This window comes from Rhineura floridana, chromosome 10 (assembly GCF_030035675.1).
Source record: "Rhineura floridana isolate rRhiFlo1 chromosome 10, rRhiFlo1.hap2, whole genome shotgun sequence".
Lineage (NCBI taxonomy): Eukaryota > Metazoa > Chordata > Lepidosauria > Squamata > Rhineuridae > Rhineura > Rhineura floridana.
This window is the reverse complement of record NC_084489.1, coordinates 54,363,600-54,469,235: the sequence shown is the minus strand read 5'-3', so window position 1 is coordinate 54,469,235 and position 105,636 is coordinate 54,363,600. Positions and strand designations below refer to the sequence as shown.

Below are 105,636 nucleotides of genomic sequence, written 5' to 3'. Positions count from 1 at the left end.
CTTATTCTCATACCTTTTTATGCCACAAATTCCGTAACTTTTTATTCTACATATGTTCTGGTAAATTTTTGTCCTGCTTTTGTTGTGCTATAGCCCCCCTGGACAGCAATAATGTGGCAGCATTGAGGAAGCATCGCAGAACAAACTGAAGAATAAATTCACCACTAGTGTGCTGTTATTGTGTCAAGAACATGTTGCAGAACAAAACTGCAAATAAAACACCAGCCTGGAGGGGCCCTTTTGTCACATCACCTTTGGTTGTTGATCCTAATGCATACATGGTATTTTATTTGCCCTGTAGTCTACTTTTCCTCAGATGAGGGGTCGTTAGCCCTTGATCTAGTGCGTCATGTGAACAGCCTCTAGTCAACCTCAAAAATGACCCAGAACATTCGGATTCCTGACCCTTTGGTTCCCCTAAAACTGGTCGCTTCACCCATGCCCCGGCTGTAGATCACCGGGGGGGGGGGGGAGGGAGGCGCACCATTTGGGCTAAGGATGAGAAAAAAACTTGAGACTTTCCTCATTTGGCCTCGCGAGGCCTACGATGGCCTCGCCCGCTCAAGGCATGCAGCCTATTGCGCTGCCAGCAGAGGGCAGGGGCTGCCGCTCTTCCCTTCTCGGGCGCGCTATTTTTTCCCCGCTTCCTCCGTCACTCCGCTTCCACAAACAGCATCCGTCGTGGCGAGCAGGCTTCCAGGTAGAGACCGAGCGAGCAACCGGGCCGGCGCCAAGATGCCGCTGGGCCTGAAGCCGACTTGCAGCGTATGCCGCACCACTTCCTCGTCCATGTGGAAGAAAGGAGGCCAGGGCGAGATCCTTTGCAACAACTGCACGGGCCGGCCGGGGGTGGCTGGCGCCGGGGGAGCTGCCTACGCCACCACCTCGGCTGCTGCGCAGCATAGCAACGGCGGCAGTGGCGGCGGGAGCGGCGGCGGTGGAGGGAAGCAGGTGAGGCTTCCAGGCAACGAATCCTCTCGGGCTGCAAGTCCTGAAAGCAATTGGGAGTAGGCCCCACAGAAATAAGTGGGCCTTAACTTCTGTGTAAGCGTACATAGGATTGAGTTGTCAGTCTGGCTAAAGGGCTGCGTTCCTGTTCCTGTCCCAGTCTCCTCCCCCATCTTTTCCCAGAAGAAGTCGTATTAACTCCGTTTTCTTTCTAAATGGTTGCCGCTGTGCCATCAGCCTTCTGGGTCATATCGCGCTCTTTCATTCTATTTTAAAAATAGCAAGCGGTTATACGTAGTTTTTTATACTCGCCACTGCTAACATGGGTCACAAATTCCTTCCATTAATAGACGCTGTAAGGATAAAGTAAAACCATTTTCAATCTTAATGCACACATTAAAATTTAACCTGAATAAAGTGTAGTCTCTGAAAGATTGGGAACAAATTTTGCCGGCCAAGGGCCACATTCCCTTATGGGCAACCCTCTGAGGGCCACGTGCTAGTGATGAGTGGAGTCAGAGGCAAAAGTGAGTAGTGAAACAAATGTAAATTTTATCTTTATAGAGAGGAATGTGTGTAGAAACTAGACTACTCTGGGGTATTTCTGTACAGGATTGCAGCTTTAGACTGATCCTTGAACACTTACTTAGGAGTAAGCACCATTCAACATAGTGGGACTTGTAAGTAAACATGCAATAGGACTGTGCTGTACATTCTGCTATAATTTGAAATGCAGATGCTGAAACTTTCTAGAATAATACTCCATCTTTTATTGTAGGCTTCCTTGGGAATGTTTTTTGAAGGGTGAGGTATAAACACTGGAAAGACAAATCTGTCCATTGAAATCAATGGGATAAGTAAATGTGTCTAGAACAGGGATCTAACGTATTTCTGGCCTGATGATAGTTGATTCTACTGTCCTCCATCATACTTATGACCTAATGTATATTTGATTATGTATATACTCATCAATTATCATCATTTCTTATTTTTATACACTAGAGTAAGCAAGAAATTCACAGAAGATCTGCTCGATTAAGGAACACAAAATACAAGTCTGCTCCAGCTGCTGAAAAGAAAGTTTCCACTAAAGGAAAAGGGAGGAGGCATATTTTTAAGTTAAAAAATGTAAGATGATGATGGACTTCTGCTACTGTAGAGTACTTTCTAACTGGCAGCAGTGTAGCAGCTGCTTTACTAAAATATAATAAGGCTTACTAAAGATTACTGCAAATATAACTATTTTTCTACTTGGTTATTCTGTGTAGGGGAAAAAGCTAATGCAGATGTGTCTAATTCCCTGCATATATACAACTTTCCTACAATGGAATTGCTTTCCTAAAAGAAGAAGCATGAGCGTTTGTCACATTTGACTATAGTCATGTGATGGATGCTCATGTATAGATAGCAAATAGGTGTGATTGTCCTGTGTTTCACTGAAATTGTACCTTTGAAAATTGATGTGTGAGAAGTGGCTCTACATTTTCTGTTACTCTTTTTTTCTGAAGGAAACCAGCACAAGAAATCAAGACTTTATTGTGGACTATATTTTGTCTAGAGTCAGTTTCTGTCACACTTTAATTCTTGTTCTAGCAGACCCATTGTTCAGTTTTTGCATAAACTGTACAGGTAGTCTTTTGAATACCATTTTGTTTTTGTCATCTCGCATGGGGAAATCAGGATTGCTTCCGATGTTATAGGCTAAGAGTATGTTCTTGTGGTTGAAGCGGATACATGTATCCACTCTGCTATATTTATATACAGTATAGGTATATTTTTGTCAAAGCTTTCTGGTTTTGAAGGTATTTGTGGCAACTTGACATTTTTATATATAGTGGTCCAAAGATTCTCTATTAATTCTTTTCCAAATCTAGCTTAGAAATTTTAATTTTTACACTGATATGTTCTTTGTGCAGTTTACTCACTATAACCTTTTTTTTAGCCCATCAAAGCTCCAGAGTCTGTAGCTACCATAATTACAGCAGAATCTATCTTCTATAAGGTATGATATTAGAAGTATTTTTTGAAGAAGTAAAATGTTTTAAAAGTCAGTGAAAGTATAAACAAATCGTAAAATGGAAAAGTTGAAGGATCTGGCAAAGCACCCACTCACACAAAGGGTTCCAAGCCAGTGAGTGTTTTGAGATTCTTGCTAAGAAAATGTACAGCGAGACCATTATTGCACTATGACTCAATCGTATGTATTTAATGCTGTAATAGCTGCACTATAAATCTGCACAGTAGTTTATATTTGCCTTGTACATTGTCATTCAAGTCTACTATAGCTGTTTTCTAGCAAGTTCATGGCTGATCTGCTAGCAAGTTCATGGCTGATCTGAGTTCTAAACTGGGGGCTTCCACATACAGCTCTTGCTCTTCAAGAGCATAGTAGTTGATATCAAAATTGAAAAACTTTTCCATCAGTTACTTTCAGATCAGCTGCTATTGCATAGCTTCAAACTTGTATGTATGTATGTATTTATTTAGACGCTATCTTGAGGATTCAAGACAGCTTAACAGCAATTTTATCAATATTCATCTGAATGCAAAAAATCTAACAATATATTGTTTTTATTTATTTTTAAATCTTTATGAGTTTTCAAGCTGCATTAAATCAGCTATATTGGCATAGAAGTCCAGACTAAAGCTCAAAACAGCCAATTGTAGTTAACGTTTTTGGGGAAGGAAAAATGTAGGCATATTGTTCCAATGTTATTTGTTGTCAGGGGCATTGATGATGCCCTTAGACAAGACAATGTTGTAGCCTCACTGAAGGGAAGATGCAAATGTGGCTTTCTGTAAATGAGACTTGTGGGGGAAAGAAATAATTTATATAGACCTAAGCAGAAACTATTATCAGTTTAGCTTTAAAAAAAATTCTAATGGTCTATATCTTTTCTAGGGAGTTTACTATCAGATTGGAGATGTTGTTTCAGTGATTGATGAGCAGGATGGTAAAACATACTATGCTCAGATTAGAGGGTTTATTCAAGACCAATACTGTGAAAAAAGTGCAGCTTTAACTTGGCTCATTCCTACTACAGCTAGCCCCAAAGACTGTTTTGACCCTGCAACTTACATAATAGGTAAGTTCCAAGGCCTAAAATGTTAAATTCTACTTGTCCTGGCAAAGCATAAAGTGCTACATGTGATATAGCTCCAGTCATAGATTTGGTTTTATCCGTTAGTATAAGCTAGATAGCTATGCAGTGGAGCCATTAAGACTTACTCATGAATTGCAGTTCTGGTGGGGCTGTATATTTGCATTTGAAACAAAGTCCAAAGTTGCATTTTTGACAACAGCATGTTCTCCTGGGCAGTGTGCTGATGCTGGAATGCCTCACTCAGTATAAAGCAATAGAACCACTAGATGAAATCAGCTCTCAGCTATTTTCCGTGGGGAAGAGGTGCAGTGAACACACATGGTCCTCCACATGTGAACTTTATATGGCTTCTCTTTTTAAGTCTGAAGAAGCTAGGATGGAGAACAGCAGCAGACATGCTTACTACAGAGATGCAGCATGCTGAATGTGTGCTCCACTGTTCTAGCATCAGGCATATAGTTAAACAGCCTCAAACGTATTTCTTCCTTTCTTCTGCTGAATATTTGTTAGTATTGGCGTTAAGCCTAAACCAGTTAAATTGATTTCCTAAAAGTAGCAAGATGCAGGTATGCCTGTTGTATTGTTTTATAACACCATATTCACTCCCCTTAAAAATTAGACAGGCATGTTGTCTTTTCAGTGCCTACTGAAACCTTCCTCTTTCAACAAGCCTTTTAAAGAGAGATCTTGTCCCAATCTGCATCTGTGTTGGAATTTTTTAAGATGTTTTAAAAATGTTTTGTTTTTAAGATGTTTTAGAGATGTTTTTAGTTTTATCATCTGTTTGCTGCCCTAGGCTCCTTTTATATATATATATATATTTATATATATAAAAATCTGCTTTGCCCTTACTCTGGATAGTAGTACTTTGAGGGATGGAGGGTTTCATATTAGAGTCTCCCATCTAATGTCACATGGAGAAGATTGCAGGACCAATGGCAGTTTGCACAGCCTTATTTTCTGCGTAGGGGAATATCCATGCCAGAGAAGATACCTGTATTTCTTGTGATACTTAATGAGAAATATGACAATGGCCAACTGCATGTACCATAAAGCTCCATGTGGGGAATAAAAAACTAACTGTTTTTATTTTTATTTAAGGACCAGAAGAAGATCTTCCAAGGAAAATTGAGTACTTAGAATTTATTTGTCATGCACCTTCAGAATATTTCAAATCTCGATCATCTCCTTTCCCTACCATTCCTACTAGGCCAGAAAAAGGTTTTATCTGGACTCACGTTGGACCTACTCCAGCAATCTCAATCAAAGAAACTGTTGCCAGCAACTTGTAGTTTGTCTTGCTTTTTGAGAGACTCCTTTTTATGTATATTAGATTCACTATCAATGTTTTGTTTTAATTAATCCAACTAGCCCTGTGAGTAGCTTTTATTTATTATTTAAATTTGGGTGCCTTTGTTAAAATTAAAAATTATTCATGTTATTTGGAACTTGGTTTTTTCTCCTCTGTCAAAAATTGCTCTTCTTACACACTTGTTAGCCTAGTGAGAAGCTATGTTTTGTATTTGTTTCTATTGCCCTATGCAGAAATAGTTATTTGACTATCTTTCTTCATGAAGACAGCCCTGTTATTATTCAGAAAACTTGTGTCTGTTCAGCTACAAAAAACACTACATCTAGTAATTAGAACTTTGTTTGGTTACTGTAGTGGGGTGCGGGGGGTGACTGTTGGCCGCCAGCCAGAAAATCTTGCTCTATGCCAGGGAAGCTGAACTCTGAAAGTGTTATCAAGATTACTGGTTATAGAACTACTTTGTGAAAGTTTTAGTGTCTTATCTTCATTATTTCAAAAGTCATTGAGTGATTTTAAGGAAGCCTTTAAGCATCTGCTATGGCTTGTGTGTAAAGACTTTGGAGATGAAATTGTTCACGTCTACCCCAACTTGGATACCACTGTTGTAACAGTTTAAGTCACAAGATGTCTAGAGAACCATCTGGCCATTTATTTGGATGAGCCTGAGGATGCCAACAAGGATGGTCTACCACTTGTTTGCTTGACCCTTATGACTGAGGGATAACAGCTGGTAGGAGAGAGATGAATGGCTTCATAAAAGGAGTAAACAATGCATTGTTAAAGGGGGGAGGGAGCACAGCTGCCTTGAAAGAAATTATCAGATGGCCATCCCTAAAGAAACCTTCACTGGATACAGATTATTGTAACCACCATCTAATTGCTGTTATCCCTTCTGGTAAAAGATGCTTGAGTGGATAATGGCTGGGCTGCTTCATAGTCACGTAAATTACAATTATCTTGCTCCGTTTTAATCCGGCATCAGACTTTGTTAGTCTTGATTTATGACCTATGCCAGGACAATAGGAGGATGACCCTTCTCACCAACCTTTAATATCATCAGCTGTGGCAAGGGTAGCCAACGTTTCTAACAATTGACCATGCTGCCGAGGATTGATGGGAGTTGTAGCCCAAGAGCATATAGAGGGCCCTAGATTGGCTACCCTGAACTATGGTATCATTTTAACATCAGCTAGCTACTGTGGGAACTGATGGCACTACAGTGAGTTCATGCCTATGTGGCTGAGGAAGCAGTCTCAGAACATAGTCCTAGGATTATTGCCCCACGACACTTGTACTGGGTGGCTGTTCTGTCTTATCCCCTGCACTTTCCAGCATCTATGCATGAAGCGACTGTGTGCAATATACTGATAACATTAATCTCATTGTTTTCATCACAGACAGATAAAACAATGGAAATGTGGAGGGCTAACAAACTGAACCCCAATGCAGCCAAAGTGGAGATTCTGGATGGTGATCCATCTGAAGAATTATATGCCTTACAGATCAGGCTTGTGGGCTAGAAGTGCAGTTAGATGCCCCAAATTACCATTGGCTCTAAGAACTTAGGCACTTCCTTAAAATTTAGGCTCTTATGCCTACTACAAATACTATTAGACACTCCTATGTGTAGAGCTAGGACCCAGCTTTCCTATATCTAAGATGTAACATACAGAAAAAGAATTTGGAAGGTATGTCATTGGTATACTAAACTTGGAGCCTAAGTGAAAGCCAAATGAATTCTGCCACTGTCTTTACACAGCTGAAGTAGGACGAGAATTGAACAAAAGCAGCTGTGGTTTCAAGTACTACTTGACTAAACTCCTGTTCAGTTCTGGCCTTCCCCACCCCCCAGTGTTAACTAGCAATAAAAATCCCTCTGATTGTTTATATAATGACAATGCCATAAAGCTAACAGCTGTCAAAAGTAGAAAATAACTACACTCACCTCACTGGTGACTCAAGGTTGTTAACTAAATTAGAACTTAAATTACACAAACGTCCTTGGTCCTTGCCCAAATCAGCACAACCAGCCATATGCTTGTAAAAAGTATTTATAATGTTAAAGAGCAAAACAGATGATTTTGCCAGAATGATACACAACACCACAATATGCAAATGATGCCTTTGAAATAACAATGAAAACCAGAAGATTTAGACACTTTCTTAGAAAGCAGGTACAGTTGGGTACATTCAGAAAACTTAAGCTTGAGTGTGTTTTATAGGACTTCCTGTGTATTATAAATAGTTTGCCAGTTGACCAATTCAGAATTTGATAACTATCAGTTGATTCAACATTTCCTAAGATATTTACATACAAAAGATATTGCTTCTCTCTCAGTAGGTCAACATTCATTCAGTCCAAATCAGAAGGTTGTCCATATTCAAAGCATAGCCACATGCTTGACTTGAATATCAGTGAAGTTCAAATACTTTAAAATAAGATGGTAGCATGACCTAACTTGAATTACTATAAAGGGGGAAATGAGATTTAGAGTTGCTCAGTTTGAGCTCCAATAAAAGTATGGTCAATTTTAAAGTACATTAAAGGTGAGTGGCAGGTGCTGAACCTCTCCCCACTCTGCTCATGCTTCCAACTCACATTTCCAGCTATTTTTCTTCCATTTGGGATTACCTTTGGCCTTAGCTCCACAGTAGAAGAAAACCTCCATTAGTGGCTGTCACTGTTGCATCTAATTTGGCCCAGAGTGCTCTAAGGGAAAGAGCTAAGTATTACAGTGTAGAGAATACAGAACAAAGCCTGCCAATTGTTAGAGGAGAAGCTCTAGTCGTAGTCCACACAGTCAAGTAACCACAGGTTACAACAGATAAATGCGTATCTGCTAGACTAGAATTAAAGAAAGGGGAGTCACACCGATAAAGTAAAGAGATACCATGCTTTGTTTTAGCATTCAAGGTCTTAGAAGACAGCTATTTTCTTCAAGTGTGAATATCCTTCTGAGGCATTGTCCACTGATGTATTTATGTAGTTAGCTGAAGGCTCATCATCTGATTCTGTGCACTCATTTTCTTTAGAAGATGAACCTACGGAAGTGGGTTCATCCATCTTACGATGTATCATTTGCTGAAGTCTCTGAATACCTACAAAAAGGAACCAACATATACTTTTTAAAGAAATTAAGACCTTGTTTGTGCCATCAACAAAGGGCCTCCGCAAAAGCAAACAATAAATTTATTCTCCACCCAGTACGTGTCACAAATGCTAGGGCATGTAGATGAGAAGGGCTAAACACATCAAAGCACAAAGCTCTATAGGACAATAGTTAATAAATTGCGTTACGCTAAACAGACTTTCCATTTTATTTCCTGTGTCCTCTTGGATGCAATACAGATCATACTGTAAGACCATTCCTTTATGGCCTGAAAGTCTGTGACAGTGCACAGCTGCAGTAGGTGAGAGACGGGGAAAAGATCAGATGACCCTTTTATAGACCTGAAACTTACACAGGTAAATCTTATCTATAGAATCGGAGAAGACTAGCCTAAACCATCCAGGTTCATAACAGCAAAAGGCTTTCCCAGGACTAATTAAAAGCTTTTCATCAAGAATTTTCCACCATAAATCCATTTCAGCTTCAAATGTCTGTGACATTAAGAACTAAGAGAAAACAGAAATAAATTAGTTAAATGCCACATTAAAAAATCATATTAATTACAACAAAAAGGCACTTGACATTGTCCCCCTCACCTCCAACTCCACAAAGAATAAAAAGGTCAGGATTATCAAAGCATCTTCTAAGTGAAATTGAGACCTTGTCATTCAGTTATTTTTCTTGCTTAGCCTATTACGTTGCTCGAAGTATTATTTAGGACTGGACGCTACATCATACAAGAATGTTTTGTATGTTATGATTTAGTCAAGCACAATATTCTTTTAACATCATCTCTTCAGTCAATTGTCTTTTTAATTTCCTAATTTAACATGTAACATATTGGCATATTATAATTAGAGACTGACAGCAGAATCCACCTGCAACTTCATTAACAAATTTAGGCAATTCCTTGGTCTAAGAATTTTACTGTGCATGGCATAAAGCAATCTTTCCAGACATCATTAGGCCATTACAACAAATATTACTCTGCCTATGACTTCTTTCCTTCTGCGTTCATTTAATGCCATGCTCTGATTTAAAATACTAATATCCATTGGACACTTTAAAAAAAACCTAAGTTTAGTAGCTAACAGTGCAATCAACACATGTCTACTCAGAAGTAGGCTGTATTGGGTTCAATGGGACTTACTCCCAGATAAGCGTGTATTGGACTGCAGCCTAAGAGTGTGAGTCAGTTCATGTCCCATTTCGGCTACAGACTCACTAGGCGATCATGCATGACATTATTCTCCCAGCCTCAACCCTCCACTGCAAATAAAAAATTGGTGGTGTACTTTACAGGTAGCATTGTAAAAGACTGCCAAGATTATATAAGTGCTTTAAGCACTTGAAATGAGTAATATAAATGTCAAGTATTATTTATGATGACCAGCCACAAGTTCCCCCCTCAGTTTTAAAAAGCCAACTGTATTTATTTTCTTTAAGCCACCCTCCCTGATCCCTCCAGATCCTCCACATACTTTTCTGAAGTCAGCCCACACATATAATCCTCCTGAGCTTTTTAAAACAGGTATTCCCATCTCTGTAAGACCATCCACAAGAATGTTCTTCGCTTCCTTAAGTCTTCTTTTATTCATTGGAAAAAACACATTGTCCAGCCATTCTGTCAAAATAACAGCACAAGTCTAGCAACACTCTCTTTATAGTACTCAGGCACAGTCATGTTTTGACAAGTTAAGGAGCGGGGACCATCAGGCCTAGAGGCCAAATGCAATCCTCCAGGCTTCTTTGCCTGGCCCTTGGAATTCTTCCCAAACATGCCTCCACTGCATGCCCCTACTGGCCCTGCTCCATGCTCTCCTCAACTGCTTTTGCCTAGCTTGAACTGCAATAGTGCCTCTTGCTGGGATGATGTGTGCGTGTCTGTAAATCTCTGACTTTTACATGGCTGAAATGTAGTCTGCTGTATTAAGGATAAAGCCACATTCTTTGCTCCACCCACGTGTTGGCTCTGGCCCCACCCATCACTGGCACATGGCCCTGGAAGGTTGCCCATAAGGAAATGTGGCCCTTGGGCTGAAAAAAGGTTCTTCATCCCGGACTACTTTGTATAATCCTGTGAAATAGAATTTAAATGACAAATTTAGTACCATGCTGTATTTCTAGCACCCACAGGATGCTATTAAAAAACAAAAACAAAGTCAAACCTAGCAGATGTAGTTTAGTGAATAAGAGCACCAATCAGGTTTAGAGTGTGTGTCAGTTATATGGTTTCAATTTGTATGTGATCTTCCCTGTCCCTGATATTTTTAAAATCACGTTCTAGTAGGATTATGCAAGAGATTAGGAATATAATGACATTTTGCAGGATTCCCCCATTACTTAGCTGCAGTTAGGGAGATAGTCTCTGAATACCTTGAAGACAGTTCGGAAGCTTCAGCTGGTGCAGAACACAGCTGCCAGATTATTGACGAGGACCAGTCGGTCTTCGCATATAACACCTGTCCTGGCGCGTCTGCACTGGCTTCCTATTTGCTTCCGGGCGAGATTCAAGGTGCTGGTTTTGACCTATAAAGCCTTACATGGCGTGGGACCTCAATACCTTGTGGAACGCCTCTCTCGCTATGAACCTACCCGTTCACTTCGTTCAGAATCTAAGGCCCTCCTCCGGGTACCAACCCATCGGGAAGCCCGGAGGGTGGTTACGAGATCTAGGGCCTTTTCTGTGGTGGCCCCTGAGTTGTGGAACAGCCTCCCCGAAGAGGTACGCCTGGCGCCTACACTTCCATCTTTTCGGCGCCAGGTAAAGACCTTTTTATGCTCCCAGGCATTTTAATCTTCTTAACTTTTTAAATCTTTTAATCTGTATTTTAATTTTTGTAGTATTTATTTTGTTTTTGCTGTGCTTTTTGTTGTTTGTTTGTATATGTTTTTGTATTTTTATTATGATATATTGTATTTTATTTTGTTTGTTCACCGCCCTGAGAGCTATTTTGCTAAGGGCGGTATATAAATTGAATAATAAATAAAATAAAAAATAAATAGATAGAATAAATACATATATTAACTAAGATTAACAACCTTTGGCTTAGGAGAGGTTTCTTACAAATTCACTTATGCTCCACACATGTGGTAATTAAAGGCTTCCTCCCACCTTAACTTCCATCCTATTTGAGCAGAAAAGACATTATATATTCTCCCATATATTGCTCACTTGCATTACCTCTTTTTCTTGGTTTTTTAGCTCTAAGCTTCCTGTGGCTATGTAATGCATGTGTGTGGTATAGTGGTTAGAGTGTTGGATGGGGGCCAGGGAGACCAGGGTTCAAATTCCTGCTCATCCATGAAGCTCAGTGGATGACCTTTGGCCAGTCACTGTCTCTCAGCCTAACCTATCTCACAGGGTTGTTGTGAGGATAAAATTGGGAGGGGGAAAACCATGTTTGTATGCCATCTTAAGCTCCTTGGAGTAAAGGTGGGATATAAATGTAACCAAAATAAAAATATGCTGCTGTTCCTCCAAGTGTATACAGGGGTCCCCACTTAAGTTCTAGCCAGGCCCAAATAAGATGAGGATTAAAAACTGACTTATAACAGGCTTCGTTCAGACTTTCAAGGACTCTCAACAATTATTAGCTCAAAACTAGCTTTAGCTGCATGCACCAAAGTGCAACACAAGACTTGTGACTCTAGATACGGATGCACATTTGCGTTAGATGCTTCCAGCAAGTTCTGCGGAACCCAGATTAGCATAATCATGTGGATGCCCATCTACATGCAAAACTATATCATTTGTATGGATGAATTTTACGTTTCCTATCAAGCAACGAATTGACATGTGAAACTGCTCTTAATCTGTTTTGATGGATTAGGGCACTGTGTTATAAAGGAATTCTGCATGCCCATTGTGAAGTGGCTTATGTGACGGACAGAATTTTTGTTTGCATTATCATCTAGTTAGGAACATGGGAAGCTTCCTTATGCCAGGTCAGACTACCTGTCCATGTAGCCCAGCATTCTCTACTGTAACCAGAGCTGCGGAGTCGGAGTCGTGAGCAATTTTGGGAGGAGTCGGAGTTGGTAGAAATGTACCGACTCCGACTTCCAAATAAATTTTGATTGACAAGAAGCAATTTTGGGTGGAGTCGGAGTCGGACAGTAGAAAAATAGAGGAGTCAGAGTCGGAGTTGAAAGTTTGGTGTACCGACTCCACAGCCCTGACTGTAACTGGCAGCAGCTTTCCAGGATCTTCAACATCACCAACTGAGGTGCTTCAACATCACCAACTGAATTAGTTACCAGATTTGTTAACACTGCTTCCTGACATCAGTCCCAATGGCAAGTTAGTTAATAATGACAAGGTAACTATCAGGCCAGGCAAGGCAGGGCATGTGCTGAACAGAACTTGTTCCCTGCTTGTTTAGGGCGACCCAACACCAGTTCCTCTGCTGTACTTGACACTGACTTCAGCAAGATATCTAATAAGTAAAGATGAATGTAGTTCATAAATTACCACCCTGGGCTCCTGCTGGGAGGAAGGGTGGGATATAAATCAAATAAATAAAATAAAATAAATAATATGAAACTAAGAGATTAGGCTGGCCAGATCATGGTCTGGTCTGCCAGGCACAGTGAAGAAAATAGGGCTGAATTACCTGGCCTGCAATAGCTATAGCGTGAGAAGTGGTGATCATTAGGCCCATGTGTGTTTGTGTGTGAGCACTTTCAGATTTGCTCACCTCTGTCATGAAGGAACTGGCTGAGAACATGTTGCACAGGTCCAGGACATCCATGGAAAACAGCCAGCTGATTAACTGCTTTCCTGATCTCACGATTTCTGGTGTATAATACTCCAACTCTGATACCACACATGCCAAAATCCTTGAAGGGGAGGTAGGAAGGAAAGTTTATAATTAAGAAGCATTCCTAAAATGTTAACATACAAAGCACATTTCTATCCAAATTAATAATTTCCACTGAAGACCAAATAATTTCAGGTTCTTATGATAAAATAGAATTTCTCAGGGTTCAAAGAACTTAAATTTTTTTCCAAAAAATGCTATGTCACTTTGCATATGAATAAACAAAAATGGAATAAGTGAATTGATTTGCCTAAAGTATTTCATCAAGTTAGTGGCGTTAGATCAGAATTTTTTGCTGAAACCCTGTTGCTCCTTAAGTCTAGTTTCAGGTGCCCAGTGATGTATATCAAGTGAGATTATAAGCAAAATGTGGCAGCTGCATCCACATGGGGTTTTCATTGCTTATAGCGACTACCCAAGTGGTTAGGCCAACCTTATTTGTCCCTCTCTATCCCCCTATTTGGGAGTCCAGCATCACCTTGTGGCTGGTTGCTAGAGATAATCAGCTCATCATGTAGTTGCAGCTCCCACATGGCAACAGATTATATACATTTTGCTGCAGAAGTGATGAGAAACTACCTGAAGGCTGCAATCCATTTGCTTGGGAGTAAGATCAATTGAACTCTATAAAGGTTTGCACTACATATCCTAAACCAGGGTAGTGCAGAAAGTAGATCATTGTGTCCTGGCCAGTTCCTGGTGAACCACCTAGTTGCCCGATAGTTGCTGAGGTTTTTGCAAAGGATACTGGATTAGGCAAACCTTTATCTGACTGAGCAAGACATTTCTTATGTTTTTAAGTAAGAGCACTCAGAGATCACTTTAGATTAGTTTACTTACTATATATAGACTGCTTTTTAGATACAACGGCTCCTGGGGTGTTTTATAGTTAAGAGCTTTGTCAGATTTGAGAGCTCAGCTTATGTACATGGGATATCTACCTATTTAACTACATAAAGTTTTTGTAAGAGTTGAACCCGTCACGCTGCAGTTTGCTTGGCCACAGACAGGCAGCACTGCGAACTAGAGCTGCACTGGGCTCAAGACCATGGGGAGGGAAGAAAGGGGAGGAAGAAAGGGGAGGGAAGGTGGCCAGCTGAGTGGATAGCAGGCAGGTAGCGACCAAGGTCAAAGGGGAAGGAAGGAAGGAAGGAAGGAAGGAAGACAGCATGATAGCAAGCAGGCAGCAACCAAGGCTGGGAGGAAGGATAGCAAGCAACCGTGGGCGGTGGCCTGGATAATCTGCAGAGCGGCTTCATGGGAGGTTTCAGCATAACTACTGTGAGGCCTCCCTTTCTTCCAGGCTGTGTGGTGGGGGAGGAAAGAAGGAGAGTGAGTGAGACAGAGCAGGGGGAAAGGGGAGGTGCCTTGGCAACCTGGCAGAAGGGGAGGGGGGGAGGTGTGCGAAATGGCAGGGGCAATAGGTTTTAAATACATTTCACCTATGTGATGGAACTTTGTTTGCTTTAAGTTATTATCCCTATTATTATAAGACAATGTTCTTGATTTACTTTACTTTTCCTTTGATGTTTTAATATATGTTATTAAATATATGGTAAATATTTAAAGGTAAATATGAGTGGAGGGGAAAAATTGACATTTTCAAGCATTCAAGTACATTTTGAAGAAATATTGATAACAAACATTCCTAACCTACCTTACTAAATCCCCACATAAAGTGTGTCCGGTCTGGATCTGGCAAACTAAAGAGAAAGAGAATTAACGCCTTATGTTTAATTTTTTGAAGGAAAATCCACATTCTTTAGTCGTAAGGACAGTGACAATTACTCTGATCCAGAAAAATATGCTGCAGGTATAAAAATCCAGTGCATATATAGAACATGTAACTGTACTCTCTACGAAATGAATGCATTTCTGTGTGCACGTGCAATGAAGTGCACAGAGAGATCTGGATCAAGGAAATCCTAATGTTACATCAGAGTGTAAATACATCTTCCAATTATTTATTTTGTTATATTTTTACCCCACCCTTCATCCAAAACAGCCCAAGATGCCAGCAACACAGGATATTAGCCTCTACGCACTGAAGTAGTTACCAAAAATATTCTAAAGCTTTTTTGATTATGAATTTTTAGAGTCAAGTAGATGTACCATAAACAGTTTCATTTATGGAGGACACTGGGTTGCAGACTATATAGACAGGTAAGAGCCAAAGAAGATATAACATGTCAAATGAAAGAATATAGTTTACAATCCTGCTCCTTCAGCATGTGAAGAACAGGGTGCAGGTGCATTCCATCATAACTTTATACTTTCCTCCCTTTCCTACTTCTGTGCTGGGTGCAATGCTGCTGTGCTGGGCACAGTACAAAGGCTCTCTTATCTCACCAAAAACCAACTGCTTCTCAGTTCCATCCCATCCTCCTCACAGCATGAAGCCTACTTGCAACATACATGATAGTCCAGAAAGGAACATGACTTAGAACATGACACTAAGTACTTCCAAGTCAGACATGGAAGAATTTTGGCTTGTACTAAGCATGGCTGAACACTGGGTACAATAGACCTCTATGAGGAGACCCTTGGAAAGTCCACTATCTCCTGATAATCACCCCGTATGCTACATCACCAATACTTGTTTTGAAAGGACAATGTATGCAAACACCAGCAGATGGAATATTTATGCATATGCAAATAAACAAAAGAGATTTGCTATGTTATACATCTGAAAAACTGAAATGAGAAATATTTAAATAGCAACAGGAAAGCACACTCACCTCTCTAAGCTAAGGATGCTTGTGAATGTGGTATCACCATATACTGAGAACATGTAAATTTCATCCATTATTACATGCAATTTATGTCTGTGTATAGAAAAACACACATGTAAGAAGCCCTTAAAGACTTTTTCAATACATGCATTTCTTACTGCAATTGCTGCTTGGCAAATTCCAGTGAACCTGCTAGTTTTGTATGCAGCCAAGTTAGCCAACTCCTACTTAATATAGAGCACAGTCTCTTTAAAAGTTGAAGTTACCTTTCCCATCAGAATTGTCTATATATAGATAGTATGATGAATCCTCAGTAATGCATGTATATTGCCCCATCCAGTTATGTGTATTTCCCTATCCACTATTTCATCAGCTATATAAACAAGAAGTTAAAAACCAAGTATGTCTCCACATTTAAAATATTGTACAGTTCAGATTTAAATGCCTGAAAAAACACACCATGCATCATATTATATTCACACAAAAAAGCCAAAAAACAGCATAATGAATTCTTATTCCTAATATTAGCAGACATTCAAAGGTATGCATTTGATAGAAATATGCCTAAACATTGCAAAAGGGATCAGTAACAAATAAAAGTTTACTTAAAATTTGCTTCTTTTTTTTAAACAAACAAACCAACAAACATCAACTTCTTAGTTTTCATTCCAAATGTCAGAAGCAGACTGCAGCCCCAAGTCTGTGTTGTCATGCTGAATGGAAGAGAATTATGCTAAACTTTGGGGCTTACAAAATAGCTAAGAAAAACTTACAGTCAGTATTTTCATTAAAAATAACAGAATTTTAAAAATCATCATTTCATATAGATTGCTGGGAGAGGCAAGTATTTTAGAATATGGTGCTAAAGCAAATAGGATGGCATTCTTTCACAGAAAAACTAAGGTAACATCCGACTCAGGTAGCAATCCTATACATGTTTACCAGGGAGGACGGCTCACTGAAAGTAGTGGGACATGTCCAAGCAAACATACATAGGACTGCACAGTAAACATTACAAGTATGTGTTCAAGGATAAAATTTAGATATTAAGATGCAAGATTCTACAACAGTAAAACTGGGAAGTATGAGAAAAGATAATGATAATTTAAAGGAAAAATGAAGGATCCTTCTTTGAGAATGCTGAAAAATCATTCATTCATTCATATACCATATAGAATTCTACAGATTGGCTGGAAAAGTTTCAGGATAAAGAAAGGCCTCATTTCATAATACCCAGTTCATAAATTGGTACCAAGGTACTTTTCAAATGAAGATATTTATCCATATTATACATTCTCACTGCTATTTATTTTGGTAATTACCAGTTTTCATATTTACAGACATATGCTTTTAAAAATTAAAGAATTAAGATTCAGCTTTACACAAAGACATCATCATAGGTTATATACTCAGAAATTAAGTTTGCCAATTTAAAAGTTCTAACATTTTTCAGTACCACTAATAACTAGATAATGATGGCATAAATGCATTTTCTGAATAAGCATTCTTATGGACATATGCCAAATGAAATAAGGAGATTACCAAAATCACTTTTAAACTAACATACTGCATCATGGAAAATTAAAAGCCCAAACAAATAGCGCTAGGACTCAAACCTGTGCGCAAAGTCTAGACATTCTTTCAGTAACTGTGCTGGGTAAATGTCCCCTAATGGATTGTGAGGGTTGATCAGGATTAATGCTCTGACTCGGATGCCCTGAAAAAAGAAAAACTGATAGTCGGGGACGCCAGCATGACGTCAAACAAAGGACTAGCAAGTCTGCAAAATTGCCCTTTAATAAAGTGCCAAACATTGAAATTTCTTGACTAAACATGAGCAAACATATTCATTTATAACCTTAGAATATGTTCCAGTGTCACAGCATTTTTTTCTCATTAAAACATTTGCATTAATCGGCATATGAAAGAAAATTTCAGAAAGCAAGAATATATATTTTAATATATTTAAAAAACACAAGCAGTGATACAATATAGCATGCACCAAACTTAAGTCTGATTGTTTCTCCAAGTTTACTGGACGCATATGGATAAACAAGAGCATTTGCACTATCACTATTAACTAATTATTCCAGATTAGAGCCAATGAATAATTAAACAATATCCATTGTAGAACTATGCAGGCATTTTATATGTATTAAAATAAGTAAATGGTTTGATATCAAATGAAGTGAATTCAAATATGAACAAAAATAGCTTCCTGATCCACTGAAATGGCCTCCATTACTTATTAAGTGAATAATTCCACTTGATTAAAAGTCATTTGAAAAGTTTACAGTGGGCACAGTCGCATGTCAGACTGACTGAACTTTAATTCAACATTCATGAATAGGAACAAACTACAGTAAGCCTTGGGTTCACACAGTCTCCCATTGCCTTACACGAGGATGAGGGAGCTTTGGCAGGATTCTGCCCACCGGCTTTTGCGCTCTCTCTCTCCCTTTTTGCTAAAGACACGAGAAGAAACAATGGATGCCTTGATGAACAGTCAGTGAGTGAGTCTGTGCAGAGGCTACTTTGTATAGCTCCTTGTCCGTGTCTCTTCCCTTAAAGGCCCATTCCATTTTTAGCCAATCTCTAACCAAATCCCAAATGTTCCAGAAATGCCAGCCTCTAGAAAATTGCACAACTAAGAAATTGTGCAAAGCATAGAAAAATTCTCAGATCCATCATTTATTAAAATTTCAGAATTTAGATTTTGTACTTGCACAAGCTGGTATTGCCAGTTTCCCCTCCCCCTTGCTTCAGCCCCCTGCCCACATCTCAGGCTTTTCCCCAAGGGTACCCCAACTCTCAGGTGTGATTTTTCAGGGGTGGAGGGTGTTGCAATGTGAAAAGGCAGGGGGATTATCCTTACATGAGCATCTTTATGCTTACTCTGTCTGCACTGAATACAACCCAGTGGGTGATATCCAGCGAAGTCATAGAGTCAATCCACTAAAATAAATGGACTTAAGTGCATTTATTTCAATGGGTCCAGTATACATAATTGTCCTTCACCAAGCAAAAAGCCTCTGCAGTTTCAAAAAAACCAAAAAACACTCTTTGGAATACTCTTGCTCTTTGGAATGCAACCGCTCATATCACACATCAGGTAATTGTAAGATTACAAATGCAGTATTCTTTCTTAGTGTAATACGTTTTAAAATCCATTATTATGTCATCAATACAACTGTGCAAAAAGAATTTAACTATTGCACTGTATACCGAATCTGAATACATGCATTCTATAAATATGGCATTTTTATATTTAGTTATGGTTTTAAATTTAATCTGTAATAATTCCAAAGGCCTCATTTATGGATAATTATTGTTTTTCTTGAAGAAATATAAATACACAACACCAATGTAATGAAAGAATGGGAAACTAGGATTAATTTTTAACTTATGCTACTGTCACTAAAGTATGTTTAAAAGTCTAAGTATATTTGATATGGAAATACAATCAAGTTATTTCATAATTTCAGTGTAACTAAAACATGCACGGTAGATCCAGACTCTCAAGCTTAGAGCAGACCTGCTGACTAACTTAAGTCCCAAGAATTACCCCAAGCATGGCAATTGGATCCAATCCACATTTTTCAGTATCTTTTCTCCTACAAAAAGGCTGATGTCAATTAATAGCCTCAAACTACTTGAGAACAAACTCGCAGGCAGAGCAATCCAAATGATGGGAAGCCAGCAGAGGGGGGCCCGACAGAGGAGGAGCTGGCGGAAAACTCCGCAGCATCCACTTGCTGCTCGGGAGCTGCTGGCCCAGCTGAGCACCAGCTCCCATGAATAGGCCTACAGGGGAGTAAGTGGTCCCCATAGGTCCCCATTGTAATTTTTTTTTTACTACACTGGCCTGTTAGCTGGCAGAATTATTGTGGGAATCAGGACCCGGGGTTGCACTCCGAGGGGAACTTGGAAGTTGGGTAGTCCCCCCCATGGTTCCTCCCTGCCACGGCCCTGGAACACCCTCGGGGCTTCTGCCAGGAGCCAGTTCAGCCAGAGTCCGCTGCATGCAATTGCCCCCAGCCCGGTGGAAATATGAGTTGGATTGTGCCCATAGTCAGGATCTAGACGACTGCAAAACTGTTGGAACTACCTTTGGAAATCAAGGCAAGTTTCTAAAGCAGTTTGGTGAAAGGCACAATCTGGAGGCCAGCTGTTTAATTGGGGAGAGGGTGATCAGAGGTTCAACTGAGCTAGCACAAACTCTTTTCATAAACTTAACAGCTCTTTGAATTCAAGCCTATTAATGTTGCCATTAACCTGAATGTAACTTCGACCATTTATTAGTTTCATATATTTGAATGAGACCACAAAGCAGAATACCCAGTTTCCAGTTTAGGATTCTGGCTTCATTCTAAGAAATGGTGCATTAAAATACCTCATACACTCAAGTGACAAGTTGCTTTTGGCCAAGTTGTGCACATGACAAATATTTACCAAATTATCCACTTACAGTTCTAACAGGATGTATTGCACTGGAAAGTTGACAATGAGATATAGAAAAGCTATTCAGTCAAAATCTCAACAGCTGGAGTTCAGGTTAAAATATTCCTACCTGCTCCATGGCTCTCTGGTGCGCAGTTTCTAATTTTTCAATTGTTAACTGAAATGGTTGACTTTCTTCACTAGTCACCTACATAAAGATTTGTAAAGGTTTTTTAAAAGATAGGAATTCAATAAAATAATACAACTTATTTTAATTACTTAGAGTACGTAAGTTTGAGAGGAAAGCAGCACAATCGACAAGCAAGCAGCAGCACTGCACTGATGGAGCTTCCTGTTCCTTACATTATGGGGATGAATTCAGTGCAGAGACTCCCTTACCAACCTGTTTTGGTGGAAGGAAAAGGGAGCTCCATAAACACCAATGTCCTTTGAGGACATTTGGATCAAGTACCTACAGTGACGTTTATTATCTGAAAATAAAAATGTATGAATAGATACACAGACAAAATAAAAGGATTTCAAAAACAAATTCATACTGCTGGAGGATAACATGTTGCCAACTCTGTTATACACACAGTTGTATTTGGGGCAGCACCCATAGCACACTTATTTGCCAGAATATATTGTGCAGCCTTGCTCAACCTGACCAGGAAAAATACCATACAATACCATACATGTCTAGAGTTCAGTTTCTATAGTAGGTGGCTGTTTTGTTTTTTGGGCTTCATACAGTTGTGTTCATTCATACAGGGCTGTGGAGTCGGAAGCAATTTTGGGTGGAGTCGGTAGAAATGTACCGACTCCGACTCCTTCATAAATGGCAAATGTATATTAACTAGTAATAACAAATTTACTGTAGTAAAATGGTAGCACAAGGCATTTCATCACCACCACGTGAATCCAGAGCTTGGAAAAGTTACTTTTTTGAGCTACAACTCCCACGAGCCCAATCGCTGGGGCTGATGGGAGTTGTAGTTTAAAAAAGTAACTTTTCCAAGCTCTGGATTCACGTGGTGGTGATGAAATGCCTTGTGCTACCATTTTACTACAGTAAATTTGTTATTACTAGTTAATATACATTTGCCATTTATGAAGGAGTCAGAGAGCAGAAAAATAGAGGAGTCGGAGTTGAAGGTCTGGCGTACCGACTCCACAGCCCTGCATTCATACACAATATATCAGAATTTACAAGAACAGGAATCTTCAGTAAAGTAAAAATTTACCTCGCTGAACAACGGCACATGAATAGGTTGCATTCCACCATATAGCCATGTTTTGGAATTTATTCCACCATAATATGGGGCAGGGATCAGATATCCATCTACAACAGGAGGGCACAATGGAGATTTACTTAAAATTTTTTTACCAGTTCTTTAAAAGTTAGTGGTATGTTGTTTTGCCTTCACCTTACATACCTCTTTAGACAACTACTTTCAAAACTTTGTATGTAATCATTATGAGAGTGCTGCTAGAATAGGAAGAAATATTCTCCTAGGTCTGTGCTCTTTCTAAATGAATACTCTCTCTAGCATACTATAAAGAATTATCACAATTTTTTTAAAGAAGATGTTTGATCACATTCTATACCTTATCATCTATCATTGACAAATTGTTAAGACTCCACTTTAATTACACATATACTGGGCTAGTTTAGAGTTGGGGATGAGGGATGCACACCAATAGCTTCATTCTGGTAGTATAAATTGACATAAATTTAAACTCTTGTTTTATCCTATCCAAAGGGCACATAAAATCACAATTTTAAAAATCAGAGTTAAAGCAATCAAGCAGATCATACTCTATAAGTTTTAGTCATTGCCACCAGATACCAACACAGTGAAAAAGAGTTTGCACCTTCTTTAAGATGCTCAGACACTAATTACTGAAGTCATATACAACTGCTGCAATATGCAATATATATTCAAGTCCTTTTACCTCCAGGATCACATAACACAGTCGAAAGGGTAGCAAAGACAGCACAGCAGCCATTCAACACTATAATCTGGAAATGTAAGATATGAAGATACAATTAACAAAACCATAAAATAAATTGAAATTGATTTCAAAAACTTAGGGACAAGTCTAAGGCAAGGATATCATATCCAAGTGTCAGCAGTTCAAACTAGTTTTAAAAACTGAGCCAAGGTAATTTCAGAACAATCAACACTCAATTTCTCTTATATGCTTGAATTTTATTGGCTGGTATTCAGTCAGTCATTGAAATATTTTGCTGAACTATAAGGTAAATTATGTGTTCATTGGTCTAAATGATATTAACTTTGACCAACAGAATAATCCATTTATGTACCATTTAGTAGCTGTGATGTCCAAATGGCTAACTAGGTGTATGTCCCAGGCAATGACCATTTATGATGACACTGGAGTAAGTAGTATATGATGTTTCTACAGACATCTTTTGAGGAGAGTGATATGCCTGGTCTACTCATTTTACATACAGAGACAATCCACACTAAAATTAGCAATCTGAAACATTTTAGAAATATCAATAAGGGAAATCAGAAATTAGGATGATATCCAATGTTAGTCATACCCAGAACAGTCCCAACATGGCTCCCAATTTGGCCCGCAAGGCTATTTTCTCCAAACTACATCCACCTGCCCCATACCTGACTTAACCTTTGGGGCAGATAAGGCATGGCTGCCAATGCACAATTCAGACACTTAAAGTGCTCTCCTGATTGTGCATTGGCAAGGGAGGCTTGCTGTCACCACCATTCAGCTGATTGGCTGTACTACAAAGTTCCCCATGGGGAACTCCATAGCACAGTCTGCCTCTGCCCAAAGCAAGGCATGGGGAATTCCAGGGGCTTGAAGTCACAATTAGCTGATAGGCTGTAACTCCAAGCCCACTGGATCGACTGTGTGACAGAGTTTATCTATGTATAAAGTAGGCTTGAAGTCAGTGCATTTCAGCTGACAGGCAGTAACATCAAGCCTCAGTTGATCAATGGCACTTAAAAGATCTTTGCAAGCCCTGCATGATGCTTTGAAGTCCCAATCATCATCATCTGATTGTACTGTGATTGGTCATGTGATTGACAGATGGGCGGTCCCATCCTCCTATCAAATTTAGCCCATGAGAGGCAGGGGAGGGAAAGACGTGGCCCATTAGCCAGATCCAGTTCCCAATCTCTGATTTAGCTAGACACCTCCCACTATTTCCAAACAACTCGCCTTTTCATGTAAACATATCAAAGTTGGGAGATATTACCTGAAGACACTTGGGAGTCTTAAGCAAAAAGATCAGAGTTGCCTATAATAAATCATGTCTTCTAGGTACAGGCTTTAGTCTAAAGTTTTATAGCAATTATGATACATTCTCAGTGATAAAGTGTGTCCAAAACAATTTAGAAGTTATAAAATTGAAGCAGACTTTGCTAAACTCTCGTTTGAAGATCTTAGGATCCAACAAACTTTAACAATATTAAATAAAAGGAAAGCAATGTGGTTCCTTACATGATCCGGATCTAGTACTGTTGGAGCTTTTGCATATGTAGTAAGAAACTTGGCAATTTCTTCTCTAAAGCTAAAGTTTTAAAAAAATAACACATAGTCAAAAAAATTGTATTAACACATTTAGATAACATGTTAGCTCTGGCACAACATTAAGAACTTTTAATTAGGCTACAATCCCTTTCTATTAAATTCAGCTGGAATTTTGTTACCAATTTCTTTAGAAGCATGATTGCAGAGAGTTAACTTTTACAGTAAACATATGTAGAGGATTGCAACATTTTTATTTTCTCTGCTCCATTATTGAAATCTGATTTTGGACAGAGTACAGATATCTGATTTACAGATCAAATTAAAAAATAGTATAAATAGAAGGTAGCAATACCAAACAATTGCACAAAAGGTCATTCCTTTAGGTTCAGTAGAACCTATTTCTGTTAAATGCGTTCAAATCACAGCTACAAATTTATGCATTGTTCTAGCACTACTGCATAAAAGCCACTTCTTCTAAGAGGCGCTACTTCTCCTGAACAAATCTGCCATGTACCCTTTGAAATGTACAACTCAAACTGGAAAAACAGGTAAGTTAGCTTGTCTGAAAATACACTGATTGCTTAGGAATCCATCATACCTTTTAATGCCTTGTGCATCTGAGTACTGCAGTAAATGAGGCTCCAGATAATTCATGTCAGGTTTTCCAAGCTGTCATTTTTTTTAAAAAAGGAAACAATTCAAGTTTTATTTTTATTTTTATTATATAAAAAGTTCTCGATTGATTCAGGCATTTCTTTTTATATTTCCAAACGTTTATAGAAATTATTCAAGTTATGTTGACTTAGCTCATCTTAGCTGACAACATGTGTACATTTTCTAAAACTGTGCAGCTCTGCTCATGGCTAGTATCCAAAATGAAACCTCATACCAATGTCAATATAACTATATTCAACATAGGAGATCAACCATGCAATCAACGGTCCAACGTATGGCAAGGAACAAGTGCCTTTTTCTCCTTGTAATATACTGGGCCATTGTTTACAATGCACCAGCTTGATAGGGCTGTAATCCTGACCCCCCCCAGTCCTTGCTGCTGCAGTGGGTTTGGATATAGCTGAATACCTGTTAGCTGGGCTCCACCACTGCATAAGCCTCCACTTTGGCCTCAGAAACCATGATAGATCCAAGGCTGCCACTGGGGTGTTCCCAAAGATAGAACCAATTTAGGGCCCTGAAACAGGGCATTGTGGAGCAGAGCAGGGCTGGCACCTGCCAGATCCCAAGCTGATCTATTTCTCAGAGAGTGGTCTAAGTTATATGCCAAGTTGGAGCCAGCCCAGCAAAAGGTGTCACAATCCTTCCCCCTTTCTGTCCTGGTTGATCTGCCGCTCCAGGCTGCTGTTTCAGTCCAAGGCTCAGGATCACTCTGTCCACATATTGTATCAAAAATGTAAATGGACTGCCTTCAGGTCGATCCCAACTTATGGCAACCCTATGAATAGGGATTTCATGGTAAGCGGTATTCAAAGGGAGTTTACCATTGCCTCCCTCTGCAGCTAGTCCTCCCCAGCTGGCTAGGGACTGCTCAGCTTGCCTTCCTTGTCCGCAACTGCTAGCTGAGGGGCAACTGGGCTCCTTGGGACTATGTAGCTTGCCCACAGCTGCACAGATGGCAGGGCACGTAACCCCTGAGCCACTCACTGTGGGGATGATCTTTAGCTGGTCCTTGACACCCAAGAGACACAAGTGGGGATTTGAACTCACAGACTCTGGACTCCCAGCCAGGCTCTCCTCCCCACTGTGCTATACTAGTTAACATTAAACATAGTGTTTGATTATTCAGCAGAAAATCATGGTCACTAACTGGTTCAATCCACTGACCAGAACACCATAATTCTGTAAGCTACACAATTCACATGAAGCCAAACTTACCCTTTCCTGTATTAAATCAAAGCAAAGTTTGTTCTCACTTGTTCCAAAATTCAGAATGCCCTGAAAATAAAAGATTAAATAGTTGCAATCCCTAATGATCTCTCTCTTTTTAAACTTCTGTTGACATATGGCAAAATTCATGAACTCTCCTAGTCAGAAAACTAAAGGATAACATGGCAGTAAACGGTCATATATTTTCCCACTTTGTCACAACAACTCCTTAGTATAAGGCAGCTTTCTGTGTCCCAAACTTAAAACATTTTTTTGCTTCTCAAAGACTGAAGTCTCCTAGACATAGGTTAAGACAATGGACCTTACTTTCTTTACGTACAACTTCACATTTTAATATCTGTACATCCCATTGGAATTTTTCAATAGTCCTCTTGAAAGGACAAGACTCTCTTATGTAACAGTACAGCAACTATGTTCATGCTTACTTGTTCTGCTGATCATGTAGCAAAAACAGGAAGCAGCAAGGGGATTTCAGGTCAGGGGATAATGTCACTGTCTCAGGCTGGAGCAAACCAGATTGAACTACTTCTGCTTGGACACTGCTGGCACCTTGCCATTGGAGCTTAGACTGAAAAGGAGCAGTATAGTTTTCCACAGACACCACTTCTTCCCTCCCAAATATCTGCTCTGTTGCAGTTTATCCTTTGCTCCGGAAGGCTGCTGCAAAACTCTGACTAACAGTTTGAGAACTACATATCTATTCCCCCACCTTCTCCCATACAGTGGTTTATCCCCATGCCCCTTTCTCCACTCACATGATCTTGTTTTTCTACAACCCTCACACACCCCATTTCCCAGGATTCCTGCTTCCCTCCCCTTTTCTCCTCCAGAGGCAGCTTTTGGTGTTTATTCTTGGATTGGATAGTGGTAGATATAAGGCCACTTTTTGGATTAACACTTTTGGTATATTTTATTATCTTGTAAATTGATTGGGAACTCCTTTTGGGCATGTGAAACTATATATAAATCTAATGAACTAAACCAAATCCTAACAATGCCACTCACATGACCAAGGCTGCAGACACACTAGTTGTTTTAGGAACAGCCAGACCGTTTTCTCTGGTTGTGCTTTGAAACCACTCTGCCCATGGCTGGACACATCTCTCTTCCCCACTGCTGATTAGGACTTAGGCCAATCACAGTGTCTGCCTGAGCCTAAAGCAAAGTGTTTCCATTGGATACACCTGGAGTGGCAACAGGGTTGACGGCCAATCAATTGTGAAGACTGTGCGAAGCTGACTTCAAGGCAAAGCATGCTGGAGCTGTAACTTATGAAGTTTTGGAGTAAAAGAGGGTGGAGTTTGCCTGATGTCATGTATCCCAGCATTCAGGAAACAGAGGTAGAGGCGCACTGAAGCCAGCAAAACCACAAATGTATCTCTGCCCCCAGTTTCCTCACTTCTTCTCCACCTTACCCCTCAAACACAGAACCTCACATCTCCATACTCTTCCTTGTTACTTCACTTCATCATCCCACTGGTCACTACCACAGGGGTGGGGAACTTCAGGCTCAGGGCCAAATGGAGCCCCCAGACCTCGCTCACTGGCCTCTAGGACTCTCCCCATACACCACACACAGGTTTGCATCCTCGAGTGTTTCCAGCTAGCTAGAATGCACCCGTGAACTTTGCCAAGGCCTTGGGGTTGTCTGAATGTAGGACAGAGAGGTGTGTATGAGTGCGTGTAGAGTGTAGCCTAATGTACAAAGCTCAAATTTACACTTGTTGCTCTGTCTGCCCGTGCCTCTGGCCCTGCCCACCACTAACACATTTCCCTGCCCCTCCAGGTTGCCCATAATGGGAATGCAGCCCTTGGGCTGAAAAAAAGGTTCCCCACCTCTTCACTACCAGAACACTTACCCATTAAAAAAAAAGGCCCTCAATTTCCATACTCCTGCTTCAGACACTTGACACATTCCCCATGTTTTATATGCTGCATTCCTCCCCCAATTTCCTCAATATAGCAACAAAAACAAAGTGCCCACACATGCCTGGCCCCATCAATTATCTTAACACATCATTCTCCTCAGTTTGGTACAAAACCACTGCCAGTCCCATCCCTGTCATCAGACTCATCACACACACATACATATGTGATTTTGGGTTGCTTTTTAACCATTTTTAATGATGCATTTTAAAACAGTAGTGACCCACTCTGGAACCTCTGCATGAAGGGCAGGCAATAACTTTTAACTACATATGGCCATTTCCCTCATGCACATTTCACCTGATCTGCCCACAAGTGAGGGTCACACAACCATCTATCTACACACTGCCCTCTGCCAACCCAACCCAATCCCTTCATCGTCATCATCACCACCCTCCTCCTCCTTATAAGTGTGCCAAGATGGGCCCAACAGTTTCAGGAAAGTAAGGCCACAATTTCACACCCTATATTCATTCCACTATTATGCCACTTTAAATTGACATGGCTTCCCCCAAAGTATCCTGGGAAGTGTAGTTCAGGAAGGTTGCTGAGAGTTGTAAAGCGACTTCTATTCTACAGTCTCCAGAGTGGTTAAACAGTCACTCCCTCTTCCAAGAAAACTCGAATTGTAACTCTGTGAGACAAATAAGGATCTCCTAACAACTCTCAGCACCTTTCACAAACTACACTTCCTAGGATTCTTGGGGGGGGGGGAGAGAGAGAGCTATGACTATCTAAATTGGAATAAATGTAGTCCAAGCCTGAGAAGTACACCTTAAGGAGGAGAAGCAGGAATATAAAAAGCTACCTTATACAGAGTCAGGCATTGGTCCATCTAGCTCAGTACTGTCTACTCTGACTAGCAGCGGCTCTCCAAGGCTTTAGACAAATTTCTCTTCCAGCCCTAGGTAGAGATGCTGGAGACTGAACCTCGGACCTTCAGACGCTAGCTTTGAGCTACTGGCCCTTCCCCGGCTTAATTAAGAAGGATCAAGGGATCTTCTAGCGCCATGACCGCGACCGAAAAGACGATCGGACGGACCTGCCCCGCCCAAAATATCTCCTCCCTCACCTGAGGGTTGTGATCGGCGTCAAAGGGATTCCCGATGTACATATCAAAGCCCTTATCCAACAGCCCCTTGGCTGTGCCAGCGATGCGGACTCCCCGAGCAGAAAGCCCCGGATCAGCCGCTTCATCGCCATCAGTCATCGCCGAGCTGTGCGCGGAGAAAGTTGCAGGAATCGCCAGCAGCCGCCTCACTCTCAGAGAACAAAAGCAAGCAGCGAGACACGAAGGGAGGAGCAACTGCCAGGAAGAAGCGCCAGCAACGCGCCTTCTTAGCCGGTGCGAACAGAATGAAAGGAGGCGCCTTTTTGAAGCCGCCTCGCCGGTTCTTTCCCGCCCAGATGCCCTGACTGAGTCTCCCGTCCGCTCCGCCCTCGCTCCCCCTTCTTCCCCGTGTTATTTATTTTATTTTTTTGTGAAGGGGGAGGGGAAAAGATGGATTCCTCCCGATTGATTATTCAAGCAAGCCGGGCGGGGTTTAGCTCTATTGGTGTTCAGCTCATTTGGTGGATGGGCAATCGAAAGCAATATTCCAGATCTTATTGACTGTCCCATTCGGAACATCGTCCGCACGGATACGTTGACTTTTCCACAAAAGAAAGGCATTTGTGAAATGCAACAGTCCATAAGTAGGTAAGAAGAGCACTGCTGGATCAGGCCACTGGCCCATCTGGTCAACCATATGCCTTTGAGAGCTCACAAACAGGATCTAAATGCAACAGCTCTCTCCCCCCCTTGTCATTCCCAGCAACGGGCATCAGAGGCATGCTGCTTCCGACAGTGGAGGTAGAACATAGCCACTGGTAGCCATGAACAAAATGTTAAGATTTTGTTGTCTTAAAATTTGGTAAATTGTACTGTTCATTTCCTACTAGTATTTTATATCTTTTGTGAGCCCCCTTGGGGGTCTTTTTGGCATAAAAATAAACCATAACATAACATGAAGTAATGCAGACACAGTTACATAGTTCTGTCGATGCAGATTCGGCCTTGAAGTCCGAGGCAGTTCTGGCTGTTTTGCCCTGCCTTAATAGATCAGAGTACCTTCCTGGAAGCACTTTCCTCAGATCCAGAAGAACTGGTGACAATGTCCAGCTCAAAGCAGTTTCTGCCAGGTCTTCACTCAGACATGTGACATGATGGATATTTCTCTGATTCCTTTCTAAAGCTGTCAAAAGCCCTCCTTCAGGTAGTATCACCTAAGCATGGAGCATGGGTAGATGGGGGGGCATTAGCCCTGTCCTTGGAGCAAAGCCACCCAGTTTCACTATTATATATTTATTTGATTTATATCCCACTCTTCCTCCCAGTAGGAGCCCAGGGTGGCAAAGAAAAGCACTAAAAACACTTTAAAATCATAAAAACAGACTTTAAAATGTATTAAAACAAAACATCTTTTGAAAAAGGTTAAAAACATCTTAAAAAGCAATTCCAACACAGACTATTCCCCCTCCCAGATAGATGATGGTAATTCTATGTCTTATATGAGTAATAAAATTAATGAGTAATAAAATTAATGCAAGATCGAAAAGTCCAGTTCCTGATCAATATAAAAGACATATAGATAACGTTTTTGTTGTTGTTAGTTACTTGGGAAGGTGCATATTGGTTTTCCTTCTTTTCTTTATTGGTGCCTGCTTTGCTTTGTGTGCATCATTCAGCAGAATGAAGGCTAGCTGGATCCTGGCTTACTGCCTGGTAACTATGAACTTTATTCTCACTTAAGATATTAGGGAACTTAAAACTTGTTTTTTAAAAGTAGATGGGCTGGAGGAAGTTAGGAGACGGTTTGGGATTCAAGTACCTAAAGAGCACCTTCCCTATTATCAACCATCTTGGACCCTAGGATTGGCAGATGAGGCCTTGGTTGTGATACTGCCACTGGGGCTCACCATTTGGCAATGACCCATGACAGGGCCTTTTCAGTTATGGTTCCACATTTGTGCAGTGCCTCCCTTGATGTGATGCACCTGTCTCCCTCATCATTAATTTTCAGGAGGAATTTAAAAACAATCCTTTTTAACCAGGCATTTGCTGACTGAAAGATACTGGGCATACCAACCCTGAAATTACTGGCTGAGAGAATGCGATTGTTAAAAACATTCTAAATGCAGACAAAAACAATGTGTTTGCTGCCCTGGGCTCCTTTGGGAGGAACAGTGGGATATAAATTGAATAAATTTTAAAGCTCTTTATGGCTCAGGACCCAAGTAGCATCTGGAACACCTCTCCCAACATGAACCTACCTGGACCCTTAGATCTTCTGAGGCCCTTCTCCACACACACCCCTTTGAAGGAGGCCTGAAGTTGGTGACAAGGCAGAGGGTCTTTTCAGTTGTGGTTCCTCATCTGTGGAAAGGGCTCCCCAGTGAGGACTGCCTGACACATTCACTGACATTTCTTTGGCGCCACATAAAGCATTTTCTCAGGCTTTTGATACACTAAGATGATATTGCTATTAGTGTGCTGCCAAAGCTTCCTGTGGCTCTGAGGATTGTTGTTATTATGGTATATGTATTTGTGTTTTTAACAGTGTTGTAAGTCACTTGGAGATCTTCGGGTAACAAGCTTCTTACAAATCTAATTAATAATGATAATGTAACAGTATTATTTGATCTAATTGATTGCTTTGTCAATGCAATAATTAGTTCACGCCATTATTAAACCAATGTTAACTACCATGATTTATATCATATTGCTTTAAGTTGCTTTATTTTCTTCAGATTTCATAATCCCATTAAGCTCTGTACACCAATAAACCAGCTGATTCGTTTCAGTTACAGTTTTGAGTCTGTGGTTATCACTGGTTGTGTTTTGCTCCATGTTCCCTGGGATGCTACTCAGCAAATTCACATCCTGAATGAAGGGCCCAATTGGTTGTATTTGACTATAGTTTTTTTTTTTTTTTACTTGCTCTCCATCTTAAAAAATTTGTATCGAAAGGTATACATAGTTTAAATAAAAAGTCAGCCTTGCCAGGGCAAGATCAGAAACACACAGAAAAATCTGGATGGTAGGGGATAATTCCCCATTCTGAACCCCTAGAGCATGGCAGCATCACATCACCCATGTGTAAATATATGATCTATCAAAATTTCCAAAATTTTCCAAAATTACTGGTTAGTGTAAATCTTGAGAGGTGTTTCTAAATTATTCATTTTTATTTATAAGAGAGCTTTCAGTAGCATAAAGGACAAATGGAAAAGAATTATAGGACAACCCCATAGTCTCCATAATCAAATACAACTAATTGGGCACTTACTGGGAAGAAGGGCGGGAAATTTAGATAGATAAGTTAGATAAGATAGACAAAATAGGACAATCAACAAGCACAGGAATGCATCCTTAGCTCCCAATCTGAGCCTGAGAGACTTACGTATTTCACTTTTTCAGAAGAGAACATTACAGACAACTGTAGTCAATGCAGATGTCCATCATTCCTATAAATCACTCACATAGCTGCTCCTTTATGTTAAGCAAATGAGAGTGAACAATATTGAACAGAAGGTAGGCCCAGATAACAGTGCTGCAACTGTTAGTTCCTGCTCCTAAATTGTATTCATAATTGACAGTGCAATCCTATGCACTGCGAGAGGGGGTGGTCCCTGGCTGCCTGAAAGAGGCAGTAGTGAGACCACTCCTGAAGAGGCCCTCCCTGGACCCAGAAAATCTTAATAACTATAGGCCAGTAGCAAATGTTCCATTCCTGGGCAAGGTCCTGCAACGAGTGGTTGCAGGCCAGCTCCAGACACTCTTGGATGAGACTGATTATCTGGATCCATTTCAGTCGGGTTTCAGGCCTGGTTTTGGCACGGAAACAGCCTTGGTCACCCTGTATGATGACCTTTGTCAGGAGAGAGACAGGGGGAGTGTGACTCTGTTGATTCTCCTTGATCTCTCAGTGGCTTTCGATACCATCGACCATGGTATCCTTCTGGGGAGACTGGCTGAGTTGGGAGTGGGAGGTACTGCATTGCGGTGGTTCCACTCCTACTTGGCAGGTCGCCTCCAGAAGGTGGTGCTTGGGAAACATTACTCGGCACCCTGGACTCTCCAGTATGGGGTTCCGCAGGGGTCAATTCTGTCCCCCATGCTGTTCAACATCTACATGAAACCGTTGGGTACGGTCATCTGGAGCTTTGGAGTGCGTTGCCATCAGTATGCTGATGACACGCAGCTCTATTTCTCCTTTTCATCTTCTTCAGGTGAGGCTGTCAATGTGCTGAACCGGTGCCTGGCTGTGACAATGGACTGGATGAGGGTTAATAAACTGAGGCTCAATCCAGACAAGACTGAGATGCTGCTAGTGGGTGGTTCTTCTGACCAGATGGTGGATGTCCAACCTGTCCTGGATGGGGTTGCACTCCCCCTGAAAGAGCAGGTTTGTAGCTTGGGGGTTCTCCTAGAACCATCTCTGTCACTTGAGGCTCAGGTAGCCTCGGTGGCACAGAGTGCCTTCTACCAACTTTGGTTGGTGGCCCAACTACGTCCCTATCTGGACAGGGATAACCTGGCTTCAGTTGTCCATGCTCTGGTAACCTCCAAATTAGATTACTGCAATGCACTCTATGTGGGGCTACCTTTGAAGATGGTTCAGAAACTGCAGCTTGTGCAAAGCAGCAGCCAGATTGGTAACAGGGACCAGACGGTCCGAACATATAAAACCAATTCTGGCCCGCTTGCATTGGCTGCCTGTATGTTTCCGAGCTCAATTCAAGGTGCTGGTTTTGACCTATAAAGCCTTACACGGCTTGCGACCACAATACCTGATGAAACGCCACTCCCAGTACGAACCCACCCGTACGCTACGTTCAAGATCAAAGGCCCTCCTCCGGGTGCCTACTCCAAGGGAAGCTCGGAGGGTGGCAACAAGGGAGAGGGCCTTCTCACTGGTGGCCCCCAAATTATGGAATGTTTTTGATGAGGTGCGCCTGGCGCCAACACTGTTATCTTTTCGGCGCCAGGTCAAGACTTTCCTCTTCTCCCAGGCATTTTAGATGTGTTTTAAATTGTTTTTAAATTGTTTTAAATTTTAAAATTGTGTTTTAAATTGTTTTTAAAACATGTGTTTTAAATTGTGTATTTGTTTTAATGTTTTTGATTGCTGTAAACTGCCCAGAGAGCTTCGGCTATGGGGCGGTATACAAGTGCAATCAATCAATCAATCAGATCAATTGAATTTATCAATTGAATTCAATGCCACTTACTCCCAGGTAAATTGTATAAGATTGCATCCTCAATTACTCTACTGTTGCCACCTTGAGAAAATAACATTAATAGCAAATAGGATTATTAATTTTCAGATAACTGCATACATGCATGCGTGCAACTAAAACTGTGAAATCATTCCAGTTCTGTATGTTGTTTTTCACACCACTGCACAACAGATACAGAACATTCATTTGTGAAAGAAGTACACACTGTTAAAACAAATGCACTATAAACTAAAACCAGCATGATATTCTGATTATATATCTACTTTATTACAAAAGAATAGAAATAGCTTTCACAGTCATAATTTATGGGCAGTGTGTCTATCCTTCAATGTGACTGCGTCCACTCATGTCCACTCTCTTTCAAGAAACTTTAGATCCTTTCCAGCTGGAGCAAGCTGATTTGTTTTGGGAGGTCAGTCAAGGACAATTGCTATGTGTAAACAGACATCCATCCTGCCTAGTAGACAGTTATCTAACAGCAAGCTAATACCATACTACACTTGCATAATAGCCTAGGAAATATATTGCTGGGAAAAGTTACAAGAGAGGGCAAAGAATCTACACTATGAAAAGAAGAGACCCATTATCAATAAACAAACACTTGCACACACAAAATGTATTTCTCATTTGCCAGATATGGGTATCAAAGCACCTTTTCTCTGAACATGTTTTGAGAGCAATTTCTTAGATTCATTTGCTTCTGTCTTCATTTTGGTTTAGGGACTTTAGCTATTATAAAATGTTCAAAGCAGTAGCTTCCTTTGTTTTTGCTACTTGTGTGCTAATAAATGCTGCATGAATGTTTGTATGAATGGTGCAAGTGTACAACCACATTTTCCTTTAATAGAGAAATATTAAAATACCCCATTTTATGGCATTTTTGATTAAAGCTGTCTAAAAAATTAATAGATTTTTATTGTTTCTGTAATCCGAAACAGAATAACTAAACACAACATATAATGGCTTCAAATCTGAATGCTCCTAAGAACCGAATTTCTAATAAGACATACTTCAGGTAGTATGTAGGAATGGGTCAACCATTGACAGGTGCTTAAAATAAAAGTGACAAAACTACATTATCAACTATTCTTCAAATTAACTCCAAGAGCTCAGAGGGGAATATCTGGATTTTGTTATTTAAATTGTTTGTTTTATTATTTATTATTGGAATTATTTTGTTAAGTTGAATAAGATATGAAACGGCATCAATATTTGTATGTTTTTTGTGTGTATGTATCAATATTTGTATTCTGGTTTAATAATTAACAAAAGTTAAAATCTTTAAAAAACTTTTTCAAATTTATTACTGAATAAAATGCAACTGGAATACACTTTTCTGATGAGAGCATCACAAGATACAGCCAATAGAAACTAAGGTACTATAATTTGTAAACTTGAGACTAGTATTTTTATTATTATTAGTTTGTTTTGTTTGTTTTAGAAACAGTGATGTTATTTATATAACACCATGAGAGCCAGTGTGGTGTAGTGGTTAAGGTGTTGGACTAAGACCTGGGAGACCAGGGATCGAATCCCCACACAGCCATGAAGCTCAATGGGTGACCTTGGGCCCGTCATTGCCTCTCAGCCTCAGAGGAAGGCAATGGTAAACCACCTCTGAATACCGCTTACCATGAAAACCCTATTCATAGGGTCGCCATAAGTCGGGATTGCCTTGAAGGCAGTACATTTACATATAACACCATATATAAAATTTACACAGCTGCTGCCAACTGCCAGCCATGGCTGTGCCCTCAGTATGGAGAAGGGGTGGAATGGAGGAGCAGGAAAGGGGTTTAAAATGGCCACAGCTTTTATTGGTTATATTGATTACACAAAGTTTGGCATGGCCTAGAGCAGCAGTACGGCACCCTCAATCCACCGCCTAATTGGGCCTGCCAGGACCCAGTTCCCCACCCCTAGAATAGGGCAGTTATCCGGACAGCTGCCTGATATAATCATTTAGCCCGCATGCTGGAAAAATGTTAGGGGGAGGCAAATGCAGGCCCCACACGATGGACAGATACCATTGGCCATCACTGCTAACATGGGTGTGTTGCAGGTATGCCAGCCCTTAAGCTGCAATTGACCTTGAAGCAACATCCCAAGATCCGTTAAGTGTGTGTCTCTCAGGGTGCTCATCCCTGCTTATTCCAGGAATGGATCCTGCCCAGTGCCTCAACCACCACAGCAGCGAAACACCCCACTTCCCTGCCACTGCAACCAATCTTGGCAAACCAATTGAACATTCTGCAGTCGGATGTCATTGCAAAATATCCGCTCCTGCTATAACCAGCAGAAATGAAGGTATCGTAATTTGATAGATCTGCAGCCATAAGGTCACTACTTTTTAGAAACAGTTACAAGGTATTATATAATTTAAATAGCAGCTGATACTATCTGCCAGACATTGTTACAATATATGCACTGGTTCTTTTAATAGTTTGGCTTACATCAAAGGAAGTTTCTGTTGTTAATATTCAGACTGTTTGTCAACTGTTTATTACTAATAAGGTAATTCTGGATACTAAATCTACAGAGTGCAAATCTGAGTTTGCATGCTTCTAAAAACAATCTGAAAGATTAGCAGATAATCATGAAAAGGTTATTCAAGGTCTGGATAGGTCAGCTGAGAAGAGGAGCATCTGACAATTCAGATGCCATTAGGTCAGTGAGAAGGAAAGATATCTTAGGTTGTCAGCATTTATGTCTGAAATAAATACTGAGAAACTGATTTAAGGATTTAACAAATCACATGAGCAGAGTGTGATATAGAGATGGATTGGTAACAGAATGCTGACCTGTTATTGCTTCAGATACAGAGGAATTCAGGTGATGCTGTACATTAGTAGTCTCTACTAACCTGGTGTCTTCCAGATGGTTTGGACAATAACTCCCATCAGCCCCAGCAAGCTAGAGCTGATGGGAGTTATAGTTTAAAGCATCTGGAAAGCACCAGGTTGGCAAAGGCTGTTGGACAGAAGTAATTGGCTTCCTTTTTGCAAAACATGCTGTTTCTATTTACATCTTGTGAAACTAGAACAGCTACTGTCACAAGTGACGCTGACACACTTTGTAAGATGTCTAAAAGGCTAAATATAAACTGTTTATCCTTTGGAGAAGATTGTATGAAATGAAAACCAGGGCATCCCAGAACACAGATTCTACCCATTTTCACTGAATGGTAATTAATCTGAAAAATATTTTAATGTAAGTATTTCAAGCTGATCTAGTTGACAGAACAGTGTTACAGGGAGGCTTTTCTTTGTACATTTTGAAAACAAATGGTGGGATCCCCTCATTTGTATGAAACACACTTATACATAGAGATACTCAACTGTAATTCATCAATGGTAACACCCACCTGTAAAACATCTTTTCACTAGCACGTTACCACTGATGTGCTATGCAACATTTACCTCTATATATTGTGTGTGATGGAAGTCACCTTTACATGCATAACAAAAGCCAGAAACTGAGAAGTGGTCTCACTGGATGACACCTTAAGAATATAGGATGCAAATCTTGTTTCTCTCATGAAGATAATCCTAACATAATTCTGATACTGACAACATAACATATTGTTTTATAAGTCTACTATGAACAGGCAATATGAATTTTGTTTCATACAATTTTATATTTCATTTGTTTGGGTGTGATAGCTATCATCATTTAAGCCAACTATTCAGCAGTCCAAGATGATAGTTTAATCTAAATAGTAAATTAAAACTTATCAGTGCATCAACTTTATCATTCTCCACGCTGAAGCACAGTTGGAATCATTCTACTCACTTGAAGGGTGTTTCTCAAGGTGCACTAGGACACCACCAAGTGGGTAATATGTTCCTCCTATTGCTTGAGGCCAGAAACAGTTCACACACCTAAGGAAGCTCTCTGATACTTCTTTCCCAGAATGTTAGTACATTTTTCCTGCCTCCTTGATCAGTATTCCTTATTTTATAGTATTTCACTTCTGCAAAGCAATATCTGTGTCTATAACTTTACTTTGAGAACTGAAGCATAAGCAAAATGAACACTTTGCAACATAAAAAAATACATGTTTACAGTTCCACTTTGGAATTATGACTGGGGCCTCTTAATACTTCCATTCATCCCATTAAAATTTACATGCTTGTGGGTGTGACCAATTTATATTTGAAATTTATTCTATCTTAACACAAAGTTTCAATGGCCCCTTTCACATGTCACATTAAATCATAGTTTAAAACAAACTATGGTTTACTGTGAATGAGAAGTGTTTGTGCATGCTGGTGAAAATTTCTACAGCACTTCTCCTCAGTTCCTGCCACACTGCAGACCAAACAAGCCTGAGTCTTACTTGTCATGTCACCCAAACTCAGATGTGCGATCTCTTCCTCTCCAAGCAAACCTCAAGTGGTAATCAAAGTTTGTTCTTGGCTTATCACTAATGGGTTTGTTTAGGGGAAATAAATTATGAGCCCTGATTTGGATGACACACTCTGGCTTGTTTTGTCTGCAGTACAGCAGCAGCAGGAGCAGACAAGGAGCGCTGCAGGAACTTTTGAGCAGTGTGGACTAGCATGCACCTTTACATTAAACCATAATTTGTTTAAAACTATGGGTTAATGTGACATGACAACTCGGGCAATAAATACATACAGGATTGCAGCCTATTTTTTTAAATTAAGCTGACTTTCAGACAAGGCATTTAGAACAGGATTCAAGATACAAAAGAGCAGGAATAGATTTACATATATTCAAGTCAAGCTTTTGATCAAATAGCTATTTTAAAGCTAAAATAATTCATTCATACAAAAAAAGGAGATTGGAAATTTTTAGACATAGCTTTACGACTGAAAGAGCAAGATAGCAGCCATGTTCCAAATGAAATTGTTTGATTTAACTAACATTCTTTGTTTCAAACCAGAAAACCTGGTTCGTATGTAATGCTAAGCAAAGACACTTTGGAAGTGAAATAAAATGTGGCAGAAGTCCTCCTGCAAGTAGAAAAAGGAGGGGGAAAAGCATGCCAGTCTGATGCTTTGCTCAAGCTCATCCACATAGTATTAACCAAGGGTGGCTAATTTTTTTCAGCATGGCCATCCCTCTGAGGGCTACATGCCAGTAGCATGGCACCACATACACACACTCACTGCACAGACAGCACGTGTACATGTGCACACAGACACTCAACAGAGCACTTTTGCTCACCATCATAACATGAGGGCAGGAGGGTCTACTCCTACTCTGATGTTGCTAAGGGGAGCAGAAACAAGGCATTATACCTACCCATTGGAACATCAAGGTAGGAGGGGATCCTCCTACCCCAGTGGTGCTATGGGGTGTAGACATGTTTTTCATCTTCATCGCATCACTGGGGTAGGAGGAGACTCTCCTACCACAGTATTGCAATAGGGAGAAAAAGCCCATATTTGAAAAGTCCCCCTTCTCTCTCTGGCACATCGCAATTATCAGAAGTTTTTAGAGAGAGAAAACAGGAAGGAGTGAATCTTTCTATTTCTTGAGTCTTTCTATGGCCTTCTCACAATGGCACCATGCCAGAGGGACAAATGACTTTTCAAAGAGGTATCTGATTTTGGAAAGAGGGTGGCAGGCCACTGAAAACAGACTTGGCCTGTGGGGCTCACCATCTCTATGATAAACCATGGTGTAGTGTTATGTGCTACTTGGGCCAGTGCCTAACCCAAAGTTACATCTTTCCATTTTTCCCCCTCCAGAAAAAAACTTAAACACAAAGTAGTTAACATCTCAAACATTTTAATATAGGTTTGTAGGAAGACATCATTTTGAAAACTAAAATTATGTAAAACAATTTTGCAACAATTAATTTCAAAGAAATCTATTACTTATCTCAACATTATCATCCCCACAGGTATACACTTTAATATGATTTAATAATGCCAATGTTTTACTGTAAAAATTACTCTGAAATCATCATCACCAACACATTAAATAGCAATTAAGCTAATGTCACTTTTTGTCCTGGTTTGAAAGTTGCTCCGCTGGGCCCTTTCCTCTTTGGATTCCGAAAATTATCATAGCTAAAAAAAACAATAGCAGCTCATTAACACCAGAAATATTCTTTGTAGGAAAAATACTCAGGTTAAATACAATCAAATGCCAAACTCCAAGTAAAACCAGAAATACTGTGATGCCTTAGACTAAGGCTGCAATCCAATACATGTCTACACAGAAGTAAGCTCCATTGGGTTCAATAAGACTTACTCCCAGGTAAGTGTGAATTGGACTACAATTGGAGTCCAATGGAGCTTACTTCTGAGTACACATGTATTGGATTGCATTGTAAGTGGGTTATAAACTTTTGAAAGTAGCAGTTACATTTTTATTAACATTTATATTCTTCAACTCCTCTTCCCCATTCAGGAAAATTAAGTGCGGCTTAAAATACAAAATAAACAAATCCATTATAATTAACATTATGAATAAAATCAGAATTTTAAATCTGTAATAATCACAGCAAATAACAATAACTAGGAAAACTTTAGTAGTCTACAGAAAAATTAGAAAAACATTTTTTTTTCAGTATTTGTCAACAACCATTAGCAAGCCTGAGCTGAAAGATACTTTTCTTGAAAGGAAGATGATGTGGTAATAATATAAATGGCTGCCACTACTATGGGCAACTGAGAAAGATAGGAACCATACCCTTATGGATGTCACACTAAGGTATTAAGGGAGGAACTATGAGGTTGGCACCATACAGGAACATGGCTGCTGATAGGTCAACATCACCATGGCTTCACCAGTTGCTATTGCTTAGAAAAGAATTCAAATGCCCTAGGGTGGTATAAAATGGTGCTCACTAACTGAAAATATCGGTCAACAGAATGGGAAGAGATAAATTTTAGCAATTCCCCCTCCCTCCTGCAGCCCCATCTTCCCAATCTGCTTCAGAGGCTCTCCCAACCCTCCACAGCAGATTTTTGGGGCAGCCTCCCAGTTCTGCAGATGGCTGCCTTCTGTCGGTGGACCACTGGATACCACCCTTAGCACCCACCACTGAAATACCTTTAAAAGAAATTCCATATGCTTTTGGTAGAAAACGTTTGGCCATCTTGGAAGAGGGCCTATTAGTTATGACACTGTCATGCCTGACCCAGGCCCAAGCCAGGATGACTCCTTATCAGATGAAGACTCCGAGGTCCCAAAGTCCGACAACTTTACAGGGCTCTCTGACTGCAGTGCTACCCCAGACACCTCCAGCATTTCAGGAGAAGCAACACCTGGCCCATTTGCAACAGAGGACTGGGAGGGATCTGTGAATGAATTATTGCCTGACGTGTGGCAGCTGCCTCACCTGCAGAATCAGAGGGAGACTGAACTATCTCCCAGTCCCAGGGAATACTGGCAGCAGAAGGTACAGGCACAGGCAGCCACCTGTCAATAGAGCATGCACTTCAAGGGCCAGAAAAACCAGATGCCTCAGGAGTAAGGCTCTCAGAAGCAGAGAATCTGGAGGACTGGGCTAACATGTTCCAGCAGGATCTGGGTGGGGTCTGGCTAACCAGGCTACATAAGCTCCTAGCTGCAGACTGTTAGCTGCCGGAACAACAAACGTCCTTAGTTGTGTCCAACATAGCTTTGTGGTGCAACTTCCTGCCCTGACTAAGGCTGCAATCCAATACACACTCACCAGAGAGTCCCGTTGAACCCAATGGAGCTTACTTCCAAGTAGGCATGCACTGGATTGCAGCCTAACTCTCTTCTAACGACTCCTGATAATATCTTGCTTTTTGGGGATCCTGCTAACCTTTAGAGTGCTCCACTGTGTTTGATCTTGGCTTTGACTCACAACCCTGTTGTTGGACCATACTCCCTTTTGGACTGCCATGTCATGCTTGAACTTAGCTTCTCTTAAGACCCTGCATTTCTGGATTTCCCTGACTAATACCTTCACCCTATGGAGTTTGGCTAACCCCAAGCTTCCCCTAGTCTGGGACCAAACCACAACCAGACCAGGCAGGACAGCAGTGCTCAGTAAAAAGCATGTATAATGCAAGTATCTGTAGTCACAACATAATATGTAAGATTAGTATTAGCACTGCCAGATTGTCAACCTAGTTTGATGCTACCACGAACCAACTGATTGTGAGGACAAGCCATCTCCAGGGCTATATGCATACCAGCTACTTTCTCATACAATGTAACTGCCACACTACATTTCAATGAAGTCTTTAAAACAAGACTTTCCGGCGTCTTTGTTACAACAGACTAAAAATGGCTTCTGTTCCAAGATGTTTGTGAGCACGTTTAAAAAATTAATAAATAATTTGTGTGATTTCCTTGACAAGATGTACTTACAGTTCAGCAAAATCATTCCAGTCATCTTGACTAATAGATGGCTTTGTGTTTCCAAGTGCAGACATTAGGTGAATCTGAGTAATACCTAAAGTGCTCTTGGTTGGTACTGATGATCCGGGAGTGACTTCCTCCTGAAAAAGGAAGGAAGAGTACTGTAAAATACTGTATTTCCCACCCTGAAATTGATAATGGTTGAGTTCAGAAGTTCTGCCAAACCATGGTTTGTAGTAACTGTAGATCAGAAACCAGACCAAAGCCTGTACTCTCAATATACTGGCAGACTCTGATTTATGCTGTGGGGTTTTTTTGCCTGCCTTCACCAGGATGCTATCCTGAACTGTTCTACCTTGCCCTTCTGCTGGTAAAGTGACACATCTGTGCTGCCTTGTTACCACTGAATGACAACCCTATGGGGGACAGTGCATTCAAGGAACCTTCAGCACTGCTGACAGCAGCTCAATTATGCAGCACATTCCTTCCTCTTTCAGCATTCTGTCAAAAATGCTTTCCTTTCCTTCCTACTTTCACTAAACCCTATATGATTGCCCGGAAAAGGTGTAGATAGCACATTTTGATTGCCAGCACAGTTTCCCTCTCAACTCTTCATTTTCCTGTTCCATCCATGGAAAGCATCTGAATACAGTCATACCGTTAGTCCACTTATGTGGTGGGGATTTCTGAGAAAGGAATTAGAAAACCAGGAAAAACACCTGGACTGTGCAGTTAAGGTAAACCTGTGCTTTACACCCATCTGTGGCAGTGTGACTAACAGTCATATATGTTTGGGAATAGGATACTGATGGGAAACTGATACTGATTTATCTATTGGGAGTATTGTCTTTTAAAATAGTTCCCCTTTGGAAATATAATTTAATAATTAAAGAATATTAACCAATTACTTTGCCTTCTTTTTTGTTACTCTGGAAACGATCTTATCTGGAACAGATAGAGAAGATAGTCTAAGAACAGGGTGATAGGACAAGAGCTATGGGAGCATTACAGCCTGAAACCATAGACTGCCAATCTGGATGTCATGATTAGCCACAGTTAAGCTCTGTAAACTATGGGTTTGATGAACTGAGCCAATGAATTTGAATGTTTCAGGACATTGGACCAATGGGCCTTGGACCAATGTACCTGAGCCACCGCTTACACCCATATGTACCTGCCCAGGATTTAAGATCATCTGCCTCAGGTCTCCTCTGTGTGCCTGGAGTGAAAGATGTTGGACTGACAGGCACGCAGGAGGGAGCCTTTTCAACTGTGGCCCCCAAGCTTTGGAATACCTCACCTCAAGAAGCCAACTCTGCTCCCTCCCTGATGGTTTTCCAGAGACTTCTGAAAATGATCTTGTTCCGGAGGGACTGAAGGTAGAGCCTGACACTGATTTTATGCCTTCTATGTTAATTTTTACCTCAGTAGTCCCTTCAGTACCACTCCCTATATATGCATATATGTGTGTATATATGTATATATATTATTTTATGTATTTTAATTGCATTTTACATAATTTATTTTAATGTTTTTGTGATTTTTATTGCGTACGTTTTTATTACGTATGTGCTCGATTTTATTGTAAGCCGCCCTGAGTGCCCTATTATAGGGTTGAAGGGCGGGATAGAAATATTTTAAATAAATACATAAATTTTCTTAGGTAATGCTACTTTTGAAATTGCAAAATTTTGCAGTAGTTACTATTATTACTTCGACAACAAAAAATGTCTAAAGATCAAGTATACAAATAAAAAAAAATCTTCCATACTCCATTTTTGCTCCTATAGTTGGCCTTGATAGCACTGATTTCAGCCCTGAGTTGCTCTATCTGTTCTTGATTAAGTTCTTGGTAACCTTCTTGCAAGGCTGTTCTTAGAACTGGGGGCTGAGAGGATATGAAATCTTTCAGAGAGATGCTGGTTAAATCATGGTTTATGGAGTTTGGTCCTGAGAAACACTGAGAACTCTGTAGAGACAAGTGGGATGGGGGTTGGGGGGAGAGATACTATCATCATCAACAGCAATTTTGTGGTTATAGCTACTAATACTTTAATAATGGACAACAGTTTCATTATCAAAGGTGATTTATCAAACAAGATAACCTTTAAGAAAAGTTTTGTCAATCAAACAACTTACTAGTAAAATGGAAAAGTCTAAGTATGAAAGTGTTTCATTTTGAAATACTTTGCATTTACAGGGTATTCTCCCTTGATCAGTTCTGAGAGGAAGAGCCCAGCTCCTCATTATAAAAGACAAAGACTTGCTACTGCTTTTGGCCAAGGAAGAATGGGTTCTTCCTGGAGTAAGGATGGAGCAGAATTAGACACTGTTCAATTAAATTGCATGCTGTATTGGTACACAGCTCCTCTCTCCAATCTGTTCATAACTGAACAAAATGATAAATCATAATATCTTGCAATTAATGTCCATACATGGCTACCTTCTCTCCCTTCGAAGGGGTGTAATAAGTAAGAAAATGGACAGGAGTAACTTGAATGATGTAACAGACTGCTGATCAATATTTTATCTTATTTCAAATGTATATCTATCACCCAGTACTGACACAGATTTGCATTAGCATTGATTTCTTCAATTACATTTAGATGTTACAATATCTTCTCTGACTTTATAAAATCAACTAAGAAAAGGCAACTAGCTACCATTTCAGATGCAGTTCCATTGCCGAGCTCTGATTCATAGGAGCTGCCAAAGTAAAGACGATAGATGTTGGACCTTGGATCTTCGGGAAGTAACTCGCACATCTCAAAGGAAACTAGAGATTGCTCCAAACCTCCTTCTCCATCTCCAGCAGAATCATCTGATCCACTGCTTTGATTTAAGAAAACCATCGAAGATAGACTGAGATCACTATCTGAGCTAGAACCTATGTCCTGGGGAGAAATTATTAAAATTAACATTTCCAAGATTGCAGAACCTCAGGAAATCTCTGTGGTTCCCTCTTATGGTCTTCAAGTAGAGAAGCATTAGCAAAATGTTCAAGTTCCAACATGTGGTGTGGGGCAATACTGTTTTATGCAAAGTGTCCTTTACCAGTTTTCCATCACTAAACATCACCAGAGATTCCCCTTGAAAGTCATAGGTTTGCATGATATGAGACCAGAGGGATCTAGACCATCAGAGTTATGATCTCCCTGTGCAAAGACTACATACTGGTGATGTGGTGTGACTGGATGTTGACTGATGCCATATTCTACACTCTGCCTTGGCAATGTGGGCAGGGCAATGAATGCAGGAGTGGCACTTTTGTAATTCTCCCTCTACAACTGAAGTCAATGGGAAGGAAATTCTTTGCACAAGGTCTGGGGCTGTGCTGTCAACTAGGCAGTGGCTGGAAGGGGAATTGGATATGGTACAAGTGTGCTCTTCCCTCAAACCACTCACAGCTCAACCCTGTTTTTGTCATTCTGCCAGCATGTCTGGGGTCTTTTGCCAGTGTAGCAGGGCTTCCACCAGATTCTATACCCTATTGGTTGAGAATCTGTGGCCCTCCAGATTTGTTGGGCTCTATCTTCAATTGGCCCCAGTCAAAATGGCAAATGGTCAGGGATGATGGGAGCTGCAATTCAGCAACATCTGTAGAGTCACTAGTGCTCCAACTATGCTATACTCCCCCATAGCATATCTTCAATACAGAATTGTGTCCCAAGCAGTAGAATAGTATCTGATGAGAGAAACAGGTGTGAAGAAGGACTGAAGGGGGATTTCCAAGAGTAGCAGTGATGTGGCACGAGATTTGCTGTTCAAAGTCACAAATCTTTGGATGTGCTAAAAATAGCTCTTTGGATCCCATCACACAACTATACTAAAATCAAATCAACATTTTGGTAACATTAGTTACTATTCAAATTCAGGAATGGAAAAAAATGTCAGGTTCTTAGGCAACAGCATTAACATTGATAGGCAACACTCTTGAAGAGGATTGCATATCCCAAATTAATAGGAATACAGAGCATTTAAGTGCACACGTTACCAGTTTGGGTTTGGCCCTAAGCCATTTATTAGACTGTTTTCAGTTTGAAATTTTATATTATCATTTCTTTGGTTGTTTTGATTGCAAGCCACTTGGCTCAGAGAACTGACCTAAATAAATGGGATTTTCCTTATTCATAAATGTTATGAGGAGCAAAATAATATTTAAGGAAATTCTTTAAGTTTCAATGTACTTACCTGGGGCACAGTTGATCCCAAATTAGCATGCACTGCCTCTAACTGTGCATTGTAAAGTAAAGCTTTTAGGTCTGCTCCTGTGAAATACTCAGTTTTTGCTGCCAAAAGCTGAAAGTCCACATCGTATGCCAGAGGGAGAGAATGACTCAGTGCTCTTAAAATTTCAAATCGGGAAGCCTAAGGAATTATAAATAACCCTGTTACTAAAATATCGGTTCCTTGCCCTTACATAGTCCTTAAAGGTTTGGTTCCCAGCCTTCCTTGTATTTGTCTGTTATGGAAAAGGACACTAGGGAAGCTAAACTAACATGTGGAAGGACACAGCAACATAAACTATCTGTTTTCAGTAGGCTTGTATCTTGATTTTTATAACATTATGATGGGATTCTCTGGAAACCAGATTCTATGCCCACTACTACATTCTGATCTTTTTTCTACACACAGCAATGCCTACAGAGAACAACATCAAAGTGAAGCTGAGGATGGCCTGAGATCAGAGCAAGATCATTGTCCCAGACAATTGTTTCCTCTTCAATCACAACGTAGCCAGCCACTGATTATGCAGATGCCTGTACGGTATGAAGAAATACACCCAAAATTCCACTTTCGTCCTCTCCAACCTATGTTATGCATTCTCAAAATTTTTAAATATACTTTAAAAGAAAGGAAATGCTACCCTACTAACGCTGAAATCCATCAGGTCTAACTCCTTTCTGCAGTAGGTTACAAACATCCAAGAATACTAAGGCTGCAATCCAATAGATGTCTACTCAGAAGTATGCTCCACTGAGTTCAATGGGACTTACTCCCAGGTAAGTGTATATTGGAATGCAGCCTAAGTAAATTTCTTTACTGCCTTGGATTCTGTGGTGTGTAGAAAAGACAATAACTAATCAGGTTGACAGTCTACCATAATGAATCTGACAACTGATATAAATGCCTAAAAATCTTAATATGCATTGTACAACCCCCCCCCAGCTTTCATACTGGCAAGGTATTTTAGTTTAATATGTATTTCACTTGTACAAACTGATCTGAGATTTCTTGTAATGTATATTGTAAAGAAGTATTAACGAGTAAACAAAAGAATACATTCAAACACATACATGCAGAGTCTACAAAAGATCACTTTCTTCTTGAGATGTACCTTATACCCTCTCTGTGCAGCTACATGCCCATTCTCGTGGCCCTCATCACTTACCCACATCTCATTTTTTTAGAAAGTGTAAGTCAAGCATAGAAACACAAATACTGTAACTATCAGAATGCTTTATTCTCAGTGCTGCATTTGTGTTTCCTTGAGTTACATTTCCAAAGTAAAAAACAACTCTGAAATGCCCTTTCCTTCATTTTTGGTAAAAAAAAAAAAGTGTATGAAATATTTGTTTAAATATCTAGTGTTATACTTTAACACCAATAAATCATGGTTCACAAGTTGCCTTAATGTTGAATGATGTCAAGATCTAAACAAATGCAAAATAGCCCTAGTCAGCAGCAAATATATAACACCGACATACTAACATAATTTTCTTGGCAAGGGATTTAGGATTTCTTGACAAAGAATTCTACTGTCATACCGTCACTTCTGTGTGAATCCACGCTGTTGATGACTGAGATTTCATGAACTATAAAATGAAGTTATTTTGAAACAGATCTAGGTTTGATTTAGAAAACCCAGATAGGCACAGAACTTATTTTTGCATGAGTTCACATAGACACGAGTCAAATTCAGTTTGCCTTTTCGTCCTGTTCATATTTGGTACAGTGTTTTGTTTCATTACCTGATCAGGAGGCGGGCAGTACAGACATTTATCCAACCGACCGGGTCTCAACAGAGCAGGGTCAATCAAATCAGGACGACTAGTGGCAGCTAGCACATAAACTCCTTGGAAAAAGAAGGAATCTTTATAAATAAAATGCCTGCTTAACCTTTTCCTGGAAGAAGCAGAGAGAACTTGATCATTACCTTCTAAGCCTTCTACTCCATCTAACTGAGTCAGCAGTTGATTAACAACTCGGTCAGTTACACCAGTGTTGTCATGACCTCTCCGAGGAGCAAGGGAATCAAATTCATCAAAGAAAAGTATGCAAGGCTTGGCTGCCTGTGCTCTGCAATGCAACACAATTAGGACAGAAGGAATTAATTGACCCTGCCAAGACTGAACATGTGATATCAGTAAGTCTCACTATTTCACACCTCCCCAGCATACACTTATTAAGCCTGTTTTTTTACATTACTTTCTAGTAAATCCAGTATTTATTTTTAGCACTGTTCATGAAAACAGAACCTATCAGCAACACTGCAAATCTGGATCTGACCTGTTAAATACATCTCGAACAGCTTGTTCACTTGCTCCAATGTATTTGCTGAGCAGTTCTGGTCCCTGTAAAACACAAAGATAAGAGTACCATCAACAAACTGGGCCATTTAATTCATATTTTTAAAGTAAGGTGTAGAAACTGAGATGGAAGGGATGGCATATCACCCTCTAATAAAGAAACGTTTGTGCTATGTTGGTAACAGACCATTTTAAAAACATGACCAAGGAAAGGTTTCCAAAGGAACATATCTTGAACATGAGACTAGTCCAGTAGTTTCTACTTATGATCCATATGGGTCACATTAACACTCCTTACTCATAAGTGGGGGGAAACAAGCACACAGAAGGACAAAGGGCAACTGAAGCCCATAATGGCAGTGTGCTACTTTGCCCAAGATATTAAGATATTTCAGTCATATTTCTATGGTTGCTGTTTGCACAGTGTTTCTTTGGAATGTAGAATTATGGACTTTTTTCTTTAGCCTACATACTATGGTCATAATCCAGAGATGTTCACATGCCAGATACACATGCGCATCATACAAACTTACATAAACTTACTAAAGCAATTTAAGCATGAGAGCTTCTAAAAGAAACTGTAGCATATATGTTTTATAACCTTATTGGATCCTGACTTATGCAATACATCTCAGTATTTTTAGTTATTGCAACAAATTCTGAAAAATCTCAGTTTCTTACCTTGATGCTAATAAAATTCATCCCAGTCTCTCGAGCAACTACACCTGCTAATAATGTTTTCCCTGTTCCTGGAGCCCCATACAGTAAGATTCCCATTCTTTGTCGTATGGGCAGATTTGCAAATAATTCTGGATACTGAAAACATACAAAATCTTCAGAAAAAGCATATGCTTTCAAAAATATAAGATTTTGATACCTGTTTAAGCACTGCTGTGCTGTTTTAGATATTCATAAAATGCGCCCCGATTAAAAATATAGTTCCATAATTGCTATTATAATTTGCTCCACAATATTCATCAAAATCCACATCTGCGGTAGAACCAATCCTTTGTATCTCCTTCCTCTTTAAAAATAAAACCCCATAATATCTTCTATGTTTCTTTTGAGATGAGACTAACATGTATACCTATAAGCTAATATTTTTATGAACTTTGTATGTTTCTCTGGTGATTTTTCTGTACTTCCCAGCTTCATTTTAATCTGCTTGGCTATGTGCACAATGATATTGTCCAATAATGGGACTATATTTATATACAAAAAACCTACAAATAGGTAGGTTCATGCTGAACTTGGTGCCACAATTGGTTAAGGTTAGAGGTCCCTGGAGCACCATCAAATTATAGCTTGTTGTTACAAGCTATAATCAGTTGTCACAGCCCAAGGATGTGGACAGGACTCTGGCAGCAGTGAGGCCAACTATGTGCCCTCTTGATCCCTGCCCAACATTCATGATTGGTAAAATCTAGTAGGAGGGGACTGACTGGATGGGTCCAAGGAGTGGTCAATGCCTCTCTACAGGAGAGTTATACCCACTGTCCTGAAAGACGGTGGTGTGACCCTTCCTGAAGAGGTTCTCCCTGGATCCAGAGGATTTAGAAAACTACCATCCAGTCTCTAATATTCCCTTCCTGGGCAAAGTGATTGAGAGGGTGGTGGCCAGCCAGCTGCAGGCATTCCTGGAGGAAGAATTTTATCTAGACCCATTCCAGTCTGGATTCTGGCTCATGTCCACACAGAAACAGCCTTGGTGGCCCTGACTGATGACCTTTCTCAGAAGAGAAATGGGCAATATGACCCTGTTGGTTCTCCTTGATCTCTCAGTGGCTTTTGACTCCATTGATCATGGTGGCCTTCTGGAGTGACTGGAGGAGGTGGGAGTTGGAGGTACTTCATTGCAGTGGTTCCACTCCTACCTGCAGGACTGCTACCAGAAAGTAGTTGTAGCAGATTTTTGCTCTCCATTGCTCTTGGGCTGTGGGGTCCCACAAGGGTCCATTCTGTCTTCCATGCTGTTTAACATCTATAGGAAACCTTTGGGAGCTGACATCTGGAAATTTGGAGCATGGTGCTAACAGTATGCTGATGACATGCAGGCTGCAGCTAGTGTAGAATGCATCTGCTAGGCTGTTAAGTGGGTTGCCAGTGCAGCCAGTGAGCTACCGGGCACAATTCAAGGTGTAAGTATCAGCATTTAAAGCCCTAATGGCTTGGGACCCAAGTATCTAAAAGAGCACCTTCCCTAGTATCAATAATCTCTGTGACCCTACAATCAGCAGGTGAGGCCTGGTTGATGCGCTGCCTGGTTGATGCTACCTGTGAGAGGGACTTTCTGGTGATGGCTCCCTGTTTGTGGAATGCACTCAATGAGGTGCATCTGCCTCCATCACTGATGACTTTCAGGAGGAATTTGAAAACATTCCTGTTTAATCCAGGCATTTGATGGCTGAAGGGGAATGTTCCTGGCAACCTAAAGAGCATTGATGGAAGAATATTTTTTACTGTGTTTTGTTTATGTTTGTTGCCCTGGACTCCTTCGGGAGGAAGGAATGGATGTCAATTGAATAAACAACTACACCACCACACATAGTTTTCCCTATGAGTCCAGCCATCACAGCGGGTGTTAGCTCCACCTATCGTGCGAAGGCAAGAATGTCTTTGAAGTCAAGACTAGGGGCGTCAGGCCCCTCCCACTCTCCAGTTCATTCTTGCCTTCGTACGAACAAGATTGGAATTATAGCGTAGCATTTAGCTAAGTCTCTCGTATTTGTTTGTGTATTTGTCTTCAAATCCTTCCTTTTTCTGTTTTGTGTTTAGCTTACTGAGGGTCCCCACAGAGACCGCAGCTGCGGCTCTCTTCGTTCTTTTCCCAATCCTGAGCTATTCATTTCAATTTATTTTCCTTCCTTGACTGGGGGCTCCCTCTGAGACCGCGGCTGCGGTTCTCTTTGTTTTTGGCCGTTTTTGAGCTCCCCCCCCCGGCTCTGTTGCATCCATTGTCTGGGGGCTCCCTCAGAGACTGCGGCTGCGGTTCTCTTTGGTTTTGGCCGCTTTTGAGCTCCCCTCCCCCCCTGGCTCTGTTGCATCCATCGGGAGCTAGCGGAGATATTTTTCCCTGTGTCGGGCTGCCTTAAGCAGCGCTCTAAGGAGCTCTTGGAGAGACCGCGGCTGCGGTTCTCTCCCAGGCGGGAGCTTGCGGCTGCGGCTCCCTGCCCTTTCTTTTCGTCACCCAACTTTAGCCGGCCGGGGTACTGCCTCTCCGGAGCCTGTGGACTCGGCTCTCTCTCTCCCGTTCTCTCCGTAGCTTTAATTTTCGACGTGGAGAGGTCTGCACTCGGCGGCGACGGAGGCTTGTCTCCTGCTGCCTCTTACGACACAGCTTTTTCTCGGCACTCTCTGTCTTGGGGTTTTTTAGAGCCGCGAGTGCGGCTATCGGCCCCGCGGCTCCTCCTGCAAGACTGTGCTGGGCAGCCCTTCCCCCAGTTCGTTACCAGGCGGCCGCCATTGCTCCTCCTCCCTCCGCCATTTTTGGATCATTTTTTCCCGCTCTTTTTTCCGGGCGCTATTTTTTGAATTCAAATTTCCCGCCTTTTTTGGTACCCTTCATTAACCATCGGATACCTTCCCTGCAGGCTATCTATCCGTGTGTGTGTTGTATATGTGCTGCAGACAGACTTTCACTGGGCTGACTTACACACAAATTTACTGTGGCTGTAATCCTAGTGCCTGGATTATATTATCAAGGCTGGAGCTCCAATCCTACTGGCTGGATCGTATTATCAAGGCTGGAGCTTTAATACTAGTGGCTGGATTGTATCATCAGGCTGGAGCTTTAATCTTAGTGGCGGACTCATACTAAATCTGATTTATATTGGTATATCCTGCCCCCTCTGGGGCCGTGTACCACGCCTGAAACCCAGCCTACAGCACTAATCTGAGTGTGCCAACTCTAAATACAGCCTGTATCATATTATGTTGATACCTCAGTGCATTCTGCCCCCTCTGTGGCAGTGCATTTCTCCATCTGCCAGTGTATTCTACCCCCTCCATGGTCGTACGCTGTGCCAGTTCGGGTCTTTACATCCTGCCCCCTCCGTGGCAGTGTACTGCACCCAAGTTCAGATAAGATGGCAGAACAGCCAGGCATGTCGCAATTAACCCATATGGTGCCAGATCAGCCAGGCATGCCACAAACAGCCAAGCCACAACATCCTAACATGACTAAGACCAGACATGCCAAGGCACTGGCTAAGACAAAACATCTTTCCAGCCATAGCAAACCAAAGCGCCCACGTTATGTTTCTGTGCCAACCACAGCACAAGCACACATAAGCGATATTCTCCATTCTCCTGTTGCTTCCTCTGCCGAGGAAGAGTTTGTTGGCTTCCCCGCTTAGTGTTCGCCTAACGAACCTCCCTCCGTTTTACCGCTCCAAACATCTGTTCCAATAGCCCCTCAGGCACATACATCTGCCACATCCGGACTGCAGCTGTCTCCTGATTTCCTCTCCCAACTTCAAGCCATGCTGGCATTTTTCACCCAAATGCAGTCACTACCACAAGTTCCTGCTATACCTCAACTCAACATGGACCAATGTGCGTCTCATGAAGCTCATCCTTCCTGTTCACCAGATCCCTTTGACGTAGCCAGAGGCAGATGTACGGACGAAGCCTCGTATGCGGAGGAGTCAACTTTCACTGACCATGTTGAAGGAGACGACTGGAGCGACTATTCAGATCATGAGGAGGATACATCGTATCGTTTGTTTAATACCTCAGACTATCAACCGCTAGCACGTAGAGTAGTTAATACCCTTGGTCTCCAGTCTGCACCTTCAACTTCGTCCGACCCAGCTATCAAAGGGGCCAAGGTCCTCAAATCACCTGCACCTACTGAACACTACATCCCGGTGCCGGACCCAATTGCCAAATTAGCCTCCGAAGAATGGGCTCATCCACTCCAAGCTCGACGCTTCAAGAACCTGGCTGACAGACTTTACGCCCTAGCTCCAGACTTTGCCACCAAGTTAGACGTCCCTGGCATAGATGAACCAATCGCTCGCCTCGTTTCACGATCTCTTTTGCCCAGGGAAGGGGAATCCCACCTAAAGGACACTACTGAGCGACGAATAGACTTCGCCCTCCGCAAGAATCACGAGGCCACTGCCCTAGCCATGCGTGCCTCCTCTTCAGCCTCCATTTTCTCCAGAGCATCTATGATGTGGCTGGATGACCTTCTAGAGGACACTAACCCTGATCCTGTCGCCCTCAGAAGAGCACTATTGAAATTGCGTAAGACAGCAGCTTTTGTGGCCGATGCCACTCTGGATGCCGCTCAGTTAGGGGCACGAGCCATGGCGGCTCAAATAGTCGCTCGACGCACCCTCTGGCTTCGCCACTGGCAAGCTGATTCAGCGGCCAGATTGAACCTGTCCAGGGCTCCTTACTCCGGATCTCTACTCTTCGGCGAGGAAGCTCTAAAGGCAGTGCTGGTTGATCCAAAAGACGCCCACAAACCGGTTCTGGCCACAGTCAAGAACATCGACCACAGGTCTTTCAGGCGATTTCCCTCCTTCCGTTCTAACCAGCCCTTTCGAGGAACGCGGCCAGGAGGACGAGGCCGCGACTTCAGATCTTATGACCCCAACGCATTCAGGGGCTCCTGGAACCGATGCTCCCAGGGCAGAGGTCAGTACCAAGGGCGCAGGGGCAACTCATCGTCCTCATATAAGGGAGGCCCTCACCTACGCAAGTAGTACTAACGCCCTCCCCATAGGTGGCAGATTACTTAATTTTGGAGATCGATGGCTGCGCCTTACTACGGTCTCCTGGATTAGGGACCTTTTCAGTTATGGCTATGCTATAGAGTTCTGGGCAACCCCATCAGACAGATTCCAACCGTCTCCTTGCCCAAGGGCACCAGCCAGGCACAGAATCATGCAGACAGCTATACACCACCTCTTGGACATAGCAGCAATAGAGCCAGTCCCCACAACTGAGAGGTTGGAAGGGGTGTACTCCCTCCTATTTGCTGTGCCAAAACAAGATTTATCATGGAGGGCGGTATTGGACCTCAAGTTTGTCAACCATTTTGTAACATATCACAGGTTCAAAATGGAATCACTCCATTCCATTACGGAGAGTCTGCATGAAGGAGACTTCCTGGCTTCTATCGACCTTAAGGAAGCGTATCTCCATGTGCCCATTTGTATAGCCCACAGAAAGTTTCTTCGGTTTGCTTTTGGCCACCAGCACTTTCAATATAGAGCGATGCCATTCGGCCTCTCCTCTGCTCCAAGAGTGTTTACCAAGGTGCTACTCATCCTAGTGGCTTACCTCCGGACCCAAGGGGTTCATATCTGGATGATCTGCTAATACGGGCCAAGTCTGAGGAGCTGGCCCATCATCACTTAATGATCACCCTCAATGTTTTGCAGACCTACGGCTGGCTTGTCAACTGCGACAAAAGCCATCTCCAACCAACCCAACGCCTACTACATCTAGGGGCAATTTTGGACACCCTGCAGGCAATGGTCTTCTTGGCTCCAGATCGCATCACTGCCATCACAAGCATCGCAAGGTCCCTGATGCAACAAACATCCGCAGACGTCATGCTTCTCACCAGAGCGCTCGGGATGTTCATTTCTACAATCCACATTGTGTCATGGGCTCGTGCCCACACTCGGTTCCTTCAATGGATTCTGTTGCCTTTTCAAAAAGACATTGCCAACTCCAACCATCGAAAAGTTCGTTTGAGCCCCGCACTGCGCCTCTCCTTCCGCTGGTGGACCAAGGTTCATCACCTCTCCAAGGGCACGTCGTTCAGAGAACCCCGCAGAACCGTGGTAACTACAGATGCCAGCCTCATAGGTTGGGGAGCCCACTGCAACTCCCAGTACGTTCAGGGGGTTTGGTCCACCGCAGAGCAATCTCAAAGCATCAACTGGGTGGAACTAAAGGCTGTCCATTTAGCTCTACGTCATTTTCAGTCTCTGTTCCCTTTGGACCATGTGCTCATTCGAACAGACAACACGTGTGTAAAATCACATTTGAACAGACAGGGGGGCACCAGGTCTCGTCCTCTGCAGAAGTTAGCCTCCCTCATCTTTGTCTGGGCAGAACAACATCTACAATCCCTGAAAGCAGAACATCTCAGAGGGATTTGGAATGTGACAGCAGACTGGCTCAGCAGACAACAGGTCTTTCCGGGAGAATGGAAACTTCATCCAGCCATTTTCCATCGTCTCCAGTGTTGGTTCGGCGTCCTCTCAGTCGACCTGTTTGCTTCCAGTCGCAATTGCCAGCTTCCCAGGTACTTTGCCCGATACCTGGACTCAACAGCAGAAGCAGTGGATGCTCTGACAACACCGTGGCCAGACGGTCTATTGTACGCCTTTCCTCCCATACCATTGTTAGCCAAAACCTTGAGGAAGGCCCGATCCGAGAGGGCACAGCTGGTTCTAATAGCACCATTTTGGCCACGCCGACCGTGGTTCTCAGATCTTCTGGCAATGTCAATGATGGATCCTTGGACACTTCCAGTCAGGCCAGACCTCCTATCCCAGGGTCCAGTAATGCACCAGGACCCTACTTGGCTCAATCTAACAGCGTGGCGTTTGAACGGGGACATTTGAGGTCAGCTGGACTGTCTGACGCTGTGATTGATATTATGTTGGCCTCGAGAAGACCATCTACCACTCGTATTTATCAACATACCTGGGTGGCTTTCTCCAAGTGGTGTCAATCTCACTACCATGATCCATCCCAGGCCACTGTGCATCAGGTGCTGCAATTTCTCCATAGTGGCTTTATGATGGGACTTCGACCCAACACTTTACATCGACATGCGTCCACTCTGTCGTCCATTCTCTCAGTGTCCTCTCCTGGAGATCATATTTCCTCACATCCGTTCATCAAACGCTTCTTGAGGGGAGTCGCCCTACGCTCTCCGGCTGTTGTCCATCGGTTCCCCTCATGGAGTTTGCCGAAAGTTCTGCAGGCTTTGCAACGCCCTCCGTTTGAACCCATCAGGACTGTGCCCCTACGTATGCTGTCCTTCAAGGTCTTGTTTCTGATCGCAATCACATCTGCCAGACGCGTTTCGGAGTTGGGCGCATTGTCTTCTGCTCGACACCTCTGCGTCTTCCATAAGGACTCTGTTGTGCTGAAGACTGATCCTTCCTTCCATCCCAAGGTCGATTCAGTTTTTCATTGCAACCAGGACATTGTTTTGCCTTCCTTTTGCCCGAATCCTACCCATCCTCTCGAAAAGGCTTGGCATTCGTTAGATGTCCGGAGGGCTCTCAAGACCTACCTGTCTAGGACCCAAGAGATTCGACGAACAGAGTCTCTGTTTGTATCCTTTCATCCAGGGTCTATGGGGCATAAAGTATCCAATTCTACCTTATCCCGTTGGTTAAGGGCATGCATTACTTTAGCATATGAGTCCCTGAAGCTGTCAGTCCCAGCTAGTATTACGGCTCATTCTACCAGGTCAGCTGCCACTTCGGCTGCTTTTGCCACTAATGCTCCTGTTGCCGATATTTGTAGGGCTGCAGTCTGGTCTACCCCACACTCGTTTATAAGGCATTATAAAATTGATCGTTATGCCTCTGCTGACGCTTCTTTCGGCAGACGAGTGTTGCAACAGGTTCTTAATGAGGATTAACACGTGGGTGGTCCCTCCCTGTATGGGCTGCTGTGGTACATCCCGCTGTGATGGCCGGACTCATAGGGAAAATGGACCATTGGTCTCACCTGAAGGGTGATTTTCCTATGAGTACGGACATCACGACCCTCCCAGTTGGAGGATGACTATATATTTTCTAATGTATTATATGTTACGGTTACGCTATTATATTTAAATTTAAGAGTGAAGTCAAGACTTCTAGTTCTGTTATACTGCTATGTTGGAGTCATGTTACTATGCATGGTACTATTGCGTTATTTTCCTGCTACCAGGCCGGTTGGCCTTATTCTTGTATTTTTAGATATTTCTCCTTAGACTCGCTGCGAATGAACTGGAGAGTGGGAGGGGCCTGACGCCCCTAGTCTTGACTTCAAAGACATTCTTGCCTTCGCACGATAGGTGGAGCTAACACCTGCTGTGATGTCCGTACTCATAGGAAAATCACCCTTCAGGTGAGACCAATGGTCCATTTTATCTTTGTGGTCCTATTCGTAATTCAAATAATATGGCATATATGTCCCCCTACACACACTGATGTATATGCCCCACCTCAGACTGACATGTTGGAAGTAAGAAAAATGTCCATGGAGTCCAATGAATGCCTCATTTACTGCATAAAATTGGAAGTGGGAGATTACAGATTGTATGGATTTGGTATACATACAAAAACTGTATTTTTTCGCTATGCCTTACACAGGGTAGCTGGAGATATGGAAAGCATACATGATCCCCAGGAGCAAGTGGTGGAGAGGGGCAGCTCCTCATAGCAGTGTTACTGCCATGTATCAGACTGTGTAGGGGCTAGGTCGCTGTGGGCACACCAGTGGTACACAGGATTACCTTCACTACCCTGCATTGTCCATGCACATGGCAGTGATGCTGCTGCCAGAAGGCCGGGTCCAGGGTACCACTCCTCCCTGCTGACAACACCTGCTGACCCCCACCCACACCATGCATAGTCATTCAATGAACTACTCAAGCTTTGTTGTGAACCTTCCTGTCTTAACAATCCTCAGTTGTTGCATCTTCCTCCTTTCCTCAGCTCTGCCAATAATCCATAGGAATAATGTTCTACTTTATGCCCTTTCACATACTGCTGCTTTCACTGTACCTTTCTCCTCTTAAGCTTCTGCAATCCTATATATGGCTGAATGAGAAAAAGGACAGCACCATGGCTGCACTTTGTCCATTTTAGTTTAAGAAACTATCATCCCCCAAGCCAGAACTGTCAAGGGTTTATATTCTTACAAACATCTATCTATGGCAAACACAGCATTAAGAGAAATAATTGTTTATAGTTACAAAGTCAAAAAATACCTTAGCAGGTAACTGGATAGTATCTATAAGTACTTGCTGTATGTCCTTGAGACCACCAATCCTATCCCAGCCAAACTCCTGAGGTTTATGGAGGTTAATGTTTCTCAAAGATGTTGGCCTGAAGCCTTCTAAAGCTTTTTGGAAGTCTAATGTTGACAGAATTAAATCTGTTGAAATGGATAAACACATTCACTCTATGATCTTTTACACTGAAATATTACATTATATTATATGCATTTTTCCTGAATACTTCATTAAGGAAAACCCTTAGCTCAAGGAGGCCCAGTTCAAAGTTGAATGGTATAACCCAAAAATCATATGCAAGACAAAAAACAGCTAAAATTCTAAGAGCCATTGCTTTAGCCCAATAAGAGCTGCAAGACACCTAAAATATTCTATCTGTGAAAGGACCTGGTACCTGTGTAAGTTTGTTGTGGGAGGATAGAAGGCATGGTTATTATAACTACAAGAGATTGACAGGGCAAGTAGCCCCATCTTAATTAGTTCAGTACAATGTTGCAGTCACAAAACATTATTAAACTAGGGGTACCACCTAGTGTCAGATGCTACTTCCCCCTCTCTTGTGCAAAGGTGAACATAACAGATGGGAATTATATGATCCTAGTGGAAAGCACCCAGTGTTGCTTGGGAATTCTAAGAAAGCAAAAAAATCACTGCCGTTTCAAAAACAGTGGTTAGAATCAATGTTTTGAAAGATTCAGTCCATCATCTTGATTCAAAATGGCATCCAACTGTATCCAAACAGACGAAAACCTGCTCCTTAATCTCAGGATCCATCATACAAAATTTGGTTATATCTTAAGAGATGTTCAAATGCACAGAGAAAAAGAGACAAACAGCTTTCCAAAACATAGTCCACAAATACATCATGTAATTGGCTGCGGTAACTGGAAGCTGTTACCTGCTATCTCCGTCACCACTGCTGTTGGGTGGACAGGAAATTTATTTAACAAAATTTGTATACTGCTTAACTGTAAATAAACCCTCTAAGCCGTTTACAAAATTCCAGCCAGAACATAACAGCCTATAATCCTTCTGGCCTTGAAATACAGATAAAACAAGAGAGCCAATCAAGCGTGAGGTTACTCTACGGTGATCAACAATACATTTCTATTTAACTCAAGTTTCTCAATGTTTGGAGGTGGTTTAATTCCCAGGTCTTCTGGGTGGCCCCTCCCTTCATCAGAACCTATCTTGTTTATTCCTGGGGGACTGAAGAATTTGAACGTCTGAAAAGGAAGAACCCAGCTGACTGTGAAAATGATGAGTAATTTGACTGATAACGAAGAACACAGTTGCCAGCATTATTCTTGTTCTTGGCTTGTGGATCTGTATATACAAGTATTTAAAGTAACACTTGCTCAATAATTTGCTTTTAATAATGTTATTTGTTATTTAATTTTGAGAATTGTATTATTTTATTGATATGTTATATACTATTGATGTATTGTTATATTCATGTTTTTTTGTAAGCCGCCTTGAGGGTCTTTTGGCCATAAGGCGGGGTATAAATTTAATAAATAATAATAATAACTATATGATTACTAATCTGCCCTCTACTTCCACGATAATGTGATTTTATAAAATGTTCACTCTTCTTAATTCAGCTTCAATTATTTCATGATTTTGGATTACATAAAATTCACATCTTTTATTTTCTTTTTCATCATGAAACATTAAAAATCATGGTAGAATGAAAATTATGGAATAAAATCAAGTAATTATAATGCATACCTTCTTTTTTGCATGTTCCCTTGCTAGAAACACATGAGTGTACAGCACGTTCAACTAACATTGTCAAATCTCTAGCTACATATCCTTCTGTTTCTTTTGCAATTAGATGGAGATCAAGATCATAGAACCTATCTACACTGGAGTCAAGTTTATTTTTTATTATGGAATGAAGTATTTCACATCTTTGTCCCTGAAACAAAAAACACATAGTAGGTTTATCTGTAGTCCAACTACACAGAATTGAAGAAAAATATGAAGAAAGACCAAATTTCAAACTAATGTTTTAATTAGGACTGATTCTGAAGAAATTATAAATGCAGATCTGAGCATTCAACCTACCACATTTTAATACAAGGTTTTAAGCAAAATTACTTGGAATGAGATTTCATGGTTTTAAGCTGCTTTGATTACAATATTATTTATTGCTTTTTACCTGATTTGGAACCTGGATATGTTGGAAACATTGAAATATGTGAATTCCTCGAGCAGATATCATGGAAGAATGTAGTGACTGTTCAGATAGGCTTGTGGCAATGAATGCAATCAAACTGCGTATGGAAATAACTTCTTTTATAATATCTTTCAAAACTACAAGCAGAAAAATGAATTAATTCACACTTTATGCATTGATAACTATATAAAACAGCAATCACCTGTCAATCTTAGTGTTACAGAAATAGCATCTTCTTCTGTTTCAGTGCCTTGTCTGTTCTAATAAAGTACCTGATTCAGAGGCTAAAATTTTTGTTTGGATCAACTGTAAATAACGTAATGAAGGACACTCATATACTGTATCTAGAAATATTACAGTACAATCATATACTTATCTACTCAGTAATAAAATCCCACTGGGTTCAATTGACTTACTCCCAGGTAAGTTGGTAAAGGACTGCAGATTGCCTCCCGTATGACCTTCGACATGCCCCTTTCCTGAATGTATTCCGCCAAGTTTTGAAGACCTGGCTCTTCAGACAGGCCTTTGGGACTTACGGGGAGGGTTAAATTTTTACGACCAATAGCCTACTACTCTGTACTGGAACTTTTTTATTGTTTTATTGTTATATTGTATTTTATGATGTATTTTATTATGATGTAATGTATTGTTGTTAAATTGTACGTCGCCTAGAGTGGCCATTGGCCAGATAGGCGACCCACAAATTAAATTATTATTATTATTATTATTATTATTATTATTATTATATAATAATAACCACAACACTGCACCAACAGCTGAAGATGTTGTTTATAACCTGCAAATACACGCACACTATACAATACATTGTGTTAATTACTAACAGTATTAAAGTACTTGATAGTGATGTTTGTTTTGGCAGCATTAAAAATTTTAAGATTAATTCGAATTGGGCCAGGGAACATGGTATACACCAGCAGTGGCTAAACATTTGAGCCCAGGGACAGCAGTGGATGTGGCAAAAAAAAAATGGGCCTGGCCCTCATGCACACATATCAGAGCACACATAAACATGCACATGACAGCTCACAGTTCCCTGCTCCTCAGCTGATCCATGCAGCCCAACAGAGGAGCAGGAGAAGGTTTCCTCCCCTGCACAAAAATGCAATGCTCCTAGTGAAAATCCAAAGCAAATCAATATACTGGTTTGCTACCATAGATTGCATGAAGGTCTTTGTTAAGCACACACCCACCTCAGCCTATTTCATGGTGAGGAACAGGAACAACAAATCTTGAAGCACTCATGCAAGGAAATAGCATATTTCAAAGGATTAAACAATCCCTACCCTACAAACAATTGTGTAACACTAACTGAATCTGTAAACGCTCACCAACAAAACTCAATTATTGTAATACGAATAATTTCGCCTAGTCATTGGAGGACCCATGTCCTGTGTTCAACCCCTCTGAGAAACACCTTTTAGGTAAGGACAATAGCCCCTCCTCCAGAGATGGTGAACACACAACGTGGTGGGATGTACTAAATTTTATACCTCCCAGGTAGGATCTTTTATTGTGCATTAATCATAGCACTTGTTGGAGAATTTGTCTCCCAAATGCTGCCTCCACAGAAGCATGTTTATCAGTTTTGTAGTGCTTAATTAATGTTGATGGTGAGGCCCATGTTGCTGCTCTGCAGACCTCAAGAGGTGCATTACATGAAAAAGCTGCACAAAAACAGCAATTGCTCAACACATAAGTTTTTGTGTTTTTAAGCAAAACGCACACAAAAGGAACCCACGCACAAAATGGCAGATGGAAATTCTGATGCACACTTTGTAGATTCTGGACAAAGACCACTCATTTACACAACATCCACAATGTTACGAACTGTAAGGAGTTACAAGCCTGTAAAAAAACAGGCTTATGATGTGTAGAGTGAAGCAAATCACATCTGCTCCATGCTGAGACAGGAAGTGGCCTGAGGTGGGCGTGTGCTTAACAGACAAATACCAATCTGCATTTCCTGTCTCTAGTCATGAAGGGAGGCGGTGTAACCCATCATGCTATGTATTCACCACCTCTGGAGAAGAAACAAATCTGTATCATTACAGATTTGAATACAGTAGGGCCCCACCCATACGGCAGGTTACGTTCCAGGCCCCCGCTGAAAAGCAAGAACCGCCTGAAAGTGGGGCCCTACTGTATTCCAGCGATCAGCTGGAGCACGTGAGCTCCCCGCGCTCCAGCTGACCGCCCTGCTGGAGCCACCATATTAGCAGAACGCCGAAAAGTGGCGCCCTACTGTATATAAATTGTTGCTTAATCCTATAATACTTACTACTGACTTAAGGGGCATCTCAAAATTTAAAACATTGGCAGCTTTTCTGAAGCTATGAACACCACATTCTAATCTATTCAGGGACTGGTAATGATTGAATATAAAAAGTTTCCAGTGACAGAATGTTCTCAAAACAACAACAACAACAACAACAACTCAGCAACAGCTGAGATGCCATTACCTTGAGCAAGACGTGTGCTCTGGATGGCTTCAGGACTGTTTTCGTGTTCTGGAGCAAGGGTAACTCCTGCTATGTGATCAAGATCATCTAACAAAACAACAGATGGTTGTTTCCATCTTGCCTCTAGAAAAGCTTCTTCCAGTTTTTTCCGTATATTTTCTAATCTCTTTCCTGAAAAGAAATATGAGTAGCAAGATATAAAAGGAAAAAGTGGCAGCTACCAATATATGATTTTGTAAGGTTATAGATTGAGGCTAGCATGTATATAATCCTAACCCATATTTTGATTATATCAACAGCTCTTTATTTATTTATTTATTTGATTTATTAGTCGCCCATCTTAATAATACCCTATTATGGATCTTCCTTGGGATAGTTCTATCTTCTTTCAAACTGCCTAACATATTGGGAGAGTGGTGTAGCCTAATGCAATTGCCTAGTTTGAATCTCACTGCTGCCATGACCTCACAGGGTGACCACAGGCAATCCACTCTCTCAGCCTCAGTCCTCTATCGACAATATGGGGAAAACACTAACCTACCTTTCTGGGTAGTTATTAAGCAGGAGCAGCTTACCCAGTGGGGCAGAGCTGCAGCAATAGCTTCCTGACAGCCACATTGCTGCCACTTACTAGGAGGGGCAAGGCGGCAGTGAGGTCAGGGCTTTACAGATGTATTGATGAGCCAATCAGGTATTTCTGGCAGTGCACCTACACAGCCCTGACCTCACCATCACCTTGCCCTTCTCCCTCCCAGTAAGTGCCAGCACCACTGCTGCCAAGAGGCTATTTCTGCTGCTGTGTCCCACTAACTGAGACACTCCTGTGAAGGTTTACAGAATAGTATACGCTGAGCACTTTAGAAGGTTCAAAGCATTATATAAATGCTAAATACAAATGCTATAGACAGTAAGGGCCAATATTTCTCACAAAAGGCATCAAGAAAAATTGGCATGCCGTTTGGGGTGACCACGGGACAAAGTTGCAGATGGATCATTCTAAAAGTCCAATTCAAGGCATATCTAGTTGACAGTAAATCCAAGTGAGTTCAATGAGACTTATTCCCAGTTAAATGTGCATAAGATTGCACCTTAAGTGATACAAAATGAAGCAGCACAAACATCAGAAACATCACACATAATAATTATTTTATTATTATTTATTGAATTTATATACCGCCCCATAGCCAAAGCTCTCTGGGCAGTTTACAACAATTAAAAACATTAAAACAAATATATAAATTTAAAAAACACATTTTTAAAAAGCAATTTAAAACACATTCTAAAATGCCTGGGAGGACATAATAACATCAAATGACCAGATCAAGGGTTCCCAAACTGGTCCACAGACCACCAGTGGTCCACACAAGCTTCATTCAGGTGTCATGTTTGTGAAGAACACTTCCTCATTAAATGGTCCATCAAGACCCTCAGCAATTTTCAAGTAGGCTGTGGAGGAATTGTGGGGGAAATAGTTTGGGAACCACTGGATAAGATATTCCAAACGGGGGGGGGAGGGGGGAGAGGTTGTGGACAAAACCAGGAATGGTTGCAGCTTTTCTTCTTACTATAATAGCAGCATATTATTAATATTATATATTATATAATAGCAAGGTCTAAGATGTGAAGATTAAGCCATTGTGGTGGGACACATAGCTTGGACATAAGACCCCACTCAGTGGCTATGGACAAGTCATAATCTCAGTATAGCCTAAATGCTGACCAGTTGTTGCTGGGATAAACAAAAGCACTAGGAATGGTAAATAACTTTGTATTCTGAAAACCCCTACAAAAAGGAGACAATTGTACCTGTACCTCTTAAAGCTTTACAGTCAACTACTTCCACATGGGCATCCAGTGTATCATATGCTTCTTTGCAGATGGCTTTTGCTAAAGTTGTCTTGCCACTTCCCTGGAAAATAAATTGGGGCAAAAGCCTCCTAGAATAATACCCAGATTGAAAAACTAGTTTATTACTATGGAGTTTTCCTAAGGAAGTATGTATAGGATAAAATCCATCTGGAACTAGCTCCACAGAAGCCCCAGTGAAATGAAAACTGTACAAGAGCCTAGAAAGAGCCTGTACAAGAGCTACATGACTACATCTTCAATAAAGAACTCACCTGACCAAGCAGTGGCAGGTTCTACATAGCTCAAACCATCAGTTGTTAGCTGTGGCACCACTCAATACCTACCTACTTACTGCCTGTTTCATTGTACCAGAAATGGTCTGAGAGCTCTAGTTTTCTTCCACCTATCCTGTGATGCAGTTGTCACATATAAAAAGCTATCATACAGATGGAATGTGAAAAATAGCGAAAGTTTCTTTACTATATATGGGCATTTAAGGTAACTATATACATCATATATCACCAATACAATCATTTTACTCTATAAAATATTCTGCAAGAGAAAAAAAGTATGCAATTACAGGGTTTTTTAACATTTACATTTCATATTTTTGCAATAGAGCAAGTTAGAAGAAAATTCATGACTGTCACTGGAGTTGCCAGCATGGTCCTCCGCAGCCCCATGGAGTGTCTGAGCCCCCCTCACTGCCCCTTTCATCATGAGATGAAGAGAGTAGTTACTATTTTTCCTACTGGAAAAGTACATAGAGCTGAAGGATGAAGTTGGAAGATTGACGCTCTTTCTAACTTCCTCTTTCTTATGTGCTTTTCAAGGCTCAGATTGCCACCTAACATCTAGTCTGAGCCCTAAAGAGCACATACAGTTAAAAGAAGATGCTGGAAAGAAAGCTTCATCTCCCTCCTTCAGCTCTATGTGCTTCACCTCTATGTCCTCTCTTAATTGCATAATTTTCTCCACACCCAAACATAAGTTTTGAAGGAGTTACATTGGTTACCAGTTGTTTACCAGGCCCAATTCAAGGTGTCCGTTTTGACCTTTAAAACCCTATACGGTTTGGGCCCAGTTTATCTGAAGGAGCGCCTCCAGCACCGTCAGGGATGCCGCTCGACAAGATCAGCCTCTCAAGACCTTCTCTCGATCCCACCGGTTAAATCAGCTAGGCTGGTGAGGACCAGAGAGAGGGCTTTCTCAATATTGGCCCCCACCCTATGGAACTCCCTCCCAAATGATCTCCAACATGCCCCCTCTATGATGAGCTTCCGCCAGACTTTAAAGGCCTGGCTCTTCAGGCAGGCTTTTGGGATGGGTTGAAACTTTTACTGTATGTTTTAATATTTTAATGCTTATGGTATGCTTAATGTCTAATGTATTATTCTGTTTTGTACGTCGCCCAGAGTGGCTGGGTAACCAGCCAGATGGGCGACTAATAAATCCAAGAATAAAATAAATAAATAAATAAATTAAATCACAGATTACATCTATTGACTGAACTGTAAAAGTCCCAGATCTGCAGCTTCTAGTGCTGCCATGGTACAAAAACAGTGATCCAAGGCACAAATCCTTCTGGATATTTCTAACTTTTAGAAGGTATGCTTTCAAGACCATCTTCAAATCACCACCTCTGTTTCTACTGATGTGTTCTTTAATTTGTCAGTGGATTTATTGTTATCCTATGTTATAATCATGAAGATCCATGAGGAATCCGTGTCCTGGATCAATGTTTTCTGTGGTGCTGGCAAGTACTGGAACATATTTTTTTTACTATGCAGTCCACTTTAATTTGACGATAGTTGTTTTGCTGACCCTATGTATGATCACGCAGATTCAAGAGAATCTGCTTGATTCCACTGTATCTGATGTTTTTCTAGACCCCTTGGAAAAGCAAAAAATGTGTGTGTACACATGCATTTGCTCTCTTTCTGTCTGGGGACAGGAAGAGCAACCCAAGGGAGGAGGGAGAGAAGCAACAAGAGGGGACAGTGCCCACAGCACTCTCTCAAAAACCCACAGGGCCAGGAAGATTGATGACCCCTTGAACTGGACTAATCATAGAACCCACAATTTCTTAGTTGCTAAAACAGAGAAATGTAGAAGTTTACCTTTGCTCCAGTAATCAGGATACCTCCACTGCGTAGTCCTGCAGATATGGGAGCTAGCTTTTGAGACAGCGGTCGTTTCAACAGGCTGTGAGATATGTATTTCAAAGAGGATGCTCCTAGATTATCAACCCCTCTGCAAAGGAGATGTTAACAAAATTGAAAGCTACACATCCTCTCAATATAGTCAAATTAAAAAATATTAAATAAAAACTCTGTCTATTTGAGAGTGCTTTCTATCTTAATCATTTATGGAAATGCAACTAATGCCCTAATTCTACCCTTTGCACTGCACACCACAGTTACAGCAACTGCAAAAGAATGTTTGTCATTAAGTACAATAACAATTGATTTTGCAAAAAGTCTGTACTTATGGCAATCTCCATGTGCATAAAGAAATGTACCATTGGTCTCACCTGAAAGGTGATTTTCATAGGAGTGGGCCATCACTGTGGGAAATAGTTCCACCTATCGTGCGAAGGCAAGAATGTTTTTGAAGTCAAGACTAGGGACGTCATGCCCCTCCCACTCTCCAGTTCATTCGTAGCGAGTCTGAAAAGAGATATCTAAAAAATAGAAGAACAAGGCCAACAGGCCCGCCAGGAAAATAGCATAATAGTTACATGCATAACAACATGACTCTAACATAACTACATAACATAAAAGACTAAAAGTCTTGACTTCACTCTTACATTTAAATATAATAGCGTAAAAATAACTTGTAACCCATTGATAAAATCTCTAATCATCCTCCAACTGGGAGGGTCGTGATGGCCCACTCCTATGAAAATCACCTTTCAGGTGAGACCAATGGTACATTTTCCATAGGAGGTGGGCCATCACTGTGGGATGTACCAAAGCAACCCATACAGGGTGGGACCGGATGCTAATCCTCATTAAGAACCTGTTGCAACACTCGTCTGCCAAAAGATGCATCAGCAGAGGCATAGCGATCAATTTTATAATGCCTTATAAACAAGTGTGGGGTAGACCAGACTGCAGCCCTACAAATATCGGCAACAGGAGCATTAGAGGCAAAAGCAGCCGAAGTGGCCGCTGACCTGGTAGAATGAGCCGTTATACTAGCTGGAACTGACAGCTTCAGGGACTCATATGCTAAAGTAATGCATGCCCTTAACCAACGGGATAAGGTAGAATTGGATACTTTATGGCCCATAGACCTTGGGTGAAAGGATACAAACAGAGACTCCGTTCGTCGAATCTCTTGGGTCCTAGACAGGTAGGTCTTGAGAGCCCTCCGGACATCTAACGAATGCCAAGCCTTCTCGAGAGGATGGGTAGGATTCGGTAAAAGGGAGGCAAAACAATGTCCTGGTTGCAATGAAAAACTGAATCGACCTTGGGACGGAAGGATCAGTCTTCAGCACAACAGAGTCCTTATGGAAGACGCAGAGGAGTCGAGCAGAAGACAATGCGCCCAACTCTGAAACGCGTCTGGCAGATGTGATTGCGATCAGAAAACAAGACCTTGAAGGACAGTATACGTAGGGGCACAGTCCTGATGGGTTCAAACGGAGGGCATTGCAAAGCCTGCGGAACTTTCGGCAAACTCCATGAAGGGAACCGATGGACAGCAGCCGGAGAGCGTAGTGGACGCATGTCGACGTAAAGTGTTGGGACGAAGTCCCATCATAAAGCCGCTATGGAGAAATTGTAGCACCTGATGCACAGTGGCCTGGGATGGATCATGGTGGTGGGACTGACACCACTTGGAGAAAGCCACCCAGGTATGTTGATAAATACGAGTAGTAGATGGTCTTCTCGAGGCCAAAATAATATCGATCACAGCGTCAGACAGTCCAGCTGACCTCAAATGTCCCCGTTCAAAACGTCATGCTGTTAGATTGAGCCAAGTAGGGTCTTGGTGCAGTACTGGACACTGGGGTAGGAGGTCTGGCCTGATTGGGAGTGTCCAAGGATCCATCATCGACATTGCCAGAAGATCTGAGAACCACGGTTGGCGTGGCTAAAATGGTGCTATCAGAACCAGCTGTGCCCTCTCGGCTCATGCCTTCCTCAAGGTTTTGGCTAACAATGGTATGGGAGGAAAGGCGTACAAGAAACCGTCTGGCTATGGTATTGTCAGAGCATCCACTGCTTCCGCTGTTGAATCCAGGTATCGGGCAAGGTACCTGGGAAGCTGGCAATTGCGACTGGAGACAAACAGGTCAATTGAGCATTCGCCGAACCGACTCTGAAGACGATGGAAAATGGCTGGGTGAAGTTTCCATTTCCCCGGAAAAACCTGTTGTCTGCTGAGCCAGTCTGCTGTCACATTCCAAATCCATCTGAGATGTTCTGCTTTCAGGGATTGTAGATGTTGTTCTGCACAGACGACGATGAGGGAGGCTAGCTTTTACCTCCAGCCAGATGATGCTTTGAGTCTGCTCCGTGGTGGACCAAACCCCCTGAACGTACTGGGAGTTGCAGTGGGCTCCCCAGTCTATGCGGCTGGCATCTGTGGTTACAACAGTTCTGTGTGGTTCACCAGCGGAATGATAGGCGCAGTGCGGGGATCAAGCGAACTTTGCAATGGTTGGAGCTGGCAATGTCCTGTTGAAAGGGCAGTAAAGTCCATTGCAGATGCCGAGTGGGGGCTTGAGCCCATGGCACAATATGGATTGTAGGAATGAGCATTCCGCATGCCCTGGCTAGAAGCATAACGTCTGCTGATGTTTGTTGTATCAGGGACCTTGCAATGCTTGTGATAGCAGTGATGCGATCTGGAGCCAGGAATACCATTGCCTGCAGGGAATCCAACATTGCCCCTAGATGTAGTAGGCATTGGGTTGGTTAGAGATGGCTTTTGTCGACGTTGTCAAGCCAGCCGTAGGTCTCTTCCCTGGAATCGTCGGTTCCAGGAGCCCCTGAATGAATTGGGGTCATAGAATCTGACATTGCAGCCTCGTCCTCCTGGCCACGTTCCTTGAAAGGGCTGGTTAGTACGGAAGGAAGGAAAGCGCCTGGAAGGCCTGTGGTCGATGTTCTCGACAGTGGCCAGAGCCGGTTTGTGGGCGTCTTTGGGATCAACCAGCACTGCCTTTAGGGCTTCCTCGCCGAAGAGTAACGATCCGGAGTAAGGAGCCCTGGCCAGGTTCATTCTGGCCGCTGAATCAGCCTGTCAGTGGGGAAGCCAGAGGGTCCGTCGAGCGACTATCTGAGTTGTCATGGCTCGTGCCCCCAATTGAGTGGCATCCAAGGTGGCATCGGCCACAAAAGCTGCTGTCTTACGCAACTTTACCAGTGACCTTCTGAGAGTGACAGGATCAGGGTTAGTGTCCTCTAGAAGATCATCCAGCCACATCATAGCTGCTCTGGAGAAAATGGAGGCTGAAGCGGAGGCACGCGTGGATAGGGCAGTGGCCTCGTGGTTTTTGCGGAGGGTGAAGACTATTCGACGCTCAGTAGTGTCCTTTAGTTGGGATTCCCCTTCCCTGGGCAAAAGGAATCGTGAAAAATGAGGTGAGCGATTGGTTCGACTATGCCAGGGACGTGTAACTTGGTGGCAAAGTCCGGAGCTAGGGCGTAAAGCCTGTCAGCCAGGTTCTTGAAGTGGCGAGATTGAAATGGGTGAGCCCATTCTTCAGAGATCAATTTGGCAATTGGGTCCTGCACCGGGATGTAGTGATCAATAAGTGCAGGAGATTTGAGAACCTTGGCCCCTTGATGGCTGGGGCGGAATAAGTTGAAGGCGCAGTCTGTAGACCAAGGGTATTAACTACCCTGCGTGCCGGGGGCTGATAGTCTGAGGCATTAAACAAGCGATACGATGTATCCTCCTCATGATCTGAATAGTCGCTCCAGTCATCTCCTTCAACGTGGTCAGTGAAGGTTGACTCCTCCGCATACAAGGCTTCGTCAATACATCTGCCTCTGGCTATATCGAAGGGATTTGGTGAGCAGGAAGGATGAGCTTCATGACACGCACGTTGATCCATGTTGAGTTGAGGTATGGCCGGAACTTGTGGTAGTGACTGCATTTAGGTGATAAATGCCAGCATGGCTTGAAGTTGGGAGAGGAAATCAGGGGACAGCTGCAGCCCGGTTGTGGCAGATGTTTGTGCCTGAGCCGGTATTGGAGCAGATGTTTGGGGCGGTAAAACGGAGGGAGGCTGGTTAGGTGAAGGCTGAGTGTGGAAGCCAGCAAAATCTTCCTCGTCAGAGGAAGCAGCAGGGGAATGAAGTATATCGCTTATGTGTGCCTGAGTTGCTGTGGTTGGCACAGAGGCATAGCGTGGCCGCTTTGGTTTGTTATGGTTGGAAATATGTTTTGTCTTAGCCATTACTTTAACATGCTTAGGCTAGTCACCTTAGAGTGTTGTGGCTGGGCTGTTTGTGACATGCCTGGCTGACACGCTTAGGCTTAGACACCTTAGAGTGTTGTGGCTGGGCTGTTTGTGACATGCCTGGCTGACATGCTTAGGCTTAGTCACCTTAGAGTGTTGTGGCTGGGCTGTTTGTGACATGCCTGGCTGATCTGGCATCATATTGGCTGATTGCAACATGCCTGGCTGTTCTGCCATCTTATATTAACTTGGGTGCAGTACACTGCCACGGAGGGGGCAGGATGTAAAGACCCGAACTGGCACAGCGTACTACCACGGAGGGGGTAGAATACACTGGCAGATGGCGAAGTGCACTGCCACAGAGGGGGCAGAATGCACTGAGGTATCAGCGTTAGTATAGTATAGGCTGTATATTAGGCTTGGTACACGGCCACAGAGGGGGCAGGATGTACAAAATATAGTTCAGATTAGTGCTGTAGGCTGGATTTCAGGCGTGGTACACGGCCACAGAGGAAGCAGGATGTACTGAATATAATTCGGATTTAGTACAAGTCAGCACTGATATTAAAGCTCCAGCCTTGATGATACTGAGTATAATTCAAATTTATTACCAGTCAGCCACTGATATTAAAGCTCCAGTCTTGATAATACTGAATATGATTCAGATTTAGTACAAGTCAGCCACTGATATTAAGGCTCCAGCCTTGATAATACTGAATATAATTCAGATTTAGTACAAGTCAGCCACTGATATTAAAACTCCAGCCTTGATAATACTGAATATAATTCAGATTTAGTACAAGTCAGCCACTGAAATTAAAGTTCCAGCCTTGATAATACTGAATATAATTCAGATTTAGTACAAGCCAGCCACTGACATTAACGTTTCAGCCTTGATAATACTGAATATAATTCAGATTTAGTACAAGTCAGCCACTGATATTAAAGCTCCAGTCTTGATAATACTGAATATAATTCAGATTTATTACCAGTCAGCCACTGATATTAAAGCTCCAGTCTTGATAATACTGAATATAATTCAGATTTAGTACAAGTCAGCCGCTGATATTAAGTCTCCAGCCTTGATAATACTGAATGTAATTCAGATTTAGTACAAGTCAGCCACTGATATTAAAGCTCCAGCCTTGATAATACTGAATATAATTCAGATTTAATACAAGTCAGCCACTGAAATTAAAGCTCCAGCCTTAATAATACTGAATATAATTCAGATTTAGTACGAGTCAGCCACTGCTATTAAAGCTCCAGTCTTGATAATACTGAATATAATTCAGATTTAGTACAGGTCAGCCACTGATATTAAAGCTCCAGCCTTGATGGTACTGAATATAATTCAAATTTAGTACAAGTCAGCCACTGTATTAAAACTCCAGCCTTGATGATACAGTCATAGTAATTTTGTGTGTGAGGAAGCCTTGTGTAACTCTGTCTACAACACACAGACAACACACATACAGATAGCTTGCAGGGAAGGTATCCGATGGTTAATAAAGGGGTAACAAAAAAGGCGGGAAATCTGAATCCAAACAAAAATGGCGCCCGGAAAAAAGAGCGGGAAAAAATGATCCAAAAGTGGCGAGGGAGAAGAAGCAATGGTGGCCGTCTGGAAACGACTGGGGGAAGGGCTGCCCAGCACAGTCTCACTGGAGGAACCGCGGGGCCAATGGGCGCACTCGCGGCTCTAAGAAACCCCAAGGAAGAGACTGCCGAGGAAGCCTGAGAGAGCCGACCCCGGCAGGCTGAAATTATGAGGCTGGAAAGAGGCAGAGAGCCGCAGCCGCAAGCTCCCGCCTGGGAGAGAACCGCAGCCGCGGTCTCTCCAAGAGCTCCACAGAGCACGGCTTGAGACCGGGAGAGACAAACGTAGAGAACCGCAGCCGCAGTCTCTGCTGAGCTGAAAGGCTCAAAAAGCTGGGAAAATTGAAGGGTCGGGAGACGGAGGCAAAAGACGGTGCCGAGCGACGAAGCCGCCGCAGCCGCAAGCTCCTGGAGGGGAAAAAAGGAGGCCGCGAGAGCCGGCTCCTGAGCGAGGGAAACAGCGGGCCAAATCGGGGGCTGCAGCTGCAAGCTCCCGCCTGAAAGGCTAGAGAACCGCAGCCGCGGTCTCTGCTAAGCTGAAGGCTCAAAAAACTGGGGAAAACGGACTGGGTAATGGAAGATCCCCCCCAACAATTCTCCAGGAGACACACGAATTAAAGACAAGACAGAGGGGAGGGAAAAGCGGAATTACAGATAACAACCTCCACGCACTGTCAGACAGACACACAAGTAGACACAAGAAACTTAGCTTAAGCTACGCTATCTGAGAACTTGTTCATACGAAGGCAAGAATGAACTGGAGAGTGGGAGGGGCATGACGTCCCTAGTCTTGACTTCAAAAACATTCTTGCCTTCGCATGATAGGTGGAACTATTTCCCACAGTGATGGCCCACCTCCTATGGAAAATTACGCTGCACACTAACTACTGCACACTTTCCCGCAACCCACTGAATATGTGTTCAGATAGACCAATCACTCCAGCAAAGCCTGTAACAGAGGGCACCAGTGTGCTAACTACAGTAGTTGCGCAATTTCTGGTTCGTGTGATTAGAATTAAACAGGTATTTAAACCTTAACAGGACTCTACGTCTAATGACATCTAGCATTCTCTTTAGCTAGAAATCTATTGACAGTTAAGATGGTCAGTGTTTTTATACTATGCCTTTAAGAAACATTTACTTGTTCACATCTTTTTACTGTTGAACTTTTATTCTGATTTATGATAGTGTTAAAACGTCTCACCCTAAACAATTCAGACCAAACCATGGAAGAAGCTGTTCACAAGAAGACTGTGGGCTTCCACAATTGGCTACTGAAGTCACAGGATATACCAGCACCTAAACAAAAGAAGACAGTCACTATTTAGAAGTAAGCTTGTCTTTTTTTAGTATGTCGGGGGGGGGCAGGGAAGGTAGAGAAATACTGAATACATACTCTAGTAAAAACAGACTAGGATCAAACATACACTTTGAAATCGCCTGGAAGATACCTGCATCCCAAGAATCACAGGAATGTCATGGGCTTGTTCCATGGCTAAATAAGCATACATAATTAAAAAATAAAACAAGATATATCAAATCACAACATCACATTTAAAATACTACATGATTTTCAAGTTTCCTTGTATTTCAAATCCATCCAGATGCTATGGCAGTATTCCCCAGTTTGTTGCCCTCCAGATTTTGTTGGACCCCAACTCCCATCAGCCCCAGTCAGCCTGACCGATGGACAGGGATGACGGGAGTTGTAGTCCAAAATATCTTGGGGGCACCAGAACTGGGGAGGCTGCTCTACAGTTGTCATCCCATCAATTCTACAATGAAGATTGAAGATGTCATTATAATGTAGAAAAGTGAAAATTAGAAAACTTAAATAAACACACTCCCCGTCCCTCCAAAAGTGAGATAACTACAAGCTTGTTTTGAATAGAGGGGAAAAGTTGCTCCAAAATCTTGCTTTAATATTCCAGATAGAGCAATATCCAACTGACTTACTCAGAGAAGAACCACTGCAATCAATGAAGTTAAGTTTATCACACAATGACATTTAAATTTATGATGGAATTTAAGTACATCCTATAATCAGATCCCCTACCAATGCTTCATGCTATAAAACAGATGTGGGGAACCTTTGGCCCTCTAGATGCTGAATTAAAACTCCCATCAGCCCCAGCAAGCAAGGTCAATGGCCAGAGATGATGGGAGTTGTAGTTCAGCAACATCTGGAGGGCCAAAGGTTCCCCACACCTACTATAAAGAGATAAAGAAAAACAAAAACAAAATATACCCTAATAAACAAAACTGCACTGTTTATATACTTTAGTTAATGGATACCTGAAATAAGTGATATTTACTTGTATATTTGTCTTCTGCAACAAGCTGGGACTCAAGATGTAAGTATTTTTTGCCTTCTCCTCTTCAGAAGTAACTACACTGAGGACAAAGTCCTTCACACCTTTCAAAACATAATTGACACATCAATTTGCTTGCAATACAAAATTGTGTATTTTAATACCTTATGGATCTTGCATCATAAACTGGTAAAATCTATAGCTGATGCAAAAAGTGTTCCACTGTGTAACTATTTTTAGGGCTAAGCACTTTAATCACACTTTGATTCATTAGCAGACCCATTTTAAATGGTTGGCTGGAGCTGAGGGTAAGCATCTTTTTAGTGGAAGGATTTTGAATTGATATGTTACCATAAAAAAAATAAAAATTGCACTTCCCTCTACAATATTGGTAGTTTTTTCTTATTACATTATAAATTATCTCCCGTTGCCTTCAATAGCTCAACAAGACATCATGCTAAAAATGGTAACAGGCCCCTTTATTTAAATAGAACAATAAAGGCTGCAATCCAATACACACTTATCGGGGAGTAAGTCCCACTGAACCCAATGGAGCTTACTTCTGAGTAGGCATGTATTGGATTGCAGCCTAAGGGAATGATTGCAAAGTCAATGTTAAATCAATCAGTGATTTTTAAAACAAACAAACAAAGGTATCTTCATAATAGTGTAGCAATACAGTCACAATCACAGCTGAGGAGAGGTTTGCTTACCATCTTTAAGAGTTAGCTGTATATAGCTTGTGTCTGCTATTAGCAATGGAAATTTGATATAGTCCTCTATCCACAAATTAAAGGCATTTTTAATATCATCTTCAGTGATATCTTTATTCTAAAATGAAGAGAAGGTGAGGTGGGTTGTTAGCTCAGTAAACCTTCCTAACAAAAATGCTTTCACACAGACATCATTCAGGTATCCAAAGGACAGAAATGCTAAGAACTGAGGCAATTAATTTTGTTATTATTTCCTAAGGAAAATCTATATTAAAAATGATTAAATATTTGATTAGTTAGGGCCCAGGGCATTAATTATACATACAATGACCATTTTAGTTCATCCGTGATATTTCTGCTCCTCAATGAACTCCCATCAGCTTCAGCCAGCATGACTAATGGTCAGGCATGATGGAAGTTGTAGTCCAACAACATCTGGAGGGCCACAAATTCCCCATTCTTACTCTACAACAATATTATTCTGACCATTCTCTATGTGGACAGCAATGTGCTGTGGATCCGGGAACAGGATACATGTGATGGATGGACGTACATTCATTACTATTTTAAATTAATTGTATATCGTGCCCTGGTATATCATGTGCCCCTTAGGATAGGATAGTCTAACAATGAAATACAACATGTATAAAATACTAAAAGTACTGCCTTTTACCATTATTTGATTTAAAAAGTGAACTTTTAAAACAATCATGGAAGACCTATGATCCTCCAGATAGTTGGGACTACAACTCCTATCAACCCCACCCATCACAGCCAATGGAGAGGGATGATGGGAGTTGTACCAACAGCATCTGGAGGGCCAACAGTTCCTCATGTCTACTTTAGATATATTCGCTTGGATCCAGAGAAGCAGGAGTGGAACTCCACTTACGCAACAGGGCTTTCTTGTCCCCTTCTCATTATACTGTAGGATGCGGCACAGAGGGTGGTTAGGGGAAATTATAGGGGCCATCTTGCACAAATGGAAGTGCTTTTCTGTCTGTGCAGGCTATCTTTGTATCCAAGCCATTTATTTTACAGTTATTCATAAAACTACAGATTCAATTACAAATCAAAATTAAAATATTATATTTGAATAAAATGATATTTAAGTACAGACATACATGTACCACATGCTAATATTTTACATTACAACCCTGACTATGTCTACTCAGAAGTATATCTTATTGAATTCAGTGGAGCCTACTCCGAGGCAAGTAGAGTTAGAATTGCACACTTTGTTATGAATACTGGTTGCTGGAAATCACAAGTGGTGAAGGTGCTGTTGCACTCTGGTCATGCTTACAGGCTCCCCATAGGCATCTGGTTGTCTACCATGAGAACAGGATGCTGGGTTAGATGGGCTTTTGGCCTAATCTAGCAAGGCTTTTCTTGTACTCTTATGAAGAAAAAGTAGCTGTAGGTTGAAATGCTTTTGGAGTAAGTTGTGGAAAAAAAGCTTCATGCAATATGAAGTTCACAAGCTATAAGCAGACAAATAGGACATGGAAGCAGCTAAACATATAATTAAGTCCCAGAACACAAACTCACTAAAGTATTTTTGGGATGCAATCTAAGAGATGATGGAATTTTAGGATCTGAGTTCACTGATGTGATTCTGACAGCTGCATGCATTTCTAGATGAAGTCTTTTTCTCAACCTTTCAGGTATCTGAAATAAATTTAACAAAAAACAAGAAACATAAAATAATGTGTGAGAATAGTCTATAAAACCCTTCATATTTCACTGAAGTATATCCACCAGTATTGTGCTGGAAGTTTGTGGAATTTAAGCTTGACTTAATTTTTTAAGATTTCAAATGTACTTGAAGACTCCAAATATATTGTTAATAGCTTTTGGGGTGCACTGCAAAAGGCATCCCTTCAGCTAGACAGGACTGTATTTTTCAGTTTCTTAAGATAATGATACAACTCACAGTTTGTATTTGCCAACAGGAGATGTAGGAAATATCATTGACATCCTAGGTGAGGAAGCCCCACCCAGTGAAGACTCCCAGCATCTTGAATGTCCATTAAATATACTTTAAGACTTCCACAACTTCAGTTAGTAGGGAGGGTATAAATATTTTAAATAAATAAATCAAACCAGACAAGTATTTTTTCTTTAAAAAAGAAAGAAATGGTTTGATACTATTTATTCTAAAGCTGGTTTGTGGAATAGTCACTATCAAAGTTACTGGAACTATTAATAGACAATTATTGTTGTTTGGAGATCACAGTCACAATTGTTGTTTGGAGATCACAGAGAACACTGTGCTTCTGAGCACACTTCTTTCTAAACAAGTCATCGTAATCTATAGGGCTTATTTCCAGTTAACAGTTTTAAAAACTGTAATATTAAAACAACTTTTCAACATTTGACTTAAAATCTTCCAAGATAAATGAAACAATTAATCTTCAATAGACTTCTGGGAGGAAGGGTGGGAGATGGATAGATAGATTAGATAGACAGATAGGACTAACCCAAACTCTTCCAACATGTAGTTGGTCCACGTTGTTATTACATATTATGGCATTCTTTAGATCCTCGAAACCATTCCATATTATTTGTACAACAGTTATGTCAAAGGGTTCTTGACTTCTACTAGGGCCAGATTGCTTTTGGTCTTCTCCGTTGATCATCTGCTTTTCTTTCTTTGACATTAGATTCTGCTTCGACTCTTGATGCTGCTGTCTTGGAGAGAGTAGTTTAGTAATCTTCCCATGAGATACTTTAATATTAGCTTCTAAAGCAGGGAATTCTAGATTCCATGGAAATATATGAATGGCATTGTATTTCTGAAGTGTACATGTTGCCAATGCACTTTGCAAACTAGGGGGCTGAGTCTGACATACTCTGAAAATAGAATCCATGTGAATCAAGTTTAACAGGCCATCTTTGACAACATTCAGTTCACCTGTGCCACAAGAAGCTTCCTGCTTTCTGTCAGAAGTGTAAGAGAAAAAATTCCCAATTAAATTCCATATGTTTGGCAGGACATTTGCACTTAATGACACCTTTGCATCTGGCCTATATTCTCGGATCCCAACATTCAAATCAGTTTCTTTGGCACATGGTTCCTTAGATGTTCCTCTTGGATCCAACTTGGTTTTAGCGACATTGTCTTGTAAAATGTCATCTTTTGCAGAAGTCAGCACAGTGGAGCTTTCTTCATACTGACGTACTTTAGGGCGTATGAAAAGCTCCGTACGAGCTTCCAGTCTCCCATAAAGAGCAGGTGGTTTTAGAGTAACTGGAATTAAAGGAGGGGGAGTTAATATACATGCTATCTTACAATTATTCCTCCAATGCTGTAGGAAGGCTTGCATGACCACTTACCAATCTGGATATAAATACAAGTGTGTTGTTCAACCCATACTGGGAAGATAGCTTTGGGAAACACTATTCGAATTTGGTCAAGAAGGTGGCTTTCAAGTGAAAAAGCATGCAGCTCCTACAATAAATTTCACAGAATATCATAAAACGTTTCATATTAGATCTCATCTATATTTGATGTAAAAGTTTATACACTAAACTGAATTTGAACTATAAGGAAAGAATAACAGAACTCTTACACATAGAAAATGTTAAAATAGGGAGAAAAACAGGAATGAAGAACATTATGTTTAAAAATATTAGGAGATCTAAAAATGTTCTATTACCAGGATCTCCCAATCATCTGCTGACAGAGGTTCCACTTCTACTTGCTGACAGGATAAGACTTGAGAACAGGGCTCGAGGAATATCTGCCAGACAATAAACCTTGTTGAAAAAAACCTTTCAATGTATTTACATAGCACATTGTAGACTAGATGGATCTACAGTATCATCTAGTTGGGAAAAATGATGTGGGGAATCATGGGACTGCTGACAATGAGGATGAACCACAGACTTGCATGCCAGACCTGTGCTTACACCATTTTTTTGTGTTTATTGTTCAACAAAGTTGCTTGCTCTTCCTGGAAAACCAATAAGCTGTTTTCCATGCTTCTTTTAAAAAGCAGTTTGCAGTTTGGTATGGGACATTGTCAAAGGGTAAATGGTTAGAAAAAAATACTTTTGCTTGTTCATGCATTAACCACATCACTGAAAACAAACAAATTACCCTGAGATAGAACAGGTGTGATTCACGCATGGAAACCAGTCTCAACATAATTATTTCTGAATAGATCCTGCAGAAACAAGGGGACGGGAGGGGGCATGTAGCACCAGGGGTTGTGTACATAACCTTCCAAACAAGTACTCTCAGTTCTGATTAACTTTAGGGAATGGGGAAGGCTGATTCCAGTTATCACTGTCCCCCATCACAGATCATAACTGGCAAAACTAACAGTACTCTCCATCTATCATTGAGATCCTTGCATACATCTGCCTCTGCACAGCCCAGTGGTGAGCACAAGGACCCTGAGACTGGGGCCTGTGTGTTTTGTTGGTACAAAGGAAACAAAACATACAAATGAATAGAAGACATAGAAAATGACTCATTTCCAAAGTTACTTGTTCCTTACTTTTAAAATATTTTGTCTCCGTTTCTGCGTTATCCTGAATGTCAAATATCAGCTCCTGAAATTCAGGCTTGCTTAAATAAACCCTTATTTGCATGCAAAGGTATTAATAAGAATTTTGACAGTATTCAACAAGCAGACAGATGGAAACCAATAATTATGAAACATATTTGCATAATTTAATATTCCAGTCCAAATATACAAATAAAAGTCTGCATTCCAAACCTGTTGCCCATCTTCGATGCCAAGTTTCTCTGCTAGCTGTCTGTTCATTTCTACAACAGTTGCAGCATACTGACCACAATATCTGATTTCTGTCCAGCCCAAGAAAATAGGCTGATTGCCCCAGGAAGCTTTCACGGCTTGATGCTGTTAATTTCATAGAAAAAATAGGTGTTAACATACCACTCTGTACCATCCACAGTTCCTTTTGCTGGCTATCAATATATGAGCACACACATAGCACCAGCAATTATTCAACAAAGGGAGTTTACATGATATATCCTTGTACAGAATACTTATCTACGTGACATTAATCTTGTACAGAACATGCACTAATCTCAGTGTTCCACGAACATTTCTCTTCTTGTTTACTCATTTTCTCTAATTCCTGTGTTTGCTGTGATGCATGTGCAAAGCTTTTCTATAAATGGGCTCCCTCTACTTCAATAGAGGAATCTGATTGCCCATGTGTACAAAGGTATGTACACATGGGCAATCAGATCCCTCCACTGGAATAAACAGAAGAAACACTATGGTTTGTAGAGTTCCACATGCCTTTGTAGCTAACAGCTGAACAAGGCCAACAGTCTTGCACTGTGCACACAATGTTCATCATGTACGTACAAATTCCATAATGCTTTTCAGATCAGCCCTAATTTCATTGATCTGAAGTTGCATGTAGAAGTCTACTTGTGAGTTTATGCTGATTTGATAGTTCTATAAAATATTTACATTAAATTATGTTATATTTTAATTCAGTGCATTAAATGTGTACCTTAACTCTTTTTCTGAGCATCCTGTTAAGATGGATTTAAATTTTACAGTGTCAGTCCTAATTTCATACTAGTATGCGTGTGTCTGTTCCAGGGATTCCCAATAGCTATATCAATGTGATGTCAGAACGCCTAACAATTGCAGGCCAAGAAAATCCCTAGCTTTGAGGAAACACTACAGCAGCTTCACAGGCCAATGTTACCAGCAACAGTACTTGTGAAAAGTACCTGCATCTGCAAAGGTGTACATGCAGTTTAGTTCAAGGGTGGGGAACATGGGACCCTTAGCCTAATTTCACACAGGTGGGACAAGCCTGCAGGGAAAAAAAGGCTGGAAGGGGTGGAGGAAGAGAGACAAAATTAATAAGAGTGATGAGATAAGAAAAGCCCTCTGCAAGTGAACAGTTCAGACATCTGACAAGCACAACCTGTCTCTCCTCTGACAGCCCACCGAGGGAGAATAGTATGGGAGAGGAAGAGAAAGGGGCAACCTTGTTTACTTTTAGCCCTGGCACCATCCACTAACAGGTTCAGCCCTGCTCACCACTGACATTCAACCCCTGGCAGAAAAAAGGTCCCCTACCACCTCTGAAAAACATTCTGGGGCCTGGGAGATGAAGGAATTGTGCAACTGTAAATATTCTATTAACTACAATAGGAGTGTGCATGGCAGGGAGAAGCAACAGCATCAAAGGCAGGAGGCTGTTTGGTAGGTAGGCAGAAGTGGATGCAGTGGGAATTGCGGCTCTTGGCTCCATGCACATTTCTTCTGGTGAGAAACTATAGCCATGACTGAGACATTGTGTAAAACACTACAGACACAAAACTCATGGTTTCCTAAGTAAAGCTTTCCTTTTCTTTCAGAGTTCTGTAATTTGCCAAAACTATTGCCTTCTTTTCTCTTGATCACACAGAGCATAGTCCAAGGTCTAGGCAGGTTCCCTAGGCAAATCTGCCTTTTGCCTTGGCCTTCTGAAAGTTAAACAGCTAGCAAACTGGGCCACACCTCTTGGAATTCTAGATGGGCTCCAAACAGGCATCAGCAGAGCATATGCTCTAGCAGGTATAGACAGCTTGCCCAGTTCTCCACACAGTATTCTATAAAACCTTGGGATTCTTCAAAAGCTCACCAGGCAAAGAACAGTAATAGCAGACATGTTCTCCCAAAAGTTGGTTTGTGCATCACTTCCAATCCTATGCAATCTGCAGCAGTGATGAGCACAGCAAAGAGGCTCAAAAAGCCTGACCAATGTCCTGTATGAACCAAGTTTGTACCCTAGAAAGTGCTCCAGAATCTATAGCCCTGTGCAGAGATTTCCTGGCAAAGCAAGTAGATGGGGAAAATGTTCCCTAAAAGCATGTTTAAAACCTAGTTCAGTTTTCTGGAGAATAGCAAGAACAAACAGATACATTTAGATAGAGAAAATACTTTTTTAATGAAATTAAGGAGAAAATGAGTTTTTAATTAAACTCAAAGGCAGTACTCTATCTCAAGAATATTTACAAGATGAAGTGGACAATAATTTCAGGTAACAATCCTTTGCATTGAACGAAGACTTCACCCAACTATCATAATCTAGTTTTCTCAGCACCCTGACAGAAGAGCACAATATGGTGTGGCAATTACTGTTGCCCAATATGAGCAAAAGCACTCATGTAATGTAAGAAAGAGGAGCATGCCACGTCAGGGAACGGCTCCTTTACTAAGTGTGAGAAGTTAAAGAAGAATATCAGTTTCTTGCTCCTAGTGGTGCAGTGGTGACAAAACAACAAATTACCTGTACAAAACTACCTTGAATTTGATGCCGTTCTACTTTCCAGACTGCTAATAAACTCACACAAACCCCATTCCTTGCTGAATCCTACTATCTGAGAACCGCAACCCTTAGCACCAAGTTGCTGGAGGACAATGATAATTCCGAGGACCCATGTTGCCACAGCAACGGGATGCCAGAACGGCGGTAAAGCCGGCAGGAGGGAAAGGGGGAACCTCAACGTCATCAAAACAAGATGATGAAAGAAAAAGTGTGAGTGAGCGTGCCTTCAACGTCGCTACAGTTACGTAACATGGTAGGGGGCTTGAGGAGACAAAACAGGCAGAGGCGCGAGTTCCCAGGTTCCTCTGCCCAGGCCCCGGTTAAACCTGCGGTCCCCCCGTTCCTGTACCTGCTGCAGACGGAGGCTGGAAGCCAGCCCAGGCGGCAGGTGCAGGAAGCAGTCCCGGGCGCCGCTCAAGGAAACGCTCGCCGCGGCTGTTCCAGGGCCTCCCACCCCCCACATGACAGCCGTGGTCTGAGACTGCGGAAAGCGCCGTACGGCTCGAGTCAAGAGCCCCAGCTACATTTACTTGCTGCTAGTGGTAGAGCGACCCTTCTTTGACCCCTGGGACTCGGCCCAATGAAATGGAGCGGCCCACCCACCTAGCCTCCTTCCCCCACTGTGATTGGCTGATGCGATTCGGCTGTTTTGTTTCCTGGCCGGATTCAACTTTCACCCGCTTTTCTCCGCCCCAGAGCACAGGCCAATGAGAAAGCAGGAATGTATTACACTCAACCTGATTGGTTGTCTGTGACTGGGAGGGAGGAGAAAGATGGGTGGAAGTCGGAATATACAACAAAGGAGGAGAAGATGGCGGCGCTTGGGGATAACAGTGGCGGCGGCGGCGGCGGCGGCGAAGTTGGTGGCATCTATCGACACCATGCACAGCAGTCGATCTGCGTGTCGCGCGCCAAGTACCGTGAGGGGCGCAGGCCACGCGCGGTGAAGGTAAAAAGGGAGAGGGAGGAAGCATGCGGCTTTCTATCCTAGCTCCCTTCCTTTGTCTTCTGACATGCCTCGTCTTGACGTTTCCTTGAGGGGACAAATTGCAAGCACTTCCTTTGGAAATAATAGGAGATATCTTAAGGGCCATAAGAAATAATGGGCCCTGCGAATGCTTCTTGACATGAGTGGGCTCCATTGATATAAATGCAAGCTGTAGATACGATACAAATAAAGCAAGGAATAGGTCTTGAGAGAGGACGTATTATTTACTTATTGTTATTTATTAACATTTGGATACTGCTCAATAACTAATATTCATTTTTCTTGTTTGAACATTATATAAGTTGTTTATTGATAGATTATACACTTCAGCACAGTATTGGCTTAAAAAAATTAGACTTGTTCTGTTGGATCTTGGCCATAGCAGGCAACCGTACATGGAGGTTTAAATGATCAAGTTCTGTTTCTACTGTGTAATGTTCAAAGAATTGTAATGAATTGCTTTACAGTAGAGTTGCATGTGCTGTCTTTTCAAACAATTGTGTTCAAAATAGCATGTCAAACTTAAATATTAAGCATATGTTAACAAGCAAGTACTTGAGATTGTAACTGAGTCATCTCTGTCACAAAGTATTAATGCAGCTATGTTTTTTAGGTGTACACAATCAACTTAGAATCTCGATACTTGTTGATACAAGGTGTCCCTGCCTTGGGTGTTATGAAGGAATTAGTTGAGCAGTTTGCATTGTATGGGACCGTTGAAGAATATAATCCACTAGATGACTATCCAGCAGAAGAATTTACAGAAGTCTACCTGATCAAGTTTCAAAAAATACAGAGTGCAAGGTATTAATAGTTTGGCAATAATAGCCTGTCTTCATTTCCACTTTAGATCTCTAGTAGTTCAATGCGGAGTTTTTTTTTCACAAGCTAGTTGCATGCAATTTAAACTGATTTTTCTGATGCTATAGCTGAACTTAGTTTAGAACTTTCTAATGCTATAGCTGAACTTTAAGTTTAGAACTTAAAGAGATTTTAAATGTTTGCTTATTCAACTGGGCTCTATAACTGACTATAACTTTAATCTTTACTTTACTCTAATACTTTAGAGTAGCCAAAAGAAAACTGGATGAACGGAGTTTCTTTGGCAGTTTGTTGCATGTGTGCTATGCTCCAGAATTTGAGACTGTACAGGAGACCAGAGAGAAACTGCAAGACAGAAGGAAGTATATAGCAAAAGCAACTAGTAGCAAAGGTTTGTGGCTGAACACATTTTTGAAAAGGAAATTTCTTAGGTTTGTACACTTCAGTTAAATCTGAATCTATACTGTATTACTCCACATCCACCACAGCATGGTGTGCTGCAAGGAAATAGTAGAAGCAAACAGCATAACTAGTGACAGATTCCTGCAACATGCAGTTGGACTATTAGTTTATTAAAACAATCCAGTGCTTTGAACAAATGTATAAAGCTGCCATCCTAAAAGGATGCCAACCATCCGTCTAACCAGGAAGAAATACTTTAATTGCCATAGAGAGAAAAAAGGAGAATCTTTCCACTGGCTCCCCAGTCTAGTAGAAAAGTGTTTTTGCATTCTTATGCTTTGCCTTTGTTGTTGTTATTATTTATTAAATTATTCTTGTATATTAAATCCCAAAGGAGCACAGGGCACCAAACACCTAAGTGATAAAGCAAACATGGCCCTATAATCCTGATTCCTACCATGGTAAACTCTTGGCCAAGCTATGGTGACATCAGCATATTTGCATTTAACATGCACTTTTTTGAATTGCAAATAACTGCTGCACCCCCCCAAAAAAAGCAGGATCAGGACCACAGCAGGTGGAACGGAACATTCAGACTGTTTTCTTCCCTGCTGCGATTGTGATAATGCTGCCACCCCGAACACTATTTACCTTTGCAGAATGTTCCCATTAGTGCCAATCATCATTTCTGAAAATTTTCATAGTAACTCAAACTAGTAGTCATCTTGAAATGTGAACGCTGAGTTAGGAATACAATCTTAATTTTAAGTTCTTCCATTGTAATGCAGTTGTACTCATAAAAGCCTTTTTTGTAAAAATGTTAGGTAGTCAAAATATTAACTGCTTCTGTTTTATGTTTCAAGATCAGTTACTGAGGAAGAACTCCAAGAAAAGTTTTCAAAAGACAATACAGCTAGAAGCTTCTGGAGCTTGTACATTTGAGGCAGCCACTAGTAACTGGAATCCATCTGCCCATGTTTCAGATCACCACCAGTCATCCTGCTGTGAACTGTCACTGAGAAATGTGGCCTCTCTTTTAGGACAGCAGTGTCAGAGTGTGTTAGCAGCACCTCAGAATGTTGGTGACTGTGCTGAGACAGCTGAATGTTTTAGCCAGACTCAGAGCTTACAGCAAGGAGTTCATAACACATTAGCCCACTGCAATCTGCAAAGAAAGGTTCCTCGGAATAATGGACTTGGCAGATTTATGCCCCGAACAACTCAGCTGCTAGAACGAAAGAGAAGACGAGATGAAGACAACAAACTTGCCCTTTTTGGAAAAGACACTAATAGTGAAGAAATAATTATTGGTCCAAGGTTACCAGAAACACTTAAAATAGACATGGAGGATGATTCACTGAATACTTCAGCAAACTTGATTCGTAACAAACTAAAGGAGGTATGCTGTAGTAAACTCTCATTCAACATTTTCAAAATATGTGGTCTGTGATTCTGAAATTAGGTAGCATTTGTTTACTTCCAGTGAAAAGCTGCCCTTACATATCTTATATTGATTCCTTAAGGATAGCTATTTGGGAGGAGAATGAAGGGGAGACGTTTCTAGTTTACTGGCGTTTCCTGTTTAAGGCTGTAAGTTGGTGTAAAAATTAGCAAAAACAATTTTGTTCATATCTTAGGGGGGCTACTCCTTTGTTATGGTTCTAAAAATTAGTGACACAACTTGTAGAGTGATATGCAAATACCTTAGGTGACCAATAACTATTCCTCTTAATACAGATACTGATGTTGACATAACTTCAGTTTTAAATCCCTAGTATAAACCACTTCATGCTAGAATATTAACACCCCAGTAATAATCTGCTTTGATTTCAGTGGACTTTAAGAACATGTCTGTAAAAAGTAGGATTACAATTTAAGAGCCATTTCATACAGTAATAGTGAATGGAATTGATTCTTGAATACAAAATATATGCATATTGTTTTTGTGACTTAAGGGTGCCCAACTGTGTGTTGCAGCTTTTTTTCATTTCTCAACTCAGCTGAGTGTTGACTAGAAAACTATTGGTTGGCTTCTTTTGTGTTGCCACACATTATTGTTCATGGGTGCCCTTCCTAACTGATGCTGTACATGCTTATTATGTATGGGAATCTGCTCTTAAGTATAAAAATGTATCTCATGAAATAGCTCTTAGCCTGTCATCTTCTTGTGAATGACAATTAAGAGAGACCTAAGGTAAATTTTAAAATAGAGCTTAGGAGATCTTGAGGGAATTTTTTTTCTTATTCCATGAACCAAAGATATAAATACCATTTGAAATCATTTCACAGAGGGCTGCTGCTTCGTACCAGCTACATTTCACCTGCCATGACGACCTCTCTTCTTTCTCCCCCCCCCCCCCCGCTGCCTAGGTTTCTTGTCCCACCTAGTTAAGAGGCATATTTCTGGAAAAAAAAGTAAGAAGTAGAATTCACAGATATTACTGCTAGACATGGCTATACATGTTTTCCCTGGATGATAGTCCGTCAAGGTAGGATCTTGCGTGCTGCCAGTCATCCACAGGCAGGAATTGCAATCAAACTGCGAGAGGAAGCGCTTGTCTTTCTTTTTCAGCTTTCAAAAAATTTCTGCCTCAGTCATATATATTTGATTTCCTGGGTTACCATGTGCCTTCTCTCTGCCTAGGTTTCTTGTCCCACCTAGTCAGGAGGCACAATTCTGGAAAGAGGAGTGGAAAATTATATTACTGCTAGGCAATGGCTATATATGTTCTCATTCCTTATGGGATATACAATAGTAGTAAGAACAGAGGTTAGGGCAGAAAGGGCAATGACTGTACTAATCTTGTAGTCTGCTAGCAAGTTATACACAGAGAGGCAGCAGAGAAGACCAAGTTGAAAGAGACCTGCAAGTCATTAGAAAATGTAGTAACTTGACTCCCTGCTGTACAACTGGTTCAACAGTCCGAAAGATCTAGCTAGAATAATTGCATAATGAATAGATATAATGTACTAAGTTTAGTGTTCTCTCTCCAAACTAGGTTGTAGTTCCTGTTCAGACTCCAGATCTGGTTGGTGGTACAGCAATGGACAGCCAAACAAAGCCAACAATAAAGCAAAGAAGACGAATATAAATATTACTTGTAGAATATTCTATGTATTTAATTTAAACTGATTCAGTTCTGATTGATCACACAGCAAAACATGGCTTGATCTATTAAAATATTTTTGCATATTCTATTTAATAAACTTAGCAATCATGTTGAAATTTAACTAAAATGTACAGAGTCCCTTATTTTTAGAATCCCTACAAATGTATTACTTCACAAGAGCATAGACACAACAAAATATTTTCCATTAATACCTTACTTATTTCTGTAGCAAGAAGTACATTGAAATCAAGGAATTCTGAATGTGTGTAGGGAAAAATATTTCTGACTTCTTTACTTTAAAAGGGACACCATTAATATAATATATATATTCAAAACTCTCTCTCTCTCTCTCTCTCTCTCTCTATATATATATATATATAAAACATCCAAAGAGTATATTTCACTTGTAGAGCTATAAATCAGGACTATCTTGGAATGCTTGTGATTCAAATGCCATCCTGCACTGTGAAATAAAGTAGAGTTTTTAAAAAACAAATATCTAATATATAGTTAGTCATGCACAACACACACCTCAGAAGCCTAAAACGTTCACACTATATTTCAACTGTAAAACTTAAACCCTGTTCTTTTATATTAAGGCATATTTATTATGGCCTGTATCCAAAGAACTATGCCTAAGGGCTTGAGCATGTCCTAGTGGGATTTCTGCCCCCTCCAATTTGAACAGCAAATTCTCATGTTGTATCACAACTTGTTCTTGAGACTCCCATAATTTTTAAATGCAGTTTGGATTGTTACTTGGGAATTTCTGTGCTTGTGTTTGTCAAAAAACAAAGTCCCCTTGAGTATGCAAATCTAGCTAAATAATTATTTGGATCCTGTTGTTTTTTCCCTTCAGCATTGTATTTTGATATGTAGCTCTATGTTGGATGAGGGTGAACAGCCTCCAAGCCCCAGTTCAGTTCAATATCCTCCCTGAGAGATGTAGATGAAAAAGAGGTAGAGGTGAGTGTCCTTTGTGTGCATGTGTGTGGAGAGCTAGGGGGGACACTTCAGCCCAAACCTCTGGATGACTGCTCCAGTGGTTTCACATAGGGAACAGAATAGAAGCCTGAGGCAGCCTATAAACAAATGACTAAGGGGAGGAAGTCCACCTGCACCTCTGAGATTGATTCTACAATTCTGCCACAAACACAAGCTGCATAGACTCAACCTGGCCAGCCAACCAACCCAGAAGCATACAGTGATTGATGGTATTGAAAGCCAGTGAGAGAGAACCAATAGTTGAGGAGAACCAATAGTGCTGTGTCCCTCCCTCCATACTCAGGCCGAACAAGATTGTTTCTGCCACAAAACATGGTCTAAACACTGATTAGAATAGATCCAAATAATTGGCATCCAACACTGCCTGGAGTTGTCTGGCCACAACGTGCTCTGCTACCTTTGCCAAGAATGGAACATTTGAAATGGGTAGTAGTTTTCCTAAACTAATTGGCTTTTTACAACGGGTCTTCCTACTGCCTCTGGAAGAGAAGCAGGACCCACACAGTCTCAGGAGACATTCACTACCTCCATCCACCCAGCCTAAGTTTGCAAAATCTGAACCATTAAAGACAACTATTCAGCAAACACTTAGTGGGCCTGGCCCCTTCAGGGAGACTATGTCAATGTTCTCAGGTTGCTGTACAAACTGAATGAACATGACTAGATAGTGCACTAGTCCCATCTGTCTGACTGCTATGGTATTGATAGATTTCATAAATACCTTCATATCAGGTAAACATGGTCCAAATGCTTCTAAAAGGAGATTTTCATCCCTTACAGCATTTTCAAAATCCACATAAGAAAGTTTGCCATCATGGTCATAGTCCTAAAAAGAAAGATCAATATTTTTATTTGATTTAGTTGCTGCATTTAGGCTGTACAGCACAGTGGGGAGGAGAGCCTGGGTGGGAGTCCAGAGTTATAATGCTGTTGTATAAATCTATGGTGCGGCCGCATTTGGAATACTGTGTACAGTTCTGGTCGCCTCATCTCAAAAAAGATATTATAGAGTTGGAAAAGGTTCAGAAGAGGGCAACCAGAATGATCAAGGGAATGGAGCGACTCCCTTACGAGGAAAGGTTGCAGCATTTGGGGCTTTTTAGTTCAGAGAAAAGGCGGGTCAGAGGAGACATGATAGAAGTGTATAAAATTATTCATGGCATTGAGAAAGTTGATAGAGAAAAGTTCTTCTCCCTCTCTCATAATACTAGAACTCGTGGACATTCAAAGAAGCTGAATGTTGGAAGATTCAGGACAGACAAAAGGAAGTACTTTTTTACTCAGCGCATAGTTAAACTATGGAATTTGCTCCCACAAGATGCAGTAATGGCCACCAGCTTGGATGGCTTTAAAAGAAGATTAGACAAATTCATGGAGGACAGGGCTATCAATGGCTACTAGCCATGATGGCTGTGCTCTGCCAGCCTAGTCAGAGGCAGCATGCTTCTGAAAACCAGTTGGCGGAAGCCTCAGGAGGGGAGAGTGTTCTTGCACTCAGGTCCTGCTTGCGGGCTTCCCCCAGGCACCTGTTTGGCCACTGTGAGAACAGGATGCTGGACTAGATGGGCCACTGGCCTGATCCAGCAGGCTCTTCTTATGTTCTTACGTTCTTAGAGTCTGAGTTCAAATCCCCACTCGAGTCTCCTGGGTGTCAAGGGCCAGCTAAAGATCATCCCCACAGTGTGTGGCTCAGGGGTTACGTGCCCAGCCACCTGTACAGCCGTGGGCAAGCTGCATAGTCCCAAGGAGCCCAGTTGCCCCCCAGCTGGCAGTTGCGGACAAGGAAGGGGCTGGCTTGTGCAGCTGTGGCAAGCTGAGCAGGCCCTGGCCAGCTGGGGAGGACTAGCCTCAGAGGGAGACAATGGTAAACCCCCTCTGAATACCGCTTACCATGAAATCCCTTTTCATCGGGTTGCCATAAGTCGGGATCGCCTTGAGGGCAGTCCATTTTCATGCCCATTTAACTGTGAGTAAGCCTCACTGAACTCACTGGGATTATTTTTGAGTAGACATTCACTGTCAACATGCTCCTATAATATATTGAAATGTTTTGTGCTGCTATTGTACAAAACTTTCTATCGGTGATTCCTTTCAAAGTATTTCTCTGCTATTGTTCCAACTACTTTGATTTGCTATTGCCAATTAGTGTATTCATGAGATGGTCTGCTGAATTATCCTTTTAGCTATTCTTGGAGTGACTGATTCAATTTGTGCTTCTTTTTCATCTCTAAAATAAAAGGCTGTAGATCTTTTATTACCATACACAAATATTCCAGTTAATCATTATTAGCCCAAAATACACCGCAATCTGAGTAATGATCTATTTAAGTTATACTTGCCATTTTCTTCAAAGTTATTTCTACTAAATCTTTAATTCCTTCATCGGGATCTTCTTCTGATGGCTGTTTTAGCAAGCTGTTCTTCAGCATATGAAACATTTCTTCCCGTGAAATATATCCATCGCTATTCATGTCATAAACCTCAAAACAATCTTTGGAAATTATAACTGACTTAGTGTAAAGTATGTACACATATCAAACAAAGCACTTTTAGGTAATAAATAAATTATAAATTTATATTTAAGGGAATTATATTTAAGGGAAGGATGCCAAGAACTGCTCTGTTGAAGCACATTTTTAGACATATTCATGGTCAAATACATATTTATTTGAACCAGCCTAACTGTATTCATATATCCCTTTTTTCCTAATGCCGGACAGTTGCTTCCTGTTCATTCATGCATTCACATTTCTTTTACATTTGCTGTAGGTCCACGCACCTTCCATTAAATTATAATTCCATTAAATATATATGAGTATCAAATGAATCCTAAAACTGATCACAGGAAACATCATATCCGTGTACCTAATATATTCACATACAATGCTGCATTTGGGGGAGTAAAGTCTTCAGAAAATAAACTCAATATTAGATTTGGCATTCCTAAAAGTGATATATGTCATATAACTGAAAGCAATATAGTTTGTAAAGAAGTAACATAGTAGCAAGTACTTGGTAAAGAACAACTGCAGAAGCAGCAGTTACAACGGGTCTTCTCATTCTTATCTAAAGGACCTAGACTAGGACGGCTTATACAATCTGGGCCCACAGCCAATGTTACAAATAAACAGAAGAGCTGGGTTCAAAACTTCTTGCTGTATTGTTTTTGTTCATTGGTTTAAAGGGTTCATTTTTATTGTTTCTGTTTATATTGTCTTATTGTTGCCTAGAGAATTTATGTCATGAAGTAAAATGCAAATAACAAATAATATTGTAAACCACCTTAGTAATTTCACAGTTGAAAAATGAATTATAATATAAACTAAACAAAATTAAATTCAGGACCAGTTACTCTCATCCTCACCTATTTACAGGGTTTTCATGAGAAGGGTGGGATAAAATGTTATAAAACAAAATGAGTGATACACAATTCCTATTTTTAAAAGCTAATCACTCACACACTTTAATATACTTGTTTAAATTGTCAAAGATTTAAGACTAGCATAAAAACCTGCTACCACTACAGAAACCTTACATTTCATCTTTTCTTCTAATGTCCCCCGAAGAAATATTGATAAACCTTCTACCCATTCTGTTACACTGACACAGCTGTCATTGTCTTTATCAAAAGCACGGAACACTGAAAAAAGAAGAAAAGTTATTGCAAAAGTTCATTTCAAAACAAACTATTTGCTGCAACACAATAAGCCATTCAGTATCTCTGTGTGAGGCTTGGAGTTAGACAGTTCAACTAAGATTTTGTATCTCAGGTCATGTTCATTATTTCTCATCCAGCCCAGACAATCTTAAAGTAAAGACAGCAAAGTTTATAACGTGTGCATGACCCTAAGCTCTAACTAAAAATAAATATGGAAATCCGGGAAATTCTGTTCCTACTGCCCCATTAAAGGACGAGCACTTTGTTGTATTAACTGAATTACTGCTGTGCTATTACATAAAAGTTGAACATTTATATGAAGCTACTGAATAAGATTGTCAGAAGATATGGAATTTGGTATCATCAGTATGGTGATGACACCTGCCAGCTGAGTCAAGAAATGCTCATCTGAAGTTTGGGAGTAATAATGGACTAGATGAAGGTCAATAAACTGAAACCCAAGACGGAGATACTGTTGATCAGTGCTTTGTCTGTCCAGGGAGCTCATGTTCAGCCAGCTTTGGCAAGACTGTACTTCCCCTAAAACACCGGTGGGCACCTTGGAGTCCTCTGCCGAGAGAGATGGTGTTCCGCCAGCTCTGGCTGGAGCTGTACTTTCCCTAAAGCACAAGTGGGCACCTTGCAGCCCTGAGTCTTAATTTTAAAAGCCCTCTGCAAGCAAGCAATTCAGGCCTTTGGCAAGAGTGATCTATTCCTCCCCCAGCAGCTTGATGGACTGTGAAGAAGAGGGAGAGAGAAAGGGTGAGCTTTGGGAGTGCTACTACATTCATTGTGATCTGTTGAGGTTCAAGTAACCTTAATGACACAAAGGATTGTCACTTGAGGCTGATATGCTGACTTTGATCCCTTCTGCACAGAGGTAGCCAACCAGAGGTAACCTCAAGTGTGGCTTACTGCAATGCACTTTATGCAAGGCTTTGAAGACAGTTCAGAAAATGCAGCTAGTACATGATCCTGTTCATAGGCTGATAACAGGGCCTGGGTAAAAAGACCTTGCCTTATTAAAACTAAACTGACTTCCCAGCTCAGTTCAAAGTGCTGGTCTTAACCCCTAAAGCCCTATATGGCTTAGAAATCACCTTCTCCTGTATTAGTCTGCTTGTTTATTTAGATCAGGGGTATAGAACTGGATCTGGCAAGTAGGCCAGATCCTCACCTCCCTGCAGGCCAACTTTGACAGAGGTCAGTGAACAATTTTATTTTGTCCATGCAGTCTGAAAACTGCTAATTGTCAGCACTTGCAAATTGCAAGGCAGCACTTGCAAAGGCATAGTGTTTTGCAAGCATCCTTGTGATCAGCTGATAAGTGGTGTCTGCAAACCCTGCCAGAGTTGTATCTCTACCTCCCTGGTTTAGACATGGGCATGGCTTGACCAAAACAGCCTGGGGGGCTAATTGAGTCCATGAGCCACAGGTTCCTCACCACTCAGACAATCAAGGCCTTTCTCCAGGTGTTCCCACCAACTGCAGTGTGGTGGGTGACAACCAGAGAGAGAGCCTTTCCTACAGTGGGTCCTTGACTTTGAAATGCTTTCCCCAAGAAGGCACCTGGAATCCTTTTACTATCCCATAGGTATCCAACAAAAACATTTGTTTTCCCAGGCTCTTGTAAGCATTTTTAACTTACAGCAGTTTGGTTTTATTTTCTGTTGAATGGGCTGCTGCAGTTTTAGTTTGTTGTTTTAAGTCAGGTATGGGGAACCTTTGGCCCTCCAGATGTTGCTGAACTACAACTCCCATCAGCCACAGCAAGCATGGCCAGCGGCTAAGGGGTGCAATATCTGGAGGGCCAAAGTTTCCCTACACCTGTTTTAAGTAGTTGTGTTAGTGTCTATGTATGTCGTTGTTTTTGTTATCAATATTTTAAAATGTACTTTTTTTCTTAGTAGTCTCATACTCACCCTAGGATCATCAAAGTAAGTTCAAAATGTGGAACATAAATTATATAAGTAAATACAGTAGGATAATACTCTGATAAAAAACGCTTTTTGGACTCACTTGCTATCAAAAGTGTTTTCAGAGAGAGGAATTGTAAGAACTATTTTTAACCAGCAGATACACAAAAATTCCTTTAGAAAATTCAAAGCAGTTATTCATCCATGAGCTGTTATTTGGACCCCAGACACATGAGGGGGACATGACTCGTTCTCAAAAAGCAGTTCCCTATGCCACATAGCAAATCATGTTTAAAGCTAAAGGGTCTTTCAAAAGCAACTTCTGATACAGCACACAAGGCAGGGGAAGGGGTCTGCTGTTCAAAGGAAAAACAAATCCTACAAGATCTGCCCAAGCTATTGGTAAGCCTAAAGTATCAATTTTGGATCCTAGCCATTATGCTCAAATAATGCTGTAACACCAAGTGGGAGTTTTAAAAACATAGTTATGTAATTTTGTAACCATAGCTGCCGAAGACATTGTAACAACTGTAGAGTAGTTCGCATTTTAACTGTTATTCATCTAAATTGCCTCATTACAGCAACAGAAATATACTTGTCATGCTACACATTGCCAATGACTAAGGCATACACTAAATACTGCTCAAAATGAGTTAGTATAATGTGTCTAATGTAAGTGTCTCCACCATTCTATGCTCATGGACTGAAATTTGGAGAAGATTGCTACCTGCTTTGAATAGACACAGTTAGCAAACAGGAAAAATCTGAATTATTGGGAATTAATATTTGAAGGAATAGTCAAGAACTTCAACTTGGGCTTGAGTTTGCATTTCCTTCCTCCTTCCCGTTTCTTTTTCCTTGCGTATCACATATTTTTAGATTGTGAGCAAGGCCCACCTTAGTACTGTACTGATTTTTGCAAGTTGCTCTTAGAGCATTTCTAGCTAAAGGGCAGGGTATAAATGTCATAAGTACATACATACAGTGCCTTGCAAAAGTAATCAGACCCCTCGATGATGCTTTCATATTACTGAATCACAAATGGTACATTGTAGTTTCGTTCTATATGACATTTTATTTTGAAACACTGTAACTCAAAATCAATTATTGTAAGGTGACACTGGTTTTATGTTGGGAAATGTTTGTAAAAAACACAAAAAACTGAAACATGTTGCTTGCATAAGTATTTATTATTTATTTAATTTAAATTATTTAAAATATTTCTATCCTGCCATTCTACCCTACAATAGGGCACTCAGGGTGGCTATAATAAAATTGCACACACATATAATAAAATACATAATAAAACACAAACATTACAGTAAATTAAAATTCATAAAATACAATTAAAATACATAAAATGCATTATGCATACACACACACATACAAACATACATACATGTATATATGTGCATACACATATGAGGGAGTGAGAATAAAAGAACTTAAAAGATAAAAATAAAAGATAAAAAACTTAAAACAGCGTCAGGCTGACCCATCAGTCCCAACCAAAGGCTCTCTGGAACAAAATAGTTTTTACAAGTTTCCTGAAAACCATCAGGGAGGGAGCAAAGCGGGGTTTTTGGAGCAGGGAATTCCAAAGTCTGGGAGCCACAGTTGAAAAGGCTCTCTCCCGCGTGCCTGTCAATCTAACTTCTTTCATTCCAGGCATGCAGAGGAGACCAGAGGCAGCTTATTATATTAAATCCAGGGTAGGAACATATGGACGTAAGCGGTCCCTTAAATACACTGGTCCAAGGCCGTTTAGGGTTTTAAAGGTCAAAACCAGCACTTTGAATTGGGCTTGGAAACAAATTGGGTGCCAGTGGAGTTGATAAAGCACAGAGGTGATATGTTCCCTGCGCCGTATTCCAGTTAACATTCTGGCTGCTGCATTTTGGACCAACTGTAGTTTCCGAATCACTTTCAAAGGCAGCCCCACGTAGAGTGCATTAAAGTAATCAAGCCTCGAATTCACCAATGCATGTGTCACTGTGGCCAAGTCAGTTGCTTCCAGGAACAGACGCAGCTGGTAGACCATTTTGAGAAAACCAAAAGCACTCCTGGCTACCGCAGCCACCTGATATTCCAGCAGTAGGGCAGGATCCAGAAGAAATCCCAAACTGTGGACCTGCTCTTTCAAGGGAGTGCAACCCCATCCAGAACAGGCTGCATCCCTATCCCTGGGGCAGTTTTCCCCTTGGCCAGCAACACTTCCGTCTTGTCTAGATTACGTTTCAGTTTGTTAGCCCACATCCAGCCCTTCACAGCCTCCAGGCACTGGTTTAGGATGAGCACTCCCACCCTGCCATAAGAAGGAAGGGAGAGACAGAGCTGAGTGTCATCAGCATATTGATGACATTGAACTCCAAATCTCCAGATGACCTCTCCCAGCAGTTTCATATAAATGTTAAAGAGCATGGGAGACAGAATGGAACCCTGCAGTACCTCGTAGGCTGACGGCCAGGGGGTCGAGCAGTAGTCTCCCAGCACCACTTTCTGGGTCCTGTCCATCAGGTAGGAATGGAGCCACTGTAAAGTAGTATTCAACCCCTGTGCTGTGGAAGCTCCCAGTTTACACAGATGAGAATACAATTACCTTACCATTGGCCTCCACCTATGAACCATTAAAGTTGCTGTCATATTGTCAGGATAAAAACCCCACTGTTGAAGGATCATTGGTCAGGCTGTGGATTTGAAGGAGAATGAAGACCAAAGAGCATTCTACAGAAGTGAGAGATAATGTAATACAAATGCATAGATTCGGAAAAGGGTACAAAATAATATCCAAGTGTTTGGATACCCCAGTGAGCAAAGTTGGATCAATAAGCAGAAAGTGGAAGCTGCGTCATACCACCCAGGCATTGCCAAGAAAAGTCTGTGCCTCAAAACTCAGTGCTCGAACAAAAAGGAGACTTGTGAAAGAACCCACAGAGAGGCCAACAATCACTTTGAAGGAGCTACAGAGTTCAGTGGCTGGGAGCAGAGTAATGGTGCACCAGTCAACCATATCAAGAGCTCTACATTAACACTGGCTTGTACAGGAGGGTGGCAAAAAGAAGCCACTACTCAAAAAGTACCATCTGAAAGCATGTCTGGAGCTTGTCAGAAAGCATGAGAGTTCCCCAGTTGGAAAAGGTTCTGTGATCAGATGAGACCAAGATAGAGCTTTTTGGCCAAAAGTCAAAGCACTATGTGTGGTGCAAACCTAACATTGCCCATGCCTTAAGACACCATGTCTACAGTGCAGTATGGTGGTGGTAGCAACATGCTGTGGGGATGCTTCTCATCAGCAGGGACTGGGCATCGTGTTAAAATTGAAGGAAGAGGGATGGAGCAAAATACAGGGAAATACTGCAAGAGAACCTGTTTCAGTCCACTAAAAAACTGAAGCTTGGGAGGAAATTCACTTTTCAGCAGTACAATGATCCCAAGCACAAGGCCAAAGCAACATTGCAGTGGCTCAAGAACATAAAGGTGAATGTCCTACAGTGGCCCAGTCAAAGTCCTGATCTCAATCTCACTGAGAATCTGTGGTGCTCTTTGAAAATTGCAGTCCACAAGCAACGTCCAACCAACCTGAATGACCTGCAGCAAATCAGCTAAGAAGAATGGGCCAAAATCCCTCCGACACTGTGTGCAAAGTTGGTCATACCTACCCCAAAAGACTTAAAGCTGCTATTGCAGTGAAAGGTGGCTCTACCAAATATTAATGTGTGTGGGTTGAATACTTATGCAAGCAACATGTTTCAGTTTTTTATGTTTCTTACAAATATTTGGAAACATAAAACCAATGTCACCTTACAATAATTGATTTTGAGTTTCAGTGTTTCAAAATAAAATATCATACAGAACGAAATTACAATGTACCATTTGTAATTCAGTAATATGAGAGCATTGGTCAGGGGTCTCATTACTTTTGCAAGGCACTGTATATTTAATTTACTTTCCAGGAAGATCATATCCTCTCATTCCTCGCCCACAAACCAGACTTTTAAAAGTCTCAATCCTAATTGCTGGTATTTGTGTGAGTTTGCATGTATATGGCCACAGCACATGCATGCATGTACAGTTGTAGTGTGTGTAACTGTAGAACATGTGTGTATGCATAACTGCAGTGTATGTGATGCCCACAATAGTTTTGCAGGTTCCAAAATGTGCCCACTGGCTCCCCAAAATTGGTGACTTCTGAGCTATTGCATCAATAGTGATACTTGCACAGATGTTATTAAGACAGAAAGAGTGAGTTGCCCAAAGGTCACACTATAAGTGGCAGATGCAAACAATACTCCCAGCATCTATTCATTTAACACTGGTAGAACTCATTACTCAGGAGTATCCATGAGTTGTTATTAGTAACAAACAGTAATATATTTAAAGTAACACCAGAACAATTATTAGGGCATGCGTCATGTGACCTAGCAACTTTATGAATCACCTGAGAGAACTGGAATAGAAATATATCAAACCTATGCAAGATGCTTTTTTGTAGATATTTTATCTCTATCACAATTTTGCAATAATTTATTTAAACTCACCTCTGTCCATAATCATGTCATCTGTCATACCAAATGTAACATGTAGGATGTTTCGAAATGAATTACGATCCAAACCGACCGCAGCATGACGGTCACTGGGCTCCACTCCCAAATTGTTGAAAAGCTTTATGAGACATTCCACTTCAAATTTATTGACTATGAAATAAAATAAAAGTTATGGCAATAAAACAGTGCTATACAGAAATAAAACTGAATATCGCAATATTTATAACCAGGTTTGGTGTGCTTTATCCAAGAAGGCATGTCCAGCATTGTTAGACCTTTTTATTTGCTCAGACAATTTAGACTTTGAAGATCTTTCTGAGAAAGCACATACTGCATTGTGCTATAAATCTTCATAATAATAAATGTCATGACAAGGGTTCAGTGACAGCCTTGTCTCTAAAATTGCTTTGAAATTTAGTTACATCTCTTGGGTAGCTGCAATTTGGGGGACCAAGATTTGTTTATTTATACATACATCAAACAATTCTGCCCTGCTCCTCCAAAGGAGATGATCAAAGTATAACACACACACATTATTATTAAAACACGAAATATATACCAAACGCAATCCATACTAAAAACAGCATTAAAAAGAGAGTTCAGAGAGCCAAAACTAACAAACAGCAATAAAATCAAAAGCTTGTTTTTTAAAAAAAAAAAATCTTCAGACACCAATGGAACCCAGCTAAAAGAGAAAGATTACCTATCCTCTTGGGGCGGGAAGTTCCACCTACAAGGCACTATCTTGTCACCAAACATACCTCAAAAAGCAATGGTCCCTGCAAAAGAGCTACATCAGCTGATTTTATATAGGCACATTCACCTGGGAGGACACTTGCGTTGATATGGGGGCAAATTCAAGAGAACACAGAATGGCCATTGGGAAAACACTGGCTCCTGCAGAGAGACCATAGGAATACACTCAGTTGCCAAAGACTAATGTCTGTGGCTCTTCTGCCACCCCTTCTCCTGGTTCTCTCTCTGGCACTGGAAGATCAAAACCGTTATCTCTTGCATGTTCCTGTTCAACTAGGGTACAGCTCCACACATTACCACAGTTTTGTGGCGTGTGCAGGGTCACATTGGGTGGGAAAAAAATGCAGGGATGCGGCAAGAGGAAGACCATAGTAACGGGCAATTCTGGCAGTGGAATCCTATCAATTCAGAAGTAACTCCCACTGAGATTAATGGGACTTAAACCCAACCTAAGAGAGGAGTTTTGGGGTTGTTATTTTTCTGGGAGCCCCATGTATGATTTAATTATTGCATTTCTATCCTGTCCTTCCTCCTTGGAGCTCAGGGGACTTACATGGGTCCTCCCCCACCTTTTTATCCGCTCGACAACAACCCTGTGGTGTAGGTTTCAAACCTGACAAGAATTTGAACCCGGATCTCCCTGGTCCTAGTCCGATACTCTTAACTACATATAAAAATGTAAGAACAAACTACAGGTCACCGGTAGCAATTAAAGAGGTGGGAGTGAAGAAGGGAAGGCCCGTCTTCCACTCACAGTGCTTAGCGGTTTTGCACAGCGACTCAGCGAGCTTCTGCAGCTTTTTCCTGTTCATGTTGAGCTCCTCGACCGACTCCGGACGCCTCTAGCCGCGAAGTGGTTACCCTGGCAACACAGGCCCCGCCCCCAGCTCAAGATGCGGAAAGCACGACTTCAATGGAAGGAGAAGGGAGGCCAGGAGGAGATTACTTCCCGCACTTTCTTAAGTGCTTTATTTCTCCCTTCAGGTCGGCTGCATAGCCCGCTTTAGAGAGAGCCTTTCCCTCACAGGCACTCTCCACTGGGTTACGGCGCCGCGTTTTTGTACTCAGTGGAGCGAACTTTGTGGGAGGGCGAGCAGCCAAAGGGAGGGAAACCTAAAGCGGACTGCTGGGTGGTTTGGTTACCATGGGGACCAAGAATGCTGAAAAAGAGAAACTGGAGGAGGACGATGATGTGGAGTGGCCTAGGCAGCACCAGAGAAGGAGCTCGACTGGACATCTTTCTCACTCCCACATTTCCCACCCCCCTTTTATTTTATTTTAATATTTATTGTACATACAAGCATTCAATATAGAACAGTATTTCACAAATAAAAAAACAGTAACAAGAAACACTAAACCGATTCCTTCCGCAGGGATGTAGATTAGGGTTGCCAGGGCAGAAGCATCCCAAAACCTGAGATTTTAGGGGCGGGCCCGAGTAATGTTATTAAGCATGATACATTAAGCATCAATCACAGTTGCATGGAGCATACAATTAAAAAAATATCTGATTGGAAATTCAGCTAGAAATCTTAGCTAAAAGATGGAGCCTGGGTAGGGAACATTTAATCTAGCCTACTTGCTTTCGGCAAGAAGGGTTTAAGTGCTTTCAGGCCAGGCCAGTCACCAGAAGGCCAATGTTGGAATAAAGGAGCCTAATGTTGTGGATATGTTAGATGAGAGCATTAGGGAGTAAAGATGGATGCCCCTGAAGGCTGCAATTCTAAACACACTAAGGGGCTAAGCCCCATAGAACTCAACAGGACTTACTTCTGAGTAGCTATAGTTTGGATTGTGCTGTTTATTTATTTATTTATTGTATTTATATACTGCCCCATAGCCGAAGCTCTCTGGGCGGTTTACAATAATACAACAACAATAATAAACAATACAACTTGTTTACAAGTTGGTAAAGCTTGACTAGGGATCCTCTGCAAAGACATCCATATCCAAGCAGGGTTGGCAACCCCCTGCCTGGAATGCTCTGCCCTTATCTTTTAATGTGGCTGCTCCAAACTTTGTTACAGATTTGACCCTTCACTTCAGAAAGAGGTCTGAGAAATGAGTAAGAGTAAGAAGATTCTCTACCCTTTCTGCCCACCCTGTGGGCTGCTATAAACTCACTTTGACAGCCAACCCAATTCCAGTGAGTAATAATTGACAGAGAGAAAACACATATGGTTTGGTCTACCTTCACAGGCAGCAGCTTGGGAACAACTGCAGCCACATTTTCAAATATGTGAATTCTCTTTTACCACTATTGGGCAAGAAACAAACTGCCATGCAACCAACAAGGTGCATCATCAATGGGTTTTAGGGGGTTGAGCTGAGCACATGCAACCACTGCTGTTGCTTCTCTGAATGTAAGACAGTGAGGTTAAAGGTAAATGAAATGCAAACAGAAAATGAAAAACAAAATACAGTGATGCTTTCCTAAATGCAATACCACACCAAACACAACAAGATTCCTATGAGTAAGGCAGACAACTTAGCATCCCACCACCAGTCAGGATTCATAAGCGAAAACCAAAACCAAAAAAATCCTTGCAGCCAGTCGGTTAATGCAGAATGCTGCGGCATGATTGCTGACATGAGTGAGATCCTATCAGTACATAATACCTCTGCTCTGAAATCTGCATTGTTTGCTGATTTGCTACCAGGCCAAGTTCAAGCTGTGCTTTCCATGTTATGGGTGCCACATAGTACTTCTGCTCTTGTAAGAAATCAGTCCAATAAAGTGGCAGCATTTTGGATACTTTGTTCATAGGTTTTTCGTGGTAAGAGGTATTCAGAGGTGGTTTACCATTGCCTTCCTCTGACTTTGGACACATATATGATACTTTGGACACATAATGAGAAGACATGATTCACTAGAAAAGACAATACAGAAAAACAGAAGGGAGTAGAAAAAGAGGAGGGCCAATGGACTGATTCCATAAAGGATGGATTGATTCCATAAAGGAAGCCACAGACCTGAACTTACAGACCTGAGGTGGGTCATGACAGATGCTATTGGAGGTCACTGATTCATAGGGTTGCCATAAGTCGAAATTGACTTGAAGGCACATAGACATCGAAGTGGCAGCACCTATGCTTTGGAACTCATTGCCTATTGACATTAGGCAGATGCCTCTTTTCAGCACCTGCTAAAATCATTTTTGTGCAATCTTATGTTTGTTTACTCAGAAGCAAGTCCCAATGTATTCAATTGGGCTTACTCAACCAGGGAAAGCTGCAGCCTCAAGTGATAAGGAACTTGTTCTTTTAACAAGCCTTTTAAGTTGAGGCCTTAACCCAGTCTGTGTCTGGGTTGGAATTGCTTTTTAATATGTTTTTAAATCTTTTCTTTAAAAAAAAATGTTTTAAAGCTTTTAAAGATGTTTTTAAAGATGTTTTGTTTAAATATATTTTAAAGTCTGTTTTTATGATTTTTAAAGTGTTTTAGTGCTTTTGTTTGCCGCCCTGGGTTCCTACTGAGACGAAGGGTGGGATATAAATCAAATAATAAATATAAATAAATAAATAAACTTCATTTACCCAACCAAAAATTCAGAATCATGCCACTTTAAGCTGTTTTGCAACTGTTTATACTTGTTTTATGGTTATTGGTTTTTAAAGGGATTTATTTCTTATTGCGAGCTGCCTTGGTTTCCAATCACCAACTCTACCTCACAGGGTTGTTGGAAAGACTACACACACACACACACACACACACACACACACACACACACACACTTGTAAAAATACACGCCATATAATAGTTTATTGTCAAACCAGTTGGTGACTGCAGAACATTTTTTTAAAAAATCAGTATTAGTTTCCTACATAATAAAAAATGTGATACCTAGGTAAGCCCTGCCTAATTGCTTTAAAAATAGGATTGGAGGGAAAGGGAAAGATTTACAACACAAACAATTCTTTGTTATGTTTACTCAAAAGTCCCATTAATTTACAACACAATCCTAACCATGTCTACTCAAAAGTAAGTCCTAATGAATTCAATGGGGTTTACTCCAGGTACATGGGATTAGCATTGTTTACTCCCAGAAAAGCAAGAATTGGATTAAATACTTTCATATTGCCAAGGTTTTCAAAGCACTGCCCTCTCCAACAGCCCAGGGTCTGACTCTTGCACACAAGAGAAAAAAAAACTTTAAGCCATATTCTTACTTACTCAAACTGAAGATCTCAAAGCCACCATTTGCTGACATTGCAATGAAGTCTAGGCACTGCCTGGGTCAACAAATCACAACCCTGGCTTCACTTATTGGCTACAATCCTGAAAGGTTTGGGTTAGATTAGAGCCAGAGCTTGGAAAAGTTTTTTTTTTTTTTAACTACAACTCCCATCAGCCCAATCCAGTGGCTGTGCTGGCTGGGGCTGATGGGAGTTGTAGTTTAAAAAAAGTAACTTTTCCAAGCTCTGAAGCTAGGAGCTGCTGTAACAGATCCGTTAAAGAGATTTAACAGTCGCGGAGGGTGGCTGATGTTTTGGTATATATCTCGGGAACCAGACCACGCAGAAACTTAATTTTTTAAAAAATTGAAGCCGAGAGTCTGGAGATTAAGGTGAGTTACCCGGAGACTTGGAGGGGACCCCCAAGAACTGGAAAC

The 105,636-nt window shown here is 41.3% G+C and overlaps 5 protein-coding genes and 1 long non-coding RNA gene across 10 annotated transcripts; 3 read left to right on the top strand and 3 right to left on the bottom strand.

Annotated features, from left to right (window-relative positions):
* Positions 1-556: 556 nt before the first annotated feature.
* On the top strand, positions 557-5,500 carry GATAD1 (GATA zinc finger domain containing 1). The gene is made up of 5 exons (XM_061587285.1): positions 557-951; positions 1,951-2,076; positions 2,891-2,950; positions 3,851-4,034; positions 5,154-5,500. The coding sequence occupies exons 1-5, from the start codon at positions 736-738 to the stop codon at positions 5,342-5,344; spliced, it is 777 nt and encodes a 258-aa protein (XP_061443269.1). The 5' UTR covers positions 557-735; the 3' UTR covers positions 5,345-5,500.
* Positions 5,501-7,388: 1,888 nt separating this feature from the next.
* Positions 7,389-29,269, bottom strand: LOC133365294 (1-aminocyclopropane-1-carboxylate synthase-like protein 1). The gene is made up of 14 exons (XM_061586968.1): positions 28,901-29,269; positions 25,891-25,950; positions 24,596-24,666; positions 23,968-24,037; positions 22,426-22,492; positions 21,714-21,811; positions 20,600-20,677; positions 17,646-17,746; positions 16,036-16,122; positions 14,955-15,000; positions 13,175-13,316; positions 9,956-10,098; positions 8,827-8,980; positions 7,389-8,463 (listed from the first exon to the last, which is right to left on the bottom strand). Exons 1-14 carry the CDS (start codon positions 29,036-29,038, stop codon positions 8,282-8,284), a joined length of 1,437 nt encoding a protein of 478 aa, XP_061442952.1. The 5' UTR covers positions 29,039-29,269; the 3' UTR covers positions 7,389-8,281.
* LOC133365298 (uncharacterized) lies at positions 28,319-47,952 on the top strand. The gene is made up of 3 exons (XR_009758159.1): positions 28,319-29,527; positions 36,268-36,417; positions 47,062-47,952. It is a non-coding gene; the product is annotated as an uncharacterized LOC133365298 (long non-coding RNA).
* On the bottom strand, positions 39,854-84,405 carry PEX1 (peroxisomal biogenesis factor 1). Of its 2 annotated transcripts, none has more exons than XM_061586966.1 (24): positions 84,172-84,405; positions 81,236-81,379; positions 80,168-80,251; positions 79,845-79,959; positions 78,989-79,758; positions 78,057-78,176; positions 76,506-76,623; positions 75,796-75,896; positions 74,685-74,779; positions 67,578-67,710; positions 65,422-65,518; positions 63,610-63,780; positions 61,109-61,263; positions 60,676-60,865; positions 58,921-59,087; positions 49,638-49,772; positions 48,937-49,001; positions 48,584-48,726; positions 48,399-48,502; positions 46,618-46,794; positions 45,090-45,320; positions 44,198-44,395; positions 42,436-42,566; positions 39,854-40,154 (listed from the first exon to the last, which is right to left on the bottom strand). In XM_061586966.1, exons 1-24 carry the CDS (start codon positions 84,283-84,285, stop codon positions 40,073-40,075), a joined length of 3,840 nt encoding a protein of 1,279 aa, XP_061442950.1. In that variant the 5' UTR covers positions 84,286-84,405; the 3' UTR covers positions 39,854-40,072. The 2 variants fall into 2 exon arrangements, with proteins under 2 accessions (XP_061442950.1, XP_061442951.1); XM_061586967.1 differs by lacking the exon at positions 84,172-84,405 and adding an exon at positions 82,234-82,323.
* Positions 84,406-84,585: 180 nt separating this feature from the next.
* RBM48 (RNA binding motif protein 48) lies at positions 84,586-89,271 on the top strand. The gene is made up of 5 exons (XM_061586969.1): positions 84,586-84,771; positions 85,424-85,614; positions 85,878-86,023; positions 86,898-87,433; positions 89,034-89,271. Exons 1-5 carry the CDS (start codon positions 84,634-84,636, stop codon positions 89,124-89,126), a joined length of 1,104 nt encoding a protein of 367 aa, XP_061442953.1. The 5' UTR covers positions 84,586-84,633; the 3' UTR covers positions 89,127-89,271.
* Positions 84,836-102,202, bottom strand: CLXN (calaxin). Of its 4 annotated transcripts, none has more exons than XM_061586971.1 (6): positions 101,724-102,194; positions 100,262-100,417; positions 93,685-93,789; positions 92,489-92,640; positions 90,871-90,975; positions 84,836-88,711 (listed from the first exon to the last, which is right to left on the bottom strand). In XM_061586971.1, exons 1-6 carry the CDS (start codon positions 101,833-101,835, stop codon positions 88,697-88,699), a joined length of 645 nt encoding a protein of 214 aa, XP_061442955.1. In that variant the 5' UTR covers positions 101,836-102,194; the 3' UTR covers positions 84,836-88,696. The 4 variants fall into 4 exon arrangements, with proteins under 4 accessions (XP_061442955.1, XP_061442954.1, XP_061442957.1 ...); XM_061586970.1 differs by lacking the exon at positions 84,836-88,711 and adding an exon at positions 89,178-89,607 and having other exon boundaries at positions 101,724-102,202; XM_061586973.1 differs by lacking the exon at positions 84,836-88,711 and adding an exon at positions 89,178-89,607 and having other exon boundaries at positions 101,778-102,181.
* Between the last annotated feature and the right edge of the window lie 3,434 nt (positions 102,203-105,636).

Coding starts and splice junctions, on each gene's coding strand:
- GATAD1 (XM_061587285.1), top strand. CDS start 736: ATGCCGCTGGGCCTGAAGCCGACTTGCAGCGTATGCCGCACCACTTCC. Junction 2,951..3,850: donor CAGAATCTATCTTCTATAAG/GTATGATATTAG, acceptor TATCTTTTCTAG/GGAGTTTACTATCAGATTGG. Junction 4,035..5,153: donor CCCTGCAACTTACATAATAG/GTAAGTTCCAAG, acceptor TTTTTATTTAAG/GACCAGAAGAAGATCTTCCA.
- LOC133365294 (XM_061586968.1), bottom strand. CDS start 29,038: ATGACTGATGGCGATGAAGCGGCTGATCCGGGGCTTTCTGCTCGGGGA. Junction 22,493..23,967: donor CAGTACTAGATCCGGATCAT/GTAAGGAACCAC, acceptor TTACATTTCCAG/ATTATAGTGTTGAATGGCTG. Junction 20,678..21,713: donor ATGTGCCGTTGTTCAGCGAG/GTAAATTTTTAC, acceptor ATCTTTATGTAG/GTGACTAGTGAAGAAAGTCA.
- PEX1 (XM_061586966.1), bottom strand. CDS start 84,285: ATGTGGGGGGTGGGAGGCCCTGGAACAGCCGCGGCGAGCGTTTCCTTG. Junction 59,088..60,675: donor GGGAACATGCAAAAAAGAAG/GTATGCATTATA, acceptor CCATTTCAACAG/ATTTAATTCTGTCAACATTA. Junction 46,795..48,398: donor ACTGCCCGCCTCCTGATCAG/GTAATGAAACAA, acceptor ATAATTCCTTAG/GCTTCCCGATTTGAAATTTT.
- RBM48 (XM_061586969.1), top strand. CDS start 84,634: ATGGCGGCGCTTGGGGATAACAGTGGCGGCGGCGGCGGCGGCGGCGAA. Junction 84,772..85,423: donor GCAGGCCACGCGCGGTGAAG/GTAAAAAGGGAG, acceptor TATGTTTTTTAG/GTGTACACAATCAACTTAGA. Junction 85,615..85,877: donor CAAAAAATACAGAGTGCAAG/GTATTAATAGTT, acceptor CTAATACTTTAG/AGTAGCCAAAAGAAAACTGG.
- CLXN (XM_061586970.1), bottom strand. CDS start 101,835: ATGAACAGGAAAAAGCTGCAGAAGCTCGCTGAGTCGCTGTGCAAAACC. Junction 93,790..100,261: donor TGACATGATTATGGACAGAG/GTGAGTTTAAAT, acceptor TTCTTTTTTCAG/TGTTCCGTGCTTTTGATAAA. Junction 92,641..93,684: donor ATTAGAAGAAAAGATGAAAT/GTAAGGTTTCTG, acceptor TAATTTCCAAAG/ATTGTTTTGAGGTTTATGAC.